The sequence below is a fragment of the Anomaloglossus baeobatrachus genome, unplaced genomic scaffold, assembly GCF_048569485.1.
Source record: "Anomaloglossus baeobatrachus isolate aAnoBae1 unplaced genomic scaffold, aAnoBae1.hap1 Scaffold_2610, whole genome shotgun sequence".
NCBI classification, from domain to species: Eukaryota; Metazoa; Chordata; class Amphibia; order Anura; family Aromobatidae; genus Anomaloglossus; species Anomaloglossus baeobatrachus.
Genome location: NW_027442154.1, coordinates 50,782 through 189,971, shown reverse-complemented (window position 1 = coordinate 189,971; position 139,190 = coordinate 50,782). Strand labels below are relative to the sequence as shown.

At 46.1% G+C, this 139,190-nt stretch overlaps 1 protein-coding gene across 1 annotated transcript; it reads left to right on the top strand.

The window, feature by feature from the left end:
- Positions 1 to 17,533: 17,533 nt before the first annotated feature.
- Positions 17,534 to 127,461, top strand: LOC142263631 (uncharacterized). The gene is given in 8 exon segments (XM_075332240.1): positions 17,534 to 17,677; positions 17,807 to 17,986; positions 18,068 to 18,191; positions 18,275 to 18,388; positions 20,209 to 21,273; positions 89,138 to 89,501; positions 125,233 to 126,396; positions 126,398 to 127,461. Coding segments are annotated over 8 exon segments (3,129 nt in total). The 5' UTR covers positions 17,534 to 17,599; the 3' UTR covers positions 126,438 to 127,461.
- Positions 127,462 to 139,190: the final 11,729 nt, after the last annotated feature.

Sequence of the window (139,190 nt, the reverse complement as noted above, 5' to 3'; positions counted from 1 at the left end):
GGTGGAGGTAGGTGCAGGGTATTATATATCCAGTGTGCGGCTCTGCAGGTGGAGGTAGGTGCAGGGTATTATATATCTAGTGTGCGGCTCTGCAGGTGGAGGTAGGTGCAGGGTATTATATATCTAGTGTGCGGCTCTGCAGGTGGAGGTAGGTGCAGGGTATTATATATCTGGTGTGCGGCTCTGCAGGTGGAGGTAGGTGCAGGGTATTATATATCTGGTGTGCGGCTCTGCAGGAGGAGGTAGGTGCAGGGTATTATATATCTGGTGTGCGGCTCTGCAGGTGGAGGTAGGTGCAGGGTATTATATATCTGGTGTGCGGCTCTGCAGGTGGAGGTAGGTGCAGGGTATTATATATCTAGTGTGCGGCTCTGCAGGTGGAGGTAGGTGCAGGTTATTATATATCTAGTGTGCGGCTCTGCAGGTGGAGGTAGGTGCAGGGTATTATATATCTAGTGTGCGGCTCTGCAGGTGGAGGTAGGTGCAGGGTATTATATATCCAGTGTGCGGCTCTGCAGGAGGAGGTAGGTGCAGGGTATTATATATCCAGTGTGCGGCTCTGCAGGTGGAGGTAGGTGCAGGGTATTATATATCTAGTGTGCGGCTCTGCAGGTGGAGGTAGGTGCAGGGTATTATATATCTAGTGTGCGGCTCTGCAGGTGGAGGTAGGTGCAGGGTATTATATATCTAGTGTGCGGCTCTGCAGGTGGAGGTAGGTGCAGGGTATTATATATCTAGTGTGCGGCTCTGCAGGTGGAGGTAGGTGCAGGGTATTATATATCTAGTGTGCGGCTCTGCAGGTGGAGGTAGGTGCAGGGTATTATATATCTAGTGTGCGGCTCTGCAGGTGGAGGTAGGTGCAGGGTATTATATATCTAGTGTGCGGCTCTGCAGGTGGAGGTAGGGGCAGGGTATTATATATCTAGTGTGCGGCTCTGCAGGTGGAGGTAGGTGCAGGGTATTATATATCTAGTGTGCGGCTCTGCAGGTGGAGGTAGGTGCAGGTTATTATATATCTAGTGTGCGGCTCTGCAGGTGGAGGTAGGTGCAGGGTATTATATATCTAGTGTGCGGCTCTGCAGGTGGAGGTAGGTGCAGGTTATTATATATCTAGTGTGCGGCTCTGCAGGTGGAGGTAGGTGCAGGGTATTATATATCTAGTGTGCGGCTCTGCAGGTGGAGGTAGGTGCAGGGTATTATATATCTAGTGTGCGGCTCTGCAGGTGGAGGTAGGTGCAGGGTATTATATATCTAGTGTGCGGCTCTGCAGGTGGAGGTAGGTGCAGGGTATTATATATCTAGTGTGCGGCTCTGCAGGTGGAGGTAGGTGCAGGGTATTATATATCTAGTGTGCGGCTCTGCAGGTGGAGGTAGGTGCAGGGTATTATATATCTAGTGTGCGGCTCTGCAGGTGGAGGTAGGTGCAGGGTATTATATATCTAGTGTGCGGCTCTGCAGGTGGAGGTAGGTGCAGGGTATTATATATCTAGTGTGCGGCTCTGCAGGTGGAGGTAGGTGCAGGGTATTATATATCTAGTGTGCGGCTCTGCAGGTGGAGGTAGGTGCAGGGTATTATATATCTAGTGTGCGGCTCTGCAGGTGGAGGTAGGTGCAGGGTATTATATATCTAGTGTGCGGCTCTGCAGGTGGAGGTAGGTGCAGGGTATTATATATCTAGTGTGCGGCTCTGCAGGTGGAGGTAGGTGCAGGGTATTATATATCTAGTGTGCGGCTCTGCAGGTGGAGGTAGGTGCAGGGTATTATATATCTAGTGTGCGGCTCTGCAGGTGGAGGTAGGTGCAGGGTATTATATATCTAGTGTGCGGCTCTGCAGGTGGAGGTAGGTGCAGGGTATTATATATCTAGTGTGCGGCTCTGCAGGAGGAGGTAGGTGCAGGGTATTATATATCTAGTGTGCGGCTCTGCAGGTGGAGGTAGGTGCAGGGTATTATATATCTAGTGTGCGGCTCTGCAGGTGGAGGTAGGTGCGGGGTATTATATATCTAGTGTGCGGCTCTGCAGGTGGAGGTAGGTGCGGGGTATTATATATCTAGTGTGCGGCTCTGCAGGTGGAGGTAGGTGCAGGGGCTCTGTTATTTTGGGGTCATCATCATTATTATCATTAACCCCTTCATGACCAGTTTACTCCGGTTCTTGACCAGGCACATTTTCATATTAGAAAGGGGAGGAGCCAGCACTCATTGATCAAACATGTCAGATGCGAGATAAATCCCCTCCCCCGGTCCCCGTTTCAGCCAAAGTGCCCCCCATTCCCCCTCCCCATACTGATAATCTAAGATGGTGGCCGCACGCTGCATTCATCCTCCTCTGATTTCTATCATGTGACGTCAGATGTGACAGAAACGTCCTCCCCAGGTCCAGCTAAGTCATCATCTGTCACTCCCCGGTCCTCCCCCGGTCTCCCGATACCTGCTGCTGCTCCGGTCCCCGCGATCCCTCCTCATCCTCTCACCCGGCCCCCTGCACACAGTGACACTGAGCTTACTGCAGATCACACTGCTCTTGGCTGGACCCGTGGAGTGTGAGTGCAGTATTCTCAGGTCACTGCTCACATGGAGGGTCTGCTCTTCCAGAAAATGGGGGAAAGGGTTAAATGACCTTGGGTCACTGATCTGACACCACCATTATATAGTGATGTCTCTCATCAGATTCAGGTCACTCCAGCCCGGCCCAAATGGGTTCTGGGCATCAGAACTGGCAGCAAAGTGAGCAAATCGCCAATTCACCCAGATGTGAATAAGTAACTGGTGTTCTGTAAAGTTCTCTTCCGGCTGATGTAAATGGGTTTCTGGCATTAATTAGTAATCACAAAGGGAAAGCCGCTATTGTTCTCTGATTTCAGTCTATTCTCACAATATTATGGTTTTACCTATATAGATCAGTGGCCCAAGGTCATTTAACCCTTTCCATAACGCTCTTCGGTGCCACTTTGGTGCCCATTTTTGTGCCAATTTTATCATTGTTGTTGCTGCTTTTCAGTGTATTCACATCCGGGCTCCGCACTGCAGGGGATTAGATTGTTGTCATTTTTTAGCTTTGCTGCTAAAAATCGTTAAAAAAATAAATAAACAAATAAAGATTGCCATATAAGAAACCGACTTCAGCCTCGTCATAAAATCAAACAAATAAGACGAAGACAGGAACAGGAAAATGAAGCCGAGGAAATCACGAAAAAAAGACACAAAAATTACTTGAATATCTGACAAGGAAAACTATTTTCCCAGATCTTAAACCCCTTTATGACAGCCTTACGGATTAAAACGGCGGCAGAAAAGGATACTTATTCTGATCCGCCGGTTTAAAACGGCGGCAATAAAAAGTGTATACCTCCCCCCAGCGTCGGAAAATCTCCAGGGTTTCCGCTGCTGGGGGTAGCCGAGACCCTGCAGATTACGATTCGGGCTGTTTTTTTCCGCTCCCCGGTCACGTGATCACCGGTATACACTGGAGAATCGTGATCACATTGTAGAAAAAAGAAGGGTCGGTAAATAATGATTTATCTCCCCCTGATAAAACATGTCACATGGGAGATAAATGTCCTCCCTCGCTGCCCCAGTGTGGCAACGTGCTCCCCACCCTCGTCCCACCTTCATCTCATGATAACCTAACATGGCCAACACACGTGTTGCGCGCCGGCTGCACGCGTCCTCCTCCACTGATTCCTGCTTCATCTGTCATGTCCCCGATCCCCGGACATATAAGATGAGGCAGAAAAGTCATCCCCAGGTCCAGCCAGGTCATCCCCGGTCCCCTCGGTATCTCTCTTGCAGTGTCGATCCCCCGCCACTCCTCCTTCTCCTTGTCCTCAGAATAAATGTCAGCCGCATGCGCAGAGCAGCTCTCAGCCGGCTCTGCACGCAGTGATACTGAGTTTACTGCAGCTCACACTGCCGTGCTGTGGACTGTGGGAGTGTGAGTGCAGTATTCTCAGGTCACAGCAGCCACGCACCTCACATGGAGTGCATGCACTCCAAGAAAATGAAGGATACATTCACTGAGTGTGCCCTCCATATTCTGGAATGAGGTTATTGCAAGTCACTCTGTTGGACCAGGGCAGTGTGAGTGCAGTATTCTCAGGTCACTGCAGCCACACTACTCACATGGAGTGTGGCTGCTCTTCCAGAAAATAGTGGATACGTTTCCTGAGCATGCCCCCCATATTCTGGAGGGTCCAGAATCATTGTGGGACCTCCAAAATGGATTACGGCTGACCATATTTTTTTTTTTGTTTCAATAAATTGGTGAAAGAGGGAATGTATTGGGAAGTGTTTTTTCAAATATTTTTTTTGTCATCTTTATTTTGTTACTGACTGGGTTCATAATGTCGGTTATCTGACACTGTGACATCACTAACCGCTGAGCTTGATGCCACGTGACATTACACAGCTGGTATTTACCTGATTTGCCACCGCACCAGGGCAACAGAATGAGCCTGGGCAAAGCGCCAGGATTTGAATATCTAATGGATGCGCCACTTCTGGGGCGGCTGCGGCCTGCTAATTTTAGGCTGAGAATGGTCAAATAACCATGGTCCTTTCCACCCTGAGAATACCAGACCATAGCTGTCCGCTTTACCTTGATTGGTGATCCAATTTAGGGGGACCCTATATATTTTTTTTATTATTTATAAATAATTAAAAAAAAACTGCGGGGTGACTTCCAAATTGGATCACCAGCCAAGGTGAAGCTGATAGCTGGCGTCTGCATGCTGCAGCTGTCTGCTTTAGCCTAGCTGTTTTTTGTTATTATATATAAAATGGGGGGAGCCCCACGTTGTTTTATCAAATTATTTTTTGGTTAAATACAAGGTTAAACATTAGGGATGAGCGAATATATTCGCCACTATTAGGTATCCAGCGGATAATGGGGTATTCGAGGTATTCGGTATCCGACGGCTAATATGGTATTCGCTCTGTTACTTTCATTTTCATTTCTGGACTTTCTGGCGCCTTTTTCCAGCCAATGAACACATCTGATGTTGCTTGCCCTCACAGTAACGCCGCAGCCATCTTTGTTGTGGTGTTACTGTGATTGGCTTGGCCGCACAGCGTCATAGGGGCTATATAAGGCTGCGACCATTTTGTGAACACGCATTAATTCCTGAGCTGCTGGTGTAGCTAGACTGTACTGTGTGCGGGACAGCGTTTCTCCAGCCAACTAATACTAGTCCTTCTAAGGGCTGAAGATATTTAGCATTAGCAGCTAGCGGCTGTGTAAATCATAGAAACAGGTATAGGGACAGTGCAGTGCGTTCTATGAGATAGTGTTCATGCTGCATAATCCAAAATAGTCCTTGTAAGGGCTGAAGACCGTGTCCACTGTGTGCTAGCAGCTGTGTAAATCATAGAACACGGTATAGGGACAGTATTACTGCATTGCTTAGTTAGGTGACAGCCGATCCTGTTTTAAAAAAAAAAAAAATCCTCTTATTAGTGGTGCATACAGTCTGTTACTGCAGTGTGTGATTTAGGGAGAGCTTATTCACAGGCAGGGAGAGATTTAAAGCTGTCCTGACATCTGCTACTAATAATCAACAATCTCAGCACTGCTACATCCCTTGTGTCTGTTATACTAGCAATAGGTATTACAACTTGCAAAAAAAGGTCTCAAAATTGTAAAAACAATGGGTTCAGGGGTAGTGTAGTGCCTGTCACCCACCATCTCAATTCACGGTCTGAGTGTTACCAAATTTTTATTAATACTCCGTGTCAGTGGCACTACTTGTGCCTGAAGCAAAATACCATCCTATCAGCAAACTAGCCTAATTTTGGGGATCTTCACATCTTACAGAACTTAGATAGTGGCTTGCTGCCACTAACACACAGTCTCATTGTTACTAAATTTTAATTAATACTAGGTGTCAATGGCTTTACTTCTACCTGAAGCAAAATACTGTTATAGCACCAAGCTAGCATCCTGGTGGTGGTGTCTTCAGATCTTACAGAACCTACATAGTGTCCTGCTCTTACTAAAACACACAATAAATACAAGGCGGATCCCAGCACAGAGACGTCCACGAATTTCAGAAGTGTATATAAAACTTCACATTTATTAAAAAAATAAAAATAGGATAAAAATGAGCTCCTCCGATCAACGCGTTTCAGACGCGATCGTCCTTAGTCATGATCATCAAGGGAAACAACTTGAAAGCATTTAAATAGTACGTAGTCAAAGGAATTACGACTTTTGAATAAATTATGCAAAATACATGCAAAATAGCATGAATTATTCCAGAGAAAAACACCAAAAAAGTGAATCCGTTAATAAAAATGCAATAAATCCGTTCTTTTATTTAGTCCTGAGGGGAAAGATGTATTCATTTGAAAAATAAATAAAGCTTCCTGATAATGAAGTAACCAAGTTCTGTCTCCACCTCTTCTGTTGTTATAAACTTTTTTTAGAGCATGGACCTCAAGGTGATTGGTATCACCCTGATGTACCAATCTGACATGCTGGGAAACACTAGAGGGAGTACGGGTAGAAATATGTTTGGCATCATACAGATGTTCTGCGATTCTGGTGCGTAACGCACTACTTGTGCACCCAATATATTGGAGTTGATAAGTTCTGCAAGTTATAGCATAAACAACAAAATCGTCTCCACAATTAAGAATACAATCATTGGTATGAATTTTGTTTGTAGCAGCAGCAGTAATAGTTTTTTTTATTTGACATGAGAGGACACAATCCAGAAGCCTTGCTCCCACAACGGTAAGAACCCGTAGTGAAAAGCCAACTACGATATGAAGATTTTTTTAAAATATTTTTTGTGTAGTCTGTGGGAGAAATAGTAGCTCCCAAAGTAAAGCCTTTTTTTAGATACAAAGTTCACCCCAGGACTAAGTACTTTTCTAGTAGTTTCGTCCGAAAATAGAACTGGTAGATATTTTTTGACAATCCTTACAATCTGCTGATAATTAATGCTATAATTAGTAGAAAAAGTAACCTGAGAAAGGGCAGAAAAATTACTGTCAGAATTATTATGATAGGCAAGATATTTTTGTCTATCGTGTAAATCAACTTTCTTTTTGGCACGTTCCAGGGTGGCAACAGCAAAACCTCTATTTTTAAAACGTTTCTGAATAAGCGCACATTCTTTACTATAATCCGCTTGGTGTGAACACGTTCTTTTAGCACGAACAAATTCACCCACTGGTAAGTTGTCTTTAATATGCCTAGGATGGCAGCTTCCTGCGTGTAGCATGGAGTTACCCGGTACAGGTTTACGGAATAAAGAATAAATTACTTCACCTGTGGCAACACAACCAGTGAGCAAAAGATCAAGATAAGCTATACTGTTGGTGTTGAAATTATACGTGAATTTAATATTGATTATTAAGATAATTGATAAAAGAAGGAATCAATTCACAAGAACCATTCCATATAACCAATCCATCATCTATGAATCTAAAATAATAAGCAATTTGATTAGAAAATGGATTGGCCTTGTTATAAATATAACAATCCTCCCAATAATTCATGTAAATTATTGCCACTGAAGGGGAAAATTTAGCCCCCATACAACAGTCAAGCTTTTGGAGAAAAAATTGATTAGAAAATTTGAAAAAATTATTTTGCAGCAAAAACCATATAGCATCCAGAATGAAATTCTGGAGCTGGTCAGAATAATGTGTATATCTGTTCATATATCCAGACATAGACATCAATGCCAAAGAATGGGGAATTGAGGAGTATAATGAAGAGACATCACACGTGATCCAAACATAATTTGCAGACCATCGTACTGTATTCGTCACATTGAGGATATGTTTCGAATCCTGAATATAACTATGAGAACATTGTGTGAGTGGCTGTAATCTGTCATCCACCCATTCAACCAATCACTCCAGGAGTGAATTGACTCCTGAAACAATTGGTCTCAATGGGGGAGGAAAAATTTCCTTATGACATTTAGGTAAGGCATGAAATATAGGAGAGCAAGAATTTTTGGGACAAAGATAATCTCTTAATTTTTCTGAAAAGACCCCCAATAAACAACCTTCATTCAGTAAATTTTCAAGTCCTTATTGTATCAAAGGAGTAGGATCTTCTTGCAAACTTGAATAGCTTTGATCATCAGACAATATTTAAAAAATTTCTTGTTCATATAGAGAGGTGTCCATGATTACAACAGAAATGCCTTTGTCTGCATTTCTCACGGTAATTTGTGAATTAGATTGTAAAGTATGCAATGCTTTACGTTCTCTGCTTGATAGATTATAGATGGGAATAGTATTGTCCATTTGAATAGAAAGTTCTTTGAGATCTCTGACCATTAGGGACTGAAATTCATCCATATATTTAGTCCGGCTTTGAATAGGATAAAACACAGCATCGGGAATGCGTTTTTAAAAAGAAAAGTCAGATAACTCAGGATTTTTACGATTATGGTCTGCCAGTGACTCAAGATCATCAAGAAATAACTGTTCCTTAAACATAGAAAATTCAAAATTAGGAACAAATTTTTTTTCGCTGGAAGGAAGAAACCTCATATTCAGAATCATAGAAATTTTTTTTAAGGTGACATTTCAAATAAATCGATTTACATCCACAATGGTAGAAAATAAATTGAATTTTTGTGTGGGAGCAAAATTTAGACCTCTGGCAAGTAAGTTGAGTTCATCTTGGTTTACAATGGTGGCTGACAAATTCTCCTCTAAGAATTTCCCCTGTTTTGGTGAGCTGATATTCACTCTTACTAAAACACAGTCTGAGTGCCAAAAACCAATACTAAAAAAAAAAGTGTTGTCAAACCCTGTTTTCTTTAGGGCTGAAAGACATTCACAACATCTTTGTCGACTACTCCAAGTGGTACTTTGTCCAATAAAAGGTACCTTGCGTTTTTTAGACTTACAAATCAGCCATCGTGGGAAACTATTAACACATGTTTAACAACCTGGCATCAGTGTTGTTCCACTGCCTGTAGAAAAGGTCACATTACAGTATTCACCTTCAAATAATCAAACAAAAAAAAATGGGAAAAAGAGGTGATAAGGGCTGTGGACGAGATGGTAGTGACAGTGGTGATCGCCCAAGCAGTGTGATCGAGCCAAAGAAACAGGTTCCTGCTTTATCTACCTCTGCCTTCCTATCCCAATTTTCTTGTCCACGTGGGAAAGCACTCTTGCGCCCTGAACAGTGCGAAGAGGTAACGAGTTGGCTAGCAGAAAATGCCTCCAGTTACTTGTCGAGTAGCAAATCCCAAAGGTCCACACAGACAGACTTGAGTAGCCCAGAGGCTGGCCCATGGAATCCTCAGCCTGGTCCTCCTTCCTCACAACATCAGTATTCTAAGGAAACATGACACCAAAGCAGGTTACTCTGAGGAACTGTTTACGGGACCATTTGATCATTCTTGCCTCACCGCGAAACGCCACTGACACAGGTGAGGCCGTGGTGTGCAGTGATGCACAGATCTTTGAGCACCCAAGGCCACAAGAAAGCCATGTTGTTGGGCGTGACATGCTGGGCAATCAGGTGGAAGTGTTGGAGGATGATGAAACACAGTTGCCCTCAGGTCAGCCTGAAACCTCCATTCCCGAAGATGTTGACCTTTTGGAATTTGAAGACGACCTGGTCGATGATGAGGTGACTGATCCAACATGGACAGGTGGCATGGATTGCGAGAGCAGCAGTGCAGAGGAACATGTGCCCATATTCCGCAAAAAGGCTGTAAGACAAAGGGTTTCGACCACTGCCAGAAGTCAATCAACTGTGCACATGACACCAGCACCTGTGGCATCTCAGAGTCCAAGAGTCCGTGCACCACCTGTGCCATCTCAGAGTCCAAGGGTCCGTGCTGCGATTATGTGGGAGTTTTTTTTTTTTTTTTTTTACAAGAATCCTTTGGACCAAACGGTGGCGGTTTGTCAAATCTGTCAGACCAAGCTTAGCAGAGGCAGAAATACTTCCAACTTGGGCACTTCCAGCATGAGAAACCATATGTGTGCCAACCACACCATTAGGTGGTTGACAGCTCAAGGTGAAAAACACAATTTCCAGACTCAAAGCTCTGCCACTTCGCCTGGGCTGCCTGCTTCCCAAACTGGTGTGCAAGAAGGTAGCACTGATGCCTCTTTCTCCAAATCTGATGTTGGCCAAACTCAATTATCAACGACCACATCCGCTTCGGTGTCCCAGCGTTCCGTTCAGTTGTCCATACCACAGACCTTCGAAAAGAAGCGAAAATACCCCGTTACGCACCCAAGGGCAGAAACCACAACTGCACACATGGCACGATTGATAGCCCTGGAGATGTTGCCGTATCGGCTTGTGGGAACAGAGGCGTTCTGCAACCTTTTGGCGGTGTTAGAACATTGGTACTCTGTGCCTAGCTGCCACTATTTTTCTCGTGTTGTCCCCGCGCTCCACAATCACGTGTCCGTAAACATCAAATGGGCTCTCACCAACGCCATAACAGGAAAGGTCCACTTAACCACAGATACGTGGACAAGCGAAAGATGACAGGGACGCTACATCTCACTGACGGCACACTGGGTGAACCTGGTGGCAGCTGGTATAGAGTCTGAGCCGGCAACATCCCATATAGTTCTCACACCCAGAATAGCGGGGCCCATTTCAATCCTCCTACACAGCAACAACTCCCTCTTCCTACTCTTCATCTGGCTCCTGTGCATCCTCCTCAACATCCGCTCATGTCCAACCGTCGACATCATTCCCCAGCTGGGATCTCTGCAGCACTGCTTCGGCTAAGCGGCAACATGCTCTACTGAAGCTCATCTGTATCGGTGACAAATTGCACACGGCACCTGAGCTTTTGAAAGCAATAAATATGCAGACAGATGAGTGGCTTGAGCCGATGGACCTCCGTCCAGGGATGGTAGTGTGCGATAATGGTCGTAACCTGGTGACGGCTTTAAAGCTTGGAAAGCTTGTACACGTTCCTTGTATGGCCCACGTTGTAAATTTAGTAGTTCAGCACTTTCTTAAGAAATAACCTGGGATGCCAGACCTACTTACCAAAGTACAACGTATTAGCGCCCATTTCCGCAAGTCATCTTCCTCTTTTGCTGGCCTGGCAGTGCTGAAGCAGCGCTTACACTTGCCTCGTCACAGACTAATAGGTTGAATTCCATCTCGTAGGGAAGTCACCTATCATATGTTGGCCAGGATCCATGAGCAGCAGAGGGCAGTATCCCAATTCCATCTGGAACATGCCCATCAGACGCAGCTGCCAGACATACGTACTGCCGAGTGGGTGTGGATTGCAGACATTTGTCAGGTTTTGGAGAATTTTGATTACTGTACCAATGTTGTGAGCAGTGAGGATGCTGTTATCAGCATTACCATTCCACTGATTTGTTTATTGAAACGCTCCCTGGATGGTCTGACTGACCAAAGTGTTCATGCACCCGATTTGTCTGTTGATCCAGATTTCACAATGGTTGCTAGTAATCCGTACAACCTCGGCCAACAAGCTAAGGCCACCTTTGCTCAGCACCATGATGAGGATGATGAAGAACAGGAATGCTTTGAAGTTTGTAACCAAGTGTGAGGTAGCCCGGTCGGCTGCGCAGCAGAAGACACGGGATCCAGGCATTTAAGGTTCACAGCACACGGTTTTAATGTCCAAACAAAAGTCCACAACAAAAATACATGTGCCTCTCCAGCAGAGAGCTCAGGGAGTTCTGTTCACTCCCCCACACCCGGCACACCTGCCCTTGTTCCTGATTCTATTTAACCCTTCCTTCAGCCTGTAGGGAAACAGCATTAACCCTAGAGTGGATTTACTTTCTATCATGGAGTGAGCACAACCGGGGCGAGACATACCGGCCGTCATAGATAACCCCGGTCACAGTCTCACACAAGGGATTGACAACCCAAGCTTCAGGGCTGTCCAGCATGGATGGCCTGAGTAGGAGCAGGAGGAGGACAGAGAGACTGAGGAGGAGAGGAGGTTTAGGGAAACAGAATGTATTCTTAGCAGTGACACACAAAGGTTTCCAGTTCAGAGTCTAGGACACATGGCACAGTTCATGTCACTCTGCCTTTCTCATGACTGTCGGCTAGTCCACATTTTGGCAGACAACAAATAGTGGTTATGTACCTTCCTTGACCCATGCTACAAAGACAAATTCACTTCGCTACTTGTCGAGGCAAATAAGGATTGTACTACGGAAACTTCAAGAGGGCTGTAGTGGAGCAGTTGATGAAACGATTACCCTCAGATCATGCTGGCGTCAGAGGTAGCGTGTCATCTCACGCAACAGGATTACAAGAGAGGGCTACGCATAGTAGGAGCAACACAGGTGGGGGACTAATGTGCCAAAACTGGTCCATTTTCCACAAACCGTCAACTTCGAATCAGATAACGGTTGGGGGAACTATAACAAGGAGGGAACAGTTAAGTAAGATGGTGAGGGACTATGTAGGTGACCATATCATCGTGCTTTCAGAGTCTACAGTTCCCTTTAACTATTGGGTTTCCAAGCGCAACACTTGGCCAGACCTCGCCTTATGCGCTTTGGAAGTGCTAGCTTGCCCTGCTGCGAGTGTGTTGTCTGAGCATGTTTTCAGCTCAGCGGGGTCAATAATAACAGTCGCACACGACTATCCACGGAAAGTGCAGACAGTTTGACGATGATCAAAATGAACCATAGATGGATTGCCCCAGAGTATCTCAGGCCGCCTGTTAACAAGACCCAATATTAAGTGTAGCAAGAAAATTGGCATTTCTTAAGTTCAAAATAAGTTCCATTGTTTCTCATTCAAGACTATTTTGTCTTCTATCATCTAATGACACCGCATGACTAATCTAACTTGTTATGCTGCTGCAATGTAATTGTTTGGCCCAATCACCCAGGGTAATATTTTTCAAGCCTTTGTACATTATGCACTGGCACAACCACTGTTGAGGCTACACTGTATAGAACAATTGGTCAGGCAGTGTCTATTTGTGTTCTTTATTGATGCTGTGCTCCACGGTGTGTTACACATGGCCACCTGCAAAATCAGAATTTTTTTTTAGCTCCTGTTGCTTATCCTACCAATTTTTTTTTAAAAAAAAGCTGTTGGGAACTGTTGGGAGTACCTTGTGATGCTGTGCTACATGGTGTCTGAACCATTCCCCCCTGGGGAAACTGAATTTATTAAACTCCTTGGCATGTTATGCCCTGTTGCTTATCCTACCAATTTTGTTTTTTTAAAAAAAGCTGTTGGGAGTACCAACTGATGCAGTGCTCCATCCGTGAAATAACTGCCACTTCCACGTTCCTGCATGCTTCACAAACTGCGGTCTAGGAAGCAGGCGATGATGCCTCCTGCTCCCAAACTGCTCTTGGTCAGATGCAATCATCATCAACGATATCAGCTTCGATGTTCCAGCGTTCCGTTCAGTTGTCCATACCACAGACCTTCGAAAAGAATCGAAAATACCCTGTTACGCGCACCCAAGGGCAGAAACCATAACTGCACACATTGCACGATTGATAACCCTTGAGATGTTGTCGTATCGGCTTGTAGGAACAGAGGCTTTCCGTGACCTTTTGGCGGTGTTAGAAACTGAATTTATTAAACTCCTTGGCATGTTGAAAATCCATTTTTTTTTTAAATAAACTGTTGGGAGTACCTACTGATGCAGTGCTCCATGGTGTCTGAACCATTATCCCCTGGGGAAACTGAATTTATTAAACTCCTTGGCATGTTATGCCCTGTTGCAAATCCTACCAATTTTTTAAAAATAAGCTTTTGGGAGTACCTACTGATGCCGTGCTCCATGGTGTCTGAACCATTATCCCCTGGGGAAACTGAATTTTTTTAAATCCTCGATGTTAGCTAGTGGAATAAAGCCTAAGTTCCAGAGGGAAACAACTGCCACTTCCACGGTGCTGCATGCTTCACAAACTGTGGTCTAGGAAGCAGACGATGATGCCTCCTACTCCCAACTTGCTTTGGTCTGATGCAATCATCATCAATGACATCCACTTTGATATCCCAGCGTGACGTTCATTTGTCCATAAAACATACATTTCTGAATCATTTGAATAGAGGGCCATGGAGCCGGTGGTGCTGGTGGAGGAGGAGGAGGGCACATCCCAACGGGCACATTGTAGCTGACCTTTTTAAGTGCTGTCAAATATGTCCCAGAAAAGGAGGTCTATGTAGTTGTTCCCTATACTCTATGGGCTAGTATTAACCCTTCATGGGGAGTCTTTTTAATTAATTGTTTATTTTAATGATTCCACCCTGATGGGGAATCCAATTTGATTGTTGAAAAAAATCCTTTTTTATGTATATAAGGTTGGTTATCCTGTATATTCACTGCTACCTGAGGAAGGGGGAGGATGTGTACTCGAAACGCGTTGTGCCATAATAATCTTATTCAATAAATCCTTCGTTATAATCCACTATCTCCATTCTAAGCAGTGCGACCGTTACCATGATTTTTTCCACTAATCCCATTATCTGTATCTCCCTCTGGGAGTTCACAGGGCTGCTGCAGCTAGAATAGAAATTTGTTGATTCAATTGATGCTATACCAAGGGATTGGTTCATCACCGTTAACGTGATCACGGGACCATCCGACCCGGAGGAGGAGCTGTTGCTTGACGCCAGTCTGACGGCTGTGTGCTGCACGTGTTGTCTGGACACCGATCGTGTGAGCGGCCGCTGCAACAAGGACTCCTGCGGGTTTAACAGGACAGGATCCCCACTGGTGAGAAACGGTGAACCTGTAATTCCCCTTCAGCACCATTAACAGCGTTGTACCTGTCGTACAACAATATCAGGTGAATGTGTAATATACACCCCTATCAACTGTGAAATTAAGGGGTTCCACACAGGAACGCCCTCTTTTTCTCTCTTCATTCCAAAAAAAGAGGTGTGAGACAGACACCAATATAATGTATAAGTTACAGCTCTTTCTAATTGAAAAAGGAAAAATGTAAAAAACAAAACGTGTGAATATATGCTAAAGTGGTTTTTTTTTGGAGGTCGGGGCTTGATTTGACATTTTATTACAGTGATTAGGCACTAGAAACTGTTTCTTAGGAATTTCCCCCTCTTTTACTTTGGTTTGAGAGCTGTTCTGGCGACTACGTAAACGCTGCGTGCTGCTCTGACCACGTTATTCAAAGACACCAGAAATGCAGTGAGGCACCATCCATTTCAGCCTTTTCCTCAGTCACCACAGGTCACCAACATGTCCGACGTAAAATTATTCTGGTTTCCTATAGACTTACATTGGGGGTCGAATATTCGCGAATACTCGAATAGCGGCGAGGTATTCGCCAGATATCCGTCGAAGCGAATAATCGGGTATTCGATCATCCCTATTAAACATCCTTTAGTGAAACATGAAAGTCACTAAAGGTTGGCAGTTTATAATATGCAGGGGGTGGGACATTATATGTGTGTTTTACCGCTGTCTATCCATCCATCCATACTAGCTTATTAGGCTATGTGTCCAGGATCAACGTTTTGGACACAGAGTGTTTTGGCTCTATCCAGAACGATGTGCTGCGCAGTCCTAGCGCAGTGGAAGGATTTTTAGAAATCTCCTGCCCACTGTGCTTCTTATCTCTGTAGCATAAACTGACTTGTGGCACGGCTTCCCAAACCGCAGCATGCCAATTGTTTGCTGCGGAGATAAGAGTGTTGTCCACGGGGAGAATATATGAAAGATCCGCAGCGGCCCAAACCCTAATCGTGGACATGGCCAGCTACGTTTTCCCGCAGACAACACTCACATCTCTGCAGGAGGGCTGGCACTATGTCCTAGACGCGGTGTCGCCGGATCGTGGGCACAGAGCCTAAAAGTGAGAAATTTGCTGCTTCAGCAACATTTTTCCGAACTACCTATAGATTCAAAATGCTCACTATACCTCCAAATAAAATCCTCGAGGGGTCTAGTTTCCAAAATGGGGTCACGTGTGGTGGGTTTCTGCTGTATAGGTACCGTAGGGGCCCTGCAAATGCGATATGGTGCCTGCAATTTATTTCAACGTTTCCAAAATTCAAATATTGCTCCTTCCATTTGTCCAAACAGAGGTTTTTGACCACATGTGGGGTATCCCTCTGCTCATAAGAAATTGGATGACAAACTGTGGTGTGCACTTTTGAAAAAGTGAGAAATTTGGTGCTGAAGCAACATTTTTGTAATAGAAATGAAATTTTTCAATATGACGACCTAATATTATCAAACTCTGTGAACTACCTATGGGTTCAAAATGTTCACTATATCGCTAGATAAAATCCTTGAGGGGTGTAGCTTCCAGAATAGGGTCACTTGTGGGGGGTTTCTGCTGTTTAGGTAACTTAGGGGCCCTACAAATGCTACATGGTGCCTGCAATCTATTTCAGTCAAATTTATGTTTGCTCCTTCTGTTCCGGCTCCTCCCATTTGTCCAAACAGCGGTTTCTGACCATATGTGGGGTATCAGCACTCTCAGAAGAATACATTTTGGGGTCCATTTTGTTGTGTTATTTCTGGGCTTACTTACTTACTTGCTGAGGAAAATCACAGCACCGTCCATAATCTAAAGCCTGCGCACACGTCACCAGCGGTCACACTGGGCACAGTGCTCATTCACGAGAGATAGGCACTGGGCATGCGCGGGGAGCTCTGGATCACTGGGCGGCGTCCACAGCTATGGAAATGAGCGATGGGGGAGGGCCTAAAGCGGCAGGAGGCAGAATAACGGACACCAGGCAGCCCGCCCCCGTGTCCCATTTACAGTTTTTCCTTTCAAAAAGGTACTACTTTATAAAGTATTTCTTTTGGTCTAAAAGGGGGCACAATAATAACAGGAACATTGCTGGAATGCAGCCCACGAGCTGCAGAGGGGGAATCTTGTATGTTTAGTGCTAATTTTCTGCTGACAGGTTCCCTTTAAACTTTATTTGAAGTCATTAATTGTTCAGTTCACGTCTCCACCCACATGCAGCCATAAACAGATCACTTCCACAGGAGAGTTGGTGGGTTTTTTTCTATTTTTTTTTTCTTTTGGGGGGGGTGCACACTACTTCCGATCATGCTGTTGTTACCCCCAGTGCGAGCCGATAAACACTGCAAGCGGCTCACACCGGGCTGAGCCCGAGCGTACCCGAGCACAGCGATGCTCGCGAGAATGGTTTACATACGTAAAGCATCCGATCTCCGCACCTTCTTGGAAAAGTCTGAGTTCGTACTGAACACTGAACTTCAGGTTCACTCATCTCTAGTGGTGAATAAAAATCACTTTTGTAGAAAAAATCAGTTTGTCGCCATTTTCTGACACCGGTAACATTATTCTTTTTGCGTCGATGGAGTTGAGTGAGGACTTGTTTTTTGCTTGATGAGCCGACATATTCATTATTACTATTCTAGGTGCAATATGGATAATTCATCACTTTTCATTGTATTTATATTGCTATAAAAACAATGTGCTACTTTCATCATTACATAGCACATTTCATGTAGAGTTTTTTTTCCCTATTCCTAAGTGATATCTTACCTCCATTATTATCTGCAGTATTTTACATATCGACTCATCTCTTTCCCATTCAGGTCCTTATAATATCAGATCCTCTCAGTGGAGATCTTCTATTGTAGAGAATTCTCCTGATTGCCCCGTGAAGGATGGATGTGGACAGGGACAAGATGGTGGAGAGGATATTACCCCTCACCCTAGAGATCATCTTCCGGCTTACTGGAGAGGTGAGAGATTCTGATGACGTCACATTACATCATTCTTATCTATGGGAATAACAGATGGACAGAACTGGAGAGGTGAGGACTCTGGAAATGTCTGGAGTGAGATTTATTACTGTGTCTCTCCATAACCAGGATTACACAGTAGTGAAGAAGACCTCTAGTGAGCGCTGTCAGGCCCCTGTGTCTGAGGGATGGGTAAGACCCCTGAGCCTGTTAACAGGGCCTCCACCTCACCTCCCGATACATGAGGACATCAATGACCAGAAGATCTTAGAACTCACCTACAAGATGATTGAGCTGCTGACTGGAGAGGTGACACTGCTGGGAATGCTGGGACATTATACAGTAACGCTATGAAGGGATCAGGGGTGACGGTATCATTGTATGTGTCAGGTTCCTATAAGGTGTCAGGACGTCACCGTCTATTTCTCCATGGAGGAGTGGGAGTATTTAGAAGGACACAAAGATCTGTACAAGGACGTCATGATGGAGGATCCCCAGCCCCTCACATCACCAGGTAATAGACAGGACTAAATACACACGGCCTATAATTATCTGTATGTAAGGAATGAATTCAGTCCCTGTATGTGTTTCCTCCAGTTCTATCCAGTAAGAGGATAACACCAGAGAGATGTCCCCGTCCTCTTCTCCCACAGGACTGTAAACAAGAAGATCCCGATGTTCCTCAGGATGTGTTTCCTCCAGTTCTAACCAGTAAGAGATATCTACTCATGTACTTTTTGCACTTATTTTGTATTTACATTTTTAGACTTTCTGCTGTTTTTTTAGCTGTGTTTTCTTAGCTTCTGCTTCTTCTGCTGTATGTTTCTAGTGCCTTCTCTATGTTGTTATGAAGGCAACTCAAAGACCTGCAGAGGGTTCATGAATACCCTATTTCCCTGAAAATAAGACCTACCCCGAAAATAAGACCTAGCATGAATTTACGGGATTTGTGGAGGATACTTGAAAAATAAGCCCTACTCCAAAAATAATCCCTAGTTACAGTCTTGGCCAGCTTTGGGAGCAATTTTTCAGGAACTCCACTGTATTAGGAACCCCATTAGTGTTATTCTGAGACCTCTGAAGACTTCAAACTCATGTGACATGATGTAACGAAAGGTCTCCTAATTGCAGGAGTCCAAAGCAGTGAAAAGAGGACAGGCTGGCATGCAGGACTGGCATTAGGAGAAAGGGAGAACAAACTGGGCAATTTCACAGGGCTCCCATTCTCCTAGCGGCCCCAGTGTTTATATGCCGATTATAGGACTGCTTAAAAACCTTTTCGACATCACGTCATGTGAGCAAAGGTCTTAATTGCAGGAGTCTAAAGGTGAAGAGGAGACAGGCTGGTGTGTGTGTGTGTGTGTGTGTGTGTATGTGTGTGTACATGCCAATTTTAAACAGCTTTGCCAAAATGACCAAAGCTCGGCCAGAAAAAGCTTGTGATTCCGCCACTTCTCTAATTCGTAACAAACTACGACATTCCCTATGCCAAAAATCTCACTCCAGGCTCTGACGTAATTTTTCAGTGTACATCGTCCAAATCGTTGTCCCGGACAACCCCATTAAATATCTGGACATCTGTCTGTAACTATTTTATTTTGGAAAAAAAAATCTCTTTGACAATTTCTATGTTGTGGATCAATGTTGAAAGGAGATTTTTGCAGATTTTGCCAACTGTCATGGCAGCGTCAGGATCTATGGAAATGATAGATTCTTGTACGTTGCATGTTAACTTCTCTGATGTCTGTGAGCAGTGCAGGGAGACGCAGGCATCGAACCATAGACTTGAGCAGGCTAACGAGTTATTCTCTGCGGGGCTGGTTGTTAATGTCTTTGATCCCATGCTGTAGAGGAGAAGGTATCATTTGCTCCCCTCCTGTATATGCTGGCTGGATTATTTCATTAATGCCAGCTATAGCTTACTGGTCTGGTCAGGTGTTGTGATCCAGACTTACGGGTGGTTGTTGTGTATTATTACTGTGAGCTGTTGTGGTTTTAACCCTCGTTGTCTTTTTGTTGCTGCCTTCCTGCTCTTGCTTTTCTTTTTAGTCTTTCACTGTTTATTTCTGTGAGTTTTCAATGTGTTTCATCTGTCTTAATCTGTTTTTCCCGTCTGTCTTATTCTGTTTCCATCATATTCCTGCCCCTTCCTTCCCCGGGGGATTACAGATTAGATCTCATCAGCAGAATAGTAAGGCACGAGACTCCAGCATCTCCATCTTCAGGGGTAATCCAGAGGTTAGGAATAGCTTAAGGTCACCTAGCGTGAGGGACAGTATAGGAGCACTTTGTCCCTCATTATCTTGCAGTCATTGTGACAACAGTACAGATTATTTACTGTAGTACATTCCAGAGAACTGGTGCTAGGAATAGGAGATCCGAATTAACGAAGATGTAACAGATGTCAAAATTGGCCAACAGATTAAAAATACATTTTTTACTAATTTAATTTCTGATGTTATAATTTAAAAAAATAAATTAACTTTCAAGATAATATAATTGAAAAATAATAACATTGTGTTTATTTTTAGCAGATGACTATATTGGGAGTTCAGATAGAAATCTAATATCTTCAGAATTTATAACAGATGATGAGATTATCACACATGATACAGATGAAGAGCATGCTGTTGTCCCAGATACACCTCTAGTTCTTCCTCGGAAAGCTCTATCATCTGATCTTTTCAAACAAGTCAAAAATTCCGATTTATCACAGAATTGTAAGCAAAATAAAAGTTACAGAAGGGATATGGAACATGAAACGGCTCCTACAAGGGAGAAACCATTTTCATGTTCAAAATGTGAGAAATGTTTTACCAGGAAATCAAATTTTGCTGAACATCAAAAAGTTCACACACACGAAAAGCCGTTTTCTTGCCCCCAATGTGAAAAATGTTTTGCTCGAAAATCAAATCTTGTTGACCATGAAAAATATCACACAGGGGAGAAGCCATTTTCATGTCAAGAATGTGGTAAATGTTTTATTCAGAGATCACATCTTGTTAAACATCAGAAAAATCACACAGGGGAGAAAACATTTTCATGTTCAGAGTGTGGGAAATGTTTTATTCAGAAATCAGATCTTGTTGACCATCAAAGAATTCACACAGGGGAGAAGCCATTTTCATGTTCAGAATGTGGGAAATGTTTTATTCAGAGATCACATCTTGTTACACATCAGAAAAATCACACAGGGGAGAAGCCATTTTTATGTTCAGAGTGTGGGAAATGTTTTTTTCGGAAATCAAATCTTGTTGAGCATCAAAGAATTCACACAGGGGAGAAGCCATTTTCATGTTCAGAATGTGGGAAATGTTTTATTCAGAAATCACATCTTGTTTCGCATCAGAAAAATCACACAGGACAGAAGCCATTTTCATGTTCAGAGTGTGGGAAATGTTTTAACTGGAAATCAGAATTTATTGTGCATCAAAGATCTCACACAGGGGAGAAGCCATTTTCATGTTCAGAATGTGGGAAATGTTTTATTCATAAATCGGCTCTTGTTAGGCATGAAAGATCTCATAGAGGGGAGAAGCCATTTTCATGCCTGGAATGTGGCAAATGTTTTACTAGGAAATCAACTCTTGTTGATCATGGGAAAACTTCACACAGGGGATAAACCATTTTTCTGTTCTGAATGTGGAAAATGTTATTCTCAGAAATGAGATCTTGTTAAACATCTGAAGAAGCCACACAGGGAAGGAACTTTTTCATGTTGTGAATATTTGAAATGTTTAACTGGTAAATCAAGTCTTGCCGACCATCAGAAAACCAACAGAGCGGAGAAGCCATTATGATGTAGTATAATTCAAAGGGTTTTATCCAAAAATAGGCTACAATTTCTCAAGTAAGAATTGGTGAGGGAAAGGAGCATTTTCTTTCTCTTTAAACTTATCGTATTTTTCGGACGATAAGACACACCTAGGTTTTGAAGGAAGAAAATAGGGAAAAAGATTGAAGCAAGAAATATGGCCATGATGCACTGTTATTGGGGGATCTGCTGCTGACATGGTTACAGGGGTAATATCCCCGAATCTCTAGCGGAATGTGTTTGATGACTTTTTCTTTCAATAGTGCTTATCATAAATCTGAGGCTGTCTTTTTATTTACTAAAGCAGTGGAGAGCCATAGATTAGTGAATTTTCTAAATACAATCCAGTACCAAAAGTTTTGGAGGTGTCCCTAAAGTTTCCTGAAAGGAACGTCCAGATTGTGAGATCCCACAACCCTCAGCAATCACTCTGACAGTGGAAGAGTGAGCTCTACGACCCCAGCTCTGCGGCATCCTTCTTAAGCAGTTCAGTAAAACCTTAAAAAAGTATGTGACAGCGCTGGATTAGTTGAGAGAGGAATGTCTCGTGCTTAGAGCAGCTGCAAATATTTGTGAGATTTCGCTCTACATACTGAGATCCCACAAAATGTAAATTCAGGCTTGACTTTGCTAGTAAGTTTGGTATTTTGAGAGCCTTTAGAAATATTTGTGAATGTTTTAATACTGAATTATATTTAGATAATTCACTAATATCAGGTTGCCCACTGCTTTATTTACTAAAAAGCGCAGTCCGAGATTGGAGATAGGAACTATTAAGTATATCACATTGAATATAGTTGCATTTCAAAACTTGTTTTGTTAATAAATGCTTGTAAAATGTATATTCTTCATGCATGTCTTTCTCTATTGTTTAGATGTGATGATTTTGCCTCAGAACCTCTGGAGTTAAGGCAGAGCTGTAGACATTTTACACAAAAATAGTGAGGGGATGTCACAGAGGTGTCATGGTTGGCAGACAATCCGGTGGCTACGAGTGTTAGCAAATCCCACAGATTGGCAGCACGTGCTGTTATCAGACAGTTTTCTGTTTCTGCAGCTGTGGGCTTTCAGACCCTGGGAAACTATCAGTTTTTCCTCTGAGTTGCCAGCCTCTGACTTCCTTTATAAAGCTCACCCTTGGGTGCTTTGTGTGTGTGGTTTATAGTTGTACCTGGCTGTGGTCTGCAGTGGTTGTCTCCTCTTGTTGTTCCACAGACTGCTGTGAAAATTGATCCTAACATAAGTGTTTGACATTTGCTATCTACTTGGGCTCAGGTGGTAGCATTTGTGTTTCCGCTGTATTGTTTCCTTTTTTCTCCCTTAGCGTTAGTGGCGTTGATGAAGAGCTCATATCTACCATCCTTACTTTGGTCCCAGATCAGGGTTTGCCTAGGGTGAGGTATTACTACTCTGCGATAGGTGCAGAACCTGTATAGGGTTAGTGAGGTCAGTGACTGTGAGCTGCACGTTATTGTCAGGGGTCGCCACTTACCCCTTTTCCTAGTGATAGGGCATTATTTTCCGCTTCCCTTTGTATTGTACTATATGGCCAGTATAGATTAATACCCGGCCAGGACAGGGGAAGAATTGAATCACACTATGCATCCTAGATATGTGAAACTTGTTAAGACACTCTGGTCTTAATTCATCAAAGCTTTTATGCCCAAAAAATTATTTGGATCAATTCAGAGTTGTGCCAAATTTTGTTGGCTTTTGGCATTTTCACTCCAAAATTGGCAGAGTTTGGGTAGGACAGGTGCATGATAGCACAGCGCCTTTGATTCATGACAAGCTGTGGTGTTTCCTATGCCAGAAATCTCACTCCAGTCCCTGTGTGGAGTAATATTTCTAGCATGACACAAGGAGGCACATGCCACTCCAAATGCTCCAGATTCATGAAGAGGCATGCACCACTTCATGAATCAGGAGTGGCCCCTGCGAAAATTAGGCCATTTATGTTATAAAAATGATCCCTTTACAAAGGATAAATTTTGTTATGAAAAAAATCCAAAACAATTTTATGTCTGATATCCAAGTGGTTATTTTTCTAATGGGGCTACCCACAAATCGAGATGAGCGCACCCGTTGAAGTATGGGTTCAGCTTTTTGAGCCAGACTTTAGATAAAGTTCAGTTCAGGACCCAGACTTGATTTGAACCCCAATGGAAGTCACTGATTGGGCAGTTTTGGTCTCCACCCACATGTAACCTTGCATAAGCAGAGCTTTTCTGCGGAAGGGAGGGCGGAGTTTTTTTTCTTGTACACAATATATCCTATAACGATGTTTTTTACCCCCCCGTGAAAGCCATTCAAACACTGTACTTTACTGAGCACCGGGCATACCCAAACACACCGATGATGCTAGGTCGAGTGGTTAGGATACAAAAAGCACCCAAACTCCGAACGCAAACTAATTTTTTTTTATAAAGTCTGTATTCAGTACGAACTTTACTGTTCGGGTTCGCTCATCTCCGCCCACAAACCTTTATTACAGTGTAGAAGAGACCAGAACTAAAAAGGGTCTAGCCCTTGATGAAGAGCAAGTAACATTTATAGATACCTATGTTGGGTTTGGTAAATTTATTGGGAATTTGTCACTAAATGTTTACCACTTAATTAAAAATCAGAATAATATAAAAGGACTCTGACTCCAATGATGTGTCATTTACTGGGCTGCTTGCTACAGTTTTGATAAAATCACTGTAGTACCACTAGGGGATTATCACTAAAGAACTAGTAACTTATCTCCATAAGCTCTGTATAATCCTGCCCTCACCCCTGATTGGCAGCTTTCTGTCTATGCTCATGTACACAGCTGCCAGTGATGTGGGTGAGGTTATACACAGAGCAGCATTTCGAGATTTCGAGAACTGATAGATCTTCAGCAGATAAAACTAATTTTTATCAAACACTTCAACAAGCAGCCAAGTAAGTGACACATCGCTGGAAATGGAGTCGATTGTGGTATCTAAAATACTCTCAATTTGTCCCACAAATACAATGGATAATTTCTCCTTATTCATGGACCTTCACACAATCATATGTATATAAACCCTTAAATTTCACAATGAATAAGGATAATCCCCCCCAAACACAAAAACATGTGATATAGGATGTCACGAACAGCGCTCTGCTGCCCCCAATCGTCAGGATAATTACGCAATTGACCAACAATTAATGGACGAGGCCATGTCTGTTTCCAATACTAGGCCTATTGAAAAGCTCACAGTGAAGGTATAGTATATATAGATTGTTTCTATCTCTGGAATATATCTATACCTCGGTGCAGTCACTGCCAACAATAATGAAAGGAACTACTACTAGCTGCCACCAACAATCACTCGACTGGACACATGTTACAGGTAGGTTTGTTCCTCTTAATCTATAAACCACATCCCAAACGCATATGCTATTACATTTTATATATTTAATCTGAAAAGTAGGCAGTGTTTATAAAAATATACCAAATATATTACAAAGGAGAAAAAAACAATACAGCATATACAATTACGTAAAGTAAAAGGGAATATCGAAAGAAAGTTACTGAACCTGTGTCACAGAAATGGCTTCAGATTTATGGAGGGAAGGACTCCAATGGAACATGGAACAATCCTACATGGGCAATGTTCCTTCATTGAACAAGGATCATAATTGGCATTAGCTTTCTATTAACACAGTTACACCCGCATACTTCCCCTCTGGTAACTCATAACAGGTCTGGACTTCAGATAACTATGGGATGTGTCTAAAGGGGGCTTTACACGCTCCGATATCGTTAATGTTTTATCATCAGGGTCACATCGTTAGTGACGCACATCCGGCGTCATTAACGATATCGCAGTGTGTGACACTTTTGTGCGACCTAAAACGATCGCAAAAGCGGCCAAAATTGTTTGCCGCGGAGAGGTCGTCCTAAAACAAAAAATCGTTTACCTCTCATTAGCGATGTTGTTCCTTGTTCCTGCGGCAGCACACATCGCTGTGTGTGACACCACAGGAGCGAGGAACATCTTACCTGCCTCCACCGGCTATGCAGAAGGAAGGAAGGAGGTGGGCGGGTTGTTTACATCCCGCTATCTCTGCCCCTCCGCTTCTATTGGACGCCTGCCGTGTGACGCCGCACGACCCGCCCCCTTAGGGCAGGTAAGTCCGTGTGACAGGGGTGCGCGATTTTGTGTGCGTCGGACAGCGATATGCCCGTGTCGCACAAACGATGGGGGTGGGGAAGCACGCTAGTGATATCGGCACTGATATCGTAGCGTGTAAAGCCCCCTTACGTCTTAGAAAATTACGAGATTTCCAACTTTTACGATATCTTTGCCCCTGGGGATCCCAGGTTGGAGATATTACTGTCATCTTTCATATCATGATTTTATCTGTTCATAGATAGATGAAAATATCTATGCAATGTCTCCTATCTGGCCGATATCCATTGGGTGGGACCTAAACCGTCACTCAATGATGCGGAATGATGTTTTGCGTTCTTCACTTTAACACAAATTTGAAAAAAATGACTTTCCTATGTTATATTGATGCAGTTCATAAAACCTCAATTCATATTTTCTATAAGGAGAAACAAAGGATTTGAATTGCACTGCTAGTTTTCTGTTCAACTGCTGCTCTTATCTCTACCGGTCATAAATCTGTCCTTTTCTGCATTCTTAAGGCCCTGTCACACACAGAGATAAATCTGCGGCAGATCTGTGGTTGCAGTGAAATTGTGGACAATCAGTGCCATGTTTGTGGCTGTGTACAAATGGAACAATATGTCCATGATTTCACTGCAACCACAGATCTGCCAAAGATTTATCTCTGTGTGTGACGGGGCCTTTATGCATTTAAGCTGAGATTGGCCTCACATCTGCTAGAGGATTCTCTTTAGTTACTTGTTTCCAAAAGAGGGGGTCAGCTTCATAGAAGTCTTGTTGAGTCTTGCGTGCAATAAGATCAGAAATATTACACTCCCATCTACCCAAAATAACCTAAATAAAAAAAGAAAAAGTTGCCCTGAAATCATTATGCAATGATTCAGATATACTAACTTTATCAGCCGACAAAGGGGGAAGGAATAGTCATCCAAAACAGTAATGACTGTTATGGTCGCCGAAGGGCGGCGGACGTCCGGGAGTGGACCCACTGGGCCATACACCGGATTTCCCTAGAGTAGCTAACCTGTACGGAGCCCCTATACAGGCAGGGAGTGTCAGGCGCAGCCCCAGGAGGCCTAAATGCATGACTGGCAGGACCAATGGAGGTTGGCTCTTACGGACTGGATAAGTTTCTCAATGTCTGGTGCTGATGTGTATGGATGTGGCAGCACGAAGGTAGTGTAGCTCAGACTTGACAACACAGAGGTGGTAGCTCAGATGTAGCATGGATATGGTAGTTCAGACGTGGTAGGCACAGAGGTGGTAGCTCAGATGTGGCAGCACGGAGCTGGCAGTTCAGATGTGGCAGCATGGAGATGGCAGTAGTAAGCAGGCTCTAGGATGAGACACCGGTTAGAAACAGAACTGGAACTGGCACACAGCAAGCTGAGCTAGACATCGTAGCATAATGGGACCTGAGAACTAGCGACACACTAATAGGCAATGTTGCTCAGGTGCCTCCTCGAAAGGGAGAGTAATGGGTGACCTCAGGAATTACTTTTGGGTAATGAGACGCCGCTCCTTTAATAAAGGGGGCATGGTCACGAGTGCTCCCTATGGGCACTCACAGAAGGGCTGCTGGCCTCGGGGCAAGAAAGAGGCGCTTGACGCTGCTGGGTAAGTGAGGACAACAGGGACCCCGCCAGGGCCTGGAAGCGGGGTTATGTGGGTGCTGCGCTAGGACCAGGACCGGGCGCTACAGTGACTATATAAAGGAAGCTCAGAATATTCTCTCCAACCGTATACACTAAGGAATTACAACTATGGATCCTTTTTCTACATTTACAGTAGGTACGGAAAGTATTCAGATCCCTTTAAAAGTTTCACTCTTTGTTTCATTGTAGCCATTTGGTAAATTCAAAATCGTTCATTTTTCCCCCCCGTAATGTACACTCTGCACCCCATTCCCCATCTTGATAGAAAAAATGAAGACATTTTTCAAAATATTTTAATTAAGAAAAACTGAAATGAAATATCACATGGTAATAAGTATTCAGACCCTTTTCTCAGACACTCATACATGATGTCCAATTCCTTGTGATCCTCCTTGAGATAATTCTACTCCTTCATTTGAGTCCAACTGTGTTTAATTAAACTGATAGGACTTGATTTGGAAAGGCGCACACCTGTCTATATAAGACCTCACAGGTCACAGAGCATGTCAGACCAAATGAGAATCATGAGGTTAAAAGGAAGTGCCCAAGGAGCTCAGAGACGTAATTATGGCAAGTCACAGATCTGGCCAAGGTTACAAAGGAATTTCTGCAGTACTCAAGGTTCCTAGAAGCACAGTGGCCTCCATAATCCTTAAATGAAAAGTTTGGGATCACCAGAACTCTTCCTAGACCTGGCTGTTCAGCCAAACTGAGCAATCGTGGGAGAAGAGCCTTGGTGAGAGATTTAAGAAGAACCTCAAGATCACTGTAGCTGAGCTCCAGATATGCAGTAGGGAGATGGGAGAAAGTTGCACAAAGTCAATTATCACTGCAGCCCTCCACCAGTCGGACCTTTATGGCACAGTAGTCCGACAGAAGACAGTGCAAGACATATGAAAGCCTGCATAGAGTTTGCAAAAAAAAAAAACACATGAAGGACTCCCAGACTAAGATTCTCTGGTCTGATGAGATGAAGATAGAACTTTTTGGTGATATTTCTAAGGGGTATGTGTGGAGAAAACAGGCACTGCTCATCACCTGCCCAATACAATCCCAACAGTGACACAAGGTGATGGCAGCATCATGCTATGGGGGCAGGGACAGGACTACTGGTTGCAATTGAAGGACAGATGAATGCGGCCAAGTACAGAGATATTCTGGTTCTGGAAGAAAACCTTTTCCAGAGTGCTCTGGACCTCAGACTTGGCCGAAGGTTCACCTTCCAACAAGACAATGACCCTAAGCACACAGCTAAAATAAGAAAGGATTGGCTTCAGAACAACTCTGTGACCATTCTTGACTGGCTGTCATGTTCCCACCGGAGTCTGCTCCTCCGACTTCTGCTCCGATCGCCAGGCGACGCCGTGTTCCCACCATGGATAGTGCTGGTAATGGGAGAGGAGTCGGTGCCCGTGGCTCTACTGAGCACAGGCTCCGCTCATCCACTAGGCTGGGTTTCCCTGGAACCTGCAGTACCACTGGCTGACTGTAGGTGGCATGTGTCTTCCAGCTGAAGTTGCCATCATTCACCTGCAGCCAATGGGAAGACACCATACCCTTCTTATTCCCCCTCCTCTCATGTGACCACTGCCAGAGATAGTTTGTATTCCTGGTTCCTGTGCTGTTTGTATTTTGATTCCTGTGTGCTGACCTTGCTTGTGTTCTGACTACCCTTCTGCCTGTCGTTTATATGCCTCGCTGCCCGATCCGGATTTGACCTCTGCTTCGTTTGCTGATTACGTCCTTGCCTGCCGATTTTGTCCCTGTTCTGGAATTCCTGGTTTGACCCTGCCTGACGACTACTCTCTCGGACTGCAGCCCTCCGCAGGTAGTGCTCACCTTGGGCCCTGTGTAATACCAAATTCCTGTATAGGGGTTAAAGGGTTTCAGGGTTCTAGGGGTCCTTCTTGGTGAGTGGCTTCCCTCTAGCCTGTCCATTACAGCCCGTCTGAGTCTGTGGATCCAGGCAGGCGTTACACTGGCACTGACCTAAACCCAATTGAGCATCTCTGGAGAGACCTGAAAATGGCTGTCCACCAACATTCGCCATCCAACCTGACGGAACTGGACAGGATCTGCAAGGAGAATGGCAGTGGATCCCCAAATCCAGGATCCCAAGAAGAGTCATGGCTGTACTATCTCAAAAGGAGGGTGCTTCTAATCAATACTGTGCAATGGGGCTGAATACTTATCACTATGTGATATTTCATTTAAAAATAAAAAAAATTACATTTCTGTTTTTTTTGTCAAGATGGGGGATGGGGAGCAGAGTGTACATTAATGAGAAAAAAAAATCAGCTTTCTTGAATTTACCAAATGGCTGCAATGAAACGAAGAGTGAAAAATTTAAAGGGGTCTGAAAACTTTCTGTACCCACTGTAAAACTAGACATGCTCTCCTCATAATAAAAGCTTCTGAGAAAAGAATCTTAAAGAGAACCAAACAGCAGGATTTTCCTATATGAAGTAAAGGCAGTGCCATACTGGCACTAGGATGCTGTATTATTACACCTGTTGTAGAAATACGTAATTACTTACCGGTAATGTGTTTTTTCCGAACCCATGAGGGCACCACAATATAAGGGTGCCATCATAGGGTGAGGGGAAAAGATGGGTGCTGAAATATCTGTAATCAAAGTTGGAGAAATGCACTGGACTTTTAGTGACTTGTGCTTTGAGAGTGGGCCTTTGTGGCTCCATCCTGCTCTGTTTACCCGCCCTGTCTGCTGTCCTGAAGGGGGAGTGCGGGGAAGAAAGGCCAGTGGGTGTCAAAAGAGTGATTGCCAAAACCAAAACATTAAAGCATTATGTCACACCAGAGATGCTTAACATGCAGCATAACACAAGGGTAACAATGGAAATGATAAAAAAGGAAGGCCCTAATGATAGGGAGACGTAACAGGTGACATCTCCTGCAACTCACTTGAGTCTGTGCCCTACGCTCTCTAATGTCCCTGTATGGGTCCTTCTCCCTGTTATCACGTGTCTAGGCCCTCACTCACCCTGAACACACCCTTGGTAGTGAGAAGGCCGGCGAGAGCAGGAGCCTCACCACTGCAATAATACAGCACAAGGTAAAGGAGACAGAGACAGAGAAAATAGACACAAGAAGGAAAAACACTTCAAGGTCTTCCAATGCAGCTCTGCAATATAATGCAGAGATTTGATGTATCTTGTGCCTGCTGGTCCTGAGGAAGGGAGCTGAGCCTCCTGAAACGCGTAGACCTATGCCAAAATAAAAAGTACATTAATTCAAGATTACATCTGGGATCCTTGGCGCGGTTATTTAAAGCCCCGTTCTACTACCTCTCTCTGTTATCAGCCGCTTGGGGTACTGCTGCCTTGATCCACACACATGCTGTTATAGGAGTTGTGCCTGTCACAACCCTGATTAGTGAGTAGGATTACTCTTTTTTCACCCCCTGTCTGTCAGGGTAAGACCCTATGCGCTTTCATTTCCACAGGTTCTTTGTTTGTCAATGCAGCTAAACACCACAGCTGCAATTGTCACAACTCCTCAGCTTCTTCCAGAGACAGGCTCCTTCCAAAGAGGTCAATATAGAATGAGAATCTATAACCAGCGTCAGATGGTAAAATATGTGACTTTTCATAATGAAGGGGAGTGGTCACAAAAGAGATGCACCTGAGATTAAGGCTACAAAGGACAGCCAGATAGGAAAGAATTCTTAACCCCTACAGCACTAAAAGAAAGTAGATTCCCTCAAATCAAGTTGTAGATCTGTGAACAATAAAGCGGGCTTTACACGCTGCGATCTCGCTAGCGATCGCACCCGGCCTCCGTCGGTTGTGCGACACGGGCAAATCGCTGCCTGTGCCGCACAACCTCGCTTACCCCCGTCACACGGACTTACCTGCCCTGCGACGTGGCTCTGGCCGGCAAACCGCCTCCTTTCTAAGGGGGCGGTTCGTGCGGCATCACAGCGACATCACACGGCAGCCGTCCAATAGAAGCGGAGGGGCGGAGATAAGCGGGACGTAACATCCTGCCCACCTCTTCCTTCCGCATTGCCGGTGGAGGCAGGTAAGGAGATGTTCCTAGCTCCTGTGGTGTCCCACACTGCGATGTATGCTGCCGCAGGAACGACGAACAACATCGCTAATAACCAGAAAACGATTTTTTGTTTAAGGACGACCTCTCCGCGGCAAATGATTTTGACCGCTTTTGCGATCATTTAAGGTCGCTCATAAGTGTCATACACTGCGATATCGTTAATGACGCCGGATGTGCGTCACAAACATCGTGACCCCGACGATAATTCATTAACGATATCGTAGCGTGTAAAGACGACTTAAGATGCTGTGACCTTCTGATCCCAGACTCACCAGAGGTCTCCTCAGAGCAGGACACACTCATGACACATTATCCATAAATACATTCATTTTCAAGTTCATTTTTTCTTCCTCCGTATTGGAGATCTTCTCATATCCTTCTTATTGATTCTCCTTCCTCCTCTTCATTTTCTGAATTCCAAAATTCTCTTAATGACGTATTAGAATGAACATTTTCTCTTTGATAATCACATTAAGGCTGGACTCACACGAACGTATTAAAAAACGGTCCCATTCTCGTTTGCGAGAGTCGGGTGAATTTTTCTCAGTTGTCATCAGTGTGCACTCAGTGTGCTGTCAGTATGCAATCCGTTTTTTTTGCACAGCAGCTGTTACTCATTTACAGTCATGTACAGGAGAATTTACAGTGTTCTGTGCTACATGATAGGATTGTATTTAGAAAAACGGATGTCACTAGGATGGTCCGTGTGCCGTCCGTGTGACATCCGATTTTTCCTCGCACCCATTGACTTGTATTGGCGAGCCTCGGACGTATTCTGGATCAAATCGCAGCATGCTGCCGCTTTTCTCGCATCCAGAATCTGGATGCAAGAAAAGCTGACCAACAGCTCTCCCTCATTGACTAGTATTGGTCCGAGTGCAATGCGAGAATTTCTCGCATTGCTCTCGTCCGTTTTTGTCGCTCGTGTGAGCGTACCCTTATCAGGATTACAGTCTGAAGATTCCAGATCTGTAGACCTTTGCAGCGTCCGTGCAATAGTTATTGTGAGAGGTTTTCTTCAAGATTTACTTCAGTGATAGAAGGTGTTTGCCCGACATTGCGCTATGAGCCAAATGTCTATCATGGTGCAGAGAAAGGCGGCAATCGCTCTCCCCTAGAAGTGGGACTCCTGGGACAAACAGGACAAATGTGGAGTGGGAAAATGTGTGATCAGTGTTGGACAGAAATAAACTCCATTTTAGTATAGGTTATTACTTATGTTGTGCTCTGATCTGGAAGAACAGGAATTGTGAGCACTTTGGGAATGTCACAGAATGGATTGATAAAGGTGTAACTAGATTGTGCCCATTATTTAGAGGAATGTGATATGTACATTGTGTAATGTTCAGCAGAGATTTGGGCAACAGAAGAATGACTTTCACTATCTGCAATTATTATTTTACTGGATAAAGGATAAAAATAAATGTTATTCACTGATAAAGGGGAGAATAGATCAATAGAGAATTAATCAATAGATGTAAGGGGAAGAAAAATTCAGAGTTGTCACAATTTTATCGATCATTGTTGGAAATTTGGAAGACAGCTGTACTGCCCATGCCGGCCGTCGTCCTCGCACTCTCCTGCTCCCCTCCACCAGCGAGGACGTTGGTTCCCTCAGCTGTCCAGGCGTCCTACGGTGCTGGTCCTGTCTGTCCCAAGTTGCAGCCTCACAGAGTGTCTGTACTCCTGATAGGCTCCAGGCCTCTGCCTGTAGGGTGCACCCACAGCTACACACCCTTTCTTAAACAGCCAGCATCCTCATAACCTGGGAGTGCCTCCCAGGTCAGCTGGGAGGCTGCAGGTATTTAAGGAAACTCTGCCCTTTGAGAGTTGCCTGGGCAATGAGTTTGAGTTGGATTATTTCTGTAGTCCGGTTCTCCAGCTCTGTGCTGCTGCTGTCTTATTGTGCTAGTTCTGTTGCTTATACCTGTTTGCATTACAGTGTACTGCTGCTGTATCCGAACCTGCTGCTGAGAGCCGTTACCCCGGCTGCCTACCAGGATACCCATTGCTACAAAGTATCGTCCCCTGCAGCCACAAGTATCCACACTGGTCGGCCTACAAGATACCTGTCCGTTCATGTATCCACGCCGGACGCTGCTGTACCATCCGTCCATCCATCCTGGATGGAATCTCTACACCAGCTGCTGTCGGAACCTAATACCAGAGACTGTCGCTCCCGTACCCCTGGGGCCGGCCGACGCAGCACCAGTCTTCCCGAGTGGCACCCGGACTCAGACCTGCAGCGTAACACCCTCACTAATTGGGGCTGGAGAAGACCAGGCTCAGGTCCGTAGTCAAGCCCCTCTGGGATCTGTGTGTGCTGCGGCCCAGAGGGTTCACTAACATCTCTGCTCGCCCGGCGAACATAACAACAATATACACTTGTTACACGCCTGTCCTGTCATCCACACTGTGCTCCGCACACCTCGTACACACGTGGCTCCGCTCCGTACACCTCGTACACACACGGCTCCGCTCCGTACATCTCGTACACACACGGCTCCGCTCCGTACACCTCGTACACACACGGCTCCGCTCCGTACACCTCGTACACACACGGCTCCGCTCCGTACATCTCGTACACACACGGCTCCGCTCCGTACACCTCGTACACACACGGCTCCGCTCCGTACATCTCGTACACACACGGCTCCGCTCCGCACACCTCGTACACACACGGCTCTGCTCCGTACACCTCGTACACACACGGCTCCGCTCCGTACACCTTGTACACACACGGCTCCGCTCCGTACACCTCCTACACACATGGCTCCGCTCCGTACACCTCCTACACACACGGCTCCGCTCCGTACACCTCGAACACACACGGCTCCGCTCCGTACACCTCCTACACACACGGCTCCGCTCCACACACCTCGTACACACTCGGCTCCGCTCCGCACACCTCGTACACTCACGGCTCCGCTCCGTACACCTCGTACACGCACGGCTCCGCTCCGTACACCTCGTACACGCACGGCTCTGCTCCGTACACCTCGTACACACACGGCTCTGCTCCGTACACCTCGTACACACACGGCTCCACCCCGTACACACACGGCTCCGCTCCGTACACCTCGTACACACACGGCTCCGCTCCGTACACCTCGTACACACACGGCTCCGCTCCGTACATCTCGTACACACACGGCTCCGCTCCGTACACCTCGTACACACACGGCTCCGCTCCGTACATCTCGTACACACACGGCTCCGCTCCGCACACCTCGTACACACACGGCTCTGCTCCGTACACCTCGTACACACACGGCTCCGCTCCGTACACCTTGTACACACACGGCTCCGCTCCGTACACCTCCTACACACACGGCTCCGCTCCGTACACCTCGTACACACACGGCTCCGCTCCGTACACCTCCTACACACACGGCTCCGCTCCACACACCTCGTACACACTCGGCTCCGCTCCGCACACCTCGTACACTCACGGCTCCGCTCCGTACACCTCGTACACGCACGGCTCCGCTCCGTACACCTCGTACACGCACGGCTCTGCTCCGTACACCTCGTACACACACGGCTCCGCTCTGTACACCTCGTACACACGCGGCTCCGCTCCGTACACCTCGTACACACATGGCTCCGCTCCGTACACCTCGTACACACACGGCTCCGCTCCGTACACCTCGTACACACGCGGCTCCGCTCCGTACACCTCGTACACACGCGGCTCCGCTCCGTACACCTCGTACACACATGGCTCCGCTCCGTACACCTCGTACACACACGGCTCTGCTACATCCACACTGTAAACCCCTCCAAACCCCACACATAAACTTCCCCTCATCCAGCACCATGACAACCAGCACAGCAGAGTCCTGCATACACTGAGGAGCTGATCATGTGACCCTGACTCCTCCCCTCCATGTGACATCATCACAGGTCCTGTAAGCACAGAGCAGCCATATATCTAGTGTGCGGCTCTGCAGGTGGAGGTAGGTGCAGGGTATTATATATCTAGTGTGCGGCTCTGCAGGTGGAGGTGGGTGCAGGGTATTATATATCTAGTGTGCGGCTCTGCAGGTGGAGGTAGGTGCAGGTTATTATATATCTAGTGTGCGGCTCTGCAGGTGGAGGTAGGTGCAGGGTATTATATATCTAGTGTGCGGCTCTGCAGGTGGAGGTGGGTGCAGGGTATTATATATCTAGTGTGCGGCTCTGCAGGTGGAGGTGGGTGCAGGGTATTATATATCTAGTGTGCGGCTCTGCAGGTGGAGGTAGGTGCAGGGTATTATATATCTAGTGTGCGGCTCTGCAGGTGGAGGTAGGTGCAGGTTATTATATATCTAGTGTGCGGCTCTGCAGGTGGAGGTAGGTGCAGGGTATTATATATCTAGTGTGCGGCTCTGCAGGTGGAGGTAGGTGCAGGGTATTATATATCTAGTGTGCGGCTCTGCAGGTGGAGGTAGGTGCAGGGTATTATATATCTAGTGTGCGGCTCTGCAGGTGGAGGTAGGTGCAGGGTATTATATATCTAGTGTGCGGCTCTGCAGGTGGAGGTAGGTGCAGGGTATTATATATCTAGTGTGCGGCTCTGCAGGTGGAGGTAGGTGCAGGGTATTATATATCTAGTGTGCGGCTCTGCAGGTGGAGGTAGGTGCAGGGTATTATATATCTAGTGTGCGGCTCTGCAGGTGGAGGTAGGTGCAGGGTATTATATATCTAGTGTGCGGCTCTGCAGGTGGAGGTAGGTGCAGGGTATTATATATCTAGTGTGCGGCTCTGCAGGTGGAGGTAGGTGCAGGTTATTATATATCTAGTGTGCGGCTCTGCAGGTGGAGGTAGGTGCAGGGTATTATATATCTAGTGTGCGGCTCTGCAGGTGGAGGTAGGTGCAGGGTATTATATATCTAGTGTGCGGCTCTGCAGGTGGAGGTAGGTGCAGGGTATTATATATCTAGTGTGCGGCTCTGCAGGTGGAGGTAGGTGCAGGGTATTATATATCTAGTGTGCGGCTCTGCAGGTGGAGGTAGGTGCAGGGTATTATATATCTAGTGTGCGGCTCTGCAGGTGGAGGTAGGTGCAGGGTATTATATATCTAGTGTGCGGCTCTGCAGGTGGAGGTAGGTGCAGGGTATTATATATCTAGTGTGCGGCTCTGCAGGTGGAGGTAGGTGCAGGGTATTATATATCTAGTGTGCGGCTCTGCAGGTGGAGGTAGGTGCAGGGTATTATATATCTAGTGTGCGGCTCTGCAGGTGGAGGTAGGTGCAGGGTATTATATATCTAGTGTGCGGCTCTGCAGGTGGAGGTAGGTGCAGGGTATTATATATCTAGTGTGCGGCTCTGCAGGTGGAGGTAGGTGCAGGGTATTATATATCTAGTGTGCGGCTCTGCAGGTGGAGGTAGGTGCAGGGTATTATATATCTAGTGTGCGGCTCTGCAGGTGGAGGTAGGTGCAGGGTATTATATATCTAGTGTGCGGCTCTGCAGGTGGAGGTAGGTGCAGGGTATTATATATCTAGTGCGCGGCTCTGCAGGTGGAGGTAGGTGCAGGGTATTATATATCTAGTGTGCGGCTCTGCAGGTGGAGGTGTGTGCAGGGTATTATATATCTAGTGTGCGGCTCTGCAGGTGGAGGTAGGTGCAGGGTATTATATATCTAGTGTGCGGCTCTGCAGGAGGAGGTAGGTGCAGGGTATTATATATCTAGTGTGCGGCTCTGCAGGTGGAGGTAGGTGCAGGGTATTATATATCTAGTGCGCGGCTCTGCAGGTGGAGGTAGGTGCAGGGTATTATATATCTAGTGTGCGGCTCTGCAGGTGGAGGTAGGTGCAGGGTATTATATATCTAGTGTGCGGCTCTGCAGGTGGAGGTAGGTGCAGGGTATTATATATCTAGTGTGCGGCTCTGCAGGTGGAGGTAGGTGCAGGGTATTATATATCTAGTGTGCGGCTCTGCAGGTGGAGGTAGGTGCAGGGTATTATATATCTAGTGTGCGGCTCTGCAGGTGGAGGTAGGTGCAGGGTATTATATATCTAGTGTGCGGCTCTGCAGGTGGAGGTAGGTGCAGGGTATTATATATCTAGTGTGCGGCTCTGCAGGTGGAGGTAGGTGCAGGGTATTATATATCTAGTGTGCGGCTCTGCAGGTGGAGGTAGGTGCAGGGTATTATATATCTAGTGTGCGGCTCTGCAGGTGGAGGTAGGTGCAGGGTATTATATATCTAGTGTGCGGCTCTGCAGGTGGAGGTAGGTGCAGGGTATTATATATCTAGTGTGCGGCTCTGCAGGTGGAGGTAGGTGCAGGGTATCATATCTAGTGTGCGGCTCTGCAGGTGGAGGTAGGTGCAGGGTATTATATATCTAGTGTGCGGCTCTGCAGGTGGAGGTAGGTGCAGGGTATTATATATCTAGTGTGCGGCTCTGCAGGTGGAGGTAGGTGCAGGGTATTATATATCTAGTGTGCGGCTCTGCAGGTGGAGGTAGGTGCAGGGTATTATATATCTAGTGTGCGGCTCTGCAGGTGGAGGTAGGTGCAGGGGCTCTGTTATTTTCATCTCCTTCATGTTCCTGTTTCTGTTGTTGTCTTTTCTTTGTTATGACGACGTTGAAGTCGGTTTCTTACTCAGGAATTATTTTTTCTGTTTTTTTGGAGGGTTTTTTTTACAGGTTTTCATCTACAAAAATAAGCCCAATTCCCTACACTGCAGTGCGGAGCCCGGAGGTGAATAAACTGAAAAGCAGCAACAAAAATGATAAAACTGCCACAAAAATGGGCATCAGAGTGGCTCCGCAGGGCGTTATGGAAAGGGTTAATTGCTCCGCACTGCATTGTACTTTATTATTGAGATTATTTTTTTATTAAACAATACATTTTTTATTGAAGACATTTTTCTGAATATGGAGCAGCAAATACAATTTCAGAGGAGACAAAAACATGAAAAGCAAATAGGAAATCTCCTGCCGTCCGGCCTTAGAGGAGATATCTGCAGTCACGTCCTGTTATCCCTCTGTATTATACAATAAGGCGATAATCAGAGGAATTGTGTAGGAGAAGATCTAATAATACAGAAGAACCAAACAAGGGAAGGAAAAGAAGAGGCAGAAGGTGGAGGGGGAGGAAAAGAAGAGGCAGAAGGTGGAGGCGGAGGAAAAGAAGAGGCAGAAGGTGGAGGGGGAGGAAAAGAAGAGGCAGAAGGTGGAGGTGGAAGAAAAGAAGAGGCAGAAGGTGGAGGGGGAGGAAAAGAAGAGGCAGAAGGTGGAGGCGGAGGAAAAGAAGAGGCAGAAGGTGGAGGGGGAGGAAAAGAAGAGGCAGAAGGTGGAGGGGGAGGAAAAGAAGAGGCAGAAGGTGGAGTTGGAAGAAAAGAAGAGGCAGAAGGTGGAGGGGGAGGAAAAGAAAAGGCAGAAGGTGGAGGGGGAGGAAAAGAAGAGGCAGAAAAGGTGGAAAAGAGAATACTGAATACTGACTTGAAAAATCCAATAGCTATATGTAACAGTGAAAATGGGAAAAATGGAATCTGCATTACTGCCATGAACATATGAATCAAGAGAAATTTAGCTACGTTATTCCTTATTTGTTAGTAGTTTTTCGTTTGTGAACCCTCCCCAACCACACCTATTGCCAATCCATATCATACGCATAAATAGCCTGGGTCTCAGCTTCCCATACACGGTAAGTTTTTTAACTGCATGAGAGGACACACACAAGCTAGGGACCCCAACGTAGAGAAATACTTTGGCGTAGTGTTGGGGCTCTATTGCATTGATCAATTCAGTAGCTAAATTTCTCTTGATTCATATGTTCATGGCAGTAATGCAGATTCCATTTTTCACATTTTCACTCTTACATATAGCTATTGGATTTTTCAAGTCAGTATTCACACAGCAGTTTCTGCTATTTAATGTATTCCCCTTGCATAGTCACTGGTGTGCATACCTTATCTCCCCATAGTGATGTTTTTTAGGTTTTTGCACCCAGTTCAGACATAGAATGGAGTTCCAAACGTTATTCCTTATTTGTTAGTAGGAGTTGTGACTGGCACAACTTTTACAGGTGAGTACCTTACCTGTTTGTCTTGTCTAATCCCACCAGATAAGACCCTATCTGCTCTTCTTATCCACAGCATACTTCTATACCAGGGAGGAAATATCAGTGAGATCTCTAGCAATCCATTGACTTAAGTCTAGATCTTGGATTAGGTACTCCAATGTCTCCAATGGAGCTACTTTATGCAACAGAGCACCCGAAGGACTCCCCACCCTATGCATTGCTTCCCATACAGCTGCTGAATTTACTGTGGAGGCCAAGGGAGAAACTTTATGGGCATAGGGTAGTAAGGAGGCATACAAGAATGCTTTCAAGTCTACAGACCTGAGTGAGGCTATTTCTAGTGGAGTCCAATTGGGTACAGCTTCACCGCACCACCATCTCCTAATAGCATCCAGCTGTGTCGCAAGGTAGTAGTATTTCAAATTTGGAAGACCAAGTCCCCCCAGTTTATTAGTTTTTATTATTAGTGATTGGGATAGCCGAGGTACCTTACCCTTCCAGACAAACTTGTTAATCAATTGATGGTCTATCCGGAAAAAGGATTTTGGTATGTTAATAGGTAAAATGCAAATTAAATACAAAAACTTTGGTAACGTAAACATTTGAAAAGTGGCCACTGATCGCACCCATGAGATATGCTGTTTTAAAAACTCCTCTAGCTCCTTGTCCACCCTTGTTAATAGAGGGCTATAATTGGCCTGCTACAGGGAATCTTTCTGTGCTGTAAGGCGAACCCCAAGATTGGAAATGTGTTCTTCCCTCCAATCAAAAGGAAATTGTTGCTTTAGGTTGGGTAGTTCCTGTTTAGGGATGTTAATGGGGAGTATCTGAGATTTATCCGTCTTTATCTTATAAAGAGAGAGCTCTCTATATTGCTCAATTATATCTAATTCTTCTGTCAAAGATGTCCTTGGGTTTTCGAAGGATAAAATGATATCATCCGCATATAGTGGGATATGGTGAGATTTCCTCTGTACTGGAATTCCCTGAATGGTAGTGTTTTGCCTAATGGCCTGGGCTAGGGGCTCAATGGACAAGATAAATATGAGAGGAGATAGAGGGAAGCCCTGACTGGTACCGTTCAAGATTAAAAATTCATCTGAGAAGGTTCCATTGACATTTACTTTTGCGGATGGGGCGAAATTAGGTGCACGAATCGCTTCTACGATGGAGCCTGTAATTCCTAACTTTCCCAAAACTTCAAAGACAAAAGACCAACTTACCAGGTCAAACGCCTTGTCAGCCTCTAGCGCTACTAGAAGTGTCGGACTTTTTTTTTTTTCTGTTTGCTATGTCAATTAGCTTGATTATTCTCCTCATATTTTCTGCTATTTGTCTGCCTTGAATGAAACCAGATTGGTCCGATGAGATTAGTGAGGGAAGAATGGCTGCTAGGCGGTTCGCTAAACATTTTGCGCAAATTTTAAGATCCAAGTTAGGGAGGGAAATTGGTCTAACATTTTGTGGAACGGTTGGCGGTTTGCCCTGTTTGGGGAGAATAATAATGGTGGAAGCTAACATTTCTTTCTGGAAAAAGCCAGAATTGAAGGCCAAGTGAAGTGTTTCCTGCAGGTGCGGAACTAGCGGGCCCGAGAAAGTTTTGTAGTAAAAATTTGTTAGGCCGTCTGGGCCTCGGGCGTTATTAACTGGAAGGGACTTTATTGCGGTCATTATTTCCATGCATATTAGTGGTGTGTTAACGGGATCAAGCTGCTCCGGTGAGATGGAGGGGAGCTTTAAGGTGTTAAGAATGGATACCATTGCTTGAGTTTAGGGGAGGAGGAGCTGGAGAATTTTGTTGAAGGTTATAGACGGACGAGTATTATTTTCCAAATTCATTGGCTAGGTCCTTTGGAGTATACAATTTTTTTACCCGACTGGCGCCCATCAAGCAGGTATGGTAATTTTGATCTCAGACTGAGTGCCTTAGGCCTCTTGGCCAGTAGTTTCCTGGCTGTATTGTTTTGCGAGTAGTAAAGGACTCTGAGTTTTTTCAAGTTTTTTTCATACTGGTGCAAAAGGCTTTTTAATTGAATTCTAAGTTGCCTAATCTCTGCCATGTTATGATCCGAAAAGGATGCTTTGTTCACCTCTTCTAGCTTCTTTATTTGAGAGAGTATGTTTTCTATTTTGGTCTCTCATACCTGGTCTGACCAGGTAATCTCATCTATAGAGGATGAGAGAGATGTTTTCAATAATGACCGGCTTACCAGGAATGTGTCGATTCTGGAATAAGATTTATGAACAGCTGAAAAGAAAGTAAGGTAACTTTCAATAAACTGTTTCATTTGCCAGATATCGTATGAGTCCTCTCTATGAATGATTTTGGCAGAATATGTTGTGTTCTTCCTAGTGTCATGGAATCTAGGAAAGGGTCATAAATCGCATCAAAGTCCCCGTATAAATTAGGTGACCTTGCTTCACCCTGTTTACTTGTTGAAGTAACTTATAAAGAAAACCTGTCTGATTGTTATTGGGCACATACACCCCTACCACTGTGTACATTACATTATTAAGTGAGGCTATGTGAATAATGAACCTCCCCTGAGTATCGCAGACAGTTGTAAGTGGTAAAGCATTTGACACTGTCCCACATAAAAGACTGCTAAGTAAAATGAGAAAGCTTGGGCTCGGGGAAAATGTGTGTAGATGGGTAGGTAGCTGGCTTAGTGGTAGAAAACAAAGAGTGGTTATTAATGGCACATACTCAGATTGGGCCAGAGTTACTAGTGGGGTGCCACAGGGGTCTGTATTGGGCCCCCTACTATTTAATATATTTATTAATGATCTGGTGGATGGTTTACAGAGTAAAATATCAGTATTTGCAGATGATACAAAACTATGTAAGGTAGTTAACACAAAGGAGGACAGTTTGCAACTACAGATGGATTTGAGTAAATTGGAGAATTGGGCTGAAAAATGGCAAATGAGGTTTAACACAGATAAGTGTAAGGTTATGCACATGGGAAGGAGAAACAGATGCTACGATTACTTACTAAATGGGAAACCGCTGGGGAAATCAGACATGGAAAAAGACTTAGGCATCTTAGTCAATAAGAATCTAAATTGGAGTGCCCAGTGTCAGGCAGCAGCCACCAAAGCAAATAGGGTGATGGGATGCATTAGAAGAGGTCTGGGGGCACGAGATGAAAACATCATTCTCCCTCTGTACAAATCCCTCGTCAGACCACACTTGGAGTATTGTGTGCAATTTTGGGCACCGGTGCTCAAGAAAGACATTACTGAACTTGAAAGGGTTCAGAGGCGGGCTACTAAAATAATAAATGGAATGGGTGCATTACAATACACGGAAAGGTTATCAAAATTAGGTCTATTTACTCTAGAAAAGAGAAGACTTAGGGGAGACCTAATAAATATGTACAAATATATCAGAGGGCCATATAGAGATCTCTCCCATGATCTGTTTGTTCCAAGGACTATGACAAGAACAAGGGGACATTCTCTTCGATTGGAGGAAAGAAAATTCCTACATCAGCATAGAAGAGGGTTCTTCACGGTAAGAGCAGTGAGGCTCTGGAACTCTCTTCCTGAGGAAGTGGTGATGGCCAACTCACTGAATGAATTTAAGAGAGGAATGGATGCATTTCTTGTTAGCAAAAGTATAGAAGGTTATAAATAGCATAATCTTACAGGTAGATAGAAGAGCGACCTAGATTATTAGAGGAATGGGTGGGCTGCAATACCAAGACAGGTTATTAAACTTGGGGTTATTTAGTTTAGAAAAACAAAGGCTTAGGGGGATCTAATCACAATGTATAAACATATGAGGGGACAGTACAGAGACCATTCCAAAAATCTTTTTACACCTAGGCCTGCGACTAGAAAACGGGAGCATCCGCTACGTCTCGAGGAAAGAAGGTTTAATTATAACCACAGACGAGGATTCTTTACTGTACGAGCAGTGAGAATATGGAATTCTCTGCCGCATGATGTTGTAATGAGTGATTCACTACTAACATTTAAGCAGAGCCTGGACGCCTTTCTTGAAAAATATAATATTACCAGTTATGTATATTAGATTTTATGACAGGATGTTGATCCAGGGAACTAGTCTGATTGCTGTATGTGGAGTCAGGAAGGAATTTTTTTCCCCATTGGAACTTGTTTGCCACATTGGGGTTTTTTTTGCCTTCCTCTGGATCAACATGTTAGGCTACGGTGCAAGAGGAACAAACAATGAAAAAGAAGCAGGAAAGCCACTGCATGGCACCTGTCTGAGCACACTCTGAACATCAAACAAGGACTGGAGGACAATGAGTAAAGTGCAAATATGTTTAATAAATAGCAACTGGCACAAAGGAATCAGCGGCAAAAACAGGCCGGCAGATACAATATAGATGTACTAGATGACAAATACATATAGGGCACAAGTAAAAATGAATGAATAACAGACTGGGTCAAAAACATGAACAAGGCATCCTGCACATAAAGAGCATGGTGTAAAATTTTGACAATTGTTACACATAGACAGATGGTAAAAACCAGCATTGGATAAGCACAATGATAATAGTGTATACTCTGAAATAACAGAGATATATAAAATAGGATCCAAGTCTCACTAATCACTAATAAACAGTGCTTGATACAGATGCTGGTGAAGCAGCAACTTCTGAGGTGACAGAGTCAAATAGTTAAACAGTCAAAAAAGCTATAAACAAATAAACAAGTTTAGCCACCATGAGGTGCTAAGTGGATGCCAATGAACAGTCAGATTAAGTACAAAGACATGAATGCATGAATAGAATCCCAGCAGGTTAAATAAACATACCCATAAGTGCACAAAGCCGGCCTGATAAGCAGCAGAGCAGACCCCCCGGAGAGAGCCCCCACATATACCTTTCACAATCTCAGCTATAAGATTATTTCATCAGGGGGAGGTGGCACCTCCCCCTGATGAAATAATCTTATAGCTGAGATTGTGAAACTGTGGGGTCTGCTCTGCTGCTTATCAGGCCGGCTTTGTGCACTCATGGGTATGTTTATTTGACCTGCTGGGATTCTATTCATGCATTCATGTCTTTCTACTTAATCTGACTGTTCATTGGCATCTAATTAGCACCTCATGGTGGCTAAACCTGTTTATCTGTTTATAGCTTTTTTGACTGTTTAACTATTTGACTCTGTCACCTCAGAAGTTGCTGCTTCACCAGCATCTGTATCAAGCACTGTTTATTAGTGATTAGTGAGACTTGGATCCTATTTTATATATTTTATATATGTTATTTCAGAGTATACACTTTTATCATTGTGCTTATCCAATGCTGGTTTTTACCATCTGTCTATGTGTAACAATTGTCAAAATTTTACACCATGCTCTTTATGTGCAGGATGCCTTGTTCATGTTTTTGACCCAGTCTGTTATTCATTCATTTTTACTTGTGCCCTATATGTAATTGTCATCTAGTACATCTATATTGTATCTGCCGGCCTGTTTTTGCCGCTGATTCCTTTGTGCCAGTTGCTATTTATTAAACATATTTGCACTTTACTCATTGTCCTCTAGTCTTTGTATGTTAGGCTACGGGTTGAACTAGATGGACTTAGAGTCTCCCTTCAACCTTAAAAACTATGAAACTATGGGACGTACGCCACCGAGGACTTGATAGCTATAAGTATCCCCCTTTGTTTTTTTGTAATGCGATTGGATTATCTCTGGCATCTCTCTCCGGGAGATGTGTTTCCTGGGCACAAAAATGTTTACAATGGCTGGACACCGCTTCTCTCCACATAAATGACCTCTTCTGGAATGTGTTCAGCCCATTTACATTTAGGGAACAAAACTTAATGACCATTGTTACCTAGTATTTTTCCGTTGTGTCGCTTAGTCTCGCTTAGACCGGCTCCTTATGTGACGCCCTGGCCGGGCCAGGTAGTCACAGATAGGCCCCTACACAACACCTTCCCTCACAGGTGACAGCAGCTGACCTTAAAAACCTTCATCACCCCCCTCAGGGCCAGTTGGACACACCAGGGGACGGAACCAGGCGGTTGGAAGACGCCCACCAAGGAGTCTAGACTGCCCGGGGCGGGAAAACAAACAGTTCTGTGTAGAGTTCAAGTTGGAGAGGAGTGAGGGCTGGAGCTATGTGCAGCTCCAGCAGAGGCGAATACCCCAAATTGAACGGTGCCAGGGTAGGAGCCCTGGTGCCATTGGCTAGGAGGCAGACGGCGGTCTCCGTCTGCAGGAGCCAGGAAGACGGCTTGGAGGAACCGAGGTGGACCGGGACAGGGTTATAGCCCGCTGTTTCCAACCCGGAAACCGGAGCACATGGGGGGGTACTCGGACCCTGAAGCCGGGACCAGAAACGACTGGAATTGGTTAATTAACCGATTGAGGCCAGGGCTAGAGGTCCTGTCCCACCCAAAGTCCCGATAGAAGACAACAGCCTAACTAGGGGGATAAAAGGCCACCGCCAAGGCTCAGAGATCCCACGGGCCAGCATCTGCGGGTAAGGGCTCCTTAGGCCACATCCAGCCGGGAGCAGACTCCTGAAGTTGCAAGCACAGGCAGTCCACCATTCTAAAAAGTGCAGGAGAAAGACAGAGACCACCAGCCGGGTGGGGGACCAGAACGCAGCCGGCTGCGGGCACCGACCACCATCACCTTGGTTTACCAGAGACTCGAGTATTTTCTTATAATAGTGAGTACACCAGTACCCTCTGCGGTCGCCCATCTCCCTGCATCAAAACCCAACGGGTCCCGGCGCCACCATCCCTGCCCACGGAGGGGTTAACAACTTGCTGCACAACTTCTCCCCCGGGTGTCCCCGTAACTGCAGCGGTGGTGTCCAACCTCACCACACACCGTGAGTGGCGTCACGAATTTTATATGGCTCAGCCCGTACATATACGTCCCTACACGAACCCCCTTTTATTCGGAGTATCCGCAGGACCCCCGGGTCCGGAGACCCTCGAGCCACCCAGCGGAAGGTCTGGATCCGAAACTTGGCGTCACGAACAGGATACTTACCCATCCACTTACCTTGTGGAAGTTCGCCTTGTGTTGAAGTCAGCAGTGATCCGTTGCAAAAATTTCAGAAGTCGCCATCTTGCCGCCATTTTGGGTGCAAAGATTCCCGCTCAGAGCCTTCTTCCCCCACGAAAAGGGCGCGAAAGCCGAAGCCCCGCCCCCTGAGAACGCGGATGGAAAGCAAGGCTGGAAGTCGCAAAACGAAACTTACAGGTCTAAAAGAGGAGTGCCCGCAAAAGACCAGAGGGGGGCGGGTGAAGATTCTGTGACATGTGACCGAGCAGATAAAGGGCAGAGACTCCAGGACCCTGCCACTCTTGTTCCTGGACCCTGCAAGAGCAACATGGCCGACCCGTCTGGCAAGCCCGGAGTGCAGGAGCTTGTGCCCGGAATAGCGGCATGGGTAGAAGCCCGGACAAAGCAGATGTGCCACCGGATCCAGGCGCAGGCGCGCTTTATGCTGGAGCGGTGGGTGGCCGAGATGGAGGAGCTGGCTGCAGCTGTGTGGGCTCGTGAAGTGGAGGCATCCTTGGAGGAGCGGGTAAGCAACCCACGCCCCTATGTCCCACAGGAACCGGCCGATCAGGCTGAGGGACCCGGTCTGCCCCTGCCCGCCATATTGCCTTCCTCGCTGCCCGTACCGGTTGCCGCTGACACCCCGCTCGGTCCACTGGTACTGACACCGGCAGCGGAGCCCATCCCGCCGGCCTGTGAGGACCAGCCCGAGAAATCCGCCAGCAGCGAACTAATCACCGCTCCGGTGCCCGTACCCACGCCACGCCAGACAAGAACCCGGAAGGTGCCCCGTTCCGCCATGGACTCGCCACCGGTCCCGGAAGAGGTCGTGCCTCAGATGACAACGGCCTCGGCAGTCCGCCCGGCCAAAGCGGAGGTGGTTCCTGACCGGAAGCCAGCGCAGAAGGTAAAACTGGCCGCTCCCAGGTTCCAGGCCTCGGCTGAGGCGCCAGGGGGTTGCAGCTGCCAAGCAGCCGAGCAGGCCACGACACAGCGGGGTCCCTCATTGCCAAAGGTGTCGGTCGTAACCGGCACGGAGGGACTCCGACTGGACCCAACCCCCGCGCAGGTTACCCCGGAGCAGGCAGCAGACGCTCCATACTGGGAGCGGCAGCGGCGCCAGCTGGGAAGAGAGATTGCGGCACGGGAGAAGAGGAAGGCGGAGGTCATGTCCCGGACCTATACAGAAAAATACAATCTCCGGAATGCCACCTACCGGGTGAGGGGCCCGACGTACGAAGGCCAGGTCCGGCACTTTGACCCCCGAAGAGGATGGGGCTTCATCTATGAGCCGGGCATGGAGGCCGAAATATTCGTGTCCTGGAGGGATGTCTACCCGCACCTGCCCGTCGGCCATCCTGACCGGGACCTGGAGCCCGGAGAACTGGTGACCTACACACGGCACTGCGGCAAGAGGGGGTGGTTTGCCCTGGATGTACGAAGGAGGCTGACCCTGGGAGCCCAGCTGCACGTCTACCCCTGTCCGCCGCGCTCCAGCCCCGAATACCCAGAGTAGTAATGAGGTAGTGGTTCCCGGCTACCCACAAGTTTAGTTCCCCGTTGGAACCCTTTGATTGAGTGTTTAAGTACACTTAAAAAAGAAACGGCTGAGAACTTGCAGGCCAACCCATAAACTTTTGGGTCTTGTAAATAGCCCCTGACCAACCATTTCATCCGCAGTCTCCGGAGAGGCTGGTTGGAGGAAGGGCCTGCGATGGAGTAGGCCGAGGTCCCGTCACCCTGGAAACCAGTGACTACCCTCCGGGTCAGGGGTCCCCTGGACGTGGAGCCTCTGAGAAAGACCTCCGGGTAAGGAACTTATTAGCCGGCCCGTGTGGGCACCACCCGGACCCGAACCCGTTTCCTGGACTAGGGAAAAAGGGGTGCTGACCTAGTTTTAGAGGCAGCATCAGGGCTAGGTTTGTTTGGGTGGAGTAAAATGCAAAGGACATGGTCCCATCCCGTCCCGGTTAATAAAAATGTTTTATGCAACGTTAAAGTAAATTGCCTCCCGTTAAGGGAAGAGCAGTAACGTATACGTAAAATGTAAATATGTTATTATACTTGTAATGTTTTACCCCTTTTATTCCCTTTTTCCAGTTACAAAATAAACCAGTGGTGGTCGGACAGCCCGCGGACGGTCTGTGTCTAGACAGCCCGGGGCGGGAAAGTAGTCAGATGGGTCTGTAGAGTTCAAGTTGGAGAGGAGTGTGGCCTGGAGCTGTGTGCAGCTCCAGCAGAGGCGAATACCCCAAATTGAACGGTGCCAGGGTAGGAGCCCTGGTGCCATTGGCTAGCAGGCAGACAGCGATCTCCGTCTGCAGGAGAAGGGAAGACGGCTCGGTGGAACGGGACAGGGTTGTAGCCCGCCGGTCCCGACCCGGAAACCGGAGCACAAGGGGGGGTACTCGGACCCTGATGCCGGGACCAGAAACGACTGGAACTGGTTAATTAACCGATTGAGGACAGGACTAGAGGTCCTGTCCCACCCAAAGTCCCGATAGAAGACAACAGCCAAACAAGGGGGATAAAAGGCCACCGCTAGGGCTCAGAGATCCCACGGGCCAGCGTCTGCGGGCAAGGGCTCCTTAGGCCACATCCAGCCGGGAGCGGACTCCTGAAGTTGCAAGCACAGGCAGTCCACCATTCTAAAGAGTGCAGGAGAAAGACAGAGACCACCAGCCGGGTGGGGGACCAGAACGCAGCCGGCTGCGGGCACCGACCACCATCACCTTGGTTTACCAGAGACTTATGTGTTTCCTTAGTAGTGAGTACACCAGCACCCTGCAGTCGCCAATCTCCCTGCACCAAAACCCAACGGGTCCCGGGGCCACCATCCCTGCCCACGGAGGGGTTAACAACTTGCTGCACAACATCTCCCCCGGGTGCCCCGTCACAGCAGCGGTGGTGTCCAACCTCACTACACACCGTGGGTGGTGTCACAAACTTAGTACGGCTAAACCCGTACCTAATACGTCCTATATCCACTACACCAAGCCCCCTCTCATTCGGAGTGTCCGCAGGACCCCCGGGTCCGGAGACCCTCGAGCCACCCACCGGAAGGTCTGGATCTGAGCAGCGGCAGGCTGTTGGCACGGGGGCGGCACAATGACTCCCCCTCTGCCAGATCGGGGTCAGTGACTTGAAGACCCCAGCTTCTCAAAAGGGTCAACCCTTCTACTGCAGAAATCACATTATGCTACTCATTTTTGTACCTGATGCAGAGTTTCAGCGGAAAAACCCATTACCATGTAATCAAGTTCTCACGTAGTGCATGGGTTATAGGAGAGAGGGATTTCCTGTAGCGCAGAGTGGCGGCCGACACATCGGCAAATATTTTGATGTGTGAGTAGTGGGATGGCAGAGTCCTAAAGTTTCTTGAGGCCCTTAAGAGCTCTTCCTTGATGTGGAAAAATGAATTGCGGTCAGCACATCCTGAACATCATCTGAAAGGTGACTTGATTGGTTTGATGAATTCTGTCAATTGTGCAGTCCAATGTGGAGCTTTCGGAAAGAATCGTTTTAATCAGTCCCTGGGCATAAGGCCTGAGATTAGCTGATAGCACTTCTTTGAGATTCTTCTGAATTTGAGGTTGTTACGACATGACCTGTCCTAAAGGTCCATTAGCTTAGCTTTAATGAACTGAAGGTCATTTTCCAATTCCCCATGTGCGTCAGCCAGTGAGTTGTAAGATTTTGGAAACTCGCCCATCTTCTGTCCTTCTGTTCAATATGTGTGTCCCTTGAATCAATCTCTCTGGTTTAACCTTGTATTGGAAGGAGAAGACCCTCCAAGTCTTTTTGAATGGAGCGGCTGAAGACTAGTAACATATCCTTGATTAAAGTACCTGAGGCTGGCTGATCTGTCATAGGTATGTTTGCCAGGACTAGGGTAGCATTAAAGGGGGCATCAGTTATCCCGCTGGCTTCCACTGGGTTGTGAGGACCGTTTTGAGTCTTAGCACCTTCGCTCCCGTGCCTGGGAGGTGATGGGGCTTCCATGTCCCTCAATGGGCTGAACCTGGAGCCCGGTACTGGAGAGCTAATGTGCGGTCTTTGTGTGGCAAGTGGAGATTTAGCTGGCGATGCTGGAGGGACCTCTGGAGAAGAGTTGTTATCATCTGTCTCTCCACCTGTGGCCTGCCTTCTCCCCTGATCAGGAGTGCTCTATTTGTCTCTGCAGGTGTTGAAGAACTTCAGTTGGCCTTGTTTTTTCTGACCTCTTTTGCCCTGTGTCATCATTCAACCCTACAACAAATATTGAGGGGCAGGGGGTTGCGGCAGAGCGAAGTGCCCCTGGTGCTGGGACTCTGTGGCTAGGAGCTGTGTGGGATAGAAAGTCATTTCAATTAATGGAACACATAATACCACCCTATGATGGAGCAGGCCAGGGGTCTCACTGCTGGGGTCTCTCTGCTGATGATACTATGGGCCTGGGGACCCACAGGCAGAGATGTTAATGGCCGGCTTGGAGTCTCTCGCTGGCGATGTTGGTATAGGCCTGGTGTCTCTCTAGTAATGATGGTACAGTCCAGGGTTCTCACTCCTTGGGTCACGCTAATGATATTAATACAGTCTGTTTGCTGACTGTAATACAGGCCAGGCCCAGACTGCTGCTATACTCATACCTCTCAACATTTAAAGATGAGAAAGAGGGACAAAGTCTGCGACGCGCGTAGCAATTATAGGACACACCCTAACCACACCCATTTTGCAATCTGTCACGCCCACATCCAATCCTTTTCAGCACTGCTGATCACATTGTTTAAGGCTGCGTGCCCACGATCAGTGTTTGCAGCATTTTGGATGTAGCGTGTTTTTGCTGTGTCCAAAACGCTGCGTTGTACAGTACAAGCACAGTGGAGGGATTTCTAGAGATCCCGTGCCCACTGTGCTTGTATTTTCTGCAGCAAACACTGACCTGCGGAGCGTCTTTCCAGACCGCAGCATATCAATGGTTGCTGCAGTTGCATGCGTCCTTCGTAGGGACAGCAGGAGACCGCTGCGCACTGAACCCTGATCGTGGGAACAGGCAGCTGCGTTCTCCTGCAGAGGAGACTTGCAGCCCCGCAGGTCAGGACCCGCTGCCTCCAGGACACAGCGAGTCCTGATCATGGGCACAGGCAGTTGCGGTCTCCTGCGGAGGAGACGTGCAGCCCCGCAGGTCAGGACCCGCTGCCTCCAGGACACAGTGAGTCCTGATCGTGGGCACAGGCAGCTGTGGTCTCCTGCGGAGGAGACGTGCAGCCCCTCAGGTCAGGACCCGCTGCCTCCAGGACACAGTAAGTCCTGATCGTGGGTACAGGCATACGCACATATACGGTAGATATTTGAAGACAAATTCCCTAAAATACATATAAACAGACAAATATCTATACACAGTCATCTACACTGACATACATAGATATATACATCATACATATACACACATTGGAGGTAATAATATGGGGAAGCCGGCAGCAGCCGCACTCACCTACCCCGCTTGTCTCTGTTCAGCTCCTCCTCGGCATGTGATCACTTGGCATCACTTTAACAGACCTAGCCACACACAATGCACACTGACACCGCTGTGTATGTATCACAAGGGAGAATGGGGGTTTTATATACTCATATATACACACATATACACTGTATATATATATATATATATATATATATATATATATATATATATATATATATATATATATATATACAGTATATATCACAGAAGGGGCTGGGGGTTATAGTATATACATCACAGGAGGGGCTGGGGCTACAGTATATACAGCACAGGAGGGGCTGGGGGCTACAGTATATACAGCACAGGAGGGGCTGGGGACTACAGTATATACAGCACAGGAGGGGCTGGGGGCTACAGTATATACAGCATTGGAGGGTCTTGGGGCATAGACAGTACTTGAGGGGGCATAAATATTAGGCCTGTTTCAGATGTCAGTGATTCTGGTATGTATGTACTAGTTTTTATACGTACCAGAATCACTGACCTATGCAGATCCATTATAATCAATGGGTCTGCACACACATCAGTGATTTTTCACTGACCGTGTCTCCGTGCGGCGTACATGCGTATCCATGATTGCCACACAGAAACATGTCCGTTTTTTTTCTGGCATCACTGATGTCCCACCGACCACACTATGGTGTGATCCATGAAACACGTACCAGAAGAAGACGGACATTTAAAATAAAAAACTTTTTCAAGGGGGGCGTGGCCTGACCATGAAGAGATGAGGACGTGTGTCTGATCAGCTCCAGCATCTGTGCAGTGAATCACCACTCCAGAGTACCACCACAGAGCCCATTCTGGGCGAATGGGTAATAGAAAAAAGAAAGAAGACCCCCAGCCCACCTCAGCCCAGCCAAAAGCACCAGTTCCAAGCATCAGGCGCTACATGGTGAGGACAGCTTCAGCAGGAGATACACTTAAGATGGCCGACGTGTCCATAAACACCAGGAGCAGCCGTGCTATGTGCAGAGAGGCATCAGCAGCATTGGAGGCAGAGCCTGCAGTGGCAGTGAAAGTGAAAGAAATAGAAGTCCGTGGAGTGGTGAGTGCTGATTGCCCCAGTGAGAGGGGGACGACATCCTCACCTGAGACAAAAGAGCAAAATAATGCTGGGACTCCAGGAGCCTGTGTCCAGGCAGGCCACACAGTGCAGTGCCATGCAGACGCTGAGGTGGGGGGGATGGGAGGCACAGACAGTGTTGTGACAGCCAGAGATCCCAGTAAAGATAAAGAGAAGAATGTGCAGCCTCACATAACCAAGGCTCTATTCTCCAGCTGCCCGGGTATGGCGGGCCATTGGGGAATTAAGTGCACATATTAAAAATATCCCCACAAAGGAAGACATGGAGCAGTATATATCCAGACTGGAGAGCTCTCTGGGCTGAGAGATGAAGTGCAGCAGATGGGAGAAAGGGTCACAGCAGTGGAATCTTCTGTACAGTCATTATCGTCCAGGGCAACAGACCAAGAGGCTGGAATTGCATCCCATACTATGCAGCTTCAATACCTGGCAGATATGCTGGATGATATAGAAAACAGAAATAGACGCAACAACATTAGGGTGCGCGGCCTCCCCGAGTCAATTGAACCCGCAGCTTTGGATGAGACTTTATGCCATATTTTCAATAAAATTTTGCAAGTTCCTGTGGACTCTCCCTTGGAGCTGGATCGGGTACACAGAGCACTGGGCCCTAAAGCGCAGGATCCAGATTATCCCAGAGACGTTATCTGCAAAGTGCACAAATACCGACTTCAAGATAATATCATGGCTCGTGCCCGCCAATCTCAGAACCTACTTTATCAAGGTCGAAAGATCCAGATTTTACCGGACCTGTCCAGATGGACTCTGCAGAAGAGAAAGGCTCTGAGACCCCCTGCTGGAGCTATTGGGTCAGCGAAATATTCCATATACATGGGGGTTTCCCTTTCGCCTGAGAGTCCGGAGGGCAGGAAGGATGCATGTTCTTAGCCACCCTGGCGGAATTCCAGCATTTACAGAGGCTCTCCAAATACCTTCAGTAACAATCCAGGACTGGCCATTCTTACCCCCGGGAATCCCGGGAGGTGAGCCACCTGCAGCAGCCCTCCGGAGGAATCGGAGAGGGGCACCTGTGGATCTCGGCTGAGATTGCCGGGGGGCCGTTCAGGGAGGATATGTCGAATCACTCTGGTAACGGGGTGTGTGTGCCCCGTCGCAGCAGTTAGATGGGTTTAAAAGTCGGCATTGTAACCTATATTTCCATTTACAGTTACTTGAGAAGTGTGGGTCCCGACCTACGGAGACGATCAGACGTTCATTATTTGATGAGTTTGGTATTATCTCATATTGGGTTATAGGATGGGAAATGTTATGGGTTACTTTCTGGTATATTATAGCTAGTAACATACAAGTTTAAGAAAGGTGGTGCAGATCCGTGCAGGTGGGAGCGTATCTCCCTGGAAAGTCCACTTCCCCATAGGGGGTGCTATACCGTGCTGGCCAAGGTATAGCTGTATACAGTTTTCCCCAGCAGCGTGGACAGAGGTCCTTAGGCGTTATCCTTTGAATTTGTTTTCTTGGTTATTGTCTTCTCTCTAATTCTTTTTTTCTTCTTTTTCTGACCTATTTCTATACTTTTTTTTTTTTTTCTATTGTCTACTCCTTATCTGATATTCATCTTCCCGTTCCCCGTGTTCCTTCCTTGTCCTTTAAGCAGCTAGGAGTGTAATTATGGCAGAGTTGAAATTTGGGTCCTTAAATACGAAGGGGTTTAATACTCTACAAAAATGGTCAAAAATATTAAACGAAATGCACAATCAGAGGGTCCATATCCTGTTACTTCAGGAAACACACTTCAAAGTGGGTCATGTCCCAAACCTGAGAGATCGCAATTACATGACATGGTTTCACAGTGCCAACACTGAATCTCGTTCCAGGGGTGTATCGCTGGCTATACATAGGAGCTTGCCGCACTCTATTATAGACACAAAACTAGACGCAGAGGGCAGATATGTGCTTATCAAACTCCGGATATCTAATACAGTGTATACAGTTGCAGGATGGTACGCCCCCAATGTGGGTCAGGCACAGGCGTGTAGGGACTTTCTGCAAGTGGTTTCTGGGTTCGCGGAGGGAATAGTGATACTAGGAGGAGATTTTAACTTGTCTTTGATTCCCTCAGTGCATACTTCATCTGGAAGGAGCGCCGTGCCTTTGAAACGCCTGACATCTCTGAAGCGGGATATTCATCAAATGCAATTGATCGACATATGGTGTGGTATACATCCTACGGGTAGGGACTATACCTTTTATTCCAGCCCCCATGACTCATATAGTCGTATAGACTTGTTTCTAGTTAGCCACTGTGTGTTAGCTTGGCGACCGAACCCCACGATCGGTAACATTGTGTGGTCCGATCATGCCCCGATCTTTTTGTTTTTTTCACCCCCAGATAGCTTGAGACGGGAGTGGATATGGAGGCTCAATGACAATTTGCTTAAGGATTCAATTTGCATGAATGATATTAAAAATTCTATTGGGGCCTTCCTGTCCACTCACAAATTGGATTCCACTTCATTGCCTCTACAATGGGAGGCTTTCAAGTGTGTGATCAGAGGGGTGCTGATAAAGCACGGGGCACGTATCAAGAAACTGAAAGTCATTCAAACACAGGAGCTGTTAGATCGGATACACAGGCTAGAGACAATGCATAAACGTAACCAAACGACGGAGACGTTGGCAGAGCTCACGAGATGTAGGGAGGAGCTAAGGACCCTTTTAAATGAAAAATACCTTCGGTATTGCAATCATTATAAACGTTTCCTCTACCAGCATTCGGATAAGTGTGGCAGGCCCCTGTCCCGTCTCCTGCACCCGCGAAATAATACAACGTTCATTCCTTGTCTGAAGCGGAGAGGAGGGGGGGAAGTGAGTAACCCAACAGAAATCTTGGAAGAGCTGAGGGTGTTCTATTCTGATTTATATAATATCCAAAGGAAATTCACCGATTTGGAGTCACAGACTCGGACTAAACGAATTGAGGAGTACATGACGGACACTGCCTTACCGATTCTGGAAAATGATGATGTTCAACAACTAGAGGTTCGGTTTACAGAGGAGGAGGTGGGTACGGTCATTAAGAATACCCCGGCTGGAAAGAGTCCAGGCCCTGACGGCTTCTCTCCAGCATTTTATAAAATTTTTCAAGAGTTGCTTACTCCATTCCTCACAAAAGTTTTTAATGCAATCTCTGAGACAACCCCATTTGCAGCTCAGTCATTAGAGGCCCATATTACGGTCCTTCCAAAACCCGGCAAGGACCCTACTGTGGTGTCTAATTATAGATCAATATCATTACTAAACATTGATATAAAGCTATTTTCTAAGGTACTAGCTAATAGGCTGGCCCCCCTCCTCCCCTCTATAATCGATGCAGATCAGGTGGGGTTCATACAGGGTAGGGAAGCACGAGACAATGTTAATAAAACTTTGTTGCTCATAGCGCACGCTAGATCAAAGTCCCAGCCGCTCGGCCTGCTATCCATAGACGCAGAAAAAGCATTCGACCGTGTGCATTGGGATTTCCTGAGGGCAGCTTTAAAACAAATAGGAATGGGTCCATGTTTCTTAAATAAAATTTTGTCCTTATACACATGCCCATCAGCCCGCATTAAAGCAAATGGCTCACTATCAAAACCTATTAACATTCAAAATGGAACAAGACAGGGATGCCCTCTTTCCCCGCTATTGTATGTTATAACAATGGAACATCTTGCTAATGCGATTAGAGGAAATCCCAGTGTACACGGTCTGCGCATGGGAGGACGAACATATAAGGCGGCATTGTATGCGGATGATTTATTACTATATGTTTCCCAACCACACATCACATTTCCCTCTCTGTTGGTGGAATTTGAAAGGTTCGGGGACCTAAGCAATTTTAGGGTCAATCACTCCAAATCGGAAGCTATAAATGTCTCTTTACAATCTCAGGAGGTGTCAATGGCCAAAAGTAACTTTCCATTTAAATGGCAGCCTAAAGCAATAAAATATTTGGGAATAAATGTCCCTGCTGATTTGGAATCCCTTTATTCCATGAATTATCAAACGCTTTTGTCACGAACGGTCAAAGATCTATTAACTTATCATAAAAAACCCATTTCCTGGTTTGGACGTATAAATACGTTTAAGATGGACATACTCCCTCGATTTCTGTACATTTTTCAGGCAGTCCCGATACTTCCTGCAGCGGGCTTTTTTCGAACCCTCAGGTCCGCACTGATTCAATTTGTCTGGGGACACTCCAGAGCTAGAGCAAAATATCAAACGCTTACTCGTTGCACTTCTACGGGGGGTGCTGGACTTCCAGACCTCCGTGGATATCATCGGGCGGCCCTGCTGGTTCGATTATTTGACTGGCATTTTAATGCAAATTCTAAAAAATGGATCACATTGGAACACGAGAGCTCATCAGTCCCCTTTAAAATATTTACCATGGATGGAGTCCCGGGAGGGGGTGGGATTAACTTCTGCAGATTTTTTGATTCGGGCTACATTGAAGGTATGGGATCAAATAAAACAGAAAGGGGTGTCCTTTCCTCCTTGCACCAATTTTGTCCAATCCAGAATTCCCTCCGGGAATCGGCCGTTCCAATTTTCTGAGATGGAGCGTGCGGCGGGAGGGCAGGTTATACCACGCCTTGGCTGGGTCCAATTTGATGTCCTTTGCAGACATGCAGAATATGGATCCCCCCCAGACCCTATCGTGGATTGAGTATAAGCAATTACTCTCGTTTGTTAGTGCTCGATCAAAGGGAGGACGACATTTGGCAATTGCTTCAGCTTTACCCTTTGAGAAATTGTTCATGCAGGAATCGTTGCCCCCCCATCTGATATCAATTATTTATAAGTTATTGGGGCGGACTGTTCCCTCTGCGGACTCAGATCCTAATTTTATGACCAACTGGGAGGAGGAGATGGGGACGACCTTCACAGACGAACAAAAACAGAAAGCATATATATTTACTCACAAAATGTCTACTGCTGGACACGCAAAAGAGAAAAACTATAAAATTTTGACAAGGTCGTATCAATACCTGGTGAGGCTCCACAGGATGTTTCCATCGGTTTCTGAGATGTGTTGGCGCTGTGAAAGTGAACGTGGTACAATGTTACATGTGTGGTGGGACTGTTCTAAAATCAAACCGTTTTGGGAGGCAGTTTTTCAGACATATACGAAAATAACTGGAGAGGTGGTGCCACAGTCTCCTCAAATAGCACTATTATCCATGCTTCCTGGGTCCTTCAGAGCCCAGAAGGGGGGTCTATTATGGTTTTGTCTAACGGCAGCAAGGGCAGTGATACCCAGACATTGGCGATCAATGGAGGTTCCGTCCTTGGGGGAGTGGCAGCAGGAATTTGCATATATCCATCATATGGAGGATCTATCAGCAGAAGCGGAGGGCAATACGGAAAGGTTCCTGAAAATATGGACGCCATGGATATTATATAAGAATACTAATGATTATCGAACCCTTTTTGACACCCGTCACTCCTAGCTCTCCTTCCCTTCCCCTTGTCCCTTCTTGTGTACCCTTCTAATACTACCCTTCTTTTCTTCAGTTCTTACTCTTTCTTACCTCGTTCTTACTTTTTTCTTTTCTTTTGATCAAAAAATTAAAGTTTGGAAGTGCATATAACCTCAGTGGGGTATTAGAATTTTTTCAATGTAAAGGTGTGGACACAGAAGAGATTCCCCACATGATGTGAAAAACTGATTGACAACAACTGATATATAAGTATTCCTTCTGTTTCAAATGTAAGAATATATAGTAGTTTTAGCTACAATAAGTTGTTAGTTAATATAGGGCATAATTGTGGCAATAATATGAGGAATACAGGATGAAAATCAATCTAAGTCTGTAACAAGATGTATACGTCATGTTGATGATACTGATGATCTTTTTCTCTTTCTGTTCTTTGTCTTTTTGTTGTGAATTATTCAATAAAGAAAGATTATACATAAAAAACGTTTTCAACTCACCTTCTCCAGCGATGCTGAGTTCGGCAGCTGCTCTCTGCTTTTTCCTGCCTGGTTCATTATGGCATGCATATTCATTTATGCAGCCAGAGCCGACCCAGAAGTAGCTGCAGAGGTGAGAGAGAGCGGTGGCTGGATGCTGAATCACGGGACTCTTCAGCACCACGGAGAGCAGGAGCGGGGACAGGTTAGTATATGTCCATGTGCAATCACGGAGTACGGATTGCACGTGGACAACCACTGTGTGCCGTGAATCATGGAGTATGAAGGGACATATGCGTATTTAACACGTCAGTGAAGAACGTCTGTGTTTTTCACTGAGAGTCATACACGTTACTAAGGGGTATACACATTACTGGGGGAAATACACTTTACTGTGGGGCATACAAATTACTGATAGCATAGATATTACTAAGGGGCATATAGCTCTGGTGTTGGGGCTTACACAGCTCTGGGGGCACATACAGCTCCGATGGGGGGGCTGGGGGCATATAGATCTGGAGGGGGGCTGGGGGCATACAGATCTGGTGGGAGGGGCTGGGGGCATACAGATCTGGTGGGAGTGGGCTGGGGGGCATACAGATCTGGTGGGGGTGGGGTTGGCTGGAGGCATATAGCTCTGGTGAGGAGAGGGCTGGGGCATACAGATCTGGTGAGGGGGGCTGGGGGATACAGATCTGGTGGGAGGGGGCTGGAGGCATACAGAGCTGGTGGTTGCTGGGGGGAATATAGATCTGGTGGGGGGGCTGGGGGTCATACAAATCTGGTGTGGGGGCTGGGGGTCATACAAATCTGGTGTGGGGGCTGGGGGTCATACAAATCTGGTGTGGGGGCTGGGGGGCATACAAATCTTGTGAGGGGGCCATACAGAACTTGTGAGGGGGGGTCACTGGAGGCATATAGCTCTGGTGAGGAGGGGGCTGGGGCATACAGCTCTGGGTAGGTGGGGGGGGGGGGTCACATACAGCGTTCCTTGGTGCTGCAGCTCTCCAGTCCCTCCAGTCTCTTCATCTGTGGACAGAGCTCAGCATGTTGCGCGGTAGCTCCGCCCACAGATGCACTTAAATACACAAGCAGCCCAGCAGGGAGCAGTGCACTGGGCTGCAGGTGCTGGATTTAAAGCGCCGGCAGCCAGAAAAGTGCTGCTGCTGCCAACCCATAACAGCGACAGCACACAGAGCCAGAGCAGTGAAGTAGCGCTTGGCTCTGCTCATGTGGATAGGAGGGGGAGAAAGTCAGACGGTGAGAGAGCGGGTGGGCGGAGCCACGGGACACATGGCTCACGATCGTGATACTGGGACACCCGCTCTGATCCGGTACAGTCCCGCTGTATCTGTATTTCAATTGTAGGGGTGGCTCTTACGTATTTGGTGTTATGTTGACACTATGGTCCCTGTCAGGAAATGTCGCCTCTCCACACAGCAGCTCTGCTCGTTGCTGGGGATTTCCCCTGCTTCAGCTCCTGTAGTCTAAGGGGCACTTTGCACACTACGACATCGCAGCTGCGATGTCTGTGGGGTCAAATCGAAAGTGACGCACATCCGGCGTCGCAGTCGATATCGTACTGTGTAAATCCTTTTTGATACGATTAACGAGCGCAAAAGCGTCGAAATCGTATCATCGGGGTAGCGTCGGTCATTTCCATAATTTCGGAAGGACCGATGTTACAATGTTGTTCCTCGTTCCTGCGGCAGCACACATCGCTGTGTGTGAAGCCGCAGGAGCGAGGAACATCTCCTACCTGCGTCCTGCAGCTCACGCCGGCTATGCGGAAGGATAGAGGTGGGCGGGATGTTTACGTCCCGCTCATCTCCGCCCCTCCGCTTCTATTGGCCGCCTGCCGTGTGACGTCGCTATGACGCCGCACGACCCGCCCCCTTAATAAGGAGGCGGGTCGCCGGCCAGATCGACGTCGCAGGGCAGGTGAGTGCATGTGAAGCTGCCGTAGCGATAATGTTCGCTACGGCAGCTATCACAAGATATCGCAGCTGCAACGGGGGCGGGGACTATCGTGCTCTGCATCGCAAGCATCGGCTTGCGACATCGTAGTGTGGAAAGTGCCCCTAAGTGTAGCGCTGAGCCATGCTGGAGTTACTTGTACGGGGCTCCTCTTCTCCTTGTTCCCCCGGATCCACCACTTCAGTTCTGCACCTCACCATGGCCCAGCCGCCCTTTGGAACACCAGAAGCACCCGGGCACCCCAGCAGGGCTTCAGAGAAGGCACCGGAAACAGGTACGTCGCAGGAGATAGCATGACCTCGCCGGATCCACAGGCTGCAGTTGGCAGGAGGGCTTCAGATGTGGACAGGCAGCAGGGGTTCAGAAGGCGGTCAATGTCTGGAGTGCTACAAGGGTTTTGCAGACCGCGAGAGACCACTAACTCGGCCCTGGGGTCAGATAGGTCGCGGGAACTGGGCAGGCTGCAGGGTCTGGCGATCCACGCAGGTCCGGCTGACCACGAGCTGCAGGCTTCACCGTCTCCAGTCCTGGCTTGGGTACAACTCCAGGCACGGGGCTCCCTCTGGTCTAGTGAGTTTGACTGGAGGAGAGAGAGACACTTCTCCGTATTGCAGGCCGCAGACCCCCACAAGGACTAGGCCTCACCTCCACCACGGCCTAGAGTATCAGCGTGGGTGGGCCAATATTAGATGAGGCAGACTCACACAGGTGTGCTATGACCCTTACTGCACTAAAGGGTGTTTGAGGGAGCTCTGCAGCAGCCTGATGATTCGGATTGGCTCTGCTTACTTGGAAGCTCCCTCATGCACGTCTGTCCTCCTCGGTGGCCACCTTGGAATCTATTATTGTGATATTTTTAATTTGCTGTTATACCTGTAAAAAAAAAAAAAAACCCAGAAAAAAATTCCAAATAAGAAACCATCTTCAGCCTCAAATAAGAAACTGTACCAATAAGAAACCAACTTCAGCATCGAGTTTTTTATTGCTGATGTTGAGCAATACTGGTGGTAAAATAAGGGAAATAAATGTCTGGTTTTACTGCACATATACCCCTCCCCCTGCACTGACTGACAGCCACTCAGCAGTGGAACCTGCTGTCAGTCAGTGTTGAGAGCACGGTATATTGAGTGGTGACTAAAACCTCATCGGGGCTATCCCTATGACTGAAAGCCAGACACTGTCATATTATATGTTTATGACCACATGTAAATATTTCTTCGCAATTTAGTAACACTTATTATTTTTTATATGTGGCTGTATTTTTTACCTGATTGGAGCTAATAACATTTGGATTGACAGTGGTATCTTCCTATATGTCACACATTCATGGGGAGGGGGTTATTTCCGTATTTAAGTATTTTTATTTTCAACTTGCTTCCCTTGCAACTGGGGCTGACAATGATTCAGCAGTGACCATATCCTGTGTGTATGGGGGAGAAGGCACCATCAGCTGTTTCTTCCCTGTTTCCTCGAAAGTAAGACCTACCTGGAAAGTAAGCCCTAGTAGGATATTTGGGGATTTTTTTGAGTATACTTAACCCCTTAAGGACAAAGCCAGTTTTGTACTAAATGCCCAGGCCATTTTTTGCAATTCTGACCAGTGTCCCTTTATGAGGTTATAACTCTGGAACGCTTCAACGGATCCTGGTGATTCTGACATTGTTTTTTCGTGACATATTGTACTTCATGATAGTTATAAATTTAGAACGATGTTTTTTGCTTTTATTTGTGAAAAAATCAAAAATTTGATGAAAATTTTGCAATTTTCAAACTTTTAATTTTTATGCCCTTAACCCAGAGAGTTATGTCACACAAAATAGTTAATAAATAACATTTTTGTCTACTCTACATTAGCGCAATTTCTGAAACAAATTTTTTTGGGGTTAGGAAGTTAGAAGGGGTCAAAGTTCATCAGCAATTTCCCATTTTTTTAAACAAAATTCACAAAACCATTTTTTTAGGGACCACATCACATTTGAAGTGACTTTGAGAGGCCTGGGTGAAAGAAAATACCCAAAAGTGACACCAATCTAAAAACTGCACCTCTCTACCTAAAGAGAAGAAACCCCTCACAAGTGATGCCATTTTAAAAACTAGACCCCTCAAGGCTTCTATCTAGGGGTATAGTGAGCATTTTGGACCCACAGGTACTTCACAGATTTTGATAACGTTACATTATCACATTGAAAAATTCATTTTTTTTTCTCAAAAATGTTGCTTTAGCAACAATTTTTTTCACTTTTTCAAGAGGTAATTCCAAAAATTTGACCCCAATGTTTGTTACCCACTTTTTTATGAGCGCGGGGATACCTCACATGTGGTCTGATACCTTTGTTTGGAGAAATGGGAGGCCTTGGAACGGAAGGAGCAATATTTGAATTTTGGAAAGGAAATTTGGCTGAAAAAGATTGCGGGCACCATGTCGCATTTGGAGGACCCCTAAGGTATGTAAACAGCAAAAAAAACCCACAAGTGACCCCATATTGGAAACTAGGCCCCTCAAGGAATTTATCTAGATGTTTGGTGAGTACCCTGAACCCCAGGTGCTTCACAGAAGTTTATAACGTTGAGCCATGAAAATAAAAAAATAAAATTTTATCACAAAATTGTTACTTCAACCAGGTAGCTTTTTTCCACAAGGGTAACAGGAAAAAATCACCATGAAATTTATTGCGCAATTTCACCTGAGTTTGGTGATATCTTGTATGTGGTGGAAATCAACTGTTTGGGCACACGGCAGGGCTCAGAAGAGAAGGAGTGCCATTTGACTGCAAAATTGGCTGGAATCCATAGCGGACGCCATGTTGCATTAGGAGAGCCCCTGAGGTGCCTAAACAGTGGAGGTCCCCCACAAGTGACCCCATTCTGGAAAATAGACCCCACAAGGAATTTAGGAATTTATCTAGATGTTTGGTGAGTACCCTGAACCCCCAGGTGCTTCACAGAAGTTTATAATGTTGAGCTGTGAAAATAAAAAAAACATATTTTTACCACAAAATTGTTACTTCAACCAGATAGCTTTTTTTTTTAACAAGAGTACGCGAAAAAAAATCAGCATAAAATTTATTGTGCAATTTCTCCTGAGTATGCTGATACCTTATGTGTGGTGGAAATCAACAGTTTGGGTGCACAGCAGGTCTCGGAAAGGAAAAAGTGCCATTTGACTGAACAATTGGCTGGAATAATTAGCAGACGTTATGTCGCATTTGGAAAGCCCCTAAGGTGCCTAAACAGTGGAGGTCCCCCACAAGTGACCCCATTCTGGAAACAAGACACCTCAAGGCTTTTATCTAGGTGTATATTGATCATTTTGAATCCACGAATACTTCACAGAATTTGATAAGCTTAGGTTGCCATATTGAAATTTTCATTTTTTTCACAAAAATGTTGATTTAGCATCACATTTCTCACTTTTTCAAGAGGCAACAACAAAACGTGGACCCCACAGGTTATCTAATTTCTTGTGAGCGCAGGGATACCCCACATGTGGCCAAAACCTCTGTTTGGATAAATGGGAGGGCTTAGAATGGAAGGAGCTCCATTTGAATTTTGGAAAAGTTGAAATAAATTGCGCGCACCATGTCACATTAGCAGGGCCCCTTGGGTACCTATGCATCAGAAACCCCCACAAGTGACCCCATTTTGGACACTGGACCCCTCAAGGATTTTATTCAGGAGTATAGTGAGCATTTTGAATCCACAGGTACTTCACAAAAATGTTGCTGTAGCAACAAATTTCTCACTGTTAGGCTATGTGGCCATGATCCAGCGACATGCCGTCTAGTACACAGTGTCAGACTTCCTGCAGAGATGTGAGTGTTGTCCACGGGAGAACGCAGCTGCCCATGCCCACGATTTGGGTTCGGGCTGCTGTGGATTTTAGCTCTATTCTACCTGCAGAGAACACTCTCGTCTCCGCAGCATAAGTTGACATGCTGAGGCTCGGGAATCTGCACCACAGGTCAGTTTATGCTGCGGAGAAGAGAAGCACAGTGGGCACGGGATTTCTAAAAATCCTTCCACTGTGCCTCTACTGCACAACGCAGCGTTATGGACGCAGGGAAAACACTCTGCGCCCAAAACGCTGCAAACCCTGATTGTGGTCACACAGCCTAAAATGCTACAATGGATGAATGGATAGATGTCAAACACATATAACATCCCACCCCCCTGCATATTCTAAGCTGGCGCCTTTCAGTGACTTTCATATGGCACTAAAGGGTGCCTAGCCTTGTATTTAGCCCAAAAAAAAATAATTAAAATAAATGACGTGGGGTCCCCCCTATTTTTGATAGCCAGCTAGGGTAAAGCAGACAGCTGTAGCCTGCAAACCACAGCTGACAGCTTCACCTTGGCTGGTGATTAATTTGGAGGGCTCCCCAAGCTGTTTTTTTTTTTAAATTATTTATAAATAAATAATTAAAAAAAAAAAACAAAACGTGGGGTCCCCCCAAATTATATCACCAGCCAAGGTGAAGCTGACAGCTGGGGTCTGGTATTCTCAGGGTGGGAAGAGCCATGGTTATTGGACTCTTCCCAGCCTAAAAATAGCAGGCCGCAGCCACCCCAGAAGTGGCGCATCCATTAGATGCGCCAATCCTGGCACTTCGCCCCAACTCATCCCGTTGCCCTGGTGCGGTGGCAAACTGGGTAATAAATGGGGTTGATACCAGATGTGTAATGTCACCTGGCATCAAGCCCAGCAATTAGTGATGTCACGGTGTCTATCAGATACCAGACATAACTAATTGACAGTAAAAAAAAAAAAAAAAAAAAAAAATTAACAAAAAAAAAAAATATTTGAAAAAACACTCCCCAAAACTTTCCCTCATTCACTAATTTATAGAAAAAAAAATCCGTCCACTGTAATCCATTTGGACGTCCCGAGGCGATTCTGAACCTTCTAGAATATGGGGGGCACGTTCAGGGAACGTATCCCCCATTTTCTAGGAGTGCAGACCCTCCATTTGAGGAGAGTGGGTGCAAAGAATCTGCACCCACTCTCCCTGGGTCAGAGCTGCAGAGTGCGAGCAGCCAGCGCAGCTCTCTGAAAGCAAAGCAGGAAGCTGAGCTCAGCTGCTCTGCACATGTGACCGCACTGACCGGCGTCTGCTGTGAAGGAGGGGGGATCGCGGTGGATGAAGGCTGGAAAAGGTACGCGCGACACCGGGGAACACCGGGGGGGGGGGTTGGGGGTGACCTGGCAGGGCCTGGGGAGCAGGTTTCTGTCGCATGTGTTATGGCACATACGACAGAAACCAAAGGAAAAGGGTGATTGCGTCCGGCGCGCTGCTGTGCGCGCGGCCATCTTGGATTTTCGGGACGGGGTTGGGGGTCGGGGGGTGCACTTTGGCGACACCGGGGGACCAGAGAAGACCGGGAAAGAGATTTATCTCCCATCTGACATGTTTGATCATACCAGATGAGAGAGAAATAATTTTTTACCGGCAATGTCATTTACTATAACTTGATGATCGGTATACGGTGTATACCGGTCATCACGTGACTGGGGACCAGAAAAACCATCCCGAATCATGATCTCCAGGGTCTCAGCTACCCCCAGCAGCTGAGACCCCGGAAATTTTCTGACGCTGGGGGGTGCTATACACTTATTTCTGCCCGCCGTTTTAAAACGGCAGAAAGGAATAAGTACCTGATTCTGCCGCCGTTTTAAAACGTAACGCGGTCGTAATGGGGTTAAAATATAAGCCCTTGTTCTGTCCTCCCTACATGGGCCCTGAGGCGTGTGAGGCTTGACAGGCAGCTAAACCTTTACCCACCATAGCTTAATATGGAGACTGTTGCTTGAAGTCTGTTTTTATTAAACGTTGTTAAATGTGTTTGTACATATTTCATTGTTCTTAGTTTCACCAATCAGCACGTGTATAATACAGCAGGGAACATACATACAGAAGCCTGACAATATACATACAAATGTACAAGCAGCTTGAATCTAACTTAGTAAATGCAGAGAGAATCCAGAGCTGCAGATGACAACAAACATAGATTTCCTTACCAGTGATGCTATCACAAAGGGGGATAAAATGGAGAACGTCCTCAGTGTGTGAGTAATTAGAAAATAGAGATTTCCTACCCAGAATGCACCGCAAAGGGAAGGAGAAAAGAGGCATGAAAAACAAAGCTGATGCTGATAAAGTTTGGTCACTAGAGGGAGCTAAAGAGCAACCTAGTAAAGAAACGTACAGCAAATCAAACAATAAAAAATAAAGATTAAATGCAAAAGTCAGAACAGCCCTACTTCAAAAATAAACTCTACTTGCGGCTCCATAAGGAAATGTACAAGCAACTAAAAAAGTTAAAAAAATTCACTACGACTTTTAGTAAAGAAAGCAGGCACTCCCAAAAGAAATCTGACACCTCCCCCACCCCCCAAAAAAACAGACCCCAAACAATTACAGTTAGCAAGTAGCGATGGTGGATGGACTCTCACACAGAGATCTGTATTGGTGTCAGGTCCCTCGCTGTTCCAGCTGCATTGCACCGCAGAGCTCTATATACAGTTACAGACAAGGCAGCGGCAGTAATAAACCGTCTGTGCCTTTCTCTCCGTTGCTACATGTTTGTGTGTTGCTGTGCTGCTCTTTTATTTTTTTGTGCACATTAACGTATGAAGGATTTTTTTTTTCCAAGATGACTCATAGTTTTTCATTTTACCATAAAATGTGCTGGAAATTAAGTAAAAATTCAAAGTACAGTGAAATAGTGAATAAATAGTTGGTGCAGACTACATCCGATCACACTGTTGTTACCTCTAGTGCGAGCCGATCAAACACTAAACACTGCAGGCGTCTCACATCGGGCTGAGCTCCGAGCGTACCCGAGCACAGCGATACTCACGAGGGTGGTTTACATACGTAAAGCATCCGATCTACGCACTTTCTTGGAAAAGTCTGAGTTTGTACCGAACACTGAACTTCAGATTCACTCATCTCTAGTGGTGAATAAAAATCACTTTTGTAAAAAAAATCAGTTGGGGCACCATTTTCCGACACCGGTAACATTATTCTTTTTGCGTCGATGGAGTTGAGTGAGGACTTGTTTTTCTTGATGAGCCGACATTTTCATTGATCCCATTCTAGCTGCAATATGGATAATTCATCACTTTTCATTGTATTTATATTGCTATAAAAATAATGTGCTACTTTTATCGGTCGGTTTTACTACTTAAATAGCACGTTTCATGTTGAAGTTTTTTTTTCCTACCCTAGTGATATCTTACCTTCATTATTATCTGCAGTATTTTACATATGGGCTCATCGCCTTCTCATTCAGGTCCTTATAATATCGGATTCTCAGTGGACATTTTTTATATAGGAGAATTCTCCTGATTGCCCCGTGAAGGATGGATATTAGTGATGTGTCGGTTGCGAACGATCCGACGCAAAGATCCGGCTCCCTGCTGTGAACGACAGGAGCCGGATCACCAGTGTGAGCCACTGAAATCACTAAACGGCTCTTTTCGCAGTCAAAACCTCGCCCACCCGCGGCTAAACTCCGCCTACTCAGCAATCTAATTGGCCGCTTGTAAGTGGGCGGGGCTTAGCCGCTGGTGGGCGGGGCTTTGGCGGCGTTACTATAATCTTAAATATGTGTTCACCTGAGGTGAACACATATTTAATAAGCAGCCAAGAATGGGCTCAAAGATCCGGCTCTTTTTGGTGAACGGAGCCATAGGAACCGGATCACCAAAAAGAGCCGGACTGCTCATGATTAATGGATATGGACAGGGACAAGATGGTGGAGAGGATATTACACCTCACCCTAGAGGTCCTCCCCCTGGGTAGGCGTTCCCTATCCGCCTGGTCCCGCCCACTGGTGTGTCCGTCCTTCCCTGAGGGGGGGGTGACTAGGGTTTCAGGTCGGCTGATTTAACCCTTCGTGGGATAGGTGTTGTGCGGGGGCCTACGTGTACAACTACCTGGTTTTCCAGGGCGCTACATAAGTGATAGGGTTTATCCTTCCTGTTCTTCCCTAGAGGCAGTGATTCCCACCCCATGTTTCTCATGATACACCGCTCAGCCTCTTGGTGGAACACAACAACCAGGGACTGCCCTGTATTGGTAACTGGTACCTACTGTCAGCAAAGTCCAACCTCAGAGGCTCTGGTGATGACTGGGTAGGCACTTAACTATGCCCCTCCGGGTAAGCCTGGTTCAGGGCACAGTGAGGCTACACCCTTCTCCTCAACCTATTAGTGTGACAGGTTTACATTTAATTCTTCAAATGACATGATTTAGATGAAACCCCCAAAGGATCCATTCACTGTAAGAAGGCAGCATAGTTAGTCTGGACTCCTCATGGCAGCGCGGCAATCATCCCTATCTAGTGAATGGTTATCTCCAGTAATTGTATTATTACAGCGGATTCTTTATGATGTTACATCATCATCTTCTCCCCATTCAGGTCCCTACAATATCGGATCCTCTCAGTGGAGATCTTCTATATAAGACAATTCTCCTGATTGACCCATCAAGAATGGATATGGACAGGGACAAGATGGCGGAGAGGATATTACACCTCACCCTAGAGATCCTCTTCCGGCTTACTGGAGAGGTGAGAGATTCTGATGACGTCACATTACATCATTCTTATCTATGGGAATAACAGATGGACAGAACTGGAGAGGTGAGGACTCTGGAAATGTCTGGAGTGAGATTTATTACTGTGTCTCTCCATAACCAGGATTACACAGTAGTGAAGAAGACCTCTAGTGAGCGCTGTCAGGCCCCTGTGTCTGAGGGATGGGGAAGACCCCTGAGCCCAATCACGGGGCCTCCACCTCACCCCCCGATACATGAGGACATCAATGACCAGAAGATCCTAGAACTCACCTACAAGATGATTGAGCTGCTGACTGGAGAGGTGACACTGCTGGGAATGCTGGGACATTATACAGTAACGCTATGAAGGGATCGGGGGTGACTGTATCATTGTATGTGTCAGGTTCCTATAAGGTGTCAGGACGTCACCGTCTATTTCTCCATGGAGGAGTGGGAGTATTTAGAAGGACACAAAGATCTGTACAAGGACGTCATGATGGACGTTCCCCAGCCCCTCACATCACCAGGTAATAGACAGGACTAAATACACACGGCCTAGAATTATCAGTATGTAAGGAATTAATTCAGTCCCTGTATGTGTCTCCTCCAGGTCAATCCAGTAAGAGGACAACACCAGAGAGATGTCCCCGTCCTCTTCTCCCACAGGACTGTAAACAAGAAGATCCCGATGTTCCTCAGGATCATCAGGTAGATGGAGAGAAGGGGCTATGAAATCTCCTATGATGTGTAGACGGCTGTGAAGGTCTTGTGCTCAGTCTTGTTTTATCCTCCAGTATTATATGTGTTATACTTGTGTAATGAGAGCGGTGGAGATGGCAGGATTAGAGCTGATCATAGATGTGACTTCTCCATATGTCTGTGACTTTTACAATATTTGTTTCAGGGGGAAGATCTGCCCCATATTAATACTACAGAGACATATGTGAGGGGTGATGAGTGGAGTAAAGAGGAGATTCCTACAGATAACCGCCCAGGTGAGTAGTGACCACTAAATGCAGAGAAGTCACAGATTCTTCTCAGTCACCGGCTGTGGCTGCTTTATCAGGGTTGTAGTCCGGCCATATCAAATAGTCACCATTCTATTGCTGGACCCCCACATGCTCCTCCACCCAAAACTGTCCCCATTATTTTGGGCATTGGACGCCCCTGTGTTGGAATGAGATCTGTATCAGCTAGATCTTACAGGAAGGATCCACCCTATGCCGTGAAATTAGAAGACATTGACCCTTAGCTGCCCAGATCTCTAATCTGCAAAGAAAAATCTAATCTGTATAGTGGACCGCTAAGAGAAAGCGGAGGGTAATGATGCTGGTGACGTCCTAGATTCTTAGTTTGGTGCCGCGTTCACCAGGTGAATAAAGATTGATTGCTCTCAGTGGGAGTAACAAAATAATAATCTTGTAGTTGATGAAGAGACCTAAGTACAGTGTAACCTCGCTCAATGAGTAACCCAGTTAACGAGAATTTCGCTTAACAAGCAAAGATTTCTGTAAATTTGTAACTCGGTTTATGAGAAAGCTTTGCTGTACGAGCAAAATACTCACCGCACACACTTCCGGTTTCGAACATCCACCGTGCTCTGACCTGCTCTTGCAGTCCACACAAGCACGCACAAAACACACACAAATAAATACGCACTCACACACATACAGTATTATGCTCACCTTACGTTCCGTTTCATCGCCGGCCTCATGGTTCTTGTAGTTTGCCGGTACATCGCGACGAGGGAGGAATCCTTGCGGCGAACTACAAAACCCAGGAGGCCGGCGTTGTCCTTACGGTAGGTAAGGTGAGCATAATATGTGTATGTGCCGCCCCCACGGCAGCAGACGGGCCGCTCAGATCCGGATCTGCAGTGGCTCGAGGGATCTCCAGACCCAGGGGTCACGCGGACACTCAAATAAAAGTGACGTATATGTACGGGGATTGCTGTAGATACTTCGTGACGCCACCCACGGTGTGTGGTAATATGTGGTACCACCGCTGCTGTTGGGAGGCACCCGGGGGCGATGGAATGGCAGCTGTTTTTTTAACCCCTCCGTGGGTAGGGGTGGATGCCCCGGGGCTCAGTGTCCAGGACACAGGGATCGCTGTAGGCTGGAGGTGGCGCGCTGGGCCGGACCGGGGAATGTTGGTGCACTCACTGTTGAATAACTGCACACAAGTCTGTTGGTAAACCAAGGTGTCAGTGGCCGGCTGCCGTGTCCGGGTGTACTCGGGTCCCACACCCGGCTGGTGTACCGATGTCCCTTCCTCCGGCACTCTGTAATTTTCCTCACTTTGGGACAACTCCGTATAGAATGGGGAAGTCTGCTCCCGGTATTTTCTGGTTGGGAGACTTGCCCGCGAAAACTGACCCTTGGGATCTCAGTGGGTGTTTGCGGATACCCTATCCCCCGCGGTGGGCTGCCGTTTCGCTCTATCGGGGCTAACACTTCTGGAGCAGTGTTTGGAACCTTGCTCCTGGTTTGGTGAATTAGAGAAGGGGCTTGCAACCGTCTTCTAACTAGGGTCCAGGTTCCCCTCCTGTGCACGCTTTCCGGACCGGATCTCCGCTGTCGGTAACGGCGGGCTTCAACCCTGTCCCGGTCCACTTTGGATTTCTTGCGATCGGACTCCCGTCGCCTTTGGACACGGTCCACTGCTTGCCACCTAGCCAGTAGACCAGGGCCACTAACCTGGCTACCCTTCACTAGGCTGTCAACTTCTACTCTCCACTTAAAAACTGACTGGTTCCCGCCCCCGGATCTTCAAGACCCCTAGGTGAGCGCTCCCAATCCACCTAGTCCTGCCCACTAGTGTGTCCTTTTTACCCTGAGGGGGCTGGCTAGGATTTTGTGTCTGATGGGACCTGGTGTGGGAAGGTGTTATGTCGGGTGTAGTGCTCTTCTGTGACCACCTGGCGACGCCAGGGCGTCACATGCACCTTCCATTCCATCGCCGGCCTCCTGGGTCTTGTATTTCGCCGTTCCAGGATGTGTATCGGCAAGTATCGCGACGAGGCAGGAACTTCCCCTGTCAGCCGCTACTCAAAGGCAGCGCGTTGACCAATCAGAGGCAAGCGGCTCCTGCCTTTGACGTCAGCGCTCTGGGTGCGGAAGTTCCTCCCTCGTCGTGATGGTTACCCGATACATAGCCCGTACTAGTGAACAGCAAGTCCCAGCAGGCCGGCGATGGAATGGAAGGTAAGGTGAGCATAATACAGTCATATGAAAAAGTTTGGGCACCCCTATTAATGTTAATCTTTTTTCTTTATAACAATTTGGGTTTTTGCAACAGCTATTTCAGTTTCATATATCTAATAACTGATGGACTTAGTTATATTTCTGGATTGAAATGAGGTTTATTGTACTAACAGAAAATGTGCAATGTGCATTTAAACAAAATGTGACCGGTGCAAAAGTATGAGCACCCTTATCAATTTCTTGATTTAAATACTCCTAACTACTTTTTACTGACTTACTGAAGCACTAAATTGGTTTTGTAACCTCATTGAGCTTTGAACTTCATAGGCAGGTGTATCCAATCATGAGTAAAGGTATTTAAGGTGGCCACTTGCAAGTTGTTCTCCTATTTGAATTTCCTATGAAGAGTGGCATCATGGGCTCCTCAAAACAACTCTCAAATGATCTCAAAACAAAGATTATTCAACATAGTTGTTCAGGGGAAGGATACAAAAAGTTGTCTCAGAGATTTAATCTGTCAGTTTTCACTGTGAGGAACATAGTAAGGAAATGGAAGAACACAGGTACAGTTCTTGTTAAGCCCAGAAGTGGCAGGCCAAGAAAAATATCAGAAAGGCAGAGAAGAAGAATGGTGAGAACAGTCAAGGACAATCCACAGACCACCTCCAAAGACCTGCAGCATCATCTTGCTGCAGATGGTGTCAATGTGCATCGGTCAACAATACAGCACATGTTGCACAAGGAGAAGCTGTATGTGAGAGTGATGCGAAAGAAGCCGTTTCTGCAAGCATGCCACAAACAGGGTCGCCTGAGGTATGCAAAAGCACATTTGGATAAGCCAGTTACATTTTGGTAGAAGGTCCTGTGAACTGATGAAACAAAGATTGAGGAGTTTGGTCATACAAAAAGGTCTTATGCATGGAGGAAAAAAAACACGGCATTCCAAGAAAAGCACTTGCTTGTATTACTATTGTATGAACTCCTCTTAGTGGGCTTGAGTATAATGTAATAATATTGTATGAACTGAGGATTTTGATTGCGTTAGGGCAATGACAACCAGAGACGGGTTCTTGGTGCAAAGAAGTTTTCTAATATGCAACCAACAATATGTACACAGGAAAGAACATAAACACAGTAAATACCTGCCAGGTTCGGAGCAAAGGGGAATTCCCGGGACCGCGCATCGGACCCCCCCCCAGGGAGGCCACCAGGAGCGAACCCCTATACAGGGGCTGTCTGCTGGCAATCACCCCAGAAGGCCTAAATGCGCAGCAGCCGGGACACGAAAGGGCAACAGGTTATAGTCCAAAAATGTCTGTACTGGATGTGGGTCTTAGGGTGGATATGTACCGGAAGGGACCGGGCACAAACGCCAACCAGAGACGGCAGACAGAATCCGGGACCAGCGAGGGCACAGCTCGATGAGACCAGTTAGAGTCCAGGGCCGGTGTCAGGTGATTCACCAGGATGCAAAATAACAACAAGGAAATGAGAGCAGCAGGTCAGGAGTAGACAGGAAGCAGTATACTCAAGCAACTAGACTAAGCTTAGGGGCGGGCTTTTAAACAGATGAACAGGAAGTAGGGCAGCAGAACACAAAACTCCATGTTAACAAAGGGCAAGATCCAATGTCAGCAAACTGGAAATCCTGGAACACTGACATTACCCCCCCCCACCCCTACCAGAAACGGCCTCAGGACGAACCAGGGCCAGGCTTGTCCGGGTACCTCCGATGAAACTGAGCAATCTTCCGGGGCGCTCGCATGTTACCCACAGGTTCCCAGGAATCGTCCTTGGGGTAGTACCCCTGCCAACGAACCAGATACTGAAGCCGATGCCAATGGAGCCGGGAGTCAATAATGTCCTCAACCACAAACTGCTCCTGGCCATCAACCATCACCGGTGGAGGAGGAGGCACGATACGTCCCTGAAACGTATTAGGGGAAACCGGTTTCAGCAGGGAAACGTGAAAGACGTTCCTTCAAATTCCGCGGTAACTTCAACCGACAGGCCACAGAGCTCACTATCACGGTGATCTTGAACGGACCAATGAATTTCTGCCCCAGCTTCTGCGAAGTAACACCCAGTTTTAGTTTCTTAGTGGATAACCACACCGAGTCCCCTACCTTATACATGGGTGCCTTTTTCCGGTGAGTGTCTGCCGACTTCTTGTAACGCTCCTGGGCTGAGGCCAACGAGTCCTTCAAAACCTCTAGATTTTGCTGTAGCTCCGTCAATCTGTCCTCCACCGCTGGCACCGAAACAGCTACTGGTGACCTAGGCAAAATACTCGGATGATAACCTAAGTTAGCGAAAAAGGGCGTTACCTTAGTGGAGCTGCTCTGAGTGTTGTTATACGAAAACTCCACCAAAGGAAGCAGCTTCAACCAATCGTCCTGCAGATGGCTGACGTAACAGCGCAGGTACTGCTCCAGGGTTTGATTAGTCCGTTCTGTTTGCCCATTTGTCTGGGGATGGTATGCAGAAGACAAACAGACATCAATATGGAGTGCAGAACAAAACCCTTTCCAGAATTTAGAAGTGAACTGCACGCCCCGGTCAGAGATGATCTCGTCAGGTACCCCATGCAACTAAAATATATTCTGGATAACCAAATCCACTGTGTCTGAGGGAAGACCGGTACATGGAATGAAGTGAGCAGCCTTTGTCAACCGGTCCACTACCACCAAAATGGTATTATTACCGCCAGAGATGGGCAACTCCACAATAAAATCCATTGAGATGGATCCCCAAGGGCGAGATGGTATGGGTAATGGTTGAAGGAGTCCCGTAGGAGCCACACGAGGGACCTTGCACCGGGCACAAACCGCACACGAGTGGACATAGTGTTTCACATCCTTCAAACAGGTTGGCCACCAGAAAAAATGACTCAGAAATTCCTGCGTCTTCTGTACCCCCCTATGACCTGCCAACACGGAGTCATGGACCAACTTGAGAACCCGAAGTCTTACAGCCTTTGGGACATAAATACGTTGCTCTCTCAACCACACACCATTCCGAAGGACAAGAGTCACATCATTCGGGGGGGCAGCAAGAAATACGTCACCATCATGGGCCAGCTTGATGTCCTTCCACAAGTCCTGGTCCCGGATTACTCCAACAAAATTGGCATCTGATAAAATGGTCTGAGACGGGGTTCCAGGCACGGAGTCCATGGCGTGGATTCGGGACAAGGCATCGGCTTTCCCATTACGTGACCCTGGACAGTACATAACGATAAAATTGAACTGGCTAAGGAACAGGCTCCAACGGGCTTGCCGTGGAGACAGGCACCTGGCAGATTTAAGGAATTCCAGGTTACGATGGTCTGTGAGAACTACCACTTGTTGCGCTGCTCCCTGTAAGTGGTGTCTCCATTCCTTAAAAGCAGAAATAATTGCCAACAACTCCTTGTCCGCAGTGTCATAGTTCTTTTCTTTAGGGGACAACCGGCGAGAAAAGAAGGCACACAGGTGCAAGAGACTCTTCTCCCCAGTCCTCTGTGAAAGGATAGCCCCTAATGCATAATCGGAAGTATCGACTTCCACAATAAAAGAGAGTGCGGGATTCGGGTGTATTAGTATTGGCGCTGAGGTAAAACAAACCTTGAGACGATTAAAAGCTTCCTGGGCCTGGGCGGACCACACGAACTTCTGCCCCTTTTTGGTTAACGGGATGATGGGACGGACGATCTCTGAAAAGTTGTGGATAAGGCGTCTGTAAAAATTAGCAAAACCGACAAAGCGTTGCACCTCCTTGATGTTTCCCGGTTCCGGCCAGTCTAGAATTGCCCGTATCTTGCCAGACTCCATGTTCAGTCCCTGAGGAGAGATGACATATCCTAAAAATTGTATCTTTGAGCAATGGAATTCGCACTTCTCCAGTTTAATATACAGGTGGTTATCCCTCAGATGGGCAAGTACTGTCTTGATGTGCTCCTGGTGTTTCTGTAGGGAATCAGAAAAGATCAAGATATCATCCAGGTAAATCACCATGAACTGGTCCATTATATCCCTAAAATATTGTTGACTAGGTGTTGGAAAGTCGCAGGGGCGTTACAGAGTTCGAAGGGCATCACTAGATACTCATAATCTCCATACCGACATCTGAGCGCTGTTTTCCACTCGTCCCTGGGACGTATGCAGAGTAGATTATATGCCCCACGGAGATTCAATTTAGTAAATATTTTGTCCTGTTGTACTCCAATAGTTCGGGAATCAATGGCAACGGATACCGGTTCCGGATGGTTATCTTATTTAGTTCCCAGTAGTCGATACAAGGTCTCAGAGTCCCCTCTTTCTTCTTCACGAAAAAGATGGGTGCCCCCGCTGGTGAGGTAGAAGGTCGAATAAATCCCTTGGCTAGGTTTTCATCGATATAATCTTTCAGTACTTGTAACTCTGGGGCCGCCAACGGGTAGACATGACCAAACGGGATCTCTGCCCCTGGGAGTAATTCTATGGGACAATCATACGGTCTATGCGGGGGAAGCCGATCTGCTTTTTTTTGTAGCATATATCTGCGAATTCATTATAAACCGGGGGTAGAACAGGTACCTGTACAGTGCCCTCCGAATTCTGTGTTACTGGAACCGGTACAGTTGGACTAATGGTCGGACCACTCTTGGGTGGGAAGGATATTTCTTTAGTCTCCCAATCGATGACTGGATTTGCAGACCGCAGCCAAGGAATTCCTAAAATTATCGGAAAATGAGGAGAAGAAATCAACATGAAAACAAGGGTCTCCTGCTGACCTGGTTTCATCACACATTCAAGGGGTACTGTCTCCCGATCAACTGGTCCGGACACTAATGGAGAACCGTTTACTGTCTCCATGGTAACCGGTGAGGATCTTTGTTGAGTCCGGATACCGTGTTTCCTGGCAAAAGAAGAGTCCATGAAATTTCCCCCTGCCCCAGAGTCTATCATAAAACATATAGTTATTTGTAACGGGTGCATAATTATGTAACAACCATAACAATATAAGTATAGAAATACATACAGTTAGGTCCAGAAATATTTGGACAGTGACACAAGTTTTGTTATTTTAGCTGTTTACAAAAACATGTTCAGAAATACAATTATATATATAATATGGGCTGAAAGTGCACACTCCCAGCTGCAATATGAGAGTTTTCACATCCAAATTGGAGAAAGGGTTTAGGAATCATAGCTCTGTAATGCATAGCCTCCTCTTTTTAAAGGGACCAAAAGTAATTGGACAAGGGACTCTAAGGGCTGCAATTAACTCTGAAGGCGTCTCCCCCGTTAACCTGTAATCAGTGAAGTAGTTAAAAGGTCTGGGGTTGATTATAGGTGTGTGGTTTTTCATTTGGAAGCTGTTGCTGTGACCAGACAACATGCAGTCTAAGGAACTCTCAATTGAGGTGAAGCAGAACATCCTGAGGCTGAAAAAAAGAAAAAATCCATCAGAGAGATAGCAGACATGCTTGGAGTAGCAAAATCAACAGTCGGGTACATTCTGGGAAAAAAGGAATTGACTGGTCAGCTTGGGAACTCAAAAAGGCCTGGGCGTCCATGGATGACAACAGTGGTGGATGATCGCCGCATACTTTCTTTGGTGAAGAAGAACCCGTTCACAACATCAACTGAAGTCCAGAACACTCTCAGTGAAGTAGGTGTATCTGTCTCTAAGTCAACAGTAAAGAGAAGACTCCATGAAAGTAAATACAAAGGGTTCTAGATGCAAACCATTCATCAATTCCAAAAATAGACAGGCCAGAGTTAAATTTGCTGAAAAACACCTCATGAAGCCAGCTCAGTTCTGGAAAAGTATTCTATGGACAGATGAGACAAAGATCAACCTGTACCAGAATGATGGGAAGAAAAAAGTTTGTAGAAGAAAGGGAACGGCACATGATCCAAGGCACACCACATCCTCTGTAAAACATGGTGGAGGCAACGTGATGGCATGGGCATGCATGGCTTTCAATGGCACTGGGTCACTTGTGTTTATTGATGACATAACAGCAGACAAGAGTAGCCGGATGAATTCTGAAGTGTACCGGGATATACTTTCAGCCCAGATTCAGCCAAATGCCGCAAAGTTGATCAGACGGCGCTTCATAGTACAGATGGACAATGACCCCAAGCATACAGCCAAAGCTACCAAGGAGTTCATGAGTGCAAAAAAGTGGAACATTCTGCAATGGCCAAGTCAATCACCAGATCTTAACCCAATTGAGCATGCATTTCACTTGCTCAAATCCAGACTTAAGACGGAAAGACCCACAAACAAGCAAGACCTGAAGGCTGTGGCTGTAAAGGCCTGGCAAAGCATTAAGAAGGAGGAAACCCAGCGTTTGGTGATGTCCATGGGTTCCAGACTTAAGGCAGTGATTGCCTCCAAAGGATTCGCAACAAAATATTGAAAATAAAAATATTTTGTTTGGGTTTGGTTTATTTGTCCAATTACTTTTGACCCCCTAAAATGTGGAGTGTTTGTAAAGAAATGTGTACAATTCCTACAATTTCTATCAGATATTTTTGTTCAAACCTTCAAATTAAACGTTACAATCTGCACTTGAATTCTGTTGTAGAGGTTTCATTTCAAATCCAATGTGGTGGCATGCAGAGCCCAACTCGCGAAAATTGTGTCACTGTCCAAATATTTCTGGACCTAACTGTAGTACTTGGAGCACCAATTATTGGGACAATTAGAGGACAATCGTAAAGTAAGCAGAAAAGGAAGGCAAAACACGATCAAAGGTCCAAAATATGAAAATATATTTTTATTGATGCCAAAGGGAACAAGGAGAAGGGTGACGGGATGTGGCAGATATGGCAAAAGACCACCTGGGTACACGGTACATATAGCCAATGACGACAATTGACTGTATAATGATTAGGAGATACTAAAGTACACCAAAAATAAGAAATATATGCCTAATAAATAATTACCACTGGAGAGGGGGATATAGAAGGGGACTAGCGAGAGATTAACATACAGAGACCCAGTGGTAAATAGAATTACAGCTGTACTTAATCAATAATGAGACCCAGGGGAGGGCAAGTGCCCAACCAACAGGGGACACGATACATATAGGCAGTAATAGTGTATGATATAATTTATAAATGATACAGTCAAATCAATTACTCCACAAAGAGGGAGCGCTATATGCCTATTAACAGATTACCACTGAGAAAAAGTATGTGACAATGAGTCATAAACTGAGCAAGGAAATAGTAAAGTATCAGCGAACATTTGACATGCAAAATCCAGTGGTATTTAATATAAAAGCCTGTACCTGATCAAGGAGGAGACCCAGGGAAGAGCGTCTACCCGACGCACGGCGTTTCGGTGGAAACCTTCGTCAGGGGGCGTTGACAAACAGTGAAGGAACAGGAGGGTTTAAAAAGGCAGTGTGACAAATACCATAGGGCCACGTCATGCATATTAGCATAACAAATAACTGTACGTCACTGGTGACGCATGCGCAGCCGCGACAAGCACAGAGACCGAACGGATGCCGCGTCATGGGAACAGAGCACAGGTCACGTGAACATCACATGACCCGGTCTCCATAGCCATAGAGATACGGTAATCCGCGCGGGACCCAGGCAGCGAGGCAGCGCATGCGTGCCGACAGACAGAATTGATAAGGGCATGGAGAGGATATTAGCATAACAAGGGAGACAAAAGTATATGGAGTACGGTAATAAAGGGGAGTTATAACAGGGGAAAAACCTTCAAAAATAGCAGCATTTATAGACTATTAGCTAGCCAATATAACAGCATAACACAACAAGGAATATTATAAAATATAGACTTAAGAGGAACAGTACATATCAAAAGATACTGGTAAACCACTAAAGCCGCCAGGGCCACGGTACATATGCATATATAGATAAATAGATAACCAGTACAACACATTATAATACAAATCCACTAAAATGTAGATAAATATATATAGATGAAAAAGACATCAATATAAAAATATAAACATGTGTGGTACAAACACAAAAATGTACATGGCGCATATACAAAAGTCATGTTGAGGATAGTGTTTTGATGCTTTGCTTTTTCTTTTGTATTTTTTTATTTTCATCAATAGTAGAGTGATGATCAGAAACTCCAAGTTGACAGTGTTCTCCATAGAGTCTCCACACGAGGAAAAATGTCACAACAAGGTAGAGGAATAAAGAAATGCCTAATAAGGGAAAAGATTAAAATCAATTAAAAACAAATCAGGAAAAAAGCCTCCGAATTACAAAAAAGAGACAAAGCTCAAGTTCTCATTGAGGCCAGATGGATGGATAGTATCCAAAGTCCAAATCCATTTGGCCTCAAGTTGCGCTAATCTCAGTTTAGTGTTGCCCCCACGGATGTCAATATCCAATAGATCGATACCCCTTACCATAAAATCGGCAGATCTACATTGATGAAACGTCTTAAAATGATGAGGTATCGTCTTAAGAGTGGACATATCAAGCTCAGTCGATGCTGCCTCAATTCCAAGGACGTGTTCTCTAATGCGTACTTTTTGTTGGCGCGTGGTTAGGCCAACATATTTTGGGGCAAGGACAGGTGGCATAGTAAATGACTGCCTTGGAATTGCAGTTAATACGTTTTTGAATTGTATATATGCGTTTGCCCGACGAATCAGAGAAGGAATTGCTCCGTGCAATATTCGGGCAAGCATCACAACGGCCGTAAGGGACACATCCACCAGGGATCAGAGGCAACACAGTACCAAAGGGGGACAAGTTGGTATCAGGAACACGATAGTGGCTATGGACCAAACAATCACACAGATTTTTAGCCCGGCGAATAGTAATGATCGGTTTTTTAGAGAGGAATTTAGACAAAATAGGGTCGGCCATCAGAATTGGCCAAGATCTTTCCAAGCAGCCTTTCATATTTTGAAATTGTGAGTGATAGTCTGTAATAAATCTAATTTGATTATCAAGCTTAGATTCCCTATTAGAATATAATAATTCCTCGCGTGTAGTGTATTTGGCTTGATGGTATGCATGTTTAATCATACGACAACTATATCCACGTTCGCAAAATCTATTTTTAAAGTCCCTCGCCTGACATTCAAAATCTGCTGTAGACGAACAGATCCGTCGTAGTCTTAAAAATTGGCCGATAGGGACAGACCGGATCACGGATTGAGGATGAGAGGATGAGGCATGCAACAATGAATTAGAAGAAGTTGGTTTCCTATACAAATCAGTTTGAATAAAACCAGCACTATCTTTTTTTGAGGATAACATCAAGGAACTCAATCTGAGTTTTGTCATAATGGTATGTAAGATGGATATTTAGATTGTTTGTATTAAGGTCCAACATAAAGGAATGCAAGGAGTCTTCAGACACCTGCCAGATCAAAAAAATGTCGTCAATGTACCGTGTCCAAAAAAGGACACGGTCCATTGGCGACTGCTGATCTGACAGGAAGAGGTCCCTTTCCCACAGCCCCAGGAACAGGTTGGCATAGGAGGGCGCAAAAGATGCGCTCATCGCTGTTCCCTGGAGCTGCAGATAAAAGGACCCCTTAAAAGTAAAAAAAATGTGTGATAAAGAAAATTCAAGAAGCCTCAGGAGAAGCGCAATCATAGAGTTGGATAAATTGGACATCTGAAGGAACTTACGCGTTGCATTTATACCATCGATATGGCGTATGTTGGTGTACAGAGACTCGATGTGTCCAGCCACCAACAAAACGCCATCATCAATATGCATACCGTCGACCTTTTTTAATAGGTCGCCAGTGTCTTTCAAAAACGATGGAAGATTAACAACCAGAGGTTGCAGCAATGAGTCTATCCATCTATTAACTTTTTCGAGGAAATTTCCATTACCTGCTAGAATAGGTCTTCCCGGAGGGGTATTAATATTTTTATGTAATTTCGGCAAAAGATATACTGTCGAAATAGGAGGCTCCTGCACTTGCAAAGCAGAGAAAAGCTCTTTGGTGACAACACCGTCATTTAAGGCCTCCTCAAGAATGTGTTGTAATTGTAGACAGTACGAGTTGAGAGGATTATAAGTCAGCTTCTTATAGCATGTTTTATTTTGCAACTGGCAAAAAACCTCCCTCTCGTACATAACTGTAGGCCAAATGACGACGTTGACGCCTTTATCGGCTGGCTTAAATACAACGTCAGGTAATTTTTGCAGAATAGATAGCCGCTGGCGTTCCGATTTAGAGAGGTTATCATTGCATATAAAAGGAGGAATCCGTCTAAACTCATCAGAAACAATGCGAATGAACAATTCAATGTTGGCACAGGCAGCAAGAGGGGGAAATTTCTTAGACCGTGGTCTAGTAGAGTCAGGGATCTTACCCCCTTCCGATAAGGTGTGTTCAGTAGAAAGTTCTTAAAGAGTTCTTAAGGCAGCTTGTTCTTCCTCTGAAGGAAACAGGGAAAATTCAGCTTCATCAAAAAATAATCTTTTGAAAATTAATGACCTAGCAAAGATGTGTAAATCTTTAATGGCATTAAATGTGTCAAATTTAGAGGCTGGCGAAAACGTCAGTCCCTTTTCCAATAAGGAACAATCTGCCTCAGATAGAATATGAGAACTCAAATTAATTACCTTATTCTCGGGTTTTTTACGTCCGAAAGAGTTGAAATGTTGCCTCTTGTAACCTCCTCCATGAAAACGAGCACCTGAGCGCGTCATTATTGCTGATGAGGTGCTATCAGATTGATCACTAAGGGACGTCATAGAAGAGAGGGATGATGCCCGTTCGACATTTGTATTAGAAGCAACCGGCTTCTTCCAAAAATACACAGTATTCTGTAATAAATCCCTCTGATCACGTTGGAATTTTTTAGACTGAACATCACGGATTTTTTTAACAACCGTTTCCAATTTTTTGTCAATCTGGTTATTATAATCCTTGATTTTATCTTCCGTGCAGCTAGATTTTAGAGCCGTCTGTTTATCATCAATAGACTGGTCAAATTTAGTAATAGATGAAGTATTATAATCAATAAGTAATCTCATAAGAGTAAAGGAACAATTGTTGCAAGCCTCCTCCCATTTATTGATAAATAGATTATCTTCGACTGGAAAGCTCGGGGTGGTACGGACACGCAAACCGCGTGGAATCATCTTTTTGCTAATATATCTTTCTAGCAATACTCTGCTCCACCATAAATGTGTTTGTCTAATTAGCGCAACCTGAATATCTGAAAAAAGTTCATCCACTTTATGTTCACCGCTGATAGATGCATCATGAGTGCTGTCACCATAAACCTGATCTATTTGGTCCAGCCATGTAGTTTCCATGGCCTTGTAGTCCATCCTCAAATTACTAACACCTGTGCAGAACACAGCAAGGTAAATCAAACATATACCGTAGTTATTTGTAACGGGTGCATAATTATGTAACAACCATAACAATATAAGTATAGAAATACTTGGAGCACTAATTATTGGGACAATTAGAGGACAATCATAAAGTAAGCAGAAAAGGAAGGAAAATACGATCAAAGGTCCAAAATATGAAAATATATTTTTATTGATGCCAAAGGGAACAAGGAGAAGGGTGACGGGATGTGGCAGATATGGCAAAAGACCACCTGGGTACACGGTACATATAGGCAATGACGACAGTTGACTGTATAATGATTAGGAGATACTAAAGTACACCAAAAATAAGAAATATATGCCTAATAAATAATTACCACTGGAGAGGGGGATATAGAAGGGGACTAGCGAGAGATAACCATACAGAGACCCAGTGGTAAATAGGATTACAGCTGTACTTAATCAATAATGAGACCCAGGGGAGGGCAAGTGCACAACCAACAGGGGACACGATACATATAGGCAGTAATAGTGTATGATAATATAATTTATAAATGATACAGTCAAAACAATTACTCCACAAAGAGGGAGCGCTATATGCCTATTACCAGATTACCACTGAGAAAAAGTATGTGACAATGAGTCATAAACAGAGTCTATCATAGCAGATGTAGGAATTAACTGTCCCTCCCACCATATCTGAATGGGAAGCGAGCAATGGGTGTATTTCCCTTCCGGGGCCTTAGGTGAAGTTGACATCAATGTCGAGAGAAATACTGCATCCAGGTGTAAACTTGCTTCAGAGACATCGGACTCTGCGTCCGTGTTGTCACACTCTGCCACTGCTGCCAGTACCTTATTTGGGTGATTGGGACGTTTTGGGCAGTCAATCAGAAAATGGTCCGATTGTCCACAATAGAAACACAAACGCTCACGGAGCCAATGTTCACGACGTTCGTTGGTCTCTCGCCTTTGCAGAGAGTCCACTTGCATAGGAACATCATCAGCCTCCCGTGGCGTCTTGTGAGTGGGTTCCCTAGAAGGAAAAGCAAAGTTGTTTACCCGGTTTACAGATGCCCATTTTTCATGTCTACGTTCCGTCGAGCGGGTATCGATACGCACACAGTGTTGGAGAAACAGTTCAAAATCCCGTGGAGATTCAACACAAGCTAACTCGTCCTTGATGGTACCGGACAGACCCTTTCTGAACACTGACAATAGCGCATTATTTCCCCAGTCGGTGTATACCACTAACCTTTTGAACTCAGTGGTGTATTCGACGACAGACCGCTTTCCCTGACGTAAGGAAAGCAGAGCCGATTCAGCAGTAGCGCGGCGATTAGGATCATCAAACATTTGTGCCATTGCTGTTAAAAAGTCATCCAGTTTGTCTAAACGGATATCACGATTCTCAATCATAGGATTAGCCCAAGCCAGTGCTCGTGAGGTTAACAACATGATTATACATAACACTTTTGACCGGTCAGACCGGTAATAATCAGCATGTACATAAAAAAACAGCATACACTGATTAACAAACCCACGGAACTGACTTCGATCGCCACTGAAACGAAATGGAGGTAACCTAGGCATACCGGGAGCTGCTACGGATGTAGTGGGGATGGCTTCCTGAGCCTTCACTCTGGCTTGCAACTCCTGAATACCCGGACCAAGTACCCGGTGATTGTGGCCCAGCTGTACCTCCACGTCTCTAAGCTTAGTTTGCACCGCCTCCATCTCCTGCTGCAAGGAGTTAATCATGGAGAAAAGTTGATCTACTCGTGTCTCCGTCATTGCCCCAGCGAAATCCTCTTAGTGGACTTGAGTATAATGTAATACTATTGTATGAACTGAGGATTTCGATTGCGTTAGGGCAGTGACAACCAGAGACGGGTTCTTGGTGCAAAGAAGTTTTCTAATATGCAACCAACAATATGTACACAGGAAAGAACATAAACACATTAAATACCTGCCAGGTTCGGAGCAAAGGGGAATTCCCGGGACCACGCACCGGACTCTCCCAGGGAGGCCACCAGGAGCGAACCCCTATACAGGGGCTGTCTAGCGATCACCCCTGAAGGCCTAAATGCGCAGCAGCCGGGACACGAAAGGGCAACAGGTAATAGTCCAAAAATGTCCGTACTGGATGTGGAACACGGGTCCTAGGGTGGATATGTACCGGAAGGGACCGGGCACAAACGCCAACCAGAGACGGCAGACAGAGTCCAGGACCAGCGAGGGCACAGCTCGATGAGACCAGGTGGAGTCCAGGGCCGGTGTCAGGTGATTCACCAGGATCCAAAATAACAAGGAAATGAGAGCAGCAGGGCAGGAGTAGACAGGAAGCAGTATACTCAAGCAACTAGACTAAGCTTAGGGGCGGGCTTTTAAACAGATGAACAGGAAGTAGGGCAACAGAACAGAAAACTCCATGTTAACAAAGGGCAAGATCCAATGTCAGCAAACTGGAAATCCTGGAACACTGACATTGCTACCCACAGTAAAATTTGGTGGAGGTTCCATCATGCTTTGGGGCTGTGTGGCCAATGCCGGCACCGGGAATCTTGTTAAAGTTGAGGGTCGCATTTATTCAACTCAGTATCAACAGATTCTTGACAATAATGTGCAAGAATCAGTGACGAAGTTGAAGTTACGCAGGGGATGGATATTTCAGCAAAAACAATGATCCAAAACACCGCTACAAATCTACTCAGGCATTCATGCAGAGGAATAATTACAATGTTCTGGAATGGCCATCCCAGTCCCCAGACCTGAATATCATTGAACATCTGTTGGATGATTTGAAGCGTGCTGTCCATGCTCGGCGACCATCAAACTTAACTGAACTGGAATTGTTTTGTAAACAGGAATGGTCAAATCTACCTTCATCCAGGATCCAGGAACTCATTAAAAGCTACAGGAAGTGACTAGAGGCTGTTATTTTTGCAAAAAGAGGATCTACAAAATATTAATGTCACTTTTGTGTTGAGCTGCCCATACCTTTGCACCTGTCAAATTTTGTTTAAATGCAGATTGCACATTTTCTGTTGGTACAATAAACCTCATTTCAATCCAGAAATATTACTGAGTGCATTAGTTATTACATATATGAAACTGAAATAGCTGTTGCAAAAAAACAAATTGTTATAAAGAAAGAAGATTAACATTACTAGGGGTGCCCAAACTTTTTCATATGACTGTATGTGCGTGCATGTGTGCTTGTGTATGTTTGTGCGTGTTTGTGTGTGTTTGTGCATGTGTGGAATGGCACAATAGGGGACCAGGATGGGACATTTAACAAGTTGTGGAACGACTTGTCTGCATTGCAATGATTTCCTATGGGAAATCTTGCTTTGTTGAACGAGTAACTTGGTTAACAAGCACACTCCCAGAACGGATTGTTCTCTTTAACCAAGGTTTTACTGTCTGGAAAGCTTGCTTTGTAACATCATTTATTTTATTTTTATTCGCCATTAATAAGTATCATAATAACTACAAGATTCTTATTTTTTCTTCCACTGAGAGCAATGAATCCATCTTCCTAGAATCTCGGCATCTTATTGATGGATCTTCCTTCTCTCCCTTCTGCTGAATGTGCTCATTGGGTTGTTTTTATCCAAAGTTGGGCACAGGGTAACTATAATACATGAGGGAGGTTAGAATTATCCCACAGTGGGTACATGGAGGCCGGGCAGCCCACCTACAGGCTTTCTAAAATGTAACACCTTCACCCCCGGGGAATTTAGTTTTTCCCCCTTTTTACTTCCAAGAAGCATAACTTTTTTTATTTGTCAGTCAACATAGACATATCAGGGATTATTTTTTTGCGGGATGAGTTGTACTTTTGAATTACACTATGCATTTTATCAGATAGTGTACTGAAAAATGGGGAAAAAAAGTCCAAGTGCAGTGAAATTACAAAAAAAAGTGCAATTACACGATTGTTTTATATTTACCATGTTCACCTTAAGTTCACATGTTCAGCGTCTGATGGTGAGAATAGGCTTGTGCTGGAAGGTAGCCACCAGATGCTATGCCAAAGAGTCTTTGTATTGTGATGGCTGACCGCAGAGGTCAGCGATTGGATACTGACAGTTATTGATGTGTTCGAGTGCAGATGGGATGGCTGGTGTAAGCAGGTGCAGAGGATATGGTAGACACAGCTGGTATAGATAGTATCCACTGTAGATGCTGCATCTATCAAACAGACACGTTATCACACACAGCATAGGACTCAGGAAGCGGCACGGTAACTGACAACTAGCAACGCATCTCTAAAGGATAGACGACGTTGCCAATGCACCTCGCATAGGGGAGGATGCCTTAAAGACCTATTGCCTCTCAGCCATAGGTTGAGACAACTTTCCGGGTTAGGTGCGCACTGGCCCTTTAAGAATGTGTGAGCTAAGCGCACTCCCAGGTGACCTGCATCGAGGAAAGGGTGCAGGATAGTGCGGGAATGTCGATAATAGCGTTAAAAGCTATTTTATAATGATATTTTTAAATTCATATATATTATTGAAAATTATTTTTATTCATGGCAGATGTCTGTACTAGGAGAACAGAGGCACAACTGACAACTTCAATTTTTAAATCAGATGACCTTGATATCACACAAGATATAACTGCAGTGAATGACTCTATTCCAGATACACCATCATCCCTTTCCAGCAAAGATTTATCATCTGATTTGGTTATACAAGTCCTACCTTCTGATTCATCACAGACTATTAAGAAAAATAAATGTCACAAAAGCAGCATTAAAGATCAAAGTGCTCTTATAGCAAAGAAGCCATTTTCAACTTCAGAATATCAAAAAATTTATAAAAATATTCACACCGGAGAGAAAAGATTTTCGTTAGAATCTGTTAGGTACCAGAGAACTCACACGGAGGAGAAGCCATTTTCATGTTCAGAATGTGAAAAATGCTTTAAAAAAAAATCACATCTTGTTGATCATCAAAAAACTCACACAGGGGAGAAGCCTTTTTCATGTGCAGAATGTGGGAAATGTTTTAACCGAAAATCATATCTTGTTACCCATCAGAGATCTCACACAGGGGAGAAGCCTGTTTCATGTTCAGAATGTGAAAAATGTTTTAACCGAAAATCACATCTTGTTATCCATCAGAGAACTCACACAGGGGAGAAGCCTTTTTTATGTTCAGAATGTGGGAGATGTTTTATCCAAAAAGCACATCTTGTTAGACACCAGACAACTCACAAAGGAGAGACCCCTTTTTCGTGTTCAGAATGTGGGAGATGTTTTGCAGATCAATCATGTCTTGTTAGACATCAGAGAATTCACACAGGGGAGAAGCCTTTTTCATGTTCAGAATGTGGGAGATGTTTTAACAAAAAATCAAATCTTGTTGTACACCAGACAAGTCACACAGGGGAGAAGCCTTTTTCATGTTCAGAATGTGGTAGATGTTTTAGCAAAAAATCAAATCTTGTTGTACACCAGACAAGTCACACAGGGGAGAAGCCTTTTTCATGTTCAGAATGTGGGAGATGTTTTAACAAAAAATCAAATCTTGCAAAACACCAAAGAATTCACACAGGGGAGAAACCCTTGACATGTTTAGAATGAAGGAAATACACAAAAATGGATTATTTTGAAACATCACAAATCTTACAAGGGTAGAAGCCATTGTCATACCTAGAAGGTGAGAAATGTTTTACTTGAAAATTATAATTCATTGACCACTAAGAAAAATTCACATGGGCTACTGGAAGCTTTTTGTAAGTAGAGTTAATTAAACCATCTCATGGAATTTTTTACTTCCCTACTATCTCTCTTTTCTTTCTATTGGTGGAGGAGGTGGGATGAAGTGATTCTCTCTTGTTTTATTGGATATTTCTATTAGATTCTTATCAATCCATATCCCTTATTTTAGCCTTTCTAATTGGGAAAAGAGTGGCAATTTTAAATTTGCGGCTATTTATAGCGAGTCTCACTTAATGTACTTTTTGGAGATGGTTGACAACTTTCGATTACATCAAAACTGACTTTGTCATTACCTCCAAGTGAGACAATTCACCACCTCTATCTCTCTCTTTCTCTCTCTCTCTCTCTCTACATAGACTTTTTCAAAGGGGGACTATAATATTAAAGGGGTCTCAATTTTATATAATTTTTTATATAATTTTTTTTCAAACTCCACATTGGAAGATCTGAAGTTGTCCTACATCAGGGATGGGGAACCTCCGGCCCGCGTCATATACCATGACTTTTTGTGCGGCCCGCGGACAGATTTCCACGGGCGGCAGTGCTACGGCCGCCGCTGCAGTATTACCGGTTGCCGGCCCTTTAAATCTCTACGTGCGCTGCTTGCGCACACCAATGAGCGCTCTCGGTGGCAGGTGCCAGCGTGCTCAGGACTTACTTTGTGGGCGGGTTTATCACTATCACTCTGCGATTCCGTCCCACATCACCTTCACCGCCTCCAGCATTGTGCCGTCCACTCTCCAGCGCTTGTGTACCGCCCGCTGCACGGCGCTGTGTGCCGCCCGCTGCACAGCGTTGTGTGCCGCCCACTCCACGGCGCTGTCTGACGCCCGCTCCACGGCGCTGTCTGACGCCCGCTCCCCGCCCCTTCTCCGGTGCAGCATGCCCGCTCCACCGCTTTGTGCAGCTCCAAGTGCTGTGTGCAGCCTCCCCAGTCTCCTAGTGATATCTGTGTGCCCCCCCTTAGTGATGTCTGTGTGCCCCCCCCTTAGTGATGTCTGTGTGCCCCCCCTTAGTGAGGTCTGTGTGCCCCCCCTCAATTCATGTCTATGTGCCCCCCCTTAGTGATGTCTGTGTGCCCCTTTAGTGATGTCTGTGTGCCCCTCTAGTGATGTCTGTGTGCCCCCCCATTAGTGATGCTTGTGGCCCCCTAGTGATGCTTGTGGCCCCCTAATGATGCCTGTGCCCTCCTAGTGATCTCTGTGTTGCCTTAGTGATGTCCGTGCCCCCCCAGTGCCATCTGTGCCCCACAGCAATGCTTATGCCTCCCAGTGAACTAGTAATGTTTGTTCCCCAGCCCCTCTTGTCATGTATATGCCCCAGCATCTCCTGTGATGTGTATGCTCCAACCCTTCCTGTGATATATACATCACATTGGAGATCCTAGGAGCATATACATCACAAGAGGGGATGGAGCATATACATCACAGTGGAGACGCTGGGGGCATATACATCACACTAAAAATGTTGAGGTCATACATATTACAGAAAGGGCTGGGGAATATACATCACAGGAGGGGCTGGGCGCATACATCTCACAGGAGGGGCTGGGCGCATACATCTCACAGGAGGAGCTGAGCGCATAGATCTCACAGGAGGGGCTGGGCGCATAGATCTCACAGGAGGGGCTGGGCGCATAGATCTCACAGGAGGGGCTGGGCGCATAGATCTCACAGGAGGGGCTGGGCGCATAGATCTCACAGGAGGGGCTGGGCACATAGATCTCACAGGAGGGGCTGGGCGCATATACCTCACATGAAGGGCTGGGCGCATATACATCAAAGGAGAGACTGAAAGCATATACATCACAGGAGGGGCTGGGGGCATATACATGTCCCCAGCCCCTCGTGTGATGTATGTGCCCCCAGTGTCTCCAGTGATCTAGGTGTCTCCTGTGATGTACAGTATATACAGCAGTCCCAGCGTCTCCTATGTGATGTATATACAGTAGTCCCAGCGTCTCCTATGTGATGTATATACAGCAGTCCCAGCGTCTCCTATGTGATGTAAATACACCAGTCCCAGCGTCTCTTATGTGATGTATATGCCAACTGCCCCTTCAGTGATGTATGTGTCTCCTGTGATTTATATACACCAGTCCCTGTGTCTGTTGTGTGATGTTATGGTCTACCAATCTTATTATCATAAAGAGTTGCCTGCGCTCCAGACCGTGACAAACCTGGAAAAGAGAGAAGCGACATAAGTATCGCCAAACATCACAGCCGCACAAAACAGAAGCAGCTCTGGCCACCACTATTCTGTATAAATTCCTTCATTATTTATACTTATGTACTTTAAACTTATTTTATTCTAAATAATATTATACAGTGCCTACAAGTAGTATTCAACCCCCTGCAGATTTAGCAGGTTTACACATTCGGAATTAACTTGGCATTGTGACATTTGGACTGTAGATCAGCCTGGAAGTGTGAAATGCACTGCAGCAAAAAAGAATGTTATTTCTTTTTTTATTTTTTTTTTTAAATTATGAAAAGTTTATTCAGAGGGTCATTTATTATTCAACCCCTCAAACCACAAGAATTCTGTTTGGTTCCCCTAAAGTATTAAGAAGTATTTCAGGCACAAAGAACAATGAAGAAAAAACAAAAAGCCAGCACTAAATGTGCACTTCAGCACTAACAATTCCAAACTGTACTTATTATAAAAATTTTGAGATTTTTGGCAAAAAATTGCAATTTCTTGTGCTGCCTCGCCACGTCACGGCAAATCTCATTTGAGGCAGTCCTACACTAAAATATTTTTATAAAATGTGCCATACGGCCTCACATATGAATAGTAGAACTGCTCTTAGCAGCACTCACCTGGTCTATTTCAATCCCGTACCCATGACTGAGTCATGGCTGTGGGCGGGACAGGTCCAAGCAAATGCTGCATGAAGTAAATAGCCTGTGGACAAGGCCTGATGACTCAATGTGAACAGTCACCAACTGCCAAAATCTAGACAGATGGAATACATCCCAAATTGGGGTGCATAGCAAGGTGGAGGTCAACCACCGACCAATTCAATGAAGAAAAAACAAAAAGCCAGCACTAAATGTGCACTTCAGCACTAACAATTCAATTTGCCGTGACGTGGCGAGGCAGCTCAGAAATTGCAATTTTTTGCCAAAAATCTCAACATTTTTATAATAAGTACAGTTTGGAATGTTTAGTGCTGAAGTGCACATTTGGTGCTGGCTTTTTGTTTTTTCTACAAAGAACAATGAGCTTCACATGTTTGGATTAATTATCTCTTTTCCAGCCTTTTCTGACTAATTAAGACCCTCCCCAAACTTGTGAACAGCACTCATACTTGGTTAACATGGGAAAGACAAAGGAGCATTCCAAGGCCATCAGAGACAAGATCGTGGAGGGTTACAAGGCTGGCAAGGGGTACAAAACCCTTTCCAAGGAGTTGGGCCTACCTGTCTCCACTGTTGGGAGCACCATCCGGAAGTGGAAGGCTTATGGAACTACTGTTAGCCTTCCACGGCCTGGACAGCCTTTGAAAGTTCCCACCCGTGCCGAGGCCAGGCTTGTTCGAAGAGTCAAGGCTAACCCAAGGACAACAAGGAAGGAGCTCCGGGAAGATCTCATTGCAGTGGGGACATTGGTTTTAGTCAATACCATAAGTAACGTACTCCACCGCAATGGTCTCCGTTCCAGATGAGCCTGTAAGGTACCTTCACTTTCAAAGCGTCATGTCAAGGCTCGTCTACAGTTTGCTCATGATCACTTGGAGGACTCTGAGACAGACTGGTTCAAGGTTCTCTGGTCTGATGAGACGAAGATCGAGATCTTTGGTGCCAACCACACACGTGACGTTTGGAGACTGGATGGCACTGCATACGACTCCAAGAATACCATCCCTACAGTCAAGCATGGTGGTGGCAGCATCATGCTGTGGGGCTGTTTCTCAGCCAAGGGGCCTGGCCATCTGGTCCGCATCCATGGGAAGATGGATAGCACGGCCTACCTGGAGATTTTGGCCAAGAACCTCCGCTCCTCCATCAAGGATCTTAAGATGGGTCGTCATTTCATCTTCCAACAAGACAACGACCCAAAGCACACAGCCAAGAAAACCAAGGCCTGGTTCAAGAGGGAAAAAATCAAGGTGTTGCAGTGGCCTAGTCAGTCTCCTGACCTTAACCCAATTGAAAACTTGTGGAAGGAGCTCAAGATTAAAGTCCACATGAGACACCCAAAGAACCTAGATAACTTGGAGAAGATCTGCATGGAGGAGTGGGCCAAGATAACTCCAGAGACCTGTGCTGGCCTGATCAGGTCTTATAAAAGACGATTATTAGCTGTAATTGCAAACAAGGGTTATTCCACAAAATATTAAACCTAGGGGTTGAATAATAATTGACCCACACTTTTATGTTGAAAATTTATTAAAATTTAACTGAGCAACATAACTTGTTGGTTTGTAAGATTTATACATCTGTTAATAAATCCTGCTCTTGTTTGAAGTTTGCAGGCTCTAACTTATTTGCATCTTCTCAAACCTGCTAAATCTGCAGGGGGTTGAATACTACTTTTAGGCACTGTTATATATATATATACATATATATATATATATATATATATATATATATATATATATATATATATATATATATATATATATATATATATACATACATATATAACCTTGAAGTTAAAAAGGTTGTCCTTTTTTTTTTTTTTTTTTCTTTTGACGCTTCAAAGACTTTTCTGGATAGAATTTCAGTCAACAGCTGTTCAGTTAATTAGGCTGCCTCACATGTATATACAGGACTATCCACATACAAGATATTGACAATCACATATTCCTTTTGATTTTCAATTATTATTTATGCGCATTTCAAAGATATGATAATTAATTTGAAGTACTTCTTTAAATATACGAATTACATTTATCACATATACTCATGAGTAACACAGATACTGTACTTTTGGCCACATGACAGTCACATATTATTAGCTCAAGTACAAAGATGCAAAGAACATTCCATCAGCAACAATACGCGTGTAAGTAGTCCACTCAAAAAACTCAGGTTATACATATTAGTTACATTATAAATAGTACTAAGAAAGATATATGTATTCATATTCCTAAAAAAAATTGTTAAAAAACAGAGGATCTTCCTGAGAAAATAACAATAATTTAGCATGCTTTTGTAATTAGCCTTACACAATATAAGATATATTTTACCTGTTTGAGGATAATAAATTTGTAAATAAAAAAATTAATATTTCATCAATCTGCTTTACTGAGAAATTCTGAGGAAAATAAAAGAATAAAATTATCATATTTATGAAAAAAATGAAACACTTAAAATAAGTTATACTTATTCCTTGTTATTACATTTTAAATATTATTCATATACAGAGATGAAATTTATTATTTATAAAATTAAACTATAATTTCTTAAACTAAATGAAAATATAACTTTGATTTTACTATCACTAATTTTAAGTATACAATATACTATATAGATAAATCTATAGAAAGTATGTATTACATGTATACACTGTATATGAATAATAATAAATATCAAATATCACCATATTTAATTTATTCAGAAATCCCCTTTACCCAACTAAAGATCAAACCTCATTTTTTTCTTTAAAGATTTGATCTATTATGATCATTTTCAAGCTGTTGGAATTTCTGAAAATATTTCGTAACTCCGCTGTTTTCTTTACTTGAGACAGAGGAGAATCCATCACCTGTTTCTGTCTGTCAAAACTTTTAAAAATAACTTGTCTGAGATCATCAGTATCAGATCTTGTGACAATTCTCTCCTTCATTGGAGACAAGGAAAGAGAGGGTTTTTCCTGTGAAAAAGGATTTTTTGATAATAATTGAAGTGGATTGTATGATTTGTAATGTACATGCAATTTCCTACGAATTTCATAAATTTTGTCACAAGAATATTTTGATCTAGGAGACAATGTTGGTTTTTCATAGAATTTCTCCTTTTTTGGTTTTGGTTTTACGGCATTAATTAATTTCTGTTTTAAGTGAATTTGGTGATTTCTAACAAAGTCGATAAATTTGGTACATTCGAATAGGGACCTTTTCTGTAATGCGATAGCACAGGTTTTAGTATCCAGAAACTTAAATTTCTTTACGAATATATAAATCAAAGAAGTTGATTTGACATTAGAAATGACTGCCCTATATAAACGTTCAAAAACGGACATAAATGAAAACGTACCTTCATTCTGTTCAATTTGTAATTTCTTCAACATCTCAGAATTTGGACTATCTTCATTTCTTTCACAAGAATTCAGATTATTCAGCTTATTGATATCATTCTCATTTGGACAATCAAATGTCTTTGTCATAAGACTTTTTTAATGCCATCTGTCTGAAAAATTGTTGTGGTATCCACATATGGAATATCTGAGTTTTCTCATTATTGGTTAAATTGAACTTTTCAACAAAACTGTCAAATATTTCTGAATTTCTGCACACATGTATCTTGGGATCATATGTAGAGATGAGCAATGTTCGAGGTTCCCCAATTTCATGTTCAAGTGATTTTGGGGTGTGTTCGAGTCGTTCGACGAACTGGAACGATTTGCTAAAAGTTCGGCAGTTTGAGTTACGTTCGAGAACGGTTCGATCACCAAAAGTGTGGCTTTTTACAGCTACGTGTGCAGGGAGCCATCGCTGGCAGCCTGCGGTAAGCTGATAACCAGGGTAAATATCGGGTATCCAAGCAAAGCGCTTTGCTTAGTAACCCGATGTTTACCCTGGTTACGTGTGCAAAAATCCCCGAAAGCCACACAGAAGCACTTCCGTGTGACTTCCGTCGGATGCCGCTGCAGTCTGTGTCCCGCTCCAGCTCCTCGGCTGCCCGCTCAGCAGTGTCCGCAGCTTCCCTCACTGTACGGTGTCCGTGGCTGCTGTCATTGCAGTGTCAGCATATGCCCGCACTGTACGGTGTCCGCGGCTGCTGTCACTGCAGTGTCAGCATATGCCCGCACTGTACGGTGTCCGTGGCTGCTGTCACTGCAGTGTCAGCATATGCCCGCACTGTACGGTGTCCGCGGCTGCTGTCACTGCAGTGTCAGCGGCTGCTGTCACTGCAGTGTCAGCATATGCCCGCACTGTACGATCTCCGCGGCTGCTGTCACTGCAGTGTCAGCATATGCCCGCACTGTACGGTGTCCGCGGCTGCTGTCACTGCAGTGTCAGCATATGCCCGCACTGTACGGTGTCCGCAGCTGCCCACTCTGCAGTGTCCTCAGCTGCCCGCACTGTACGGTGTCCGCAGCTACCCACACTGCAGTAACAGCAGGCGCGGGCATGACAAGCGCTGCCGTCAGGAGGTTAGTGAAGTTCCTTACCTGCGGTGACGAAGTCCTGCCCTCCCGACGCCAGTGCTGTCACTGTCCTCCATAGCCGCCGCTTGTCACTTCTCCTTTCTCTGCCGACCCGAGACTGTCACTACCATCGCGGTACTATCGCGGGTGACGTCACAGGCACCCGCGATACTTGCTTTGTGAAGGCGGCGGTCATTGAACTCAGTGACAGCTCTGCTGTCAGGAGCACAGGAGATCGTCACCGCAGGTAATGCACCTGCTATCCTCCTGACAGCAGCACTTGTCATGCCCTGCAGTGACCTGGGCTGAGCTATTGATGTTAGCTGAGGTCACTGAATTGCTCTCCCAGCCAATATGGAACATTCTGTTCTTCATTGACTGGGACATTGACTATGGTATGGATCGTCATGGGACCCCCTTGGATTACAACAGACCTGGATTTGTTTTTCTTTCTAATAAATTGGTGAAAGAGGGAATGTTTTGGGGAGTTTTTTTCAAATAAAAATGTTTGTCGTCTATTTTTTTTTTTTTTATTACTGACTGGGTTGGTGATGTCGGGTATCTGATAGACCCCTGACATCACGAACCCCAGGGCTTGATGCCAGGTGACATTACACATCTGGTATTAACCCCATATATTACCCCGTTTGCCACCGCACCAAGGCAACGGGATGAGCTGGAGCGAACCACCAAGATTGGCGCATCTAATGGATGCGCCACTTCTGGGGCAGCTGCAGCCTGCTATTTTTAGGCTGGGGAGAGTCCAATAACCATGGACCTCCCTAGTCTGAGAATATCAGACCCCAGCTGTTCGCTTTACCTTGGCTGGTGATCCAATTTTGGGCGGACCCCCACGTGTTTTTTTTTTTTTAAATTATTTATTTAATTTAATGTAAAATAACAGCGTGGGGTGCCCTCAGTTTTGGATTACCTGCCAAGGTGAAGCTGCCAGCTGTGGTCTGCAGGCTGCAGCCGTCTGCTTTACCCTAGCTGGCTATCAAAAATAGGAGGAAGCCCATGTCATTTTTTTTTTAAACTTATTTATTTTTTTGACAAAATACAAGGCTAAGCACCCCTTAGTGCTACATGAAAGGCACCAAAGGGTGCAAAATTACAAAATGCATGAGAGTGGGACATTATGTGTCTTTCTGCCATTATAATGACAGAAAAGACTGATATGAAGTGTACAAGCACAGGAAAATCACCAGAGCGCTCTACGCGGTGAAAAGTAGTAGAAAATGGCACTGGAGTGAACATGTGACCGCCTCACGTAAGTTGAAGCTATGGATCCTGAGTAAATTTATGTATTTTCCCTCCTTCATATTTTTTTCAGTACGCAAAAAAACGGAAGGCACACGGATGACATACGGACCGTATACAAAACGGAAACGGATGCTACATGGATGTATCCGTGAAAAAAACGGACCTTTTTTGCGGACCGCAAAAACGGATCGGTCGTGTGAATGTAGCCTTATTCTGATCTGCCGTTTATAAACAGCAGGCAGAAAAAAGTGAATAGCGCCCCCCAGAGTCAGAAAATCTCCGGTGTTCAGGGTGTAGGTGAGACCCTGCAGATCATGATTCAGGACGGTTTTTCCAGTTCCCGCTCACGTGATCACCAGTATACACCGTATACCGATGATCACGTTACAGTAAATGACAGCGCCAGTAAAAAATTATTTATCTCCCATCTGGCATGAACAAACATGTCAGATGGGAGATAAATCTCCCCGGTCCCCCGGTGTCGCCAAAGTGACCCCCTCCCGGAAATCCAAGATGGCCGGGCGCACAGCAGCGCGCAGGCTGCATTCACCCTACTCCTCTGATTTCTGTTGCATGTGCCGTGACATATGCCACAGAAAACTCCTCCCCAGTCCCTGCCAGGTCACCCCCTATAACTCCACCGGTGTTCCCCGGCTTCTCACGGTACATGTGCAGCGTTGATCCCCCGCGGCCCCCTCCTTCACAATAGACGCTGCCGCATGCACAGAGCGGCTTTCAGCTCAGCTTCCTGTGTTCAGACACAATGAGTGGTGGTAACCATGCATCTGTAAGCTACTGCAATGCCCTGCTCATGAGGTAAGGAACATAGTTGATCAGGAGAGCTACAGTGCCTACAAGTAGTATTCAACCCCCTGCAGATTTAGCAGGTTTACACATTCGGAATTAACTTGGCATTGTGACATTTGGACTGTAGATCAGCCTGGAAGTGTGAAATGCACTGCAGCAAAAAAGAATGTTATTTCTTTTTTTATTTTTTTTTAAATTATCAAAAGTTTATTCAGAGGGTCATTTATTATTCAACCCCTCAAACCACAAGAATTCTGTTTAGTTCCCCTAAAGTATTAAGAAGTATTTCAGGCACAAAGAACAATGAGCTTCACATGTTTGGATTAATTATCTCTTTTTCAAGCCTTTTCTGACTAATTAAGACCCTCCCCAAACTTGTGAACAGCACTCATACTTGGTCAACATGGGAAAGACAAAGGAGCATTCCAAGGCCATCAGAGACAAGATCGTGGAGGGTCACAAGGCTGGCAAGGGGTACAAAACCCTTTCCAAGGAGTTGGGCCTACCTGTCTCCACTGTTGGGAGCATCATCCGGAAGTGGAAGGCTTATGGAACTACTGTTAGCCTTCCACGGCCTGGACACCCGTGCCGAGGCCAGGCTTGTCCGAAGAGTCAAGGCTAACCCAAGGACAACAAGGAAGGAGCTCCAGGAAGATCTCATGGCAGTGGGGACATTGGTTTCAGTCAATACCATAAGTAATGTACTCCACCGCAATGGTCTCCGTTCCAGACGAGCCCGTAAGGTACCTTTACTTTCAAAGCGTCATGTCAAGGCTCGTCAACAGTTTGCTCATGATCACTTGGAGGACTCTGAGACAGACTGGTTCAAGGTTCTCTGGTCTGATGAGACAAAGATCGAGATCTTTGGTGCCAACCACACACGTGACGTTTGGAGACTGGATGGCACTGCATACGACCCCAAGAATACCATCCCTACAGTCAAGCATGGTGGTGGCAGCATCATGCTGTGGGGCTGTTTCTCAGCCAAGGGGCCTGGCCATCTGGTCCGCATCCATGGGAAGATGGATAGCACGGCCTACCTGGAGATTTTGGCCAAGAACCTCCGCTCCTCCATCAAGGATCTTAAGATGGGTCGTCATTTCATCTTCCAACAAGACAATGACCCAAAGCACACAGCCAAGAAAACCAAGGCCTGGTTCAAGAGGGAAAAAATCAAGGTGTTGCAGTGGCCTAGTCAGTCTCCTGACCTTAACCCAATTGAAAACTTGTGGAAGGAGCTCAAGATTAAAGTCCACATGAGACACCCAAAGAACCTAGATAACTTGGAGAAGATCTGCATGGAGGAGTGGGCCAAGATAACTCCAGAGACCTGTGCTGGCCTGATCAGGTCTTATAAAAGACGATTATTAGCTGTAATTGCAAACAAGGGTTATTCCACAAAATATTAAACCTAGGGGTTGAATAATAATTGACCCACACTTTTATGTTGAAAAGTTATTAAAATTTAACTGAGCAACATAACTTGTTGGTTTGTAAGATTTATGCATCTGTTAATAAATCCTGCTCTTGTTTGAAGTTTGCAGGCTCTAACTTATTTGCATCTTATCAAACCTGCTAAATCTGCAGGGGGTTGAATACTACTTGTAGGCACTGTATACTACATTTTCAAATGGATTTATTTGATTTTATAGTTGCCCTGCTGAACGACTACTAAACATGAGAGTCTGTTATACGCCACAAGAAAACATGTCTAAATAGCGAGCTCTGTTGTTTAGTATTCATTCAGCTGGATAACTGGACTTAAAGGGGTATTCCATCTCCAAGATCCTATCCCCAATATATAGTAGGTGAAATAGCAATAATATCAGCAAATACCAATATTTGGAAATGTAGAATAGTTCTCCTGATTAGGCATGCCCTTACCTCATGAGCAGGGCATTGCAGCTTTGGTAGCAACAGTTATGACATTGACTCTGCTGCTGTGGACCCGGGGAGAGTGGGTACAGATTCATTGCACCCACACTCCTCAAATGGAGGGTCTGCACACCTAGAAAATGGGGGATACGTTCCCTGAGCATGTCCCCCCATATTCTAGATGGTCCAGAGTCGTCGTGGGACCCCCTTATTTTTTTCCTTACAATAAATTGGTGAAAGAGGGAATGTTTTGGGAAGTGTTTTTCCAAATACATTTTTTTTTGTCTATTTTTTTTTGTTAGTACTGACAGTTTGTGATGTTGGGTATCTGATAGACGCCATGACATCACAAACTGCTGAGCTTGATGTCAGGTGACCTAACAGCTAGTATCAACCCCATTTATTACCCCGTTTGCCACTGCACCAGGGCACGAGGTGAGCTGGGGTGAAGCGCCAGGATTGGCACATCTAGTGGATGCGCCACTTCTGGGGCGCCTGCGGCCTGCTTTTTTTACGCTGTGAAGGGCCAATAACTATGGACCTTTCCAGCCTGAGAATGCCAGACCACAGCTGTCCGCTTTCCCTTGGCTGGTGATCCAATTTGGGGGGGGACCCTACTTTTTTTTGTAATTATTATTATTTATAAAATAATTATAAAAAAAGAGCCTGGGGTGACCTCCACATTGGATCACCAACCACGTTAAAGCTGCCAGCTGTGGTTTTCAGGCTACAGCCGTCTGCTTTACTGGCTGGCTATCAAAAATGGGGGGACCCCACGTCAATTTTTTTTTAACTATTTTTTTAAATAAAAAAATTAATGGGCTTCCCTGTATTTTGATTGCCAGCCAAAGTAACGCCAGGCAGATGGGGGTGGCAACCCGTAGCTGTCTGCTTTATCTGCGCTGAGAATAAAAAATACCGCGGAGTGCTACGTCATTTTTTTTAATGATTTATTTTTACAGCACTGTGATGTCAGGCAATCAAAATACAGGGAAGCCATTTTTTTTTTTTAGTTCTTTAAATAAATAATTAAAAAAAATATATATGTTTTCCCGCTGCATTTTTTGCATTGCTAGCTAAGGGTAATCCAAGCAGCTACTGGCTACTAACCCCCACTGCTTGGTGTTACCTTCACTGGCAATGGAAAATCCAGGGAAGTATTTTTTTTGCCAAAAAACTAAAAAAAAAATGACATGAGCTTCGTCATATTTTTGTATTCTAGCCAGGTACAGCAGGCAGGTACGGGCTGCCCCCAACCCCCAGCTGCCTATTTGTACCTGGCTGGGAACTAAAAATATAGGGAAGTCCTTTTTTAATATTTCATGAATTTCATGAAATAATTATAAAAAAAAAACGACATGGGCTTCGCCCCATTTTTGTGTTCAGCCAGGTACAACTAGGCAGCTGGGGATTGGAATCCTCAGCACAGGTTAGCCCGAGCTTTCTGGGCCCCTCTGCTGCAAATTGCAGTCCGCAGCCGCCCCAGAAGATTGCGCTTTCATAGAAGTGCCATCATCTGGCGCTGTATCCAACTCTTCCAGCAGCCCTGAAGCCGGGTGGTTTGCTGGGTAATAATGAGTTAATACTAGCTTTGTTTTACTAGCTAGTATTAAGCCAGAGATTCTTAATGTCAGGCAAGTTTGACCCAGCCATTAAGAATCTCCAATAAAGGGTTAAAAAAAAAAAGCCACAGAGAAAAAATACTTTAATAGAAATAAATACACAGACACACTTAGAGACTCCATGTTTATTACTCCCTGTCAGCCCTCCACGATCCATGGTCTTCTGTCTTCTTTCTCCTTCAACCCATGCAGCTCTGCTAAATCAGGCAGCACAGCATGGGAGGAAGAACGCTGCTGCTCCCCGTGCAGTCTATTCACTCAGTGAGTGAGCAGAAGCTACGTGCTGTAAACGGTGACGACACCACTGACCGGTGGGTTACCATAGCAACGGTGCTCCGATCACGTGATTCCCGGTGCCGCTATTTACCGGCTGTGACAGCTAGTCCCTGCATGTGGGCTGACTAAAGAGTGCCCACATGCAGGAACGGGGAGTCGACCATGTGCCAGAGTATTTCGCCGGTACACGGACATGCTCAAACGAGCACCATGTACCGGAGAGATGCACTAACAGGACCTAGCATGACGTCATAGCCATGTGACCAGTCTGTAGCCAATGAGATAATAGACACGTTACTGGTCACATGCTATTTTGACGTCACGATAGGTCCTATCATCAGTGCTGGTTACCGGGAGGACGCAGCGATTATTGGAAGGAAAAGCGGCGGGAGACAGAGTGCAGGACGCGTCGCGGAGACCTGTAAGTGTTATGGCAATGTTTATTAACTGTATGTCTACATGTATAATGTGTTTTTATGTGTTTGTGTTTGCCTCCCATTGTTTTCAATGGGGTTCGAACCGAACCGAACTCGAACGCTAAGGGGGTGGCTCATCTCTAATCATATGCAGGAATTAATTTGTATAAATGCAAAAGGTTCTTTCTGAGGTTAATTCCTAGCTTAGCCTGTTCTATTTTTAGAAACTATCACCATTTTCTCCTCTCTGCACATGTCCTTCTCTGGCTCCTCCCCCTTCTCTGACTCCTCTCTGCACGTGTCCTTCTCTGGCTCCTCCCCCTTCTGGCTCCTCTATGTAATTTCCTGCCTCACCACCATCTTTTCCGGCATCAATTCCGGGGTCCTTAAAATCACCTTCAACGGACAGCAAATGTCTGTAGCCATCTTGGGGACGATTTTCATCAGGTACGGTTGCACAATTTTTGAATTTCTCTAACACTAACTTGTGAAATTCGTGGACCAAATGACAGACATTCCTAATTTTCTGTTTCTCTCTATTAAAAGACATTGCATGTTCTACATGTTAATTCTCAAGTTCACATTTCCCATAAAGGCTTACTCAGAGCTCCTCTATATTAGAAATATCGGAGTATGTGAACTGTAGTTTACTTTGTTTAGAAAAGGAAGATAAAATCCATTGTCTTAACTTGACTGAACTCTTTTGGGACTTAACTCTTCTTATGGACTGACTTATCTTTTTTCCTCCAAAGACACGTCAAAGGATGATCTTCCGTGACTTTGCGAACTCTTCAAACTTCATTTAAACAAACTCATGCGATTTGAAAACTCATCCGTATTTTTAGATTCTCGTTTTGTGCTATTCCCTGAGGCTTTTGGACAAGTTCGTTATTCATCAGCACTGCCCCCCCTTTTTGTACAAAAGGTTAGGTTAGGGAAATGAGACAAAAAACAACAAAAAAACGGCAGTAGCCAGCGTAAAAATGAAAAATGACCACACAGGCCAAAATGGGAAAAACAGCTGTCAATCAATTAAGCTGACTCGCCATTATAAAAAATATATATCCCTTAAATATATTTTTCTTTATATACGCGATGAGATATACGAACCAATAGACTTCAAAAATGTAAAAATAAATAATGTATTTTATATTGAGTAAAAATAATTGACAAAAATAGAAGAGTTGATTAATTACAGAAAAAGAAAACAATATTCTTCATTAGCTTACGTGAGGAGTTAAAGAAAGTCAATTTCTTTACTAAATCAGTAGAAGTCTTCATTCATCTTTCCCTGGATCCTGAATGGATAGGCAAGGATGATACACTGTAGGCCTGACAGCATGTGCTACCATGGTGGGTCTTCTATGCATCTCGCATGCTGCAGGTTGACCCCCGAGAAGTGTCATGTTATATATGCAGCTGTTTAAAATTATATAGAGAGATTCTGCTGTACACATGATGTAAGCCTCCAATATACACAGGACTGTCAGCATATATACTCAATATGTCCTATTATAATGGGTTTGATAGCTAGATGTATTAATAATATTTCATGTTTTTACAATACACCTCGTACACACGGCTCCGCTCCATACACCTCGTACACACGCAGCTATGCTCCGTACACCTCGTACACACGCGGCTCCACTCCGTACACACACGGCTCCTCTCCGTGCACCTCGTACACACGTGGCTCCGCTCCGTACACCTCGTACACACACGGCTCCACTCCGTACACACACGGCTCCGCTCCGTGCACCTCGAACACACATGGCTCTGCTCCGTACACCTCGTACACACACACGGCTCCGCTGCGTACACCTCGTACACACGCAGCTCTGCTCCGTACACCTCGTACACACACGGCTCCACTCCGTACACACACGGCTCCTCTCCGTGCACCTCGAACACACATGGCTCTGCTCCGTACACCTCGTACACACACGGCTCCACTCCGTACACCTCGTACACACACACGGCTCCGCTCCGTACACCTCGTACACACGCAGCTATGCTCCGTACACCTCGTACACACGCGGCTCCGCTCCGTACACCTCGTACACACGCGGCTCCGCTCCGTACACACGCGGCTCCGCTCCGTACACCTAGTACACACACGGCTCCGCTCCGTACACTTCGTACACACGCGGCTCTGCACCGTACACCTCGTACACACGCGGCTCCGCTCCGTACACCTCGTACACACGCGGCTCTGCTCCGTATACCTCGTACACACGTGGCTCCGCTCCGTACACCTCGTACACACACGGCTCCGCTCCGTACACCTCGTACACACATGGCTCCGCTCCGTACACCTTGTACACACACGGCTCCGCTCCGTACACCTCGTACACACGCGGCTCCGCTCCGCACACCTCATACACACACGGCTCCACTGCGTGCACCTCGAACACACGCGGCTCCGCTCCGTACACCTCGTACACACACGGCTCTGCTCCATACACCTTGTACACACACGGCTCCGCTCCGTACACCTCGTACACACGCGGCTCTGCTCGTACACCTTGTACAGACATGGCTCTGCTCCCATACCTCCCAACTTTTCAAGAAAGGAAAGAGGGACAAAGTATGCGGCGCGCTGCGCGCGCCGCGGCAAATTTTGACCGCGCCCCTAGCCACACCCCTAGCCACACCCATTTGGAAGTAAGGGTCATTCAGCAGATGCCCCGGACTGTTCATTCATATTTATAGCAGTCAGAATTTTTTTATATTTCTGTGTCACTATATGACATGTTGCTTATTTGTGCCTATCAATCTGTGTTCACACGTTGCATAAATTCTGTTTCTTTTTGTTTCTGTCTTCACCAAACTACACAATAACAATCTTCTCTGTTTTTTCCATTTTTGCTGCATTTTTTCTGCCTTTTCTCCATTATTTAATGCGTTTTTGGTTCAGATGTGAATCTGCGTTTCTAAGTGTTTTTATGTACAGAGAAGCTTTTTCCTGCGTTTTTTAAGCTCCACATAGAAACCTCCAGAGAAACCCCCCCCCCCCCGAAAACCGCAGAATTCAGCGGCGTCTTTTCATGGAATCACATCCACTTTACTTGGACAATTAAACACAGCAGAATAAATGTGCAAAACAACAGCAGAAAAAAATGCAGCATTTACACTACATGTGAATATGGACTAATTGTCCAAGCAAAGTGGATGAGACGTCCTGAAATCTCCGCTCCTGGTGCGTGGAAAGTCGCCGCTGAACTGTGCGGATTTGGTGTTTCTTTCTTTATAAGCTTCAGGATTCACATCAGCAACAAACATGTATCAAATAAGGGGGACAATGTATAAAAAATACCGCAAACACGCAATAATCAGAGAACATTGTTATTGCACTCGTGGCGCGGACACCTGCAGAAAAAATGCCGCATTTACGCTATGTGTGAACACGGCCTCAGTGATCCATTTTTATTACATTTTTTATGGGTTTTAATTAAGAAAAATAATAAATTGCGCCTTTTTTTTCCCGCCATTTACCGATCCCCATAAATAATCTGATCGCTGTGTTGTTCAGGTCATTACGATTACGGGGACACCAAATATGTCCATGTTATTTGCTGATTTGTGATGTTTATTATTTTATAAAAAAGTGCAATAAAATTACATTATTCTATTTTTTTTTATTATTTTTAGTAACTTTATTAGAAGAAAAAAAAATCCTCTTTTCCTCTCCCTCTAGAATACAGGAGATAGAGACACTGCTCTGTACAATGGAGCTGTGTCCTGTGTAATCTGCTGTGTAAGAGGCTGCATTGTAGGTTCATTTATGTGAAATCCTCCCTCTGACATTATCAATCCTAGTGGCTCAACAGCTAGAGCAGCTAGGAAAGCTAGGAGGTTGCTGGACACAAGTTTTGAACGTTGCTGGTTTGAATCCAAGGTGGTGAAGATAAAAAAAAAAAATTGTATTTGTATTTTTTTCCTCATTTCTTTATAATAGTTTTATGGGAACAAATGAATCTGACTCTTTCACCTACATTGAGATACAGTATTTATTTATCTATCTATCTATCTATCTATCTATCTATCTCTATCCCTCTATCTATCTATCTATGATTCTATCTCTCTATCTATCCCTCTATCTATGATTCTATCTATCTATGATTCTATCTCTATCTATCTATTATCTGTCATGTATCTATATATCCCTCTATCATCCATCCCTCTATCATCCATCCATCCCACTATCATCCATCCCTCCCTCTATCCCTCCCTCTATCTCTCCATTCATCCCTCCATTCATCCCTCCATTCATCCCTCTATCCCTCCCTCTATCCCTCCATTCATCCCTCCATTCATCCACCTATCCCTCCCTCTATCCCTCCATTCATCCCTCCATTCATCCCTCTATCATCCATCCATCCCTCCCTCTATCCCTCCATTCATCCCTCCCTCTATCCCTCCATTCATCCCTCTATCATCCATCCATCCCTCTATCCCTCCATTCATCCCTCTATCATCCATCCATCCATCCCTCTATCCCTCCATTCATCCCTCTATCATCCATGCATCCATCCCTCCCTCTATCCCTCCATTCATCCCTCCATTCATCCCTCTATCAACCATCCCTCCCTCTATCCCTCCTTTCATCCCTCTATCCCTCCATTCATCCCTCCTTCTATCCCTCCATTCATCCCTCCATTCATCCATCCATCCCTCCCTCTATCCCTCCATTCATCCCTCTATCATCCATCCATCCCTCCCTCTATCCCTCCTTTCATCTCTCTATCCCTCCATTCATCCCTCTATCATCCATCCATCCCTCCCTCTGTCCCTCCATTCATCCCTCCATTCATCCCTCTATCATCCATCCATCCCTGCCTCTATCCCTCCATTCATCCCTCCCTCTATCCCTCCATTCATCCCTCTATCATCCATCCATCCCTCCCTCTATCCGTCCATTCATCCCTCTATCATCCATCCATCCATCCCTCTATCCCTCCATTCATCCCTCTATCATCCATGCATCCATCCCTCCCTCTATCCCTCCATTCATCCCTCTATCATCCATCCATCCCTCCCTCTATCCCTCCTTTCATCCCTCTATCCCTCCATTCATCCCTCCTTCTATCCCTCCATTCATCCCTCCATTCATCCCTCTATCATCCATCCATCCCTCCCTCTATCCCTCCATTCATCCCTCTATCATCAATCCATCCCTCCCTCTATCCCTCCTTTCATCCCTCTATCCCTCCATTCATCAGTCTATCATCCATCCATCCCTCCCTCTATCCCTCCATTCATCCCTCCATTCATCCCTCTATCATCCATCCATCCCTGCCTCTATCCCTCCATTCATCCCTCCCTCTATCCCTCCATTCATCCCTCTATCATCCATCCATCCCTCTATCCCTCCATTCATCCCTCTATCATCCATGCATCTATCCCTCCATTCATCCCTCTATCATCCATCCATCCCTCCCTCTATCCCTCCATTCATCCCTCTATCATCCATCCATCCCTCCCTCTATCCCTCCATTCATCCCTCCATTCATCCCTCTATCATCCATCCATCCCTCCCTTTATCCCTCCTTTCATCCCTCTATCCCTCCATTCATCCCTCCTTCTATCCCTCCATTCATCCCTCCATTCATCCCTCTATCATCCATCCATCCCTCCCTCTATCCCTCCATTCATCCCTCTATCATCAATCCATCCCTCCCTCTATCCCTCCTTTCATCCCTCTATCCCTCCATTCATCCCTCTATCATCCATCCATCCCTCCCTCTATCCCTCCATTCATCCCTCTATCATCCATCCATCCCTCCCTCTATCCCTCCATTCATCCCTCTATCATCCATCCATCCCTCCCTCTATCCCTCCATTCATCCCTCCATTCATCCCTCTATCATCCATCCATCCCTCCCTTTATCCCTCCTTTCATCCCTCTATCCCTCCATTCATCCCTCCTTCTATCCCTCCAGTCATCCCTCCATTCATCCCTCTATCATCCATCCATCCCTCCCTCTATCCCTCCATTCATCCCTCTATCATCCATCCATCCCTCCCTCTATCCCTCCTTTCATCCCTCTATCCCTCCATTCATCCCTCTATCATCCATCCATCCCTGCCTCTATCCCTCCATTCATCCCTCCATTCATCCCTCTATCATCCCTCTATCATCCATCCATCCCTCCCTCTATCCCTCCATTCATCCCTCTATCATCCATCCATCCATCCCTCTCTCCCTCCATTCATCCCTCTATCATCCATCCATCCCTCCCTCTATCCCTCTGTCGCGGGCGGGGAGGAGGGTGTCAGCACACTACGCTCACCCCTTCTGCTCGGGTCCGGCGGCTGCCGCTGCTCAGTGGTGGCTCGAGCTGTGGGCCGGATCCCGGGGCTCCTCGCCCGTGAGTGAAAGGGGGTTTGGGGTGTTGGGATAATGTCCGTGACACCACCCACGGTTGTGGTGATTTGTAGCACCACCGCTGCTCGATTTTGGGATCCCGGGAGTGGTGATGTGGAGCAGCTAGGTGTTGTGTTGCCCCTCCGTGGGTAGGGGTTGGTGATCCCGGGGCCCGGTGATGAGATGTAGGATGCAGAGCCTGGTGGGCGCAGGGACGCGGGGGGCAGCGCTGTGCCTTGCGGCACCGTGTTACTCACTCAGCCTGAGACGGTGACACAGTTCTCGGTAAACAAACGGCTGGTTGGTCGGTCCCACGGACGGCTGCACTTGCTCTCCCAGTCGGTAGCGGTGATGTCCCTTTTCCTTGCACCCAATGTTGTGTGTTGGTCGCGATGGGTTCCCACCGGTAACCCACTCCCCGGCTTCAAGCTGGACCGGAGGAGCTCTACTCTTTGCCCGCAGGCGCTGGCCCTCAGAAACTGGTGCCCTGGCGGTGGCGGTGTCTCTATTGTAAAGGTTGAGCTGTTGCCTTCAATCGGGACTTGGTTGTTGGGGGATCTACGTCCCCTTCACTGACGGATTTGGCAAATTATGGCGACTCCTAGCCTTGCCGGGGTCCGAGAGGCCCCTGCCCTGGTGCTGACTGTCCTTTGGTACACTGCTCCAGACCGCCGGGTCACTACCCGTCCGCGGTCCTTCCAGGAACTTCCAAACGGTCACCTCTTCAGACAATCACCGCCGTTTCTGACCTTGCTGACTCTGTCCTGCACACAGCTGGACTCACTTCAAGCTTTCTTTCTGTCGCCTTTCTTACTTTCCTCCTTTACCACTTTACTTCCTTCACTTCACCACTTTCACTTCCTTAGCTCATCTTAGCTGTTTACTCCTTTCCCTCCCTAGCTTAACTCTCCACTTCAACTCCTTCCACCTCCTCCTCCAAACTCTATCTGCTTGGTTTCTTCCCGCCTCCAGAGCTGTGAACTCCTCGGTGGGCGGAGCCAACCGCCTGGCCCACCCCCTGGTGGGAACATCAGTCTCTGGAGGAAGGCAACAAGGATTTTAGTGTAGCTTTGGTGTTCCTAACTGGGATGTAGGGTGTGATGGTGCAATGACCTGTGACCCCTGGCTTGCCCAGGGCGTCACACCTCCTTTCATCCCTCTATTCCTCCATTCATCCCTCTATCATCCATCCATCCCTCCCTCTATCCCTCCTTTCATCCCTCTATCCCTCCATTCATCCCTCCATTCATCCCTCTATCATCCATCCATCCCTCCCTCTATCCCTCCATTCATCCCTCCATCCATCTTTGCAGCTGAATAACCTGCTTCTGGTGTCTCACCTGCAGTATATAGGTCAAGATAACAAAATCTTCCTATTGCTTTCAATAGAGGCAGTAGCTCAGTGGTAAAGCTGCTGCCTTTAAAACAATGAACTCACAGCTCCACGAGTTCAAGTTCCGGCCGCCCCGAAAATCCAGCTGATGATAATTTAATTTAATTTATTCACTTCACTGAGGGGAAGAGCCGGGACATCAGCTGTGAGCCGCGGGAGTGCGGGACAGCCCTGATAAATCGTGCAAGTCCCGCAGAATCCGGGACGGTTGGGAGGTATGTCTGCTCCGTACACCTCGTACACACACGGCTCTGCTCCGTACACCTCGTACACACGCGGCTCCGCTCCGTACACCTCGTACACACACGGCTCCGCTCCGTACACCTCGTACACACACGGCTCTGCTCCGTACACCTCGTACACACGCGGCTCCGCTCCGTACACCTCGTACACACACGGCTCCGCTCCGTACACCTTGTACACACACGGCTCTGCTCCGTACACCTCGTACACACAGGGCTCCGCTCCGTACACCTCGTACACACACGGCTCTGCTCCGTACACCTCGTACACACACGGCTCTGCTACATCCACACTGTAAACCCCTCCTGACCCCACACATAAACCTCCCCTCATCCAGCACCATGACAACCAGCACAGCAGAGTCCTGCATACACTGAGGAGCTGATCATGTGACCCTAACTCCTCCCCTCCATGTGACATCATCACAGGTCCTGTAAGCACAGAGCAGCCATATATCTAGTGTGCGGCTCTGCAGGTGGAGGTAGGTGCAGGGTCTCTATTATTCTGGGGTCATCGTTATCATTAACCCCTTCATTTCTCAACTATTTTCAACTTTAACCAGTTCAAGACCAGTTTCCCGCTATTCCTGACCGGCTCATTTACATTCAGGTTAACCCCTTAAGGACGGAGCCAGTTTTGTACTTTATGACTCGTCTACTTTTTGCAATTCTGACCGGAGTCACTTTGACAGGTTTCGAGAGGTAACGCTAAAAAGTGGACCCCACATGTGGTCAGAAACCTCTTTTTTGATAAATGGGAGGAGCTGGAACAGAAGGAGTGATTTTTGAATTTTGGAAAGCAAATTTAGCTGAAATAAATTGCGGGCCCCATGTAGCATTTGTAGGGTCCTTAAGGTACCTAAACAGCAGAAACCCCCCACAAGTGACCCCAGTTTGGAATCTAGACCCCTCAAGGAATTTCTCTAGATGTTTGGTGAGCACCTGGAACCCCCGGAGGCTTCACAGAAATTTATAACGTTCAGCCGTGAAAAAAAAAAAATACATTTTTACAACAAAATTGTTACTTTAACCAGGTAACTTTTATTCACAAGGGTATCAGGAAAAAATGTACCATACAATTTATTGTGCAGTTTCTCCTGAGTAGGCAGATACTTCATATGTGGTGGAAATCAACTGTTTGTGCACATGGCAGGGCTCGAACGGAAGGAGCGCCATTTGACTTTAAAATTAGCGAATGCCATGTCGTGTTTAGAGAGCCCCTAAGGTGCCTAAACAGTCGAGCTCCCCCACAAGTGATCCTATTTTGGAAACTAGACCCCTCATAAATTTTATCCATGGGTATATTGAGCATTTTGAACCCACGGGTACTTCACAGAATTTGATAACCTTAGGTCGTCCTATAAAAAATGTTCATTTTATTTAACAAAAATGTTGCTTTAGCACCAAATTTCTCACTTTTTCAAGAGGAAACACCAAAAAGTGCACACCACAGTTTGTTATACAAATTTTTATGAGCTCCTTGATATGTGGCCAAAAACCTCTGTTTGGACAAACAGGAGGGCTCAGAACAGAAAGAGCACCATGTGAATTTTGCAAAAGTTGAAATAAATTGTGGGCACCATGTCGCATTTGCAGGACTCCTAAGGTACCTATACAGCATAACCTCCCCCCCCCAAGTGACCCCATTTTGGACACTAGACCAATCAAGAATTTTATTCAGGGTTGCAGTGAGCATTTTGACTCCACACGTAGTTCACAGAAATGTTGCTATAGTGCCAAATTTCTCACTTTTAGGCTGTGTTCCCACAATCCAGCAACACTGCATCTAGGACACAGTGTCAGCCCTTCTGCAGAGATGCGAGTGTTGTTCACAGGAGAATGCAGCTGCCCATGCCCACGATCCGGGTTCAGGCCGCTGCAGACTTTATTTTCCCTACGAAGAACAATGTCATCTGCACAGTATAAACTGACATCCTGTGTCTCAGGAAGCCACGGCGCTGGTCAGTTTATGCTGCAGAGAAAAGAATCACAGTGGGCAGGAGATTTCTAAACATCCCACCACTGTTCTTGTACTGCAAAACACTCTGCGTCCGAATCACTGCAAATCCTGATCGTGGGCACACAGCCTAATAAGCTAGAATGGATTGATGGCTGGATAAATAGATGTCAAACACATATATAATGTCCCACCCCCCTGCATATTCTAAGCTGGCACCATTTAGTGACTTTCATGTGGCACTAAAGAGTGTTTAACCTTGTATTTAGCTAAAAAAAAAAAACAAACAAAAAAAACTAAATAATTAAAAAAACAACAAAACAAAAAAAAAAACCCAGCTAGGGTAAAGCAGATGGCTGGAGACCACAGCTGGCAGCTTCATATTGGCTGGTATTCCAAAATGAAGGTCTCCCCATGCTGTTTTTTTAATTTATAAATAGTTTAAAAAAAGTGGGATCCCCCTGTGAAGGGGTCCTTCTCCCATATCACACAATCAACAGAGCGAGAGATGAGTGAACAATCCAAAGCATATTTATTCCTTGCAACATAGAATGACCATCAAATAATTCACTACACGGAGGGTAAAACTAGTCCAGAAATGGCATAAATGTCCCGGAGTTCAGTCACACTCCTCCAGCAGTCCTTCTCCAGGGAAATCGGGGTTTCTCACAGTGTCTTTGGGGTGCTGGCTGCAGCCTTGGCGTCTCCCTCAGAGGTTCAATCTAGCTTTATCTCTCTTGTAAAGGCCACATCTCACTAAGTGACATCGCTAGCGACATCACTGCTAAGTCACGTTTTTTGTGACGCAACAGTGATCTTGCTAGCGATGTCGCTGTGTGTGACATCCAGCAACGACCTGGCCCCTGCTGTGAGGTCGCCGGTTGTTGCTGAATGTCCTGGACCATTTTTTGGTTGTTGCTCTCCCGCTGTGAAGCACACATCGCTGTGTTTGACAGCGAGAGAGCAACGATCTGAATGTGCAGGGAGCCGGCTTCTGCGGACGCTGGTAACCAAGGTACACATCGGGTAACCAAGCAAAGTGCTTTGCTTGGTTACCCGATATTTACATTGGTTACCAGCGTCCGCAGCTTCTAGAAGCCGGCTCCCTGCTCCCTGCACACGTAGCCAAGGTACACATCGGGTAACTATAAGCAAAGTGCTTTGCTTAGTAATCCAATGTGTACTATGGTTACCAAGCACAGCGTCATTACACGGGTCGCTGGTGGCTGATCTCTGATTGCTGTGGAGATCTGCCTGTTTGACAGCTCACCAGCGACCATGTAGCGACACTCCAGCGATCCCTGCCAGGTCAGATCGCTGGTCGGATCGCTGGAGCGTCACTAAGTGTGACGGTACCTTTAGTCTCACCCAGAATCACTAATCTCTCAGGTAAACAGAGTTTAGGTGGATTCCAGGCCCTCTCCCCCAGACCTAGGCACAGAAGTACTTCAAGGGGATATAACCTGACTTAACAGGACAAACAATATATCGAATAGACAGACCACCACACTCAAAATATGAACCCACACAAAATGGTACATAACCCACAATATCACACCAAGACACCCCACAAATTGGATTTCCAGCCAAGGTAAAGTGGATAGCTGTGGTCTGGTATTCTCAGGGTGGAAAAACCCATGGTTATTTAGCCCTTCCCAGCCTAAAAATAACAGGCCGCAGCCACCCAGAAGTGGCGCATCCATTACATGCGCTAATCCTGGCGCTTCGCCCCGACTCTTCCTATTGCCATAATGTGGTGGCAAATGGGGACATACAGTACAAACCAAAAGTTTGTACACATCTTCTCATTCAAAGAGTTTTCTTTATTTTCATGACTCTGAAAATGGTAGATTCAGATTGAAGGCATCAAAACTATGAATTAACACATGTGGAATTAAATACTTAACAAAAAAGTGTGAAACAACTGAAAATATGTCTTATATTCTAGGTTCTTCAAAGTAACCACCTTTTGCTTTGATTACTGCTTTGCACACTTTTGGCATTATCTTGATGAGCTTCAAGAAGTAGTCACCGGAAATGGTTTTCACTTCATAGGTGTGCCCTGTCAGGTTTAATAAGTGGGATTTCTTGTCTTATAAATGGGGTTGGGACCATCAATTGTGTTGTGCAGCAGTCTGGTGGATACACAGCTGATAGTACTACTGAATAGACTGTTAGCTGCTTTTTTCTTGCCATAATACAAATTCTAAGTAAACAAAAACGAGTGGCCATCAATACTTTAAGAAATGAAGGTCAGTCAGTCCGAAAAAGTGGGAAAACTTTGAAAGTGTCCCCAAGTGTAGTGGCAAAAAACATCAAATGCTACAAAGAAACTGGCTCACATGAGGACCGCCCCAGGAAAGGAAGACCAAGAGTCACCTCTGCTGCAGAGGATAAGTTTATCCGAGTCACCAGCCTCAGAAATTGCAGGTTAACAGCAGCTCAGATTAGAGACCAGGTCAATGCCACACTAGCAGCAGACATATCTCTAGAACAACTGTTTAGAGGAGACTTTGTGCAGCAGGCCTTCATAGTAAAATAGCTGCTAGGAAACCACTGCTAAGGGCAGGCAAAAAGCAGAAGAGACTTGTTTTGGCTAAAGAACACAAGGAATGGACGTTAGGCCAGTGAAAATCTGTGCTTTGGTCTGATGAGTCCAAATTTAAGATCTTTGGATCCAATGACCATGTCTTTGTGCGACACAGAAAAGGTGAACGGATGGACTCTATATGCCTGGTTCCCACCGTGAAGAATACAGAAGGAGGTGTGATGGTGTGGGGGTGCTTTGCTGGTGACACTGTTGGGGAATTATTCAAAATTGAAGGCATACTGAACCAGCATGGCTTCCACAGCAACTTGCAGCGGCATGCTATTCCATCCGGTTTGAGGTTAGTTGGACCATCATTTATTTTTCAACACGACAATGACCCCAAGCACACCTCTATGCTGTGTAAGGGCTATTTGACTAAGAAGGAGAGTGATGGGATGCTACACCAGATGACCCGGCCTCCACAGTCACCAGACCTGAACCCAATCGAGATGGTTTGGGGTGAGCTGGACCGCAGAGTGAAGGCAAAAGGGTCAACAAGTGCTAAGCATCTCTGGGAACTCCTTCAAGACTGTTAGAAGACCATTTCCGGTGACTACCTCTTGAAGCTCATCAAGAGAATGCCAAAAGTGTGCAAAGTAGAAATCAAAGTAAAAGGTGGCTACTTTGAAGAACCTAGAATATAAGACATATTTTCAGTTGTTTCACACTTTTTTGTGAAGTATTTCATTCCACATGTGTTAATTCATAGTTTTGATGCCTTCAATGTGAATCTACAATTTTAAGAGTCATGAAAACAAAGAAAACTCTTTGAATGAGAAGGTGTGTCCAAACTTTTCTTCTGTACTGTAAATAGGGTTGTTGGGGTTAGGGTTAAGCGGGCTTTACACGCTACGAGATTCCTACAGCGATCTCGTTGGGGTCACGGATTTTGTGACGCACATCCGGTCGCTGTAGCGATCTCGTTGTGTGTGACTTCAAGGAGCGATTTTGGATCGTTGCAAAAACGTCCAAAATCGCTCCTCGTTGACATGGGGGTCTGCTCCCAATTATCGCTGATGTCGGGTGGGCGAAGTTGATCCTCGTCCCTGCGGCAGCACACATCGCTACGTGTGACCCCGCAGGAACGAGGAACCTATCCTTACCTGCCACACGCCAGCAATGAGGAAGGAAGAAGGTGGGCGGGATGTTCGTCCCGCTCATCTCCACCCCTCCGCTTTGATTGGGCGGCCCCGTGGGTGACGCCGCTGTGATGGCAAGCGAACCGCCCCCTTAGAAAGGAGGCGGTTCGCCAGTCACAGCGACGTCACCGAGCAGGTAAATGCGTGTGATGCTGCCGTAGCGATAATGTTCGCTACGACAGCGATCTACACATATCGCCATAATGATAGGGGCGGGTGCTATCACGCTCGCCATCGCTAGCATCATCTAGCGATGTCGCAGCGTGTAAAGCCATCCTTAATGATGTCACGGCATCTATCAGATACTTGACATCACTAACCTAGTCAGTAATAAAAAAAAGACAAAAAAAAAATGTATGGACCTGGGGAGAACTTTGATGTCGCATCTGACAGATACGACAGAACTCAGAGGAGAAGGATGATCCATTTTAGATGATCGGGTGGTGAGGCATTTTGGCCACATCGGGGGACCGGGGTAGGCGACTTATCTCCCATCTGACATGATTGATCATGCCAGGTGGGAGATAAATCTTTTTTTTCGGCCCGAATTGTGATCTTCAGGGTCTGAGCTACCCTCGGAAGCTGAAACCATGGACATTTTCCAATGCTGCGGGGCGGTATACACTTTATTTTTTATTGCTTGCCGGCAGCAGCGGGAGGGGATTAACACTGACCGCTAGGACATAATTTTACTGCTTGCGGTATTTAAGGGGTTAAAGTCTACGAGCTCCGAAACCAGTTTAGAATATATAAACTTTTTTTTTTACATAATTTTTCTAGTTTAGGAGGGAAACATAATGTGGGCACATTTTGTAATTGGGTTAATTTTCACTATTTTGCTGCATTCATACGAGAAATGGGTGGTAAATTGTGCGCGTCAGGGAGTGCACAGATCCATACGCCATGTGTGGCCCCTCTTCTTCTGTTAGAAACAAGAATACATCGAATCCTAATTCCATTCCCTGTTCTTAACCGAAAAACTGGGAAATTATTTGTTTTTGCACTTTCCTACTTATTTTCCTTATTTTCCTACTGTTATTACATAGCACATTTCATATTGAATATTTGTAAGTACTCAAATGATATCTCACCTCCCTTATCTCCATTAATTTTCCATATGGGCTCATCTCCTTCCCATTCAGGTCCTTATAATATCGGATCCTCTCAGTGGAGATCTTCTATAGAAGAGAATTCTCCTGATTGCCACGTGAAGGATGGATATGGACAGGGACAAGATGGCGGAGAGGATATTACACCTCACCCTAGAGATCCTCTTCCGGCTTACTGGAGAGGTGAGAGATTCTGATGACGTCACATTACATCATTCTTATCTATGGGAATAACAGATGGACAGAACTGGAGAGGTGAGGACTCTGGAAATGTCTGGAGTGAGATTTATTACTGTGTCTCTCCATAACCAGGATTACACAGTAGTGAAGAAGACCTCTAGTGAGCGCTGTCAGGCCCCTGTGTCTGAGGGATGGGGAAGACCCCTGAGCCCAATCACGGGGCCTCCACCTCACCCCCCGATACATGAGGACATCAATGACCAGAAGATCCTAGAACTCACCTACAAGATGATTGAGCTGCTGACTGGAGAGGTGACACTGCTGGGAATGCTGGGACATTATACAGTAACGCTATGAAGGGATCGGGGGTGACGGTATCATTGTATGTATCAGGTTCCTATAAGGTGTCAGGACGTCACCGTATATTTCTCCATGGAGGAGTGGGAGTATTTACAAGGACACAAAGATCTGTACAAGGACGTCATGATGGAGGTTCCCCGGTCCCTCACATCACCAGGTAATAGACAGGACTAAATACACACGGCCTATAATTATCTGTATGTAATGAATGAATTCAGTCCCTGTATGTGTCTCCTCCAGTTCTATCCAGTAAGAGGACAACAGCAGAGAGATGTCCCCGTCCTCTTCTCCCACAGGACTGTAAACAAGAAGCTCCCGATGTTCCTCAGGATCATCAGGTAGATGGAGAGAAGAAGCCATGAAATCTCCCTATGATGTGTAGACGGCTGTTAAGGTCTTGTGCTCAGTCTTGTTTTATCCACCAGTATTATATGTTTTATACTTGTGTAATGACAGCGGTGGAGATGGCAGGATTAGAGCTGATCATAGATGTGACTTCTCCATCTGTCTGTGACTTTTGGATCACATTTATCCCGTTTTCTACACTGAACACTTACATCAGGGTTTTAACACCAGGTTATCGGACAGAGAGAGGTCACCCCTATCCCATGGGTCAGAAGGTCGCAGCGCAAGCCAGTACTAGTTGGCTCTGCTTTGCCTTCCACGTAGCTGTGCAGACTATCCTTGTGCTGGCGCTGCTAGGGTTAAGCAGACCCATGTGTCTTTCTTGGCTTACCATCTTGAGTTGTCTCAGCTGTTCTGATTTTTGCACTCCCCCCTGGTATACGTACTCACCACTTTACCTCAGTAGTTGCCAGTGATAACTTGCTTTTCCATGGTGCTGGCATGGAGGTGAGAGCCATGGAAAAAGAAATGGTTTTGAATTTGATCCTGGAGATTGCTGCTTTGACATTTTCTTTGGTGTCTTCTTATTGATCATCTCCCTTTTTATTAATTTCTCTTTCCATTCCCCTTTTTTACCACTTGTTGTTTGGGAATGCAGTTTCTTTCTTTTTATTTTGTTTGTCGTTTTCCTTTTGTGTCATTATCATAAAGCAGGACTAGTGTTCCTCCTGCCCTGCTCACTAGACACGGTTGTGATTAGGGTAAGACGGAGATACACACGTGATTGTCGCACAAGGGGAAAGAACCTGTCTTGGGACATCAGGGAGCTCAGGGTTGCTCAGAGTAAATGATAGGGTTTATCCTTCCTGTTCTTCCCTAGAGGCAGTGGTTCCCACCCCATCTTTCTCATGACACACCGCTCAGCTTCTTGGTGAAAAACAACCAGGGACTGCCCCGTATTGGTAACTGGTGCCTACTGGCAGCAAAGTCCAACCTGAGAGGCTCTGGTGATGACTGGGTAGGCACTTAATCATGCCCCTGTGGACAAGCCTGGTTCAGGGCGCTGTGACACTATACCCTTCTCCTAATCCTATTAGTGTGACAGGTTTACATGTAATTCTTCAAATGACATGATTCAGAAGAAACCCTCAAAGGCTCCATTCACTGTAATAAGGCAGCAGAGGACTCCTCATGGCAGCGCGGCAATCATCCCTATCTAGTGAATGGTTATCTCAAGTAATTGTATTATTACAGCGGATTCTTTATGATGTTACATCGTCATCTTCTCCATATTCAGGTCCCTACAATATCGGATCCTCTCAGTGGAGATCTTCTATATAAGAGAATTCTCCTGATTGACCCATCAAGGATGGATATGGACAGGGACAAGATGGCGGAGAGTATATTACACCTCACCCTAGAGATCCTCTTCCGGCTTACTGGAGAGGTAAGAGATTCTGATGACGTCACATTACATCATTCTTATCTATGGGAATAACAGATGGACAGAACTGGAGAGGTGAGGACTCTGGAAATGTCTGGAGTGAGATTTATTACTGTGTCTCTCCATAACCAGGATTACACAGTAGTGAAGAAGACCTCTAGTGAGCGCTGTCAGGCCCCTGTGTCTGAGGGATGGGGAAGACCCCTGAGCCCAATCACGGGGCCTCCACCTCACCCCCCGATACATGAGGACATCAATGACCAGAAGATCCTAGAACTCACCTACAAGATGATTGAGCTGCTGACTGGAGAGGTGACACTGCTGGGAATGCTGGGACATTATACAGTAACGCTATGAAGGGATCAGGGTGACGGTATCATTGTATGTGTCAGGTTCCTATAAGGTGTCAGGACGTCGCCGTCTATTTCTCCATGGAGGAGTTGGAGTATTTAGAAGGTCACAAAGATCTGTACAAGGACGTCATGATGGAGGTTCCCCAGCCCCTCACATCACCCGGTAATAGACAGGACTAAATACACACGGCCTATAATTATCTGTATGTAAGGAATGAATTCAGTCCCTGTATGTGTCTCCTCCAGTTCTATCCAGTAAGAGGACAACACCAGAGAGATGTCCCCGTCCTCTTCTCCCACAGGACTGTAAACAAGAAGATCCCGATGTTCCTCAGGATGTGTTTCCTCCAGATCTATCCAGTAAGAGATATCTACTCATGTACTTTCTGCACTAATTTTGTGTTTACATTTTTAGACTTTCTGCTCTGTTTTTTTCAGCTGTATTTTCTTTGCTTCTGCTTCTTCTGCTGTTTGCTTCTAGTGTCTTCTCTATGTCGTTATGATGGCAACTCAAAGATTGAAAAGACGGCCTACACCGGAAATAAGCCCTAGCATGATTTTATAGGATTTTTGGAGAATGCTTGAAATATAAGCCCTACTCCATAAATAAGCCCTAGTTACAGTCAGGGCCAGCGTTAGGAGGAGTCAAACTGCGCAATTTCTCCAGAACCCCACTCTCTTGGGGACCTCATCAGTTGTATTCTAAGGTTGATTGTTTGAGGATCTTTGATGACTTCAGAGTCATGTGACATGATGTAACCAAAGGTCTCTTAATTGTAGGAGTCTAAATGAATTTAATAGAAGAAAGACTGGCATTAGGGGAAAGTGAGAGCAAACTAACCCATTCTCTTAGCGATACCAGTGTTTATATATCGATTATAGGACTGCTTAAGGACCTTTATGACATCACATCATGTGACCAAAGGTCTGTTAATTATAGAAGTCTATAGCTGAAGAGGAGATGATGTGTGTGTGTGTGTGTGTGTGTGTGTGTGTGTTCACATCAATTTTAACCAGCTTTGCCAAATGGGCAGTGTTACAGCCGCTCACTGAAATGCAAAAGTTTTCAACTAAAGAAAATGTAATAAAATTATTGCTGTAGAGAATGTGAACTGCTGGCAAACTACTCTGGAAGGAATGGAGACCCCTACAGGAGGAGATTTGACACCTAGACCCTGATTCATTATAGCAATTATGGCAGAATTCTGGCATAAATCACTTCAAAAGTTCTCAAAACCTCCTGTGCAATAGAGTTGTGAAAAAAATTGGGCGACTTTTTTGGAGGTTTCCCGCCAATTTTAACCAGCTTTGGCCAAAATGAGCAGAGCTTGGATATAAGAATGGTGTGATGCCGCCGCTTCTCTAATTCATAACAAACTGCGGCGTTACCTATCCGAGAAATCTTACTCCAGTCCCTGACATCATTTTTCAGTGTCCGTCGCCGGTCTTGATGAATTGGAGCTCATGTACTTTCTGTATGTTTATCTGGATAGACCGCAAAACCCTGCCTCCTGCTTTGGTTACAAAGCCTAAAGATAGGCCATAAATTTTACAGTCCCGGACAACCACGTTAAATATCCGGCATCTGTCTGTAACTATTTTATTTTCGTCTTTTAAAAAAAAAAAATTCTAATTGTCTATGTTGTGGATCAATGTTACAAGGACATTTTTGCAGGTTTTGCCAGCTGCCATGGCGGAGTCAGGATCTGTGGAAATGATAGATTCTGGCACTCACTCTGCATGTTGACTTCTCTGATGTCTGTGAGCAGCGCAGGGAGACGAAGGTGTCAAATCACAGGCTTGGGCAGGCTAGCAAGAGTTATTCTCTGCTGGGCTGCTTGTCTTTGATCACATTCTATGGAGGAGAAAGTATCCCCTTCTGTATATGCTGGCTGGACTATTCCATTAATGCTAACTATAGGTTACCTATACTTGTCTGGTCAGATGTTGTGATCCAGACTTACCGGTGGTTGTACATTATTGCTGTAAGCTGTTAACCCTTGTTGTCTTTTTGTTGCTGCCTTCCTGCTCTTGCTTTTCTCCTTAGTCTCTCACTGTTTATTTCTGTGAGTTTGCAATGTATCCCGTCTGTCTTAATCTGTGTTTCCCGTCTGTCTTAATCTGTGTTTCCATCATACTCCTGACCCTTCCTTATCCGGTGGATAATAGATTAGATCTGGTCAGGAGAATAGTAACGCATGGGACTCCGGCATCTCCATCTTCAGGGGTAATGCAGACGTTAGGAATACCTTAGGGTCCACTAGTGTGAGGGACCGTATACGAACTCGCTGTCCCTCATTATCCTGCAGTCACATTGTCACAATCAATCAGATTATTTACTCTAGCACATTTCGGAGAACTGGAGCAATGAATGGGAGATCAGAATTAACGAAGATGTAACTCTTAAGCTGCTTTCACACTTGCGTTCATCGCAATCTGTCTCTGTCTGTCGGTCTCTCTCTCTCGGTCTCTCTCTGTCCGTCTCTCTCTCTCGGTCTCTATCTCTCTCTGTCGGTCGGTCTCTTCCTCTCACCCCCTCTCTCGTACTCATCAATCACCGTAACGGCGCTGCACAGCTGTCACACTGCTCTGCTTTTGAAAATGCCGGCCGCTCATTATTCCATCTCGTATTCACTGCTTCCCCCGCCCACCGGCGCCTATGATTGGTTGCAGTCAGACGCACCCCCACGCTGAGTGACAGCTGTCTCACTGCAACCAATCACAGCTGCCGGTGGGTGGGTCTATATCATGCAGTACAATAAATAAATAATTTTAAAAAAACGGCGTGCGTTCCCCCCCAATTTTGATACCAGCCAAGATAAGGCCACACGGCTTGAAGGCTGGTATTCTCAGGATGGGGAGCCACATGTTATGGGGAGCCCACAGCCTAAAAATATCAGCCAGCAGCCGCCCAGAATTACCGCATCTATTAGATGCGACAGTCTCGGGACTCTACCCAGCTCACTCATCCCGAATTGCCCTGGTGCGGTGGCAATCGGGGTAAGATGGAGTTAATGGCAGCCCATAGCTGCCACTAAAGGCCCTCTCACACACAAAGATAAATCTTTGGCAGAGCTGTGGTTGCAGTGAAATCATGGACATATTGTTCCATTGGTACACAGCCACAAACCTGGCACTGATTGTCCACAATTTCACTCCAACCACAGATCTGCCGCAGATTTTTCTCTGTGTGTGACAGGGCCTTAAGTCCTAGGTTAATAATGGCAGGCATCTATGAGACACCCCCCCCCATTATTAACCTGTAAGTGAAAGTAAATAAACATACACCCGAAAAAATCCTGTATTTGCAATAAAAGACAAACATCCTCTTTTACCACTTTATTAATCCCCCAAATACCCCTCCAGGTCCGACGTAGTCCACATGAGGTCCCACAATGCTTTCAGCTTTGCTACATCAGAAGCTGACAGTAGCAGCTGTAGAACACCGCCGCTCTCTGTGAGCTCCACGCAGAAACTGAAGTGAATTGCGCTGTCAGCGAGGATGTCACTGAGGTAGTGCCGGTGTGTGTGCGGTGATGTTGGGGGCTGTAGTGCCTGTGTGTGTGTGGTGATTATTGGGGCAGTAGTGCCTGCGTGTGTGCGGTGATGATGGGGGCGGTTGTGCCAGTGTGTGTGTGTGCGATAATGGTGGGGGCGGTAGTGGGTAGTGCCTGCTTGTGTGCGGTGATGATGGGGGCGGTAGTGCTGGTGTGTGCAGTGATGATGGGGGTGGTAGTGCCGGTGTGTGCGGTGATGATGGGGACGGTAGTGCCGGTGTGTGCGGTGATGATGGGGACGGTAGTGCCGCTGTGTGCGGTGATGATGGGGACGGTAGTGCCGGTGTGTGTGCGTCGATGATGGTGGTAGTAGTGCCTGCGTGTGTGCGGTGATGATGGGGACGGTAGTGCCGGTGTGTGCAGTGATGATGGGGGCGGTAGTACCTCCTTGTGCGGTGATGATGGGGCGGTAGTGCCGGTGTGTGCGGTGATGATGGGAGCGGTAGTGCCGCTGACTGATTCCTCCAAAATAACGCATCCATTGGGTCCGTTAGCAACACAAAAATTGACGGATGCGTCGTTTCGACGCAGCAATGGACCTGGCGGATGAGACACAATGCAAGTGTGAAAGCAGCCTAAGATATCAAAATTTGACAACAGATTCAGAATACATGTTTACCTAATTTAATTTCTGATGTTATGGTTTAAAAAAATAAATGTAATTTCAAGATAATATCATTAAGAAATAACAACTGTTTATTTTTAGCAGATGACTGTATTGGGAGTTCAGATGGAAATCTAATATCTTCAGAATTTAAAACAGATGATGAAATTATCACACATGATACATATAAAGAGTATGCTGTTGTCACAGATATACCTCCAGTCCTTCCTCGGAAAGCTTTATCATCTGATCTTTTCAAACAAGTCAAAAAGTCCAATTTATCACAGAATTTTAAGCAAAATGAAAGTTACAGAAGGGATGTGGAACATGTAACGGCTCCTGCAAGGAAGAAACAATTTTCATGTTCAAAATGTGGGAAATGTTTTATTTGGAAATCGGACCTTGTTAGACATCAGAAAATTCACACAGGGGAGAAGCCATTTTCATGCCCAGAATGTGGGAAATGTTTTACTCAGAAATTTAACCTTGCTAATCATCAAAAAATTCACACACGGGAGAAGCCATTTTCATGTTCAGAGTGTGGGAAATGTTTTACTCAGAAATCATATCTTAACATCCATAAAAAAATTCACACAGGAGAGAAGCCATTTTCATGTTCACAATGTGAGAAATGTTTTATCACGAAATCACATCTTAATATCCATCAAAAAACTCACACAGGGGAAAAGCCATTTTCATGCCCAGATTGTGGAAAATGTTTTACTCTGAAAATAACCCTTGCTAATCATCAAAAAATTCACACAGGGGAGAAGCCATTTGCATGTTCAGAGTGTGGTAAATGTTTTATTATGAAATCAAAACTTGTTTACCATCAAAAAAATCACACAGGGGAGAAGCCATTTTTATGTTCAGAATGTGGAAAATGTTTTATTCAGAAATCACATCTTGTTACACATCAGAAAATTCACACCGGAGAGAAGCCATTTTCATGTTCAGAGTGTGGGAAATGTTTTATTCGGAAATCAGATATTGTTTGGCATCAAAGATCTCACACAGAAGAGAAGGAATATTCTTGTTCAGAGTGTGGTAAACGTTTTGCTCAGAAATCATATCTTAATATCCATCAAAGATCTCACACAGGGGAGAATACATTTTCATGTTCAGAGTGTGGGAAATGTTTTATTACGAGATCACATCTTGTTATACATCAGAAAATTCACACAGGGGAGAAGCCATTTTCATGTTCAGAATGTGGGAAATGTTTTAGTCAGAAATCACATTGTATTAGGCATCAAAAATCTCACACAGAAGAGAAGGAATATTCTTGTTCAGAGTGTGGTAAACGTTTTGCTCAGAAATCATATCTTAATATCCATCAAAGATCTCACACAGGGGAGAATACATTTCCATGTTCAGACTGTGGGAAATGTTTTATTACGAGATCACATCTTGTTACACATCAGAAAATTCACACAGGGGTGAAGCCATTTTCATGCCCAGAATGTGGTAAATGTTTTATTAGGAAATCACATCTTGTTTACCATCAAAAAATTCACACAAAATAAATCATTTTTATGTTCTGAATGTGGAAAAATGTAATTATAAGAAATCAGATCTTGTTAAACATATGAAGAAGCCGCACAGGGAAGGAACCTTTTTAATGTTGTGAATAATTGAAATGTTTAAATGGTAAATCAAGTTTTGCCGACATCAGAAAACCAACAGAGCGGAGCGCCATTCTTGCTTTCAGAATTTGCCAATTTTTTTTAATTTATTTTTTAATCAGGTCATGTTGTCAGATGAGTCACATGGGAGAAGCCATCATGATGTACCATAATTCAAAGAGTTTTATCCAAAAATTGGCTACAATTGCTCAAGTAAGAATTGGTGAGGGAAAGAACCATTTTCTTTCTATTTAAACTTATCGTATTTTTCGGACCATAAAACACCTAGGTTTTGAAGTAGAAAAATAGGGAAAAAGATTGAAGCAAAAAATGTGGTCATGATGCACTGTTATGGGGGGATCTGCTACTGACACTGTTACAGGGGTAATAACCCCCAATTTTTAGCGCAATGTGTTTGACGACTTTCCCTTTAAATAGTGCTTATCACAAATCTGCGGCTTCCTTTTTTTATTTACTAAAGCAGAAGAGAGCCGCAGATTAGTGAATTTTCTAAATGTAATCCAGTACCAAAACTTTTGGAAGTGTCCCTAATGTCCCCCAAAATGAACTTCCAGGTTGCGAGATCCCGCAACCCTCATGGATCTCTCTCACCGTGAAAGAGTGAGCTCTATGACCCCAGCGCTGCAGCATCCTTCTTAAGTAGTTCAGTAAAACCTTAAAAGAGTATGTGACCGCGCTAGATTAGTTGAGAGAGCAGTGTTTCATGCTTAGAGCAGCTGCAGAGATTTGTGGAATCTCGCTCTGCACACTGAGATCCCACAAAATGGAAATTCGGGCTCAACTCTGCTAGTAAGTTGGGTATTTTAAGAGTCTTTAGGAACATTTGTGAAAGGTTTTGATACTGGATTATATTTAGATAATTCACTAATCTCAGTTTACCCACTGCTTTATTTACTAAAAAGTGCAGTATATCACAGTGTATATAAATGCATTTGAAATCTTGTTGGTTTGTTAATAAATGCTTGTAAAATTATATATTCTTCATGCCTATCTTTCTCTATTGTTTAGATGTGATGATTTTGCCTCAGAACCTCTGAAGTTGAGGCAGAGCTGTAGACATAGTGAGGGGATGTCACAGAGGTGTCATGGCCGGCGGACAATCCAGTAGCAGCAAGTGTTAGAAAATCCCAGAGAATGGCAGCACGTGTTGTTATCTGACAGTTTTCTGTTTCTACAGCAGCGGACTCTATAACCCTGGGAAACTCAGATTTTCCCCTCAGTTGCAAGCCTCTGACTTCCTTTATAAACCTCACCCTGGGATGCTTTGGGTGCGGTTTATAGTTGTTCCTGGTTGTGATCTGCAGCGGTTGTTTCCTCTTATTGTTCCAGAGACTTCTGTGGTAGAGCTGCTCCTAAGATCAGTGTTTGACCTTTGATATCTACCTGGGATCAGGTGGTAGATTTTGTTTCGCCTGTATTTTTTTTTTGTCTCCCTTAGCATTAGTGGTGTTGTCGAATAGCTCATACCTGCCATTCTTACTTAGGGCCCAGGTCAGGGTTTGCCTAGGGTGAGAGATTCCTGCTCGGCGACAGGTGCAGAACTTGTGTAGGGTTGGTGAGGACAGTGACGGTGAGCTGCAGGTTATTGTCAGGTTATTGCCACCACTTCCCCCTTTCTCTAGTGATAGGGCATTCTTTTCCCCTTCCCTTTGTATTTTATTATACGGCCAGTATAGCTTCTATCCCCAGCCGTGACAGGGGAGAATAGAATCACACTGCATCCAAGATATGTGGAAGTTGTTAAGACACTCTGGTCTCAATTCATCAAAGCTGTTATGCCAAAAAAGTGGCACAAAAGCTTTGAAAAGTCACAACAATTTGGATACAGTTGTGCTAAACTTTGGCGACTTTTGGCTTTTTCACTCCAAAATTTGCAGAGCTTAGGTGGGATGGGGCATGACCGCACAGCTCCTTAAATACATGACGAGCTGTGGTGTTCTCTATACCAGAAATCTCACTCCAGTCCCTGAAGGGAGTAATATTTCTAGCATGTGACAAGGAGGCACATGCCACTAGTCCAATGCTCCAGATTCATGAAGAGGCATGCACCACTTCATGAATCAGGAGTGGCCCCCGCATTATTTGGGCCCTTTATGTTATAAAAATGATCCCTTTACAAAGTATAATTATTGTAATTGAAAAACGAAGGATTTTATATGTCTGTTATCCAAGTGCTTATTTTTTTTAATCGGGCTACCCACAAGTAGAGATGAGTGGACCTGTTGAAGTTCGGGTTCGGCTTTTTCAGATGGACTTTAGATAAAGTTCAATTTGGGAACCGGACTTGACCTGAACCCCATTGGAAGTCACTGATTGGGTAATTTGGGTCTCCGCCCACATGCAATTGGCCATAAACAGAGCATTTCCAGGGGAGGGAGAGTGGGATTTCTTTCTTGTACACAATACAGCCTTTAGCAATGTTTTTACCCCAGTGAAAACCATTCAGACACTGCAAGCGGCTCACACTGTGCCGAGCACTGAGCATACCCGAATACACCAATGCTAGATCGAGTGGTTAAAACATAAAGCACCCTTAAGGAGCAAAAGACACCCCAGACTGACAGAGAGGCTGCACTAACTCTCCAGCTGTCAGTGCATGGATCGTTATCTCCTGAGGAGCGAAGGAACGCTGTACAAACCTGGAGCAGAGCAGAGGGAGGTGGGGGTGAGCGGAGATAAGATGGCACCGACAGGGAGGAGGGAGAGGAAAACAAACGGCAGCCGCAGCAGCATGTTGATGCAGGAGGCCAGGATAACAGAAGAACCCAGAGAAATCAGAGCGGTATTATTATTTATTTATAGAGCACCATTGATTCCATGGTGCTGTACATGAGAGGGGGGTTACATACAGAATACATATACAAGTTACAATAGACAGACTAGTACAGAGGGAAGAGGGCCCTGCCCTTGCAGGCTTACATTCTAAAGGATTTTGGGGAGGAGACAGTAGGTGGGGTGTAGGTTGCGGCAGCTCCACACGGTGGTGGGATGGCGGCTCCGCACGGTGGTGAAGCAGTGAGGTCATTGAAGGTTATGGGCATTTCTGAACAGATGAGTCTTTAGGTTCCGTTTGAAGTTTGCAAGTGTAATAGATAGTCTGACGTGTTGAGGCAGCGAGTTCCAGGAGACTGGGGATGCTCGGGAGAAGTCTTGGAGTCGGTTGCGTGAGGAGCGAATGATAGAGGAGATCTTGGGAGGATCAGAGATTGCATTTTGGAGTGTAGCGAGAGATTATTTCAGAGATAAACGGAGTTGACAGATTATGGATGGCTTTGTAGGTCAGTGTTAGTAGTTTGAATTGGATACGATAGAAGATTGGGAGCTAATGGAGGGATTTGCAGAGAGGAGAAGCGGGGTGGTATTGAGGAGAGAGGTGGATCATTCGGGCAGCAGAATTAAGGATGGACTGGAGAGGGGCGAGCGTGTACACAGGGAGACCACAGAGGAGGATGTTGCAGTAGTCGAGGCGGGAAATTATGAGAGCATGCACTAGAATTTTTGTAGATTGGGGATTGAGGAAAGGGCGGATTCTGGAAATAGTTTTGAGTTGAAAACGGCAGGAGGTGGTGAGGGATCGGATGTGTGGTATGAAGGACAAGGCAGAGTCAAAGGTCACTCCGAGGCACCGAACTTTGGGTGCTGGGGACATGGGTATGCGGTACATAGACACTGGGTGTGGGGGGGGGATGAGATTAATTACCCAAGGCTGGCAAAAGAAGTGGGAGACCATCTGACTGCAGACATTAGAAAAGGCACTAGCAATCTCAATGAAGGAGGCTATGGCGGCGCTGCAGGAGGATGTGGAACATCATGACATGAGGCTGACAGAGGTAGAACAAAGAATCTCTGATGCCGAAGAGAATTTGACAAGACTGGAGGGCAGATTAAGGGTAAATTCACACTGTGTTTTTCGCAGCGCTTTTGCGCGTTTTTCGGGTGCATTTTTGCCCAGAAAACTGCAGGACTTTGCTTCCCCAGCAAAGTCTGAGTTTTCATTTTTGCTGTCTGCACACAGCGTTTTTTTTTAGGTGCCCACAAAAATGCAGCATGTCTATTATTTTTGCATTTTCCTCCCATTGAGTTCAATGAGATGTTCAAAAACGCAATGAAAAACGCAAATTGCAAATATAGCTGCGTTTTAGTGCGTTTCTATGACTAAAAACGCAGCTATAAACGCAAGGGGTGGGTAGTAAAGTGACATATACAGGAAGAGGATTCCTTCTGTCAGTAAACACTGAAGTGTGAATCCTCCTGATACCGCCACCTCTGCCTCCACCGTCCGGTGTCATGTCCGCTCCCGTGGGGCGCCATGGCCGGCCGGGAGTTGGAAGGAGCTGCAAAGTCAAAAGTGAACAATAGGAAAAAAAATGTCATACTCACCTGTCTGCAGACTCCTGGTGCCATTTCCGCTCCCAAGAAAATTAGCAAAATACCTAATATGCAACCCCTCAGGTAAATCAAATGGTAGCAACCAGGGCGAAAAAACAAAGGGAAGGCTAAAACATAACCTTTAATAGGTATACATTAAGAAGGGAATTCATTCACTATAAAAACAAAAAATTAAAATTGGACTGGCAGGCCTCAGATAAGCTCAAAGCGGCCCCCTCCAGTGCAAAAGGCACATCAAAACAAGTATCCCATATTCAAGATACCGAGATTAGACTCTGTAGTCAAAAAACACCCCACAGCACACAGAAAGGAAGGATTTTACCACCCCAGTGCAGGTGCATAGGTTCCAAACAGGGACACTACATAAATAATCTTGACTAGACCCTTTCAGGCATCCAGAATGCCACACTTAGGCACTTCTATTCTGGAGCCAAATTGCAAAAGGAAAAGGAATGGTCTTACTGTGATTCTATAGGCATAACGGCATCACATGAAACTGGAGCTTAAGACTATGTGTCCACGAGAGAATGTAGCTGCGGATTTTTCTGCATCAAAATCCGCAGCTTTCCCGCAAAATCTGCACCTTTTCAAAGGTGCAAATTTGCCACGGATTTACCGCGGATTTGATGCGGATTTTTTTTTTTCCCAATTTTAAAGCCAAAATTCGGATGAAAATCCGCAACAATAATTGACATGTTGCAGATTTTTCCGCACGAAATCCACTGCGGAAAAATCCGCAGCATGGGCACAGCATTTCCAAAATGCCATAGAAATGGCTGGGAAGTGCCTGAGCTGCAGATTTTCGGGAAATCCGCGGCTTTTCCGCGAGAAATCCGCGGCAAAATCCGCGCATTTTCCGCAGTGTGGGCACATAGCCTAACAGTGGTGACCAATAAATGGACATAATAGATACCACCAAATGCTCAATGGACATACGGCTCAGCATCCTCCCAACGCGTTTCATTTAATATTCATCAGGGGTGTCTTCAATAGGATGTCCAGCATTCCGTCAGTAAACAAGACTGACTGTCCAGAAAAAAGATGCCCACAAACATACTGTAAAGAAATGGTCATTATAGGTCACACTTCAGATCAAAAACACATAATTCCAGACTTAGGTATTAATACCCACTTACCAAAGATGTCCGGCATGAACAAACGCCAGGTATAATGTGCCGCGCTACATATTTGAATCAAGCGCCGTATATTCACTTCAAGCTGTGACGTTATTACCCAGCCTTCCTTGTACCGGAAGTAACCGCGTCACGATGATATCGACGGTCGCGTAATCATCAGTGCCTGGAACGCAAGCTAAAGACCCAGTGGCATAACAACCACTAACGTCACTATTTAAGGATTTAATCATGGCGGTAGCGCGCCACAGGACTTACACAAAGCTTTCAGGTATGAAGCCTGAGCAAAGCTAAAGGTACAAATAGAGCCTGCACCACACCAGTACCATCCCTATATCACAGACACCTCATATAAAGCAGCCTAACCAGGCTGTTTCTATCCTATGGGAAATACAACACGCAACCCCAAAATGGCATTAATAATCCAAATAAAGAAATGGCAGACATGAGCAGAAAGGGCGACAGCCCCCCTAAAAAGGGAACTGACAGAGGTAGAGTCACATCAATGCGGCAACCATTATGCCAAATACTGCAGCCAAGACTGTGAGGCAAATCCCGGGATATGAAGATGAATTATGACTCCAGTCATAATCTCTCATCACTCCCTGGCAGTGCCCCCTCCCTTCTTGTTCTCAATGTCCAGCATCTGTGAAGGTGTTACACCTCCATGGCCATGTCCTGTGATATGGAAATGAGGTGGTGTGGGAACAATGGACACAGGATGACTCCCTGCCGTCACCCTGTAACAAGAGTTGTATCTAATTAGCAAGGCTCTGGAAGTAGCCAGACAGAACGACTCCAGTAAAAAATGGTTCATATCTCGCAAGCCATATTTCCGATAAATATGGCAACCATAAAAATGGTGTCTCCGCATGCAGACGATGCCGGCACACCCTTTTTATGGGAGCAGGACATTGGGAAATGCCCCAGGCGTGATATCAGCCAATGGGGAACTGGCAGACAGGTCATGAGTCCCCTCGTTCTGTAGCTAAATTCATAACTGTCACAATGAGAGCATTGGCGTCCGCCTACGACGCTCCCAGGCCAAGTTATGGCCATATTCCATGTTGTGGATTTTGTCCATAACTCCAGCCAGGGGTGGAGCAGTGCTCCCTGTGAGGTCACTAAGGTAGGAGGGGACCTGGATTGCCCAGGTTGATAACCCTACTTCGGCCATTTTCCAGTGTTCTTCTGCTCGGGGGCCTGGTTGGGAAAGACCTGTGAGGGAGTTCCTGGAAACCTGGTCTACAGCGCCCCCCTGTGGCCAGACGCAACAAGGTAACTGCTGGAACTGTGTATGCCTGTTTGTAACCCATGCTTTGATTGTAACTGTACTCTGACATATGTATATTCTGTAGATTCCCTATTGTATATATTGTAGTTTCTAGTGTGCTTTAGGCTGATTAAATTATATAATTAATCTTGGGCTGTTCTGTTATCTCGATCTTGAATCCCACGTCTGTGTGTTCGGCTAATAGTTACCGTAAATCGGTTGGTGGCAGCGAATTGTGCCAAGGATTATTGTGGGGAGGCCAGTGAGATTCGGGGAGATTTTATATATTCCGCCCGCGGAGGTCGGGGGAATATATACCTTACTCTCACCGGGGACCCTTCAATAATCGGCATAAGTAGTATAGCGGCCTCCTTGCTTATTGTCGGGCAATTCCATAATTGGCCTGACTATAAGAGGGGCGCTGGAGAGCGCGTCACGTGCTCTGTCTGTCGGTTGGGAGGTATAAAGGAGGGGTGACCCCACTTGTTACCCCCCGATTGTGACGTACTGGTAGCCAGCGCGGGGGATTTCTGAGTGACCCCCCCGGTGGTTTGTGACATATTGGTGGCATAGCGGTGGGATCGAGATAATAGTGTGTGTGAGTGTGAGACCCATACTCCCAGACACTAAAGACTGCCTGCAGCAGCTGTGGCTGCTGGGGTCTTCAGACTAGCTCAACACTAGAGTGTCAGAGTGCAGATACTGTAAGGTGTGTGGAGGCATCAGGTGTCAGTTCTGTGTCAGTGACCAAAAGTCTGCAAGAATGGCTGATGGCACCAGGAGCAGAGCTATGCAACTGGCCAATGCTAAGGCAGGAGCCGAAGAGAGGGAGGACGGTGCTGTGGACAGCAATGAGGAGGTTGCCCACGAGTCCTCCAGGAGCTCGACGCCAGAAAACCGTTCTGCCGAGGACATTGCGCAACCTGGCACTGCTGGACAAGATGAGGAGGAGCTCACCCAAGGTTCCTCAACGTGCCGCAGATCACCACGTGCACGTGCCATTCCACCGAGCCTGGGAGGCTCGGATAGCCTTCTTCAAATGGCTATGGCCCTTCTCCAGGCTGGAGACCAGAAGGGCTACAAGGAACTCCTGGCAGAGCGCAGGGCAGAGCGGCAGGCAGCGCGTGACGCTGAGGCTGCGGAGCGGCACGCAGAGCGTGAGGCTGCGGAGCGAGAGCGGCAGGCAGCGCGTGAAGAGCGAGAGCGACAGGCAGACCGTGACTACCAGCTGCAGCTAGCTCAGCTCCGGCCCTCATCAGCCACATGTGACCTTCGAGACACCAAACTTCCAAAGGTCCATGTTGAGGACTTCCCAGTGCTGGAGAAGGATGGAGACTTGGACTCTTTCTTGACTGCTTTTGAACGGACTTGCTTGCAGCACCATCTGGACAAGGACCAGTGGGCCAAATACCTGACCCCCCATTTAAGGGGTAAGGCCCTGGATATCCTTGGGGACTTGCCTGCTGAGGCAGATCAGGGCTACGACACCATCAAGCGGGCCCTGATCCAACAGTACAACCTCACTCCAGAGTCCTACCGCAAGAAGTTCCGGAGCCTACAGAAGGGACCAAAGGACTCCTGGGCTGACCACCGGCGGGCACTTGCCCGAGCTGCCGACCACTGGACCCAAGGCCTGCAGCTTTCCACCGGACCGGAGATCCTGGACTTGTTCATCACGGAGCAACTCTTGTGGAACTGCCCTGAGGATCTCCGCCAGTTCATCCGAGACCAGAAGCCAAAGGGGTCCACGGCTACAGCTGCCCTTGCTGATGACTACACCAACAACCGGGCCCCTGAGGCCAGGAGAGCGGCCACCAGCAGCACCTGGAGAGGGGGTAAGATGAATTCTGCGACTGCCCCACCTGCCCCTAGACTGCAGGGGGTGTCCCCCTCAACTCCCCTCTCCAGGCCCGTGGCGGAACCAAGACGGTGCCACCAGTGCAACCTACCTGGACACTTCAAGGCCATGTGCCCTCAGCGTCCCAAGGCCCCGGCTTCGTCCCCGTCCCAAGGGCCGCCCAAGGTGTATTGTGTGGGTGGGGGTGGTGGTAGGTCCCTGGACAGCTTCCAACCTGTCACCGTCGGCCGGTCTGTGACCATAGGACTGCGAGACAGCGCCTCGGAGGTGACTCTGGTGCGGCCTGAGATGGTGTCCCCCCAAGACTTGATCCCTGGAAAAACCCTCGCTGTCTCCGGGATTGGAGGCACTGACCCGGCGCTGCCTGTTGCTGACATTTATGTGGACTGGGGCGCAGGGCGAGGGGTGAGGGAGGTGGGGGTAACTGATCGGATCCCTGCAAACGTGCTACTTGGGACAGATTTGGGGCAGATAACCTCCCAGTTTGGGCCCCAACCAAGGGCTGAACCTTCAGCCAGTATTGACATGCCTCCGGACAATGTTAATGTGTTATCTATGAATGATGTAAGGGAGGAGGGAGTGAACTCTGATATTTCTGCTTGCATAGACACCATAGACACACACTCAGCTGCAGCTGTGACAGGGGAGGGGGTCAGAGAAAGGTGTGACAATGCCTCTACAAGTAACCAGCCTGTGAGCTGGGATCTGCTGCCCTCTGCAGGGATAAGCAGAGAGCAGGGTGCTGCAGGGGGAGGACCAGTGTGTGGGGTGGGGGCTACCACAGCAAATGTGGGGTCCCCAGAGATTTCACAGCGGGGTTCTGTTGCTGCAGGAGGGGAACAGGCAGGTGAGATTGGGGCCGGTCCAGGAGCGGAAGTGCTCCCAGGTAAGATCTCGGTGCATGGTTCCCCCACAACCGGGGTGTCAGGAAGCCAGGTAGGTCTGCCTGAACCGGCGACTTGGTCAGGAACGGAGGAGGAGCAGGCACGACCCACGGTCGCAGCGGCTGTGGCCGCTGTCACCCGCAGTGGGAGTGCTGGAAGCCAAGGGGCCTCCCGGAGGTCCGATAGCTCTTCCCCTTCTGACCAAGTGGCAGCCGAGTCAGGTGGAGGCCAGGACACAGGTCCCGGGGTACTGACCGAAGATGTGACAGTCTCGTCGATTCTGGCCACATCTAGTCAGGGGTTTCAGGCAGCGTTAGAAGCTGACGACAGCCTGAAAGCTCTTAAGGAGCAGGCGGCACAGCCTCCCTCGGACTCGGACCCGGAGCGAGTGGTCTGGGACCAAGGACGGCTGTACCGGGCCACGGTCCAGCAGGGTTCACCGGAGGCGTGGCCCAGGGACCGACAGTTAGTGGTACCCTATCCGTTCCGGACGGAGTTGTTGCGGATCGCACATGAGATTCCGATGGCCGGACACCTAGGGATCGCTAAGACCAAGGCCAGGTTAAACCAGCATTTCTACTGGCCAAAAATGGGGGCCGATGTGGCTGCCTACTGCCGTTCGTGTGAAACCTGTCAGAGAGTGGGGAAGGCGGGGCCACGCCCCAAAGCCCCACTAGTATCTCTGCCAATCATCGATGAGCCTTTCAGGAGGGTGGCTGTGGATCTGGTCGGCCCGCTGGCCATCCCCAGCAGCTCCGGGAAGCGCTTCATACTGACGGTAGTGGACTATGCCACCTGGTACCCAGAAGCAGTGGCCTTGTCGTCCATTCGGGCTGACAAGGTGGCCACCGCATTGCTGGAGATTTTCTCCCGAGTGGGTTTTCCCCAGGAAATGCTCACTGACCGGGGGACCCAATTCATGTCCCAGCTGATGGAGGCCCTCTGTAAGCAAGTCCAGGTGCGACATCTGGTGGCCAGCCCGTACCATCCACAGACTAATGGCCTGTGCGAGCGGTTCAATGGCACCTTAAAGCAGATGCTTAAGATGTTGGTCGACTCCCATGGGCGTGACTGGGAGCGGTATCTCCCACACCTGTTATTTGCTTACCGGGAGGTTCCACAGGCCTCAACAGGATTCTCACCGTTTGAGCTCCTGTACGGGCGACGTGTGCGGGGCCCCCTGGCTCTGGTGAAAGAGGCTTGGGAAGGGGATTTGGCCACCCCTGGAGTGTCGGTTATCGAGTATGTCATGCGCTTCCGGGACAAAATGCAGGCCTTGACGCAACTGGTACACGACAATATGGCTCAAGCCCAGGCCGATCAGAAGCGTTGGTACGACCAGAACGCTTGTGAGAGGACCTACCAAGTGGGTCAAAAGGTGTGGGTACTGGTCCCCGTACCCCAGGACAAGCTTCAGGCAGCCTGGGAAGGCCCATACCTCGTGTACCAGCAGCTCAACCCTGTGACGTACCTGGTCACCCTGGACCCTGCCCGTGGAAGGCGGAAGCCCTTCCATGTGAACATGATGAAGGCACATCATGAGCGGGAGGCATGTGCGCTCCCCGTGTGCAACCTGCCCGAGGAGGGAGAAGCGGAAACCCTCTTGGATATGCTAGCCCAGGTTAGGGCAGGCGGATCCATTGAGGATGTGGAGGTTGGCCACCAGCTCTTGGAAGACCAACGGTCCCAGCTGTGGGCCACCCTCCTCCCCTTCCGGGGGTTGTTTACCAACCAGCCCGGAAGGACTGACTTGGCTGTCCATCACGTGGACACTGGGGATCATCCCCCGATCCGGCGTTCAGCATATCGGGTCTCCCTGGAGGTGCAGCAACACATGCGCCAGGAGATTGACGAGATGCTGAAGCTGGGGGTGATCCAGGCATCCAACAGCGCTTGGGCCTCGCCTGTAGTCCTCGTCCCTAAGAAGGACCGAACCACTCGGTTCTGCGTGGACTACAGGGGGCTCAATGCTGTCACGGTCGCCGATGCGTACCCAATGCCACGCATCGATGACCTGCTCGATCAGTTGGCCGGGGCTCAGTACCTGACCATCATGGATCTGAGCCGGGGATATTGGCAGATCCCCCTGACTCGCAAGGCCAGGGAACGCTCTGCCTTTATTACCCCATTTGGACTGTACGAGTCCACGGTGATGCCATTCGGGATGAGGAATGCCCCTGCCACTTTCCAGCGGATGGTCAACACCCTGCTCAAGGGACTTGAAGGGTACGCGGCCGCGTACCTGGATGACATTGCCGTCTTCAGTCCCACCTGGGAGGACCACCTAGAGCATCTAGCACAGGTGCTCAGGCGGATCCACCGGGCAGGTTTGACCATCAAGCCGGGAAAGTGTCAGCTGGCCATGAGCGAGGTCCAGTACCTCGGTCACCGGGTAGGTGGGAGAACACTGAAGCCCGAGCCTGAGAAAGTGGAAGCCATCGCATCCTGGCCCACCCCCAGGACCAAGAAGCAGGTGATGTCCTTCTTGGGGACCGCTGGGTACTATAGGAGGTTTGTTCCATGCTATAGTAGCCTGGCAAAGCCCTTGACGGACCTCACCAAGAAGAAGCTGCCCTCTGCAGTCGATTGGACAATGGACTGCGAGACAGCCTTCCGGGCCCTAAAGGACGCCCTGTCCAGCCCGCCCGTGCTACAGGCAGCCGACTTCACGCGGCCGTTTGTAGTACAGACCGACGCCAGTGACTTCGGCCTCGGTGCGGTGCTCAGCCAGGTGGACTCTGCGAGCCAAGAGCACCCAGTCTTGTACCTGAGCAGGAAGCTGTTACCAAGGGAAGTTGCCTATTCCACGATGGAGAAGGAGTGCCTGGCCATAGTGTGGGCCCTGCAGCGTCTGCAACCCTATCTATACGGGCGCCACTTCATCGTGGAGACGGACCACAATCCCCTCAGCTGGTTGCACACCGTCTCTGGGACGAATGGGCGATTGTTGCGATGGAGCCTTGCGCTCCAGCAATACAACTTCACCATTCGCCACAAAAGGGGCCGTGACCACGGTAACGCAGACGGGCTGTCCCGACAAGGAGAGGTCGCGGACGGGCGCACGGGGGAACACCGGAGTGTGCTGCCCCCTAGCGCCCTCAAAAGGGGGGAGGTGTGAGGCAAATCCCGG